Source organism: Tachyglossus aculeatus, chromosome 7 (genome assembly GCF_015852505.1).
Source record: "Tachyglossus aculeatus isolate mTacAcu1 chromosome 7, mTacAcu1.pri, whole genome shotgun sequence".
Lineage (NCBI taxonomy): Eukaryota > Metazoa > Chordata > Mammalia > Monotremata > Tachyglossidae > Tachyglossus > Tachyglossus aculeatus.
The window spans coordinates 26,306,917-26,441,491 of record NC_052072.1 but is presented as its reverse complement, the minus strand read 5'-3'; the positions used below and the strand labels follow the sequence as shown (position 1 = coordinate 26,441,491).

The 134,575-nt window shown below is 48.6% G+C and overlaps 1 protein-coding gene and 1 non-coding gene across 4 annotated transcripts; one reads left to right on the top strand and one right to left on the bottom strand.

Annotated features, from left to right (window-relative positions):
* Positions 1-35,578: 35,578 nt before the first annotated feature.
* Positions 35,579-121,255, bottom strand: LRRN2 (leucine rich repeat neuronal 2). 3 transcript variants are annotated; one of them, XM_038749753.1, is made up of 3 exons: positions 121,191-121,253; positions 58,555-58,743; positions 35,579-38,127 (listed from the first exon to the last, which is right to left on the bottom strand). In XM_038749753.1, exon 3 carries the CDS (start codon positions 37,987-37,989, stop codon positions 35,668-35,670), a length of 2,322 nt encoding a protein of 773 aa, XP_038605681.1. In that variant the 5' UTR covers positions 37,990-38,127; positions 58,555-58,743; positions 121,191-121,253; the 3' UTR covers positions 35,579-35,667. The 3 variants fall into 3 exon arrangements, with proteins under 3 accessions (XP_038605681.1, XP_038605682.1, XP_038605684.1); XM_038749754.1 differs by lacking the exon at positions 121,191-121,253 and adding an exon at positions 61,475-61,545; XM_038749756.1 differs by lacking the exon at positions 58,555-58,743 and having other exon boundaries at positions 121,191-121,255.
* LOC119931010 lies at positions 111,195-111,332 on the top strand. The gene has a single exon (XR_005451880.1). It is a non-coding gene; the product is annotated as a small nucleolar RNA SNORA7 (small nucleolar RNA).
* Positions 121,256-134,575: the final 13,320 nt, after the last annotated feature.

The following is a 134,575-nucleotide window of genomic DNA, read 5'->3' as shown; positions in this document are numbered from 1 at the left end:
ATATATACATATATACAGGTTAATCAATCCTATTTATTGAGCGCTTACTGTGTGCACTGTACTAAGCGCTTGAGAAGTCCAAGTTGGCAAAACATAGAGACGGTCCCTACCCAACAACGGGCTCAGTCTAGAAGACTCTCCTGCGTGCTTGATACAGTGCTCTGCACATTTATTTTCACATTTGCTCCCTCACTAGACTGTAAGCTTTTTTGAGGACATGGACTGTGTCCATCATCTCTATTGTAATGTACTCCCCCAAGTGCTGGGGCAGATGCAGGCCAGTCAGGTCGGGCACAGTCCGTGTCCCACATGGGACTCACAGTCTTAATCCCCATTTTGCAGATGAGGTAACTGAGGCACAAAGAAGTTAAGTGACTTGTCCAAGATCACACAGCAGTAAGTGGCTCTATCTACTAGGCCACACTGCTTCATGCTGCTGCTTGTGGGCAGGGAATGGATCTACTTGTTCTCTTCCAAGCGCTTAATACAGTGCTGTGCACACAGTAAATGCTCAATAAATACCATTGAATGATTAATTATGTGCAAAATGATCGGGTAGATAGAAGATAATCAGGTCTGACAGTCTGTGTCCCACATGGGGCTTAAAGTCTAGAGGAGAGGGAGAACAGATATTCACCCCCATTGGACACATGAAGAAACCGAGGCCCAAAGAAGTAATTTGACCGAGGTCACTAAGCAGACAAGTGGTAGACCTAGGAGCTTGTCCACATCTTTCATTATTCTGTGGGCTTCTGTTGTATTTCCCTTAAACTTCCCTTCCTATTCTTGACCAGAAGTGTCCCCCATCCCTCCAACATTTTGGTTTCACTTCTTTGTTCTCTTTTTAGCTCAGTTATTTGCTTCCTAATATGTTGTATTGTTTCTCCTATGAATTGACGCCTTATCATCAGCATCATCATCATCAATCGTATTTATTGAGCGCTTACTATGTGCAGAGCACTGTATTAAGCGCTTGGGAAGTACAAATTGGCAACATATAGAGACAGTCCCTACCCAACAGTGGGCTCACAATCTAAAAGGGGGAGACAGAGAACAAAACCAAACATACTAACAAAATAAAATAAATAGAATAGATATGTACAAGTAAAATAAATAAATAAATAGAGTAATAAATATGTACAAACATATATACATATATACAGGTGCTGTGGGGACGGGAAGGAGGTAAGATGGGGGGATGGAGAGGGGGACAAGGGGGAGAGGAAGGAAGGAGCTCAGTCTGGGAAGGCCTCCTGGAGGAGGTGAGCTCTCAGCAGGGCCTTGAAGGGAGGAAGAGAGCTAGCTTGGCAGATGGGCAGAGGGAGGGCATTCCAGGCCCGGGGGATGACGTGGGCCGGGGGTCGATGGTGGGACAGGCGAGAGCGAGGTACAGTGAGGAGATTAGTGGTGGAGGAGCGGAGGGTGCGGGCTGGGCTGGAGAAGGAGAGAAGGGAGGTGAGGTAGGAGGGGGCGAGGTGATGGATGGACAGCCTTGAAGCCCAGTGTGAGGAGTTTCTGCCTGATGCGCAGGTTGATTGGTAGCCACTGGAGATTTTTGAGGGGGGGAGTAATATGCCCAGAGCATTTCTGGACAAAGATAATCCGGGCAGCAGCATGAAGTATGGATTGAAGTGGAGAGAGACACGAGGATGGGAGATCAGAGAGAAGGCTGATGCAGTAGTCCAGACGGGATAGGATGAGAGCTTGAATGAGCAGGGCAGGAGAGTTTATGTACGCTGATGAAGCTTAGAGCTATGCCATATAGGGTTACCCAGAATGGAAAAGTCTAAGTCGAAGCATCAGACGAAGTTGATTCAACCGTGCTGGGCAGCAACGGTGTGAGGAAGAGTCAAAGGCGGATGATAAAGTGATCAAAATGTTGATCAAAGACAACGGCAGAGATGCAAGTGTTTTACTGCATGGAAGAAGGCAATGGTAAATCACTTCCGTATCTTTACCAAGAATAATCTATGGATACATATACCAGAATAATAATAATAATAATGTTGGTACTTGTTAAGCGCTTACTATGTGCCAAGCACTGTTCTAAGCGCTGGGGGGATACAAGGTAATCAAGGTTGTCCCACGGGGGGCTCACAGACTTAATCCCCATCTTCCAGATGAGGTAACTGAGGCCCAGAGAAGTGAAGCGACTTGCCCAAAGTCCCGCAGCTAACAAGTGGCGGAGCTGGGATTAGAACCCGTGACCTCTGACAACCAAGCCCGTGCTCTTTCCAATAATAATAATAATGTTGGTATTTGTTAAATGCTTACAAGCACTGTTCTAGGCACCGGGGGTGGGGGGTGGGGTGGGGGGGGGGGGACAAGGCACGTGAGGCTCACAGTCTTCATCCCCATTTTACAGATGAGGTAACTGAGGCCCAGAGAAGTGAAACGACTTGCCCAAAGTCCCACAGCTGACAGTTGGTGGAGTCGGAATTAGAACCCATGACCTCTGACTCCGAAGCCCAGGCACTTGCCAGTGAGCCACACTGCTTCTCTGTAGTATACTGTAGTAGAGTGTCTGGCACCTTGTTAAGTGCTTACCACACGATAGCACCCTAATTATAATTGTTATTATTATCGTGCTGAGGCAGGGACTGGGTGATGGATGAGGGCACAAGGTGGGCTCGGCCTTTACCTTCACCAGCCACACTCCCACGTTATGGTAGCAGATGGGGCATTCTGGAGAGGGGGTATCTGTGGAGTCACCGAGGATCAGAAATGCTTCGATGGCATTTGAAGAAGATGATGTTGTATTGTAATAATAATAATAATAATAATGGCATTTATTAAGCACTTACTATGTGCAAAGCACTGTTCTAAGCTCTGGGGAGGTTACAAGGAGATCAGGTTGTCCCACGGGGGGCTCACAGTCTTAATCCCCATTTAAAGATGAGGGAACTGAAGCACAGAGAAGTTAAGTGACTTGCCCAAAGTCACACAGCTAACAATTGGCAGAGCTAGGATTCGAACCCATGACCCCTGACTCCAAAGCCCGTGCTCTTTCCACTGAGCCACGCTGCATACAATCCCACGCTGTTACTACAGTGCTTGCACAGAGTAAATGCTCAAAAAATACCACCGATGATGATGATAACAAAAACCCCATGCCGTCTGGGTAAGGGGCTTAAATATTGAGTTTTCTGGTTCCCTCTAATTTGTTTTAGTTTCTCCATTCCTGTTCCCACTGAAGGGCTTCTCAGCAGAGCAGGATCAGATGAAGAACTGCTTTTCACTGGGTGAGGTAGGGTAGGATGAGGGGCAGGAATCCTCTTGAGTGGCAGCACTGGTTGGGGTGGGGAAAGATTGAAGCACCCCGATGTATAACTTCAGTTCAGGCAACCCAGGGGCTTCCAGAAAGAGGAGGAGATAATAATAATAATAACAGTATTTGTTGAGCACTATGTGCCAAGCACTGTTCTAAGCTCTGAGGTAAATACAAGCAAATCAGGTTGGGCAGTCCCTGTCCCACATGGGGCTCACAGTCTTAACCCCCGTTTTACAGATGAGGTAACAGGCACAGAGAAGCGACTTGCCCAAGGTCACACAGCGGACAAATGGCGAGCCGGGTGTCTCTCTCCACTCTGTAGGGTGGGGAACAGAGGTGGGGAAGGGGACTTAGCAGTGGGAAACAGAGTCTGTAACCAAGCTGATTATCCTGCATTTTCCCCTGCGCTTAGTACACAATCCGTGCATAACAAATACCACCATTATCGTAATTGGAGCTGGGACTCAGGAATGGAACTCAGTAATGTCAGTGTCTGATACTCTCCAATAGGTGTGTCACGAACAGCCACCTCCGTCATTTGTCTGGTGTAGCATTCACCCTATGAAGAGAGGGAAGAGAAAGCCCTCCAAAAAGCCCGCTCTCTCCAACTCCCTCACCTTGCTTCTAGTGGCCTACAGTGACCAAACTGCTTCTGTTTCCTTCCCTTTAGACTATAAACTCGTTTTGGGCAGGGAATGTGTCTGTTATGTTGTTGGATTGTATCCTCCCAAGTACTTAGTACAGTGTTCTGCACAGAATAAGGACTCAATAAGTATGATTGGACTCAACATGTCCAAGACTGAATGCCTTGTCTTCCCTCCCAAACTCTGCCCTCTCCCTGACCTTCCCATCTCTGTTGATGGCACTACCATCTTTCCCGTCTCACAAGCCCGCAACCTTGGTGTCATCCTCGACTCCGCTCTCATTCACCCCTCACATCTAAGCCGTCACCAAAGCCTGCCGGTCTCAGCTCCGCAACATTGCCAAGATCCGCCCTTTCCTCTCCATCCATACCGCTACCCTGCTCGTTCAAGCTCTCATCCTATCCCGTCTGGACTACTGTATCAGCATTCTCTCTGATCTCCCATCCTCGTGTCTCTCCCCGCTTCAATCCATACTTCACGCCGCTGTCCGGATTGTCTTTGTCCAGAAACGCTCTGGGCATGTTACTCCCCTCCTCAAAAATCTCCAGTGGCTACCAATCAACTTACGCATCAGGCAGGAACTCCTCACCCTGGGCGTCAAGGCTGTCCATCCCCTCGCCCCCTCCTACCTCACCTCCCTTGTCTCCTTCTCCAGCCCAGCCCGCACCCTCCGCTCCTCTGCCGCTAATCTCACCGTGCCTCGTTCTCGCTTGTCCCACCATCGACCCCCGGCCCACATCATCCCCCGGGCCTGGAATGCCCTCCCACTGCCCATCCGCCAAGCACGCTCTCTTCCTCCCTTCAGAGCCCTACTGAGAGCTCACCTCCTCCAGGAGGCCTTCCCAGACTGAGCCCCTTCCTTCCTCTCCCCCTCTTCCCCCTCTCCATCCCCCCATCTTACCTCCTTCCCTTCCCCACAGCACCTGTATATATGTATATATGTTTGTACATATTTATTACTCTATTTATTTATTTATTTTACTTGTACATATCTATTCTATTTATTTTATTTTGTTAGTATTTTTGGTTTTGTTCTCTGTCTCCCCCTTTTAGACTGTGAGCCCACTGTTGTGTAGGGACTGTCTCTATATGTTGCCAACTTGTACTTCCCAAGCTCTTAGTACAGTGCTCTCCACACAGTAAGCGCTCAATAAATACGATTGATTGATTGATTGACTATCTGACTTCTGGCCATAACGGCTGTGCTAAACAACTCCTTTTCCAAGCCAGCTGCTCAGCCACACTATGACTTCAGGCTCTTTGTGGGAAGGGAACGTGTCTGCTAACCCTGTTGTAGTGTACTCTTCCTAAGTGCCTAGTACAGTTCTCTGCACATAGTAAGCACTCAAATACCATTGGTTGACAGATTGATAGCCTACCTTCTTCCTGAGATTTCCTCCCTTCCCCTCCTTGCTCTTCTCTTTACTCCCAGTCAAAGCCAGGTCCCATGGGGAAGCAGAGACCACGTGGAGCTCCCTGTCTGCCCCTGTGCCTCGATCTCCTCTTCCCTTGGCTTTCCCGAAGAGAGTGCCCTGCAGGTCCTGGTGAGTCCCATCCCGTTTTGGCCACCTAACCGATTTGTTTCCTCTGGGGTTCAGTTTCCCAGTACTTCCACCCACTCCATCGCTCTCTCTCTTTTCCTCACCTGTTGAGGGGAACACTTCGCTTCCTCTAATGCCAACATACTCACTGTACCTCGATCTCATCTATCTGGGCCACCGACCTCTGGCCTGAAATGCCCTCCCTCTTCTTATCTGACAGATGATCACTCTCACCTACCTTCAGAATCTTATTGAAGGCACAATCTCCTCCAAAAGGCCTTCCCTGACTAAGCCCTCGTTTTCTCTTCTTTCACTCCATTCTGCATTGCCTTGCACTTATTATCATTATTATTATAGTATTTGTTAAGTGCCTACTATGTGCCAGGCACTGTTCTAAGGGCTGGGGTGAATACAAGCAAATCAGGTTGGACACAGTCCCTGTCCCACGTGGGGCTCACTAATTTCATTTTACAGGGTGAGGTAACTGGGGCACGGGGAAGTGAAGTGAGTTGCCCAAAGTCACACAGCAGACAAGTGGCAAAGCTGGGATTAGAACCCACTTGTATTTGCTCTCTTTTTTTCATCCCTCCTTCAGCCCCCATAGCACTTATGTACATAGTCTTTAATTTATTTGTATTAGACTGTCAGCTCACTGTGAGCAGGAAATGCATCTATCAACTCTGTTATACTGTATTCTCTACAGTGCTGTGCACACATTTAAGCACTCAATATATATAATTGATCGATTCAATCAATCGATTTTAAAATGTTGCGACTTTCATTGTGTTCCTGGGATGGGCTGAGGTTTTGTCAAGTGCGGGAGGAGGTGGACTGGGGGTTGGGCACTCTGGTTTTGGACGTAAGGAGCGGAAAAATTGCTGGCAAATGTTAATATTTAGCATGCCAGGAAGGGTGGAGTAAAGGAGGCAGCCTAGAGCAGACAAGCCTGATATCCTGCTGCTCTCTTTCATGCTTATCATTCTTGTTTTTTGATTTTGGTATTTTTTGTTTGTAGTTCTGTGTCTGTCGCCAACCTCCTCCCCCTCTTATTCTTAGCTAGTGAGCCCCTTTGCAGCCAGGGCTGTGTCTATAGGCTCATCCATGTAATTCTTTTCCAGGGTTTGTTACAGTGCTTGGCACATAGGTACGTGACTTAAGAAATGCTATTACTGCTCTCGACTACTACTGCAAGTGTAGTCTCTGGTCAACTCATAAACTTAGAGGCCTGTCTTTCTTTTTTTCTCTGTTTAATGGGCTAGAACCCAGGTCCTTCTGACTCCCATGCCTGAGCTTTATAAACTAGGCCACTCATCTTCCACCTTCACTCAGACCTTACTCACAAGGATCTGCATGGGCCTATCTGAGTGTCTTCTCCGCTCCTCATTCTCACTGATCTCCTAGGGGGGAGAGAGAAATAAATGAGTATGGTCAGGGGCCCAAAATTTGGGATGGGAAGGAGGGAGGAGAAAAGGGGAGGGATGAGAAATCAACAGGCTAATGAATGAGCTCCTGGGAATTGTCAAGGTTACTTACTTAAGTATTGAGGGTGAAAAGCACCATGTTCTAGTGGCTAGACCACAGGACTGGGAGTCAGGAGAACTTGGGTTTTAATTCTGGCTCTGCCGCTTGTCTGCTGTTGTGACCTTGGGCCAGTTGCTTAACTTCTCTGGGACTAAGCTACCTTATCTGTAAAATGGGGATTAGGACTGTGAGCCCCATGTGGGACATGGGACTGTGTCCAACCTGCTTAGCTGTGTATCTACCCCCAGCACTTAGTACAGTGCTTGGCACATAGTAAGTGCTTAAAAAAATACCATTATAAAAAAAAATTCTTCCTCCATGCGGTCACTTTACCTAGGCAGCGTTGGCTGACCAGAATGAGTGGAATAGCAAACCAGGTTTCAACGGGGAGGAGGTAGCTGTAAATCGACATGTAGGGGCAAAATAAGTTAACCGGTGTAAATCGGCCGCAGGGTTCGAGAACCCAAGGTAGGTAGGAAAAAATGACTTGAAGAGTCAGTAGAAGTAGGAAAGCTGACTGCTCGCCCGTTCACCTCCCGAGACGTCGAGTTGACGAACAGCCCCGACCCAGCCTCTTCTTTCCCTTTTATTTGGTTCCCCATCCGAGCAAGCACAAAGGATTCCAAGCACAGCGAAACTTCTGCACCCTGTTATCAGAAAGTTGTTATCAGGAGACATCCCCACACGGGATGGGGTCGTCTCAAGACTGAACTTTGGATCAGTGTCATCCCTCTTCGATTACAAGATCTTCCGCCAGCCGGTGCCTATTCCTCACACATCCTGAGTTTTAAGCCCTGCATAAAATGGCGTCGGTTACGCTAAGCCTTTAGGGAAAATGCGGCCAATGCCGCTTCTGCATACTGGAGTATGCGGCTAGGGGTGGACAACAGTAGGAAACCCGAACACTCCCTCCGCGGTAGGGGAGGCCAGAGAGAATGCATGAACTTGGAAAACGAGGGCCTAATATGGGCGCCGGAGTCCTCAAGGAGCCACCTTGGAGAAGCCAAGCCCACAGAATGGACCGTCCAGGCCTGGGTGGGACTGGCCAGAGCAAGAGATTGGGCCATTGAGCTGAGTGGGTCTCTAGAAGGCGACCCGCTTCCAGCCTCGGTTCAAACATTTTATTCCCAGATTCCTGACCCTTGCTTTTATAACGCCCTCAAGATACCCTTTGTTCTCACTTAGGACCAAGTCACCTCATATATATTTTTTTTTTTGGTATTTGTTAAATGCTTACTGTGTACTAAAGAGCTGGGGATAGATGCAAGGCCGTCAAGTCAGACGTATTCCCCTGTCCCTCACGGGGCTCATAGTCTGAAAGGACGAAGTTCCGTGATTCAGGCAACCTCTCTGATCCTGCTGCTACTCTGAACCCCGAGACTCTAATCACCCTTCTCCTTTGCCCTCGGCAGGTGCTCTCTCTTCAAGCCTTCTTTAATAAGGCAGATTTGATCCTTGTTGTCTGCACAGCCCTGGGGAGTCAAAGGACCTCGGGGTTCTAATCCGGCTCCACCTCCTTATCTGCTGGTGTGACCTTGGACAAGTCACGTCACTTCTCCGTGCCTCACTTCCCTCATCTGCAAAATAGGGATTCATTGCCTGTTTTCCCTCCTACACTAGAATATGAGGCCCCACGTGGCACCTGATGATCCAGTATTTGTGGCAGTTTGTTAAGCTCTTACTATTGGCCCAAGTGCTGGGGTATATTTACTACAGATATGCTGGATCCTCCCTTTCCTCTTCATCCAAACTGCATCCATCGTTAATACGATCACTCAGTCAATCACCGCCTGGATTAACTACATCAGCTTCCTTGCTGACCTCCCAGCCTTCTGTCTCTCCCCACTTCAGTCCATGCTTCACTCTGCTGCCCGCAACCATTTTTTTTTATGAAAAACATTCAGGATATTTGATATTTCAAATATTTGCCGCCAAGGGCAGTCCCTACATGCGCCCCCACTGATTGGCGCTTCCTTTAATTAAAGATTTATGGGGTGGTTGGTGCAGCGATTTATGGGCTGGTTGGCCCAGCAAAAAAAACCCTCCAGTGGTTGCCCATCCATCTCTGCAACAAACAAATACTCCTCACCATTGGTTTTTAAGCACTATACTCACCTTGCCCCTTCTCACCTCACCTCACTACTCTCCTTTTACAGCCAGCCTGCACACTTTACTTCTCTAGTGCTAACCTTCTCACTGTGCTTTATCTCACCTATCTTGCTGCTGACCCCTAGCCTTCCTCCTGCCTCTGGCCTGGAACGCTCTCTCCCTTCTCAGATCTGGTGGACAATTACTCTCCCTTCTCAGGATCTGATGGACAATTACTCTCCCTCCCTTCAAAGCCTTATTGAAAGCACATCTCCTCCTAGAGACCTTCCCGGACTAAAGCTCCATCCCTCCTTTCCTCATCTCTCACTCCCCTCTGGGGTCACCCTGACTTGCCCCCTTTGTTCCTCCCCCCTCGCAGCCTCACAACACTTATGTACATATCTGTAATATATTTATTTGTATTAATGTCTGTCTCCTCCAGCCCCCCCTAGACTATAAGCTCATTGTGGGCAGGGAATGTGTCTGTTTATTGTTGTATTGTCCTCTCCCAAGCACTTATTACAGTTCTCTGCACATAGTAAGCACTCAGTAAATATGATTGAATGAATTGGACCTAGTCCCTGCCCCACACAGAGCCACAGGATGCTCTGCACACAGTAAGTGCTCAATAAATGATTGAATGAATTGAATGAATGAGATGATTCTGTTGTCAGGGGAGAAGAGAGAGAGAGGTCAGAGGTCAGCCACTCTTCCAGACCCTCCACCCAAACCTGCCCCCAACTCTATTCTTGGTAATCCCATTCTGCCAAATGTCTTCCCTGGGCTGATGGTTCCATTTAGCTCGCTCTTGGCATCGCAGGAATTCTAGCTCTATTGGGTAATTTAATTAGTTTTGGCTCTCTTGTTGGGCACCATTCAAATATTTGCCACCAGGTAGTCCCTACGTGCCCCCACTGATTGGCGGCTTCCTTTAATTAAAGATTTATGGGGTGGATGGTTTAGCGATTTACTGGCTGGTTGGCCCAGGCAACTGGAAGTGAACTAGGGAAATGTGTCACTTATGGGTGCTGGGGTTGGGGTGTGTTTTCTCTTGTCACCACCGCTGCTCTAAGTATTTTAAGTCTCTCCCAAGCGGGGCAAGAAAAACACTTTGGTCTGCCCCATCACTCATGGAGGGTTTCTGTTCAAAGCTTGGAAGCAAGAAAAGCTGATACCAGCCCCCCACCCCCTCCCCACTCAGAGGCTTCCCCAGACATTTCGGAGGACAGGGGGCAAGAGGGAAATGTGTCTTGGGGGGACAGCAGTTAAGGATCTTGGCAATGAGACATTATATTTCTATAGTACCTTCGGTGCCAAAGTGCTTTCGCATCTGCTTCCTTCTTCTTTATCTCCACATCTCTGGGAGACAGGGATGGTTGAGGGGATTCCTCTCATTCCACAGAAAGAGAAGACATAATAATAATAATGGCATTTGTTTAAGCACTTACTATGTGCAAAGCACTGTTCTAAGCACTGGGGAGGCTACAAGGTAATCAGGTTGTCCCGCGTGGGGCTCACCATTCTTAATCCCCATTTTACAGCTGAGGTAACCGAGGCACAGAGAAGTTAAGTGACTTGCCCAAAGTCACACAGCTGACAAGCAGCGGAGCCGGGATTAGAACCCATGACCTTTGATTCCCAAGCCCGGGCTCTTTCCACTGAGCCACGCTGATGCCCAGAAGAGGCGAGGGTGAACTACCCCAAGGTCTCAGCAGAACCCAAATCTCTCCCCCTCCCAGCTCAGGACTCTCCCCCCACTAAATTCAGTGGACATAGAGATATGAGACTCAAGTCACACAGGAAGCAGCGTGGCCTATGGGAAAGAGCCTGGACTTGGGCCTGCAGTGTGAACTTGGGCAAGTCACTTCTCTCCTCCGTGCCTCAGTTCCCTCATCTGCGAAATGGGGGTTCAATACCAATTTTTCCTCCTACTTAGATTGGGAGCCCCATGCTGGACCTGATGATCTTGTATCTACCCCAGTGCTTAGAACAGCGGTTGGCTCGTAGTAGAGCGCTTCACAAATACCACAGTTAAGTGGGGTTAGGTGGAAACTTTGGGGTTCTCGGGGTTGTGAGGTATCTGATATGGGCGGAATGGCTCTTGGGGGTAACCGGCTTGACGGAGTTCCCCGTCTCGTTGGCCCCGCCTCAGGAATGTCCGGACGGTGGCTCTGCCTCCTAGGGTTCGATGAACCGTTGCTAAAGGAACACCACAAAGCTTCTGTCCCTAGTTAGCAGTGTGGCCTAGTGGATAGAGCACAGACCCTGAGAGTCAGAAGGATCTGGGTTCTAATCCTGATCCACCGCTTGTCTGCTCTTGGGCAAGTCATTTCACTTCTCTGTGCCTCAGTTACCTCATCTGTAACCTCCTCCAGGAGGCCTTCCCAAACTGAGCCCCCTCCTTCCTCTCCCCCTCGTCCCCCTCTCCATGCCCCCTGTCCTACCTCCTTCCCTTCCCCACAGCACCTGTATATATGTATATATGTTTGCATATATTTATTCCTCTATTTATCTATTTATTTACTTATTTACTTATTTATTTATTCATTCATTTATTCATTCATTTATTCACTTTATGTATATATTCTGTATTATGTAATATATATTATATTATGTATTATATTATGTATTTATGTATTCATTTTATGTATTCATGTATATATGTTTGTGCATGTTTATTCCTCTATTTATTATTTATTTATTTATTTATTTATTTATTTATTTATTTATTTTACTTGTACATTTCTATTCTATTTTATTTTGTTAAGATGTTTGGTTTTGTGGTCTGTCTCCCCCCTCTAGACTGTGAGCCCACTGTTGGGTAGGGACTGTCTCTATATGTTGCCAACTTGTACTTCCCAAGCGCTTAGTACAGTGCTCTGCACACAGTAAGCGCTCAATAAATATGATTGATTGACTGTAAAATGGAGATTAAGACAGTGATGCCCATATGGGACAGGGACTGTGTCCAACCTGACTAGCTTGTATCTGCCCCAGTGCTTAGTACAGTACCTGGCACATAGTAGACACTTAACAAATACCTTTTAAAAAAAATACTGCCTATTCCCCTGTTAGTGCTCTGAGTTGGTTCCATGATGACAGATTCCAGCAAACCAAGCATTGCGCAGCAGAAAGAAATCGGGGCTGGGAGTCAGCTGCTGTGTAACCTGCTGTGTTGGCCTGCTCTGTAATTTTCGCAGGTCACTTAACTTCTTGGGCTCTCAGTTATCACATCTGTAAAATGGGGATTCAATATCTGTTCCCCCTCCTTACTTAGACTGTGAGCACCCTGAGAGACTGGGACTTGGTCTGGTTTGATTGTATTTTACCTACTCCAGGGTTTAGTGAAGTGCTTGGCACATATGGCTTAAATACCACAATTATTATCATTAGTTTCCCAGAGGAAATAATGTAAAATGCATTGATGCATTCTCAAGATCAAAAAGTAATAATAATGATAATTGCAGTAGTTGTTAAGCATCTACTATATGTCAAGTACTGTACTAAGTGCTGGGTTGGATACAGGATAATCAGGTTGGCCCCAGTTACTGTCCTAAATGGGGCTCCCCATCAAAGTAGGCTCCCCATCAAAGTAGTAGTATATGTATATATACATATATACAGGCACCTGTATATATGTATATATGTTTGTACATATTTATTACTCTATTTTATTTTACTTTGTACATATCTATTCTATTTATTTTATTTTGTTAGTATGTTTGGTTTTGTTCTCTGTCTCCCCCTTTTAGACTGTGAGCCCACTGTTGGGTAGGGACTGTCTCTATATGTTGCCAACTTGTACTTCCCAAGCGCTTAGTACAGTGCTCTGCACACAGTAAGCACTCAATAAATACGATTGATGATGATGATGAATCCCCATTTTACAGATAAGGACACTGAGGCACTGAGAAGTGAAGTGACTTACCCAAGGTCACACAGCAGGCAAGTGGTAGAGCCATGATTAAAGCCCATGCCCTGTGACTCTCAGGCCTGTGCTCCTTCCCTCATCTTAATATAAAATATAATATAAATATAAATATTTCAAAAACATTGTATTTGTAGCCTCACCTTCAAATAGTCATGTGAATATGTACCAATAATGAAATATTTTGAATTAAATTTGTTTGGTGTGCAGATGTAAATACTAAGCAGTTCATCCTTGGATCTATCAATTGATAAATAGCATTTATTGAGCTCTTATGCTGTGCAGAGTATCGTACTAAGTCCTTGGAAGAGTACAATGCAACAGAGTTGGTAGGCGCATTCCCTGACCAAATGAAGCTTACAGTCTAGAGGAGACTGTAATTGTTTAGCTGTTGTATTGTACTCTCCCAAGTGCTTAGTACAGTGCTTTGTACACTAAGTGCTCAATAAATATGAATGAATGAGTGGTTTCTGAAAAACAGTGCTTGGCACATAGTAAGCACTTAATAAGTACCATTATTGTGTCATCAAAATGTAAATTGGAACCAATTTTCACATTTGACCAGTATTATAAATGGGGGGAATGGTTTCTGGCCCAAGTTCAGTTATCTTATTTTTAATACTAATAATAATAATGATAATAGTAATAATGGCATTTGTTAAGCGCTTACTATGTGCAAAGCACTGTTCTAAGTGCTGGGGAGGATACAAGGTGATCAAATTGCCCCACGTGGGGCTCACAGTCTTCATCTCCATTTTATAGATGAGGTAACTGAGGCACAGAGAAGTTAAGTGACTTGCCCAAAGTCACACAGCTGACAAGTGGTGGAGCTGGAATTTGAACCCGTGACCTCTGACTCACAAGTCTGTGCTCTTTCCATTGAGCCTTGCTGCTTCTCTAATTTACCAAAATTACCCAGAATTATGTACTCAAACAATCATAGATGAGTAATACCACTACATTAATGTGTTTATATCTGAGTCATAGAGGTTTCACAATAGGGTGGCCTATTTTTGCTTAATCAGAATTAAAAGTGATGTGGTGACCCTCTCTGGAGGATCCATCTAGCTTCTTTTTGTCTCCTTCTCCACCCCCACTGTAGCTTTTAAAGATGCTTGCCCATTTTCCTGCAGCTCCTTTGTGTTCTTCTTCCCCACATTGCCCATACCACTGGATCCAGGACCATATAGGAGATTAGTGTGGTAGAGTGGAAACCAAAATGTTGTAAAGCAGCCTGGCTCTGGTTGACTGAACTTGAAAGGTCTTAAGTCCAGAATTACAGATACTGCATTCATTCTTTCAATCATATTTATTGAGCACTTTCTGTGTGCAGAGCACTGTACTAACCTCTGAGAAAGTACAGTACAACAATAAACAGACGTATTCCCTGTCCACAATGAGTTTACAGTCTTGGAGGGAGGTGGGGGACAGATATCAATGCAAATAAATTACAGATATGTTATGTTAGTGCTATGGGGCTGGCGGGGGGAAGAATGAAGGGAGCAAGTCAGGGCAACGCAGAAGGGAATGGAAGAAGAGAAAAGGGGGGGCCTAGTTTCGGAAGGCCTCATGGAGGAGATTGTCTTCACTAGGGCTTTGAAGCAGAATGGAGGAATTGTCTATCGGGTTTGAGGAAGGGGTGCATTCCAGGCCAGAGGTAGGACATGGTACAGGGATCAGTGGTGAAACAGGCGAGACCAAAGCACAGTGAGAAGGTTAGCATTACAGGAGCAAAGTATGTGGGCTGGGTTGTAGAAGGAGAGAAGCAAGGTGAAGTAGAAAGGGACAAGGTGGTGGAGTGCTTTAAAACCGATAGTGAAGAGTTCTTGTTGGAGGCAGATAGGCAACAACTGGAGTTTTTTTGAGGAGTGGGGGTGACATGTCCTGAATGTTTTCGTAGAAAAATGATCTGGGCAGCAGAGTGAAGTATGGACTGGAGTGGAGAGAGGACAGAGGCTGGGGAGGTCCACAAGGAGGCTGATGCACTAATCCAGGTGGGATAGGGATGAGTGACTGTATTAATGTGGTAACAGTTTGGATGGAGGAAGAAAAGGCGGATTTTAGCGATGTTGTGAAGGGACCAACAGGATTTAGTGATAGATTGAATATGTGGGTTGAATGAGAGAGCAGAGTCAAGGATAACACTAAAGTTACGGGGCTTGTGAGACAGGAAGAATGGGGGGTGCCTTCTGCAGTGATCATCATCATCATCATCAATCATATTTATTGAGCGCTTACTATGTGCAGAGCACTGTACTAAGCGCTTGGGAAGTACAATTGGGCAACACATAGAGACAGTCCCTACCCAACAGTGGGCTCACAGTCTAAAAGGGGGGGAGACAGAGAACAAAACCAAAACATACTAAACAAAATAAAATAGAATAGATATGTACAAATAAATTAAGTAAATAGAGTAAAAAAATACGTACAAACTTATATACATATATACAGGTGGCTGTGGGGAAGGGAGGGAGGTAAGAATGGGGGGATTGGAGAGGGGGTCGAGGGGGGGAGAGGAAGGAATGGGGCTCAGTCTGGGAAGTGATGGGAAAAGTCACGGGGAGGGACAGGGTTCAGTGTTATTTTTCACACTCTATTTAGTGAAATGGCACATTGTGCTAGGCGGTTCTGTCATTACCTCTGCCAATAGGTGTGTTATCATTAATGCTAAATTTTAAATGGGTCATTCATACTGTCAAGTCGTGGAGCGTACTTGAATGGTAGGGGGAGAATCCTGAAGGCAAGATAAACTTGAGATCAAGGAAAGAGAACACTGTATGGAAATGAAATTCAGTAGTGCTGTCCTGAAAGGGGAGGTTTCAAGAAAAAATGTTTTGTTTTACTTTTTCACGGTATTAAATGCCAGGCACCGCACTAAGTAAGCACTGGGGTAGATACTAACTAATCAGGTTGGACACAGTTTATGTCCTACTTGAGGCTCACAGTAGTTTGGACACAGTTTAATGTCCTACTTGAGGCTCACAGTCTTAATCCTCCATTTTACAGAGGAGGTAACTGAGGCACAGAGAAGTTAAGTGATTTGTCACCCCCTTCTAACAGGAGGTGGGCGTAATGTGCAGGCAGGAATATTGGCACCCTAGACCTTCCTTTCCCAAGTTGTGTCCCAGGGTTGTGACAGTCCCACCAGTAGATGGTAAATTTGGAAAACTTCTGGAATGAGGAAACTGCTCAGCCCCCAGGAACCCTCTCCCAGTGGGAAAGATAGTTGGCATGAAGTTTCAGTCATTCAACTTGGTTCATTTCATTCATTGTCCGTATTTATGAGCGGATTACTGTGCGCAGAGCACTGTACTAAGCGCTTGGGAAGTACAAGTTGGCAACATATAGAGATGGTCCCTCCCCAACACAGGCTTACACTGATCAATCAATCGTATTTATTGAGCGCTTACTGTGTGCAGAGCACTGTACTAAGTGCTTGGGAAGTACAAGTTGGCAACATATAGAGACAGCCCCTACCCAACAGTGGGCTCACAGTCTAAAAGTCTGATGTCACACTGAGGACATCAGCTGGAGCACAGCCAGTGCCAGGGTAAGAAGCAGCGTGGCCTAATGGATAAAGCACAACCCTGGGAGCCAGTAGAACCTGGGTTCTAATCTTATCTTATCTTCCCCACAGCACCTGTATATATGTATATATGGTTGTACATATTTATTACTCTATTTATTTATTTATTTATTTATTTATTTATTTTACTTGTACATTTCTATCCTATTTATTTTATTTTTGTTGTATGTTTGGTTCTGTTCTCTGTCTCCCACTTTTAGACTGTGAGCCCACTTTTGGGTAGGGTACTGTCTCTATGTGTTGCCAATTTGTACTTCCCAAGCGCTTAGTACAGTGCTCTGCACATAGTAAGCGCTCAATAAATACGATTGATTGATTGATTGATTGATTGATTGATTCTAATCCTGATTCTGCCACTTGTCTGCTGTGTGACCTTGGGCAAGTCACTTAAACTTCTAGGTCTAATTTTCCTGCCTACCCATTACAACCACTCCTATTAGAAGGGTGACAAATCACTCCTCTGGGCCTCAGTTACCTCATCTGTAAAATGGTGATGAAGACTGTGAGCACCATGTGGCGCATGGACTATGTCCAACCTGAATAGCTTGGATCTACCCCAGGGCTTAATACAGTGCCTAGCGTGTAGTAAGTACTTAACAAATACCATACAAAAAAAAGAACAAAGAGAAGGGACCAAGTCAGTCATATATTGAACGCTTACAGTGTGCAGAGCACTGTGCTAATAATAATAATGGCATTTATTAAGCGCTTACTATGTGCAAAGCACTGTTCTAAGCCCTGGGGAGGTTACAAGGTGAGCAGGTTGTCCCACAGGGGGACAGTGAGACTCTGCCCTGAAACAGGGTCTGAAAAAGAGTGTGTCCCTGCTCTCAGGACCGAAAAAGGGACCAATGTCCGGGTTGATCTGTGAGCCCACTGTTGGGTAGGGACTGTCTCTATATGTTGCCAACTTGTACTTCCCAAGCGCTTAGTACAGTGCTCTGCACACAGTAAGTGCTCAGTAAATGCGATTGATTGATCTCAGGGGAGCTATTGAGGAAAGCAGAGCAATGTTTCAGGGTTTTGGGGAGCCTGGACTTGAGCTAAGAATGAGCCCCAAATCAAGGACTGTGCATCTATTCCCAGATCTGGGTTGAGTTGCTGTTATGCAATTACTGTCGCCGTTGACATCTCAGTTCCACGCAATAAATAGATGGGTGTAAAGTGTACTCAGAAGTGTGACAGTGCATGAATGCAAGTGCTTAGGGGAGCTGTCAGCAGGCCCTGTCCTTAGAGGCGGAGTGGAACTGGGGACTGTCTCCTGGAGGAGGTGGAATTTCAGGAGGACTTGGAAGATGATGAGGAGAGCTGGGTTCTGGCGGACTTGGGGTCGTGAGGAGAGGGTAAGAATTTCCAAGCAGGAGGAAAGACGCTGAGAAACAGGGGCCTGGGGCTCAGAGGACCTGAGTTCTAATTCGGACACTGTCCGATTGCTTGCTGTGTAACCTGGACAAGTCATTTCGCTTCTCTGTACCTTCAGTTTCCTCATCTGTAAAATGAAGATTGAATGCCTGTTCTCCCTCCTAGACTGTGAGCCCCATGCAGGATAGGGACTGTGTCCAACCTATATTAACCTTTTACCTACTCCAGTGCTTAGAAAAGTGTTTGACACACAGCCCTAAACAAATACTATTCGAAAAAAGTAAGAGGTCAGAGGCAGGAGACTTGAAAATGAGGCACAGTGAGAAGAGGAACAAGGGCTGGACTGGGGAGAAGAGAGCCGGAAAATAAGGAGGAGGAGAGCTGTCCGAAGGCCATGTTTCTGCTCGTTGTGGAGAGAAATGAGGGCAAGCTCTGGAGGTTTTGGAGAAGTGGAGAAATGTGGGCAGAACTATGTCTTAGAAACATGATCCGTCTGTCAAGTGAAGGTAGGGCGCTGGATGGGGAGAGGCTGGAAACAAAGAGAGAGTGAGGAGGCTGTGAAATATGACAGGCATTCATACCTTGGAGGAAATTGGTTGAAAGAGCTTTGTTTGGGGGAAAATACTGGTGTGAACAAGTATTATTATCAGTCATCACCCAAATATATTTATTAGATATCTTGGTGTGGCCCAAGTTAGGTAAATGCAGGTTAGTCTCTTGGAACAGACAATCAATCAATCAATGGTTATTTATTGAGCGCTATGTGCAGAACACCATTCTAAGCCCTTGGGAGAGTACAATACAACAGAATTAGTAGACACCTTCCCTGCCGTTATAACGAGATTACAGTCTTGAGAACTTTTTAAAGAAACTATTACATATATAGCAGAGACTAATTGACAATTTTTACCCCACTTTCTGAGCCTTCAAGAGGACCGGGGAGGCTAAAATCTGAACGGTTCCAGGCACTGAGAACAGTAAACATGGTAGGACAGAGGCCAGAGTTTGTGGGCTCAGTGTGAACAGGCTTTTGAGCCACACCCTCACTCCCAACTAAAGTTCACCATCAAGTGGCATCATCTCTGCAAAGGCAGAGAGTGTGCGTGTGTATGTGTATACTCTCTCTCTCTCGGCAAGCCTATAATCAGCAAAAAGCTGTGGGCTGTCTACATCGGAATGATATGCAGACTTCAGCCACCCCCAGGTGTATAAAACTGACCCGAGACGGCCGTTACAGAGTCTGAGGGTTTGCAAGCCCATAAAGATATTTTATGTGGGAAATAAGATGTCCTTCTGGCTCATAAAGCAGGCACAGAGCTGGGTATTGGGAAGTGGCAGGCCAGACGACCTCCACGCCCATCCCAGCCCAACCTCTTCAGCAGAGTTGGTTGGGCCAGCCATATAAAGAGAAGCCTCAGGCAGAGGACTCTGGGCCCGTGGTCCCCAGTGGTCTCTGACTGGAGCAGAGACACAAGAGGGTGGCTTCTTGTAAGGTAATAATATTAATAATGGTATTTGTTAAGCGTTTACTATATGCCAAGCACTTGTTCTATAGCACTGGGATAGATACAAGGTTATCAGATTGTTCCACATGGGGCTCACAATCTTAATCCCTGTTTTACAGATGAGGTAACTGAGGCCCAGAGAATAATAATAATAATAATGATGATGGCATTTGTTAAGCGCTTACTATGTGCAAAGCACTGTTCTTAGCACCGGGGAGGTTACAAGGTGATCAGGTTGTCCCACGGGGGCTCACAGTCTTCATCCCCATTTTACAGATGAGGGAACTGAGGCCCAGAGAAGTGAAGTGACTTGCCCAAAGTCACACAGCTGACAAGTGGCAGAGCCGGGATTAGAACCCACGACCTCTGACTCCCAAGCCCGGGCTCTTTCCACTAAGCCTCGCTGCTTCTCTAAGGTGGGAGGTTTCCATGATGGATTGGCTCATTTTGCACTACAAATGGTTATCCAGCCGAAATCCTTCAAGACGGTCCCATAAAGGGACGGCTTTTAGCACCTCTTGCTTTGGTGTCTGCCTGCTTTTAATTTATGAAGTCGCCAGTCCTGCTAAGCAGGGCCGGCGCCGGGAGGAGAGGAAAGCGGGACTTTCCTTGGGAGCCGATGCCCGTGGCAGGGGCAGGAGGGACCCCCAGTCTGGGCCGCCGCAGCAGGAACTCTCCCGCCCGGCCATGGATAACTGCCACCAACACTGCCAATGCCACTCTCAGGACGGTGGGAAGGGATGGGGAGCAGGGTTGGGGCTCTTCTGGCCAGGCATGGAAAGCTACCGCTGCTTGCTGTGCGCAGGGAATGTCTGTTTATTGTTGTGTTGTTCTCTCCACAGCACTTAGTACAGTGGTTCGGCACACAGTAAAGTGCTCAACAAATATGACTGACGTGCTGCCACCACCGCAACTGTCCTGTTCGGAACCTGTGGGAGGGATGGGAGTCAGGGTACATACAGGGGGATGGGCACCAGACAAGCGTGATGTTGTTACAGGGACTGGGCAGGGGCAGGCCATGCCATGTTTGGTCATTGTTCAAATCCTTTCGCCTCAGGGTTGGTAGAACTGACAGGATGCCCCAGACAAAATTTTGTAAGTCCCATAAAATGCCTTATTTTTCAAACTGTATGCCTGTTCAAGGGCCCGGTTGAAGGTGCAGAGCCTTTGGCCTTGAGGTAGGAAGCTCTAGTTGAAGGGGAAGGGGGTGAGTTGAGGGAAAGGAGAGGGTGGCCTAATTTGGAACTCCTCCGACGCTCTCTGTAGCCCTGGAAGTCCCACCTCCCTCACCTTAGGGAAGTTATTCTCCATGTAATCAGACATAAATTGTGGTATTTTTAGAGCCAACTGTGGTAGATACCAGATCATCAGCTCAGACCTACTCCGTGTCCCTTATGGGGCTCACAGTCTAAGGAGGAGGGAGATGCAAGTAATGACATCCCATTTTATAGATGAGGAAACTGAGGCACAGGAGAAGTTAGGTGACTTACCCGTGTCACACAGCAGGCAAGGGGCCGAGTCAGGTTAGATGTCTTATGAGCATCCCTTCTGAGGCATTGGTAGCTCATTTCTTCTCCTCCTGGCTTCAGCGGGAGATGGCGAGCAGCCGACCTCTGCCCTCGGTATATTAGCAAGTGGAGGCCTGAAGATGGTGACAGTTTCTCTCCTTTGCAATGGAATGAGTCACCAGGAAAAAGACGGCCGGGGCTGAGAGGGGAGAAGAGGTGAGATATGCTAAAGGTCAGTCCAGACTCCATTCACCGTACTCTCTCAGCATGGCTCAGTGGAAAGAGCAGGGGCTTTGGAGTCAGAGGTCATGGGTTCAATTCCCGGCTCCGCCAATTGTCAGCTGAGTGACTTTGGGAAAGCCACTTAACTTCTTTGTGCCTCAGTTACCTCATCAATAAAATGGGGATTAAGACTGTGAGCCCCCTGTGGGACAAATTGGTCACCTTGTAACTTCCCCAGCACTTAGAACAGTGCTTTGCACATAGTAAGCGCTTAAGAAATGTCATCATCATCATCACTGAGAGAAGGGATTGGAAGCAGAATTCCACCTTAAGGTTTTCCCGTCCTCCTCATCCTCACATCATAGCTGGGGGGGTGGGAGGGGTGGGTCTTTGTGTCTGCTCCCCATCTGCTCCTGGCCCCAGATATCCTAGGAAGTGTCCATCTGGCTGCCAGTGAGGGACAGTGGCCGGGGAGCTGGGGCAGGTGACCAATCCATGGGGCCTGTCCGGGATGAGTGGCCAGGCTGGCCATCATCAAAGACCTCCGTGGGTTCCTGGGCTTCATTTGACTTGGCCCAGACCACCCATGCTTGATCTTTGCACACTCTGTGGCTCGCTAATTCTCAGCAAACGACTTTACAGTATTTCCTTGGAGTTCTCTCTCTCTTACTAATGAGCAGCGGCATCCCGCCAATAAGCATAACCCATTTATGAACTCAGCGACGAATTCTCTGGCAAGCTGGTGGGAGGTCGCCTGGCCCGGCTACTGCTTACCCCTGTGGCACTGGGTTCTTCTTTATCGTTATCTGCTTGGTGATCTCTGGAACTGGAACCTGAGGCTTCATGTCCCTGCTGGTCTTCTGGGCCCTTTCATTCGTCCGTCTGTCCACCTGCGATCTCCTGAATCGGGGGCCAGGCCGCCAGGGAACCACATCCATAATTCAGGGCCAGGGGAGGTCCTTAAATGTTCCAGCATATCCTTATCCTGTGGTCTGTGCGCTGAACATTTTAAAGTTGCAGCTCCATTTAAACTCCACTTAGGTAATACTAAAATACTTTTCTTCCCTAACTGACAAAGCTTCTGGTCTTGAAAGCTGGGAATCCAAAACAATTTGTGATGTTGTTTTTATCCCTCTGGCCAGATCCTCTTTTGTCCTTCCTTTATCCCCTGCCTGGGCCAGCATTTCTCATGCTGCCCTTATCTCTTTCCCCTTTTTCGTCATCCAATTTCACACTCTAAATCTAGGTGGAAAGAGACCCCAGAATCACTGTAGGAGCTCCTGGACCCTAGCCAGCCTCCAGTGGGTCTTAAAGACCTCCGCACTACTCATTCTTTCACCACAGGTTTTGGGGCACCCTACTCCCTGTTCCCCAAATCCCTGCACCCCTCTTGCTGCCACCACTCTAAGGCTGAATGTTTCTCCCTGAGTTGTAGAGGTCATCGGGGACTAGCATATCACCCCCTTCCCGGGACCAGCTCCAGGAAGCCTGTGTACAAAGTGCTCTTTCTTGTGTCTCCCCAGATCAAATGTCTCCCTGAAACCCAGAGTTTCTCCCTGAGCCCCCACCGCAGGCAAATGCCAAGATTTGGAATCTGTACAATGTTAAAAATATTCTTAATAAGGTAACAGCCATAACAAATCTAGGTTTAATAGCCTTTCCCTGTATTAAATCCAGGGATTTAATACTGTTCCCACCAAGATCCTCTGTATTTCGCTGTAGGAGTCCTGGGGCTCATGTTTCTTCTCCTGCTTAGGGGCAGGAGCCTCGTTTCTCCAAAGTCCTGGCTGCTGGGCTTCGAACCTCCAGGGATCCTCTCCAATCCCTCCCTGTGTCCAGTGTCCATCCAGGGTCCACTACATGAGTTCTCCCAGGCCTCGAGGTGGCTGAGGTTCTCCTCCTTCTTCCCAATGTCCCCCTCCCCAATCCTTTTCTGTGCTTAGTATGGCTTACGCTTCAAGGAAGGGAATCAAGGAGTGACTCTCCTGGCTTCCTCCTCTAAGTGCGGGGACCAGGGGAACTAGTTGCCACACTTCTCCATGGCCCTAGGGAGATCCTAAGGGCCCTCAGATTGACTATGTCCCCCAAAGAGAACCCACTCTTCTCCAGGGTTCTCAGAACTGAAGGCTGCCTGAACTAGCCCATATCCTCCTCTGGAACCCTTGTTCGTCCCCTTCATGAATCCAAGAGACTCACTAGGCTCTGTCTAGACCTGACACCACATCCCTACTCTGGCCTTCTGGCCGGGCAGTCTCCCTGGGAAGAAGATTCCACCATTTCCCAAATCTCCCTGCAGTTCCCAGCCCCCTTAAATCTCTGGGTTAGTCCCAGGATGAATCCCATAGTAAGGATTTATACACGGAGGAGTGATAAACATCGAGTGGGGAAGTCTCAGGAAATGGCCTGCTGCCTCCCACTTTTCTTTCACGATCTGTAAATAAAAGCTAGTATGGGGACGCCTCAATCCCAAATCCACTCCCACCCCCATCCCCTGTCCCCTGTCTCGGATGGTCCCTGCTGTCCTATCAGCTAAGGCATGGCTGTCCATCAGGCCTCTGCATTATTTATCTTCACTGTAACGGTTCCTGGGATCCAACGGATCTTCTCTTTAATCCCTTCAGATCCGTTGCTGTAGCAATTTTAAATATTTATCCATGCTGTTGGTTTCTGCACAGCTCGGGTGGCAGGTTTCTTGTAATTAAAGATTTACAAGACATGATTCAAGATTTAGGGAGGCTTGGCCGAGATCAAAAGCGTGGAATGGTCTGTTATGGAAACTGGGTAGTCTGGGCCCCCAAGAGAAGGTGGAGATGATGGCGGGAGAGTTGGGTTTGATTTGATTTCCATTCTTTTCCTTCCTTTTCACCTTTATTTATTCTCTTTACCAAACCTTGTTGCTCTCCTTCTTCAAAACGCCCCATAACCAATCTATCAATGGTATTTATCGAGCACCTATCATGTGCGGAGCACCTGTAGTAGGCTTTTGGGAAAGTATAATTCTATTAACACCTGTCTCTCACTCCAGACTGTAAGTTCATTGTGAGCAGCGATCGTGTCTACCAACTCTGTGTTATCGAACTCTCCCAAGCACTTAGTATAGTACTCTGCACACAGTAAGCGCTCAGTAAATATAATTTATTGATTGATACAAAAGAGTAAGTAGACACAATTCCTGAGGGCTTCCTAGATGAATCCTAACTTACTCTCGCCCCTCATCCTCTCCAACCTTCTCTCCTGGCCCCCAATCAATATGCCATATATTTCCACAAATGCATCTTTACATTTCTATCATTTGTTTTTGCTTTTGTCTGCTTGTACATTTGAATGCCTCTGTGCTGCTTCTTCCATTAGATCACTGGACTATTTTCTCCTTCCTCTGTTGTTCCCCACAGCCTCAGGCACCGAGCTCTGCCCGCTGAGCTCTTTCAGTTCAACTGACTAACTCCCCGATGAGCCTCAAAGTTAACACGGGATGGAAATAAAATCAGGAGGTTTATAAGGCAGAGACGTAAGGAGATGGGTTAAGGGAGGCCTAGAACACCCCGGGCTGGGAGCAGGGGAGAAGTTGGGAGAAGAGATTTGGTCTGCAGATAGTCCATGCTTAACCTCTGAATCTCAGGCAGGTGGGGAAAAGTCTGCCTAGAGGATCAGGTTTCAGTCCTCTCCTGTGGCTTCAGATCTGCCCCTGCTTCTTTTGTCCCAGGCCTCTGGGCCAGGTGAAGCAGGAGCCCGTTGTTGGGTAGGGACAGTCTCTATATGTTGCCAACTTGTACTTCCCAAGCGCTTAGTACAGTGCTTTGCACACAGTAAGTGCTCACTAAATATGAATGAATGAATGAATTGTGGGAGGATGGGATTGCCTTGGAGTAGATTTCCTGGACCCTGCAGCTCAGAAGCTTAAAAGCCAAGGGGTGGTGAGATGCCACAGTTCATACCAATCGGTGGGGGGTGGGCTGTTACAGTGGGTATCAATCAAGGCGGGTGAGATGCTGCAATAGGAACCAATTAGGGGTAGTGGGATACTGGATACTAAGGGGTGGTGGGATATTGCAGTAGATACCAATGAAGGGTGGAGGGATGCCATGGTGGGTACCAATCAGGGTTAGTAGAATGCCACTGTGGGTACTAATCGGGGTGATGGGTTGCCGCTGTGGTTACAAGAGGTGGTGGGATGCCATTGTGGACACTGCGCAGGGGTTGTGGGATGACACTATGGGTACCAATCAGAGGTGGTGGGATGCCACCACCCAGAGAAGTAGCAGATAAAGCAAGGGCCCGGGAGTCAGAAGGACCTAGGTTCTAATTCTGGCTCTGCCACATGTCTGTTGTGTGACCTTGGCAAGTCACTTCTCTGAGCCTCACTTCCCTCATCTGTAAAACGGGGATTGAGACTGAACCCCATGTGGGACAGGAACTGTGTTAACCCGATTAGCTTGTATCCACCTCAGTGCTTAGTACAGTGCCTGGCACATAGCGCTTAACAAATACCGCAATTATATTATTATTATGTACCATTATTATTATTGGTATTAGAATTAGTATTATAATAATAATAATGATGGCATATATTAAGCACTTGCTATGTGAAAAGCACTGTTCTAAGCACTGGGGAGATTACAAAGTGATCAGGTTGTCCCACGGGGGGGCTCACAGTCTAAATCCCCATTTTACAGATGAGGTAACTGAGGCACAGAGAAATGAAGTGACTTGCCCAAAGTCACATTATGCCACTGGGGGTACCAATTAGCTGTGCAATGATGTCTGTCATCACTCAGTTTCTCCTGGGGCCACTTAAAATATAGGAAGGCTCAAGTATCCTAAATTCTTTTGGGAGTTTACTTCTCCCCAGCCACAACTCCCTCCATCCTCTTGGCCCCAGCTTGCAAAATGCAATAGGGTGAAGGGAGATGGAGCATAAGCTGTGATTGTGTGGTGGGCCTCAGAGTCTGTCTCAAAGAAAAGCTTAGAACAGTGCTTGGCACATAGTAAGCGCTTAACAAATACCATTTAAAAAAAAAAAAAGCTAACCTAAACTCCAGAAAACACACCCACCCATCCAAGTGAATTCTCCTTTCCCCAGCCAGCACGTTCACTCACCCTAAGAGCTTTCCTTAGGGAGTTTTATTTTTTTATGCCATTTGTTAAGTGCTTACTATGCGCCAGGCACTATACTAAGGGCTGGGGTAGATACAAGCTAGTCAGGTTGGACACAATCCTTGTCTGGCATAGGATTTACAGACGAAGTAAATGAGGCACAGAGAAGTGAAGTGACTTGTCCAAGGTCACTCAGCAGACAAGTGGTGGAGCTGGGATTAGAACCCAGATCCTTCCGATTCCCAGACCTGTGGTCTATCCACTAGGCCATGCTGCTTTTTAAGTTGAGGCTGGAAAATGAGCAAACCCAACTAATCTGCAAAGATAGCACGCCTTCCCCCCCAGCCCAGCCCGCAGTGCTTACGACCCAGCTGCCTGGTCATGGGGACTTTATTATTATTATTATTATTATTATTATTATTATGCACTTACTATGTGCCAAGCACTGTACTAAGCACTAGGGTAAATACCAGTTATTCATGTAGGACAAAGTCCCTGTCCCACTTGGGGTTCTCAGTCTAAGTAGGAGGGAGAACACATATCGAACCCTAATTTTTTACAGCTGAGGAAACTGAGGCCGAGAGAAGTTAAGGGACTTGCCCAATGTCACAAAGCAAGCAATTGGCAGAGTCGGTATTAGAACCCAGGTCCTCTGACTCCCATTGCTCTTTCCACTAGGCCACACTGTTTCTTGGGGGAAGAGCTAGTTTGCTGTGGTGTCCCGTTCTCCATCTGATTGCTGTTCTCCCCAACTAAACTGGAAGCTCCTCCTCTAGAAAAGCTCCTTGTAGGCAGGGAATGTGCCTACCAACTCTCCAAAGTGCTTAGTACAGTGCTCTGAACAGAGTAAGCACTCAGTAAATACCACTGATCAATGGATTGTTTGATAGGTGCCATAGACATAAACTCTTGTCACTAAGCACCCAGTAAATACCACTGATTGATGGATTGTTTGATAGGTGCCATATCTCTTGTCACTCATGAGAAGCAGCAGGTCCTAGTGAATAGAGCACGGGCTTGGGAGTCAGAAGGCCACAGCTTCTAATCTCCACTTCCCCACCTGTCTGCTGTGTGACCTTGGGCAAGTAACTTCACTTCTCCATGCCTCAGTTCCCTCAGCTGTAAAATGGGAATTAAGACTGTGAGCCCCACACAGGACAGGGATTGTGTACAAACTGATTAGCTTATATCCACCCTAAAACTTAGTACAGTGCCTGGCATATAGTAAGTGCTTAACAAATGCCATTGTTATTATTATTATTATTATTATTATTATTATTATATGTTTCCACTGCAGAAGAGATGTCAGGGAGATGTTGGAATTTCCCACCAGACAAAATTGCAGGAGCGGCGGTTGTGTGAGTGAGTGGGCTGTGAAGTCTCTTTCTCTGGAGACAGTTGAGAAACTTTATTGGACAGAGGCAGGGGACTGGACAAGATGAACCGTCATTGTCACTTTCTGATTTAGAATCCTATGATTCTCGGAGAGAGCCAAGGGGCAGAGCCATTCTTTCCAAATGATAGCTCTCTAGCCTGCCCCCAACCCCCTCCATGGGGACTGAGGTTTGGGCCCAATTCATAAGAGAAGAGAGTTGGGAATGGACCTGCCTTGCTGTTCAGGGGATGGGGAAAGCAGAGAGAGCCTCAAACTGTTGGCTTCCAGGTCCCTGCTTATCTTACCACGTTTTTCCTTCCAGCTGAGGGCAGGGGGACTGTCCTTGGCCCCACCCATCTCCTTTCTGGCAGGCCAGTGAGGGTCAGGACACCGGAGGCTTTATTCCAAAACCTTTTTATTAGGAGCTTAAAATAGAATCTGGCACACAAGGTTCTGAGTTGGAGATCGGGAAGCAGAGTTGCCCCTGAAATTCACAATGCTGTTTACACAGGGGAAGAAGGGAAGAGGAGACAGAGAGGGGAGGGGAGAAGAAAGAGAGGAAGAAGAGGGGAAAAAAGGATTCCGGGACCTGTTAAGAGCTTGGAGTCGGAAGGGGTGGCCTCATGTGAGGAGTGGGGGGCAGAGCACTGATGGAACCTGGGCTGGTGGGCACACTGCGGGGGCCCGTTGGCATTTAAGACCGCCGGAAGGAGCTAGTTTTTCTGGAGCAGGCTCCACCCTGACCAGTAATCCACCTCACAGTGGGCTGCCCCCTCTGAAGCTCTCAGTGCTTGTTGCAAAAAGGGTCATCCCAGATCCTCCCCCAGCTCCTGGGAAGATGCAAGGGGAGCAGGGTAGACAGACAGAGCAGGGCTACAGGATCGCCATTAGTCCCTTTTCTAGTAACCAACCCCTTTGCCCTCCTCCTTCGCTCCCCCACCTTCCTCCCAGCTCCTATCCTACTCCATCCTCTGGGCTACAAGGAGGTTCCAGCCAAGGGGCAGAACAATTCTTCCAAAATGGCAGCCCTCTAGCTGAGAGAAGCAGTGTGGCTCAGTGGAAAGAGCATGGGCTTTGGAGTCAGAGGTCATGGGTTCCAATCCCGGCTCCACCGTCAGCTGTGTGACTTTGGGCAAATCACTTCACTTCTCTGGGCCTCAGTTACCTCATCTGGAAAATGGGGATTAAGACTGTGAGCCCCCCATGGGACAACCTGATCACCTTGTAACCTCCCCATCATCATCATCATTATTATTATTAGTCTGCTCCCAGCCCCTGCTATGAGCCCTGAGGTTTGGGCCATGTCATAATTCAAAAGGGGAGGTTCACCTGGGGTTCCCTCTTGCCTTGAAACAGGGAGAGGGATGCAAGGATGGCAATCAGTCTCCAGGTTGTAATCCCAGTTGAGCTTTTTTGGAGCTTACACAGAGTAGCATCTGGTTTAGTCCGGGGTCAGACGTCACTGAGGTGAAGGGAACAGGCTTGTGAAATGTGGGCTCCTTGTAGAACATTGAGCGGCAGCTCTGGGCACACTGGGAAGTGCTCATCCTCATTGGGCTTTGTATACAGTAAGCACTCAATAAATATGATTGAACGAATCATATTTTTCGACCTTTTAGACTGTGAGCCCACTGCTGGGTAGGGACCGTCTCTATATGTTGCCAACTTGTACTTCCCAAGGGCTTAGTACAGTGCTCTGCACACAGTAAGTGCTCAATAAATACGATTGATGATGATGACGATTGATGATGAATGAATCTCTAGATCCCTGCCACAGGGGATTTTTATTCACCTTGTAACCTCCCCAATGCTTAGTACAGTGCTTTGCACATAGTAAGCGCTTAATAAATGCCATCATTATTATTATTATTTGTATGCTACTACCCGCAATGCTCTGCTCCAGAAAGCTCTCTCCTTCCCCCCCAGCACTGTTGCCTGCTGATGTTGATCTGCCCTCGCCCCCAGCCCCTCCTGGGCTCTCTCCCTATGAGCTGAGACCAGCCAGTGGAGTGGAGCCGGGTGAGAATTGCGATGGGGAAAGGCTGGGGTGAACAAGCTGGGTGGCACCGCTCCTGCTGTACGTGCCACCAAAGCTCCATCACTCCTCTTCTCTCTGGTTCCTCTTGGCTCCACCCCCAGTGAGATCTGCTGAGAAGCAGCATGGCTCAGTGGAAAGAGCCGGGGCTTTGGAGTCAAAGGTCACGGGTTCAAATCCTGGCTCTGCCGATTGTCAGCTGTGTGACTTTGGACAAGTCACTTCTCTGTGCCTCAGCGACCTCATCTGTAAAATGGGGATTAAGACTGTGAGCCCCCCGTGGGACAACCTGATCACCTTGTAACCTCCCCGGCGCTTAGAACGGTGCTTTGCACATAGTAAGCGCTTAATAAACGCCACCATGATGATGATGATCTGCAGGGACCCAGAGCTTGCTAGGTTCTGGCTGGGCTGCAGGAGACCAGGGCCTTTCCGAAGAGAATCTTCCTAGAGAAAACTCTTGGGCCCAAATCCACCCCTGGGATAAACTTAACACGAAGCTGTGAAATTGTCAGGGTCGGGGGTAGGGGGGTGAATTATGTCAAGCACATAACAAGCTTTGTTCCCACCTCCCAGCCTGGCCAGGGAACCACCACATCAGCCTCACTGCCTGGCTGATGGAAAAGTCTAGACTGAAAAACCCCGGTAAAAAGTTCTTCTACCTGGCTAGTGAAGGAGTCAGGTAGCATTATTCTGATAAGGGGGGATCCCTGGTTAGACAAAGTCTAACTGTGAGCCCGTTGTTGGGTAGGGACCGTCTCTATATGTTGCCAATTTGTACTTCCCAAGCGCTTAGTACAATGCTCTGCATACAGTAAGTGCTCAATAAATACGATAGAATGAATGAATCCATGACCATATCACCAAGTGCCCTCCCCACTTGCCCTGGTTACCTGTCCAAGTTTCCCTGCCTTCCTTTACAATGGTTGGCATTTTAATTATTATTATTTCATTATTATATTAAGTGTTTCCTATGTATCAAACACTGAAGTAGATACAAGTTGATCAGGTTGGGCACAGTTCCTGTCTCACATGGGGCTGACAGTTTAGGTGGGGGAGAACAGGCATTGACTCCCCATTTTACAGATGAGGAAACTGAGGCCCAGAGAAGTTAAGTGACTTGTGCAAGGTCACACAGCAAATACTTGGCAGAGCCGATTTTAAAACCCAGGTCCTCTCACTCTCGGGCCTGTGTTCTTTCCATTAAGCCACACTGCTGCTTTATTCTCCTGCCTGTAATTTATTTTAGTGCCCCTCTCCCCAACTAGATTCAAAACTACTTGAGGGCAAGTATCCTGCCTACTAATGCTACTCTACAATCCCTCCTTTTACTTAGTATAGGGCTCTGCACAAAGAGTACAAGGGTTTGTTCTCCAAGGATGGGAGAGATCTAGTCTATTGGCAAGCAAGGAAAAGAGACGCTAATCCCAAGGCAGATCAGCCGGCTGGGGAATTTGACAGCATGATGACCGGTAATAATAACAATGATAATAGCAATAATAATTGTGGTATTTGTTAAACGCTTACTCTGTGTCAAGCACTGTTCTAAGCACTGGGGTAGATACAAGCCAATCAGGTTGGGCACAGTCCCTGTCCCACGTGGGGTTCACAGTCTTCATCCCCAGATGAGGTAACTGAGGCACAGAGAAGTTAAGTGACTTGCCCACTCGACATGTGGCAGAGTCAGGATTTGAACCCATGTTCTCTGACTCCCAGTCCTGACAAGAAGACTGGCAGTGCCATCGGCCTTCGGACCCCATGTGGGGGCACGGTGGGCGGCAGCAGGAGCCATCTTCAGAGCAGTGACGCCCGTTTCCCTGAATCTCCTGGAAGACTCAGGAAGTTACATCTAGGAGACCCCCTCAATGGCCACCCCAAAACAATGTCCAGCGCTTAGACCGGTGCTCAGCGCTTAGAACAGTGCTTTGCACATAGTAAGCGCTTAACAAATGCCAATTATTATTATTATTATTATGTCCAGTTTGTGTGTTTCTTGGCTGGACAACAGATCAAATAGGCTTGGGGAAGGAGAGCATGTGGGGAGAGCCCAGGACCAGGAGAAGGTCAGCTCAACGACTGCAGCCGCCTCCACTGCTACCCAACAGCCCAATTCCCGGCACCTTCCCAGGCTCCCTGGATTCAATCCACCAAGCACTTAGTACAGTGCTCTGCACACAGTAAGTGCTCAATAAATACGATTGAATGAATTCTAAGCCCATGACTCCCCTTATGTCCCCCATGATGTGTGACAGGGACTGGGCCCGACCTGATTATCTCATCTCTAGCCCAGCACTTAGCGCATTATCAGTGGTATGTTCACCGTGTACTAAGCACTTGAGAGAGTACAACAGAGTTGGCAGACGCGTTCCCTGCCCAAAGTACTTAATAAATATCACAATTATTATTATTGTTATTATCATTATTAGGAGTTCTGCATTCCACTGGTGAGGATCAGGGGAGGATTTCCCACTTTTAGACTGTGAGCCCACTATTGGGTAGGGACTGTCTCTATATGTTGCCAACTTGTACTTCCCAAGCGCTTAGTCCAGTGCTCTGCACACAGTAAGCGCTCAATAAATACGATTGATGATGATGATGATGATTTGCCAGCCGGGCGAAAGGATTCCCAGGACATCCAGCCAGGACAAGGCGAGGCTGGGCATAAGAGGGCAGTGCCCAGCCAAACCTGAACTGAATTCAGCTCTCTGCACATAGTAAGCACTCAATAAATACGATTGATGATGATGATGATTCAGCTAATTCTATTGCATTGTGCTCTCCCAAACACTTAGTACAGTGCTCTGCACATAGTAAGTGCTCAATAAGTATCATACCTCCTTCCCTTCCCCACAGCACCTGTATATATGTATATATGTTTGTACATATTTATTACTCTATTTATTTTACTTGTGCATATCTATTCTATTTATTTTATTTTGTTAGTATGTTTGGTTTTGTTCTCTGTCTCCCCCTTTTAGACTGTGAGCCCACTGTTGGGTAGGGACTGTCTCTATATGCTGCCAACTTGTACTTCCCAAGCGCTTAGTACAGTGCTCTGCACACAATAAGCGCTTGATAAATACGATTGATGATGATGATTGATTGATTGATTGCCATCAGAGCCATCAGTTGCCTGGCAATGGGGGCAATGTGGCAAATCCTTCCACGGCCTGCTCCTGGGCACGTGGCCTGATGGTAAAACAACAGCCTCTCAGCCTCAGCATGCCGGGTTGTCCCACCTCGGAGGGAGGGAGAAGCCCAAGCTTTCTGGAAGTGTGCAACCGGCAAGCAGAGTGACCCAGCTGAGAAGGCCACCCTCTCTGTTGGCTTGGCTGCCTTGGGCCTGGGCCACCTGTGCCCACCTTTTCATCCTCTTCTTGGGCATCTTCTGTCCCTCTGTCCTGCCCTCTAGAAGTGGCAGCTGGCGAGTCTCGCAGTCTGGGGAAGGACTGCGGGTCATTCACATGCCCCGGCCTCTGGGACAGCCTGGATTGTACCGAAGAAAGCCCAACGACCCTGCCACACAACCAGCCAGGATAAGGCAAGACTGGGCATAAGAGGGGAGTGCCCAGCCTGACCTGACCTGAATTCTGCTTCTGGAGAAAGGGGGAATGTCCCAGTGGATGGGTGTTAACAAAGACGGCTGATCAGACACCCCCATTTGGAGGGGGCAGGTGATGGGGGGACAGCCATTTTTCAGATGTCAAAAGGCACATTGGGGCTGCAAGGGTGGATTGAATCCAGGGAGCCTGGGAAGGTGCCGGGAATTGGGATGGAATTAGGAGGTCGGGAGGGAGCTGTAAGGCAAAAATCCTACCCATCTCCAGCCCTCACAGTTCATTATGGGTAGGGCATGTTTCTGCTAATTCTGTTGTTCTCTTCCAAGCACTTAGAACAGTGCTCTGCACATAGTAAGCACTCAATAAATACAATTAATTGATTGATTAGCATGTTTAAGAGAAGGCAAGAGTGGGACTGGCTGTTTGGGTTTGGATCTGAGCCTTCAGGTCCTCTGGGCCCTGGTCCTGCTTGAGGTGGCTTTTTGGCCTGCCCCCTCCCCCTTTCCAGTGAGCGGCAGAACTGTGAGACCCAACTGTTGGCAGCTCTGCCACTTGTCTTCTATGTGACCTTGGACAAGTCACTTCACTTCTCTGTGCCTCAGTTACCTCATCTGTAAAATGGGGATTGAGACCGTGAGCCCCACGTGGGACAGGGAAGGTGTCCAACCCAATTTGCTCGTATCCACCCCAGTGCTTAGTACAGCGCTTGGCATGTAGTAAGCACTTAACAAAACCCATTATTATTATAATTAATAAATAAAGCTTGGAAGACTGTAAGCTCATCATGGGCGGGGAATGTTTCTGCCAATTCTGCTTTATTATACGCTCCCAAGGGCTTAGTACAGTGTTCTGCACACAGTAAGTGCTCCATAAATACAATTGATTTATTGATTGACTAAGGGGGCAACCAAAGCTTGAAGAGGGGCCGTGTGAGTTTCTGGAAGTGGGGTTGGGGGCGGGGGTTCAGGGGAGGATGTGTGAGCAACACATCCCTGAAAATCAGGAGGAGGCAGAACTGGATGGAGCCTTAAATTCCGTGATGAGCCCCAGAGTCAAATGCTGCCTCATCCCATGGGATGCCAAGTTTTGCCCTCTGTTCTCCCAGCTCTCTCTTCAAATGGGGTCTTGTGTTACCCTCCTTTGGAAGAAAATGGTTTTTAAACAGAAGTCGCTGTTGGCATTGGGTCCTAAGAAATCATTCCAATAAATTAAAAAAAAAATCTACCAATAATGAAAATGGAGCAGAAACCTAAACTCAATTGTCTCTTTCACCTCAACAGCTACGCCCAGCCCTGGGAACGGGGATGAGCCGAGGTGTTTCTCCATTCAGCAGATTTGCAATTCTCCGCATGGCTCTGGCCCTCCGTTGGTTTAATTAGAAATAGGCTGGGAAGTGATTGCTCTGCACTGGTATGTTGCATTTGCAATTTTAATTGCTAATCAGAGAAGGAGAAGGGATGACAGTGTTTGAGAAAGGAAATTTCCTCTCTCCACCCCTCTCTGTTTCTCTCTCCACCTCTCTCCGGCTCTGAAATCTCCTAGGACATTTCCAGTGGTTCGGTTGGAGATTGCGGAGGTGCTTCGAGTGCCAGATTTCAGAAACTAAAGAGAAGGGCCTGCATGCCCCAAACGTCTCTACTTCCCCATTCTCTCTCTCCCCTCTCCCTCTCTCTCTTTTCCCCCTTTCCCCCCACCTCCTTGAAGAGGGGCCTTCCTTCTTTCTGAGTTCTGAAACTATGAATTGTTTCAGATTTTTCTTATCTCTTCCTCATCCCTTGCATCTCTCTCTTTCTCTCTCTCTCCCATTTCCCCTCCCAGTTCTGAAGTGATGATTGCAAAGCAGAAAGCTTTCTAGCTATACACTGGTAATACAAAGGATTTTCTTTTTTTTTTTTCTACAAAAAAGGAAAGAGAATTGAAGGGGGTGGGTGGTTGATGTGTATCCACAAAGGTACAAAATAGCCTGGAAATCCAGCTTGAGATCCCCTGGTCCAGAGGCCCCGGGGGTTCAGGTTTTAACCCCTCTGCCTCCTGTAGGCTGCACCTTTCCCTCATCCCCCCACCCAAGCTGCCCCCATTCCCTACCCCTTCCCTCTGCCCTGTTGGAGGCTGGTGAGAACAGGGGGCCTAGACTGTACAGAGGAGAAAAGGAAGGCAGAGCCAACCATTGGCCTGCAGCCTGGAGGAGGTTCCAGGCGGAGTCGTGGGTGGGCTGTCTCAGTCCAGAGTCCACCCCTCGTGGGACTTGAGCGCCTCAGTTCTTCGAGTTGATGGAGATGTCCAGCAGAAGAACGAGGGTGTGGGGGGGAGAGAAGGATGATGAGGTCAGGCTGCCCGTGTCCATTGGGGCTCTGAGCTCGGTGGGATGTCCCACTCTGGGTGAGAGAAAGACCTCGCCGCCCTCCCCGGCCCTGAAGACGCCAAGCTTCAGGAATCTGCGGCTCCAGCCGGCACAGGCTCCATTTCCGGGAGCCGGCCACCCTTTTGGCCCAGGTCCCAGTGCTGGACGCGTGGAGGGTATACCACACGCACAGAGCGGGGGCCCCGGCCCCAAGGGGCCCAGAACGGGAGAGGCGGCTGCCATCCTTCCGCCCTCCTTGGCCCCAAGATCCCGAGGGGGCCGAGCCCCCAGCGGCGGGCCAGTCCGGCCGCCAGCAGCAGGCCGGAGAGGGCTAAGGCGGCCAGGAGCCCCGGCTGGCACCCCGAGGCCCCAAGGCGGGTGGCCGCCTCCGTAGTCCTGGCGCTGACGCAGGCCGCCCCGGTCTGGGCGTCGGCGAAGGCCACGTGCAGACAGGCCCAGTACTCGGTGTCTGGGCGGAGCCGGGTGACGTTGTAGCTGAGCTGGCCCCGTGGCAGGCGGGCCCAGCTGCCGGCCCCCGGCCCGTGGCGGAAAGAGAAGCTGGACCAGGTGAGGTTGGCGGCCACGGCATTGGGGCAAGGCGGCCAGGCCAGCAGGACGCGGTAGGGGTGGGCCTCCCGCACCCAGAGTTCCAGCCCACCCTGCCCACCGCCCTGCCCGTCGCCGATGCCCCCCGGTGCGGCCCGCTCGACCGCCAGGCTGACGCTGCGGGTGTCCACCCCCAGCAGGTTCTGGGCCACGCACGTGTAGAGGCCGGCCTCCTCCTCCGTGACCCGGCGGATCTCCAGGGTGCCCTCGGCCAGCACCCGGTAGCGCCCGGCCCGGCCCGGTGCCGCCAGCCGGACCCCGGCGGGCGTCACCCAGTAGATCTCCGGCTCGGGCTCGGCCAGGGCCCGGCAGTGGAGGGCCAGGCTCTGGCCACGGACGGCCCGCAGGCGGGCGGGGAAGCTGCGCGGGGAGATGAGGGGCAGGCAGCGGCCGGCCATGTCGCGGAAGGGGACGTCGCGCAGCGGGCGGCGGCGCAGGTCCGGGGGCTCGGCGCACAGGGTGGCCTGGGGCTCCAGGAAGCGGACGCGATTGCGACTGGTGTTGACCCAGCGGATGACGCAGTCGCAGCGGAGCGGGTTGCCGTGGAGGCCGATCTCCTGCAGGCCCGGGAGGGCGTCGATGGTCTGCCCGTGTAAGGCACTGAGGGCGTTGTGGTTGAGCATCAGGCTCTCCATCCGGGGCAGCCGGTGGAAGGCGCGGGGGTGCACGAAGGACAGGCGGGGGTTGTTGGTCACGTCCAGCTTGGTCAGCTCGGGCAGGTTGACCAGAGCCAGCTGGTCGATGGAGACCAGCTCCTCCATGTTGTTCAGCCCCAGCTCCTTGAGGTGCAGCATGTCGGCGAAGTCCCCGGGCCGGACGCGCGCCAGTGGGTTCTTGTTGAGGTCCAGGAACTTCAGGCCGGGCACCCGCTCCAGGGCCCGCTTGGGCACGCGGGCCAGCTGGTTGTCGTAGAGGGAGAGGCTCTCCAGGCCCCGCAGGCCCTCCAGCGCCCGGTCCGAGACCTCCTGCAGGGCCATGCCGGCCAGCACCAGGCTCCGCAGGCCGGCCAGGGGCCGGAAGGTCCCGTCCCCGAGGGCGTCCACCTTGTTGCCGCCGAGCGTGAGGATCTCCAGGCTGGGCAGGGCCTCGAACCAGCGGCCGTCCACCCTCCGCAGCAGATTGGAGTTGAGGTGGAGCCGCAGGAGGCTGCCCAGGCCGGAGAAGGCCCGGGGCGCGATGCGCCACAGCCGGTTGTGGTTGAGGTACAGTTCCTGGAGGTGGGCCAGCCCGGCGAAGCTGTGGTCCCCCAGCTGGGCCAGCTGGTTCTCCTCCAGGTGCAGGCTGAGCAGCTGGGGCAGGGCCCGGAGGCCCAGGCCCCGCGCGTCCGTGAAGCTGTTCTGGCTCAGGTCGAGCTCTGTCAGGTTGCTCAGGTGGGCCAGCTCGCTCGGCCGCACCCGGGCAATGTCGTTGCTCTGGAGGAGCAGGGTCTGGGTGCCCGCCGGCAGCCCCGGGGGCACCGCCGACAGGAACAGGTCGTTGCAGTCCACCGTGGCGGCCTCGCGGTAGGCCGAGCGGGGCGTGTACCAGGGGCGGATTTGGCAGGCACATCGGAGGGGGCACGGTACCCGCCAGGGCACGACGGGCACCCCCGTAGCACCCGCCGCCACCGCCCAGAGCATCAGCCACACCCCAAAAAGGGGACGCATCCCAGGCCCACGGGGCTGGCTGACAACAACTGGGAGCCTCCGGCCTGGCCCCTCGGCCCCAGCGGGACCCCCTCCTCTGGCCGTGGCTATTCCCGGGGTAGAGGGGGTCCCTTCAGGGGGCCGGGGGGCGCGGGGCTCTCCCTGGGAGGCGGTCATGCTATCGGCGGGGGCTCAGGGACAGAAAGCCTTCTTGCGCCCTCACCAGGGGCAGCTGGCCCTCCCAGTCCTCCCCAGGGCCCGGCCACTCTTTCGTCCTCCCCGTCGCATCGCCCGCTGAGCCTGGCGGAGTCCGACCTGGAAGAGCAGAACACCAGGGTTAGAGGACAGATGGACCGGATGGGCAGGAAGGGGCAGAGAGGGATGTGACGGGGCCGTGACGACTCTGGGGTCAAGTCGGGGAGGGCTCCAGGGGAGAGCTGGGAGTCAGGACTCCTGGGGCCCAGCCCCGGATACTTCAGAGTGCGGAGGTCAGAAATCTACCTTTCTTTCCGCTTCAGTTTCCTGCTCTCAGTGGGATTCTTTCTCCCTGGGAGCAAAGAGGAGGGAGAGTGAGAGAAAGAAGAGGAGGGAAAGATAAGAGGCGTGGGCGGTGCTGATTTTTTTGTCTTTGTTATTCGTGGACAGAGAATGGGACTGGGAGTCAGGAGACCTGGGTTCCAGTCCCGGCTCCCCTACCTGTCAGCAGTGAGACTTTAGGCAAGTCACTAAATTTCTCGAGCCTCAACTTCCTCATCTGTAAAATGGGGGTAAAATACCTATTTTTCCCTCTTAAATTGTGAGCCTTGTGTTGGACGGGGGTTGTTTCTGATTATCTCATATCTGCCTCAGTGCTTAATACAGTGCTTGTCGTATAATAAGGATTTACTATTATTGTTATCATCATCATCATCCTGGAAAGAAGAAAGTCATGGTTGTAGTATTTCTACTTTCCCCAACCTGGCCCTTTTTTTTTTTTAATTGGCATTTGTTAAGCTCTTACTATGCCAGGCACTGTACTAAGCACTGGGGTAGATAGAAGCTAATCAAGTTGGACACAGTCCATGTCCCATGTGGGGCTCACCAATCTTAATCCTCATTTTGCAGATGAGGTAACTGAAGCACAGAGAAGTTAAGTGACTTGCCCAAGGTCACACAGCAGGCAAGTGGCAGAGCAATGATTAAAGCCAAGGGACTCTAGTTCCAGACAAGGTTCTGAGGCCCCCATAGCACTCATCTCTAGCCTCCTCTCACCCAGCCCCTCACCACATTTTGTCCTATATTTATTCTCTACCCCCTTCTCCAATTTGCAGTTTATTTTAGTGTCTATTCCTCCTGGTAGACAGGCTATAAGCACCTTGAAGGCAGGGATCATGTCTACTAATTCTGTTGTATTCTCCCAAGGACTAAGTGCAGTACTCTGCACACAGTAGGTGCTCAATAAATGCTGTTTATTCATGTCTTGGCCCTTTTCCCCCTCTTCCGTTCCTGCTTTGCCCTCTTTGTTCCTCTTTTCTGGGTTGAGCATAAATAGGCTTTAGGACTGGAAGGGGACAATCCATTTCCTTCCAGCTCTGTCCTGGGGAGACCCCAGGGTTGAGGGATTCTGGCTGGAAAGCCCACCACACCCTCTCTCTCTTTCTGCTGGAGGTCAGATAATAGTAATAATAATAATAGTGGCATTTGTTAATCGCTTACTATGTGCCAAGCACTGTTCTAAATGCCGGGGTAGATACAAGGTAATGAGGCTCTCCCACATGGGGCTCACAGTCTTAATCCCCATTTTACAGATGAGGGAACTGAGGCACAGGGAAGTTAAGTGACTTGCCCAAGGTCACACAGCAGACAAGTGGCGGAGCCGGGATTAGAACTCATGACCTCTGACCCCCAAGCCCGTGCTATTTCCACTGAGCCACGCTGCTTTCTCAGCTCTAACCCCACTCAAAGTTCAGTCCAGATTGATCCCTGGCCTCTCTCAGCCCTGGAGATTGGGGTGGCTTCACCCTGAGGTCCAGTTTGGACCTGGCTCCCCCAACTCATCCCCATCCTGGGGCTGTACTAATAAATTGTAACTGGTATTTGTTAAGCACTCACCAAGTGCAAAGCACTGTGTAAAACAATGGGGTAGACACGGGATAATCAAGTCTGGCACAAACCCTGTCCCACATGAGGCTCACAATCTAACAGGGAGGGAGAGCAGTATAATAATAATAATAATAATAATGATGGCATTTGTTAAGTGCTTACTATGCGCAAAGCACTGTTCTAAGCGCTGGGGGGGGGGGTACAAGTTGATCAGGTTGTCCCACGTGAGGCTCACAGTCTTAACCCCCATTTTACAGACAAGGTAACTGAGGCCCGGAGAAGTGAAGTGACTTGCCCAAAGTCACACAGCTAAGTGGCAGAGCCGGGATTAGAACCCATGACCTCTGACTCCCAAGCCCGGGCTCTTTCCATTGAGCCACGCTGCTTCCCTATCTTATCCCCGTTGTACGGATGAGGAGACCGAGGACCGGAGAAGTGAAGTGACTTGCCCGAGATCCCACAGAAGGCAAGTGGTGGAATTAGAACCTCTTCCCGGGGGGATGTGCTGCCCTTGGGGTGGGCACGAAGCTGAGAAGATGTCCCTCCCTCAGCAAATCTGGAGTCTGGGGTGAGCACAAAGGTGAACTGAGTGCTGCGGACAATGCTGAGAGCGTGGATAGTGCGTCTCCTCCTGCCTCTCCACCTCCCCGCAACCATTATGCCTCCGTAGGCTTCACGTCTGTTTGTTTTCTCAATGCAAATATTCCTCTGCTGCTATTTCTGTAGGTGGGAAACAACAACCGTGACTTAAAATTAACGGAGGTTTTGCGTGGGGAAGTTTGTGCACCCAGAGCTGGGTAAAATGGGTTCAGACATAATAATAATAATAATAATAATAATGATGGCATTTATTAAGCGCTTACTATGTGCAAATCAATCGTATTTATTGAGCGCTTACTGTGTGCACAGCACTGTACTAATCAATCAATCAATCAATCGTATTTATTGAGAGCTTACTGTGTGCAGAGCACTGTAGTAAGCGCTTGGGAAGTACAAGTTGGCAACATATAGAGACAGTCCCTACCCAACAGTGGGCTCACAGTCTAAAAGGGGGAGACATCATCATCATCATCATCAATCGTATTTATTGAGTGCTTACTATGTGCAGAGCACTGTCCTAAGCGCTTGGGAAGTACAAATTGGCAACATATAGAGACAGTCCCTCCCCAACAGTGGGCTCACAGTCTAAAAGGGGGAGACAGAGAACAAAACCAAACATACTAACAAAATAAAATAAATAGAATAGATATGTACAGGTAAAATAAATAAATAGAGTAATAAATATGTACAAACATCTATACATATATACAGGTGCTGTGGGGAAGGGAAGGAGGTAAGATGGGGGGATGGAGAGGGGGACGAGGGGGAGAGGAAGGAAGGGGCTCAGTCTGGGAAGGCCTCCTGGAGGAGATGAGCTCTCAGTAGGGCCTTGAAGGGAGGAAGAGAGCTAGCTTGGTGGATGGGCAGAGTGCAAAGCACTGTTCTAAGCACTGGGGAGGTTACGAGGTGATCGGGTTGTCCCACGGGGGGCTCACAGTCCTAACCCCCATTTCACAGATGAGGGAACTGAGGCACAGAGAAGCTAAGTGACTTGCCCAAAGTCACACGGCTGACAATTGGCGGAGCCGGGATTTGAACCCATGAACTCTGACTCCAAAGTCCCGGGCTCTTTCCAGTGAGCCACGCTGCTTCTCAATCCCTAGCCCATCTAATCCCTGGCCCAGGAGAGAGGCTGGGGATCTCAGGGTGGGGTCTTAGGAGGGACAGGGGACTCAGAAGCCTCCAGGAGGGGAAGCAAGAAGGGGAGCAAAATGGGGAATTCTGAGCAAAATGGGGAATATCACCCTTGATTCTGAGATCGCCCCACGGATCCAGGGGACCCTGCCACCCCTCAGAGAGCAAACCTTCCTGGCTTCCTTTGCTGGAGACCAAGACTGCAGCCAAGTGATTGTTAGGAAGGTGGCAGTGCCCGAAGAGTGACTTCCTGGGCAGTGGCCATGAGGCCGTGCTCTACCCTGGACGTGCGATGTGACCTTGGAAAAATTCCTTAATCCTTCTGGACCTTGAATTCCTCGTTTGGACAGTGAAAAGCAGCATCCCTGGCATTCAACCCTACCACTTTTTTTAAAAAAAATTAATGTTTTGTTAAGCGCTTACTGTGTCAAACACTGTTCTAAGCGCTGGGGTAGGTTCACAATAATAATTGTGGTATTTGTTAAGCACTTACTATGTACTAGGCACTGGGGTGGATACAAGCAAATCGGGGTGGACAGAGTCCCTGTCCCATGTGGGCCTCACAGTCTCAATCCCCATTTTACAGATGAGGTAACTGAGGCACAGAGAAGTGAAGTGACTTGCCCTAGGTCACACAGCAGACACGTGGTGGAGCCAGGATTAGAACCCATGACCTTCTGACTCCCATGCTGTATCCACTATGCCATGCTGCTTCAGAATAATATTGATATTAGTCTATTTATTTTATTTGTACATATCTATTCTATTTATTTTATTTTGTTAATATGTTTGGTTTTGTTCTCTGTCTCCCCCTTTTAGACTGTGAGCCCACTATTGGGTAGGGACTGTCTCTATATGTTGCCAATTTGTACTTCCCAAGCGCTTAGTACAGTGCTTTGCACATAGTAAGCGCTCAATAAATACGATTGATTGATTGATTAATGGCATTTCATGTTACTTAGGCTCCTTCACAGGGTTCACAGTCTAAGTAGGAGAGAGGAGAGGTACTGAACCCCTATTTTGCAGTTGAGGAAACTGAAACATAGAAGTTAAGCCACTTGCCCAAGGTTACACAGCAAGAAATTGGCAGAATTGGTTGGAACCTAGGTCCTCTGTCTCTCAGGCCCACGCTCTTTCCATTAGGGCACCCGGCTTTCTGAAGCAACCCTGGCCATTGTGCACTTGAGGAACTGGCAACCAAACTGGAGGGAAAGGAAAGATGCAGAAACACAGACAGACAAGGGGATCCGAAATTGCAAGACAGTAGCTGATTCTGGGATGTTGAGGTGTCTCCTTCACGTAAGACTTCGTCTCAGCTGGGAAAGTTAAGGTGGTTTGGGCCTGGAGACAGAGTAGATTAGCTAACTGTTCATTCATTCATTCATTCATTCGTATTTATTGAGCGCTTACTGTGTGCAGAGCACTGTACTAAGCGCTTGTGAAGGAGCCCCTTCCTTCCTCTCCCCCTCACCCTCCTCCATCCCCCCCTTCTTACCTCCTTCCCTTCCCCACAGCACCTGTATATATGTATATATGTTTGTACATATTTATTACTCTATTTTGCTTGTACATATCTATTCTATTTATTTTATTTTGTTAGTATGTGTGGTTTTGTTCTCTGTCTTCCCCTTTTAGACTGTGAGCCCACTGTTGAGTAGGAACTGTCTCTATATGTTGCCAATTTGTACTTCCCAAGCGCTTAGTACAGTGCTCTGCACCTAGTAAGCGCTCAATAAATACGATTGATGATGATGATGATGATGACAAGTTGGCAACATCTAGAGCCGGTCCCTACCGAACGTGGGCTCACAGTCTAGAAGGAGGAGACAGAGAACAAAACAAAACAAAACATATTAACAAAATAAAATAAATAGAATAAACATGTACAAATAAAATAGAGTAATGATAGAGTAATAATAAGTAGAGTAATAATAGAGTAATAAGAAATAGAGTAATAATAGAGTAATAATAAAGAAATAGAGTAATAATAAATGTAGTAATAATAAATAGAGTAATAATAAATAAATGGAACTGAACTATTCAAAGCTCCTCATCTTCCCACCTGAGCCCTGGACTCTCCCAGTCTTTCCCTTCACTGTAGATGACACCACCATCCTCCCTGTCTCACAAGTCCATAACCTTAGCATTATCCTTAACTCACCTCTCTCATTCAACACCTTTCACAAAATCCTGCCAATTCTACCTTTGCAGCATCTCTGAAATCTGCCCTTTCCTCTCAATCCAAACTGCTAGGGCAACATATCCAAGCACTTAGCCCATCCCACCTTGACTACTGCATCAGCCTCCTCGCTGATCTCCCTGCCTTCTGTCTCTCCCCATTCCAGTCCATACTTCACTCTGCTGCCTGGATCATTTTTCAAAAACAGTTCAGTCCACATCCCCCCCGTCTCTGGAACCTCCAGTGGTTGCCGATCCTCCTCTGCATCCAACAGAAACTCCTTGCCATCAGCTTTAAAGCAATCAGTTCATCCCATCCTATCTTACCTCACTGATTTCTACCACCACCAGTCAGCCCACTTCACCATAATGCCACACTACTGCCTCAGTTGCATCCCACTGCCAACCCCTTTGACCACAACCTCCCTCTGGCCTGGAACTCCCTCCCTTCTCCATATTGGACAGATTACCCCTCTCCCCACTTTCAAAGCCTGTTTTTTTTGATGGCATTTATTAAGCGTTTACTATGTGCAAAGCACTGTTCTAAATGCAAGATGATCAGGTTGTCCCACGGGGGGCTCACAGTCTTAATCCCCTTTTTAGAGTTGAGGTAACTGAGGCCCAGAGAAGTGAAGTGACTTGCCCAAAGTCACACAGCTGACAGTTGGCGGAGCCGGGGTTTGAACCCATGACCTCTGACTCCAAAGCCCGGGCTCTTAACACTCACATCTCCAAGAGGCCTTCTTTGTTTAAGCCCTCATTTCCCCTCCTCCCTCTCACTTCTGTGTCACCTACGCACTTAGATCATCATCAATCGTATTTATTGAGCGCTTACTGTGTGCAGAGCACTGTACTAAGCGCTTGGGAAGTACAAATTGGCAACATATAGAGACAGTCCCTACCCAACAGTGGGCTCACAGTCTAAAAGGGGGAGACAAAACCAAACATACTAACAAAATAAAATAAATAGAATAGATATGTACAAGTAAAATAAATAAATAAATAGAGTAATAAATATGTACAAACATATATACATATATACAGATCTTTAAACCCTTGATATTTACCTCAACCTCAGCCCCACAGCACGTATATCCATGATTTATTTTAATGGCTGCCTCTAGATGTAAGCTCCTTGTGGGCAGTGAATGTGTCTACCAATTCCGTGGCATTATACTATTCCTTGCACTGGTATAGTGCTGGTCAGCATTCCGTAAATACTACTGATTTATTGGCTGTTTCACTCGTAGGTTTTTCCTGGAGAGAAGAGGATGTGGCTTTAAGAGACGGGAAAGCACAAAGAGAGCACAGAGAAGCAGCGTGGCTCAGTGGAAAGAGCCCGGGCTTTGGAGTCAGAGATCACGGGTTCAAATCCCGGCTCCGCCAACTGTCAGCTGTGTGACTTTGGGCACGTCACTTAACTTCTCTGTGTGCCTCAGTGACCTCATCTGTAAAATGGGGATTAAGACTGTGAGCCCCCCATGGGACAACCTGCTCACCTTGTAACCTCCCCAGCGCTTAGAACAGTGCTTTGCACATAGTAAGCGCTTAAGCTAGCTCTCTTCCTCCCTTCAAGGCCCTACTGAGAGTTCACCTCCTCCAGGAGGCCTTCCCAGACTGAGCCCCCTCCTTCCTCTCCCCCTCACCCGCCTCTCCATCCCCACCATCTTACCTCCTTCCCTTCCCCACAGCGCCTGTATATATGTATATATGTTTGTACACATTTATTACTCTATTTATTTAACTTGTACATATCTATTCTATTTATTTTATTAGTATGTTTGGTTTTGTTCTCCATCTCCCCCTTCTAGACCGTGAGCCCACTGTTGGGTAGGGACTGTCTCTATATGTTGCCAACTTGTACTTCCCAAGTGCTTAGTACCGTGCTGTGCACACAGTAAGTGCTCAATAAATACGATTGATTGATTAATAAATGCCATTATTATTATTATTATTGACCGTGGGAGCACGACTATACCAAACCTAGAGCATTTCTCCGATGCGCCACGGACATCTGGCTCCCTGGGCCTATGGGTTTTGGCTCCCAAGCCACGGGACCCAGTGACAGAAGCGGGAGAGACGGGGGTTCCTGGGTGGTTGGAGTAAAGCCACCTGACACAAAGGTGTCCAGGATCCGAGACCGGGTGAGAACCTGACTGTCCCGTGTAAATGAAGCTGGGGATCTCTGAGCCTCTTCTGGCTCACCGTTTCCCAGATCCCCCCAAGGTTCATTCATTCATTCATTCATTCAATCGTATTTATTGAGCGCTTACTGTGTGCACAGCACTGTACTAATCAATCAATCAATCGTATTTATTGAGCGCTTACTGTGTGCAGAGAACTGGACTAAGCACTTGGGAAGTCCAAGTTGGCAACATATAGAGACAGTCCCTACCCAACAGTGGGCTCACAGTCTAAAAGGGGGAGACAGAGAACAAAACCAAACGTACTAATAAAATAAATAGAATAGATATGTACAAGTTAAATAAATAGAGTAATAAATATGTACAAACATATATACAGGTGCTGTGGGGAAGGGAAGGAGGTAAGATGGGGGGGATGGAGAGGGGGACGAGGGGGAGAGGAAGGAAGGGGCTCAGTCTGGGAAGGCCTCCTGGAGGAAGTGAGCTCTCAGTAGGGCCTTGAAGCGCTTGGGAAGTACAAGTTGGCAACATAGAGAGACGGTCCCTACCCAACAGTGGGCTCACAGTCTAGAAGGGGGAGATGGAGAACAAAACAAAACATATTAACAGAATAAAATAAATAGAATAAATATGTACAAGTAAAATAAATAAATAGAGTAATAAATCCGTACAAACATATATACATATATACAGGTTCTCCCCGTCCACACACAATGCGGCCTAGAAGCAGTGTGGCTTAGGGTAAGGAGCACGGGCTTGGGAATTAGGGGACCTGGGGTCTCATCCTGGCTCCACCACCTGCTTGCTGTGTGATCTTGGCTTCTAATAATAAAATAATAATAATTGTGGTATTTGTTAAATGCTTACTATGTGCCAGGCGCTGTAGTAAGTGCTGGGGTAGGTATGAGTTAATTGGTTTGGACAGAGTCCCTGGCCCGCATGGGGCTCAAAGTCTTAATCCCCATTTTACAGCTGAGGTAACTGAGGCACAGAGAAGTGCGGTGACTTGCTCAAGGTCACGCAGCAGACAAGGGGCAGAGCAGAATTAGAACCCAGATCCTTCTGACTCCCAGGCCCGTGCTCTGTCCACTAGGCCACGTTGCTTCTCTGACTTCTTTTATGCCTCATTCATTCATTCAATCGTATTTATTGAGCGCTTACTGTGTGCAGAGCACTATGCTAAGCGCTTGGGAAGTTCAAGTCGACTCATCTGCCTCAGTCGACTCATCTGCAAAATGGGGATTAATTACGTGTTCTCATTCATTCATTCAATGGTATTTATTGAGCGCTTACTGTGTGCAGAGGTAATCAGGTTGTCCCACGTGGGGCTCATGGTCCTAATCCCCATTTTACAGATGAAGTAACTGAGGCACAGAGAAGTCAAGTGACTTGCCCAAGGTGACACAGAAGACAAGCGGTGGAGCAGGGTTAGAACCTACATCCTGTGACTCCCAAAGCTCGTGCTCTTTCCACTAAGCCACTCTGCTTCTTTTCATCCTCTGCCATCCCTCAGCCCCGTCCTGGGCTCCCAATTCCCACGTTGCCCTTTCCAACTGCTTTTCCTGAAATGACCCAAACAGCAGCCCGCAGCCAGCACTGCCAAGACCACCTCCCTTTCTTAGCCCTGCTTAGTACAATGCTTGGCACCTAGTAGGGTGGGGCACCCCACCCGAAATTCCCTACTCCCAGCCTGTGAAGGAGCACCCCCAACCATTTGACTTGTACATATTTACTATTCTATTTTGTTAATGATGTGCATTTAGCTTTAATTCTGTTTGTTCTGACCACTTGACACTTGTCCACATGTTTTGTTTTGTTGCCCGTCTCCCCCTTCTAGACTGTGAGCCCATTGTTGGGTAGGGACCGTCTCTATATGTTGCCGACTTGTACTTCCCAAGCGCTTAGTACGGTGCTCTGCACACAGTAAGCGCTCAATAAATACGATTGAATGAAAGAATGAATGCAGAGCACTGTACTAAGCGCTTGGGAAGTACAAGTTGGCAACATATAGAGACGGTCCCTACCCGACAGTGGGCTCACAGTCTAGAAGGTTCTCCCCTCTCACAGTCTTCTCCCTACTTAGACTGGGATCCCCACTTGGGGCCCGGTCTGTGTCTGACCTGATTATCTTGTATTTACCCAGGCACTTAGTTACAGAGCTTGGCATATAATAAACACTTGGCAAATACCACAATTACTATTATTATTATGATGGCTTAACAAATGGCATTATAATAATAATAATTATTATTATTATTAATAACGATCACTATATGATATCATACACTACATTTCAATATATTTATTATTATTATTAATTATTATTACTTAATATATAACATAGTAATATATTATATATTACTATATTATATATTATACACTGTATATTATGTATTATATATGTATATTATATCTAATATATATATACATATTATATATTATATGTATATTATACATTATTATTATTGTTAATAATGATGATGGTGGCATTTGTTAAGCGCTTACTATGTGCAAAGCACTGTTCTAAGCGCTGGGGAGGTTACAAGGTGATCAGGTTGTCCCACGGCGGGGTCACAGTCTTAATCCCCATTTTACAGATGAGGTCACTGAGGCACGGAGAAGTTAATTATAATGTCAGTATCAGTGTTTCTTGAAATCTCCCTCTCCTCCCCTCACCCATGCCAACCTCCCAAGGTAATAGAAGCCATTGGGACGGCTCTGATGTGTCCGACCTTGCCCCCTGGTCCTTGCCAAGGGCGACTGAAGGCTACTGCTGGTTGGCAAAACCCTGGGGTGGGTTGGGGCTTATCTGCAAGGCTGGAATTGAAACCAGAGATGATTTAAACCCTGGTTCCCGCCCCCCCCCAGTTTGGGGAGATGCCCGACCACTGGTTTAGAGGGGTGGGCTCGGGGGTGGGCTCATAATAATAATAATAGCATTTGTTAAGCACTTACTATGTGCAAAGCACTGTTCTAAGCTCTGGGGAGGTTAACAAGGTGATCAGGTTATCCCATGGGGGGCTCACAGTCTTCAACCCCATTTGACAGATGAGGTAACTGAGGCCCAGAGAAGTTAAGTGACCTGCCCAAAGTCACACAGCTGACAACTGGCAGAGCCGGGATTTGAACCCGTGATCTCTGACTCCAAAGCCTGGGCTCTTTCCACTGACCCACACTGCTTCTCTAATGCTAATGCTTCTCTAAGCTTCTCATGAAGCTGCTACTCTTCATCCCTGGCTCCCAGCCAGTCAGCCTCCAGGGAAAGGCTGGCTCCTGCAGCCCCAGAGCTGTGATGGATGAGCCGGTCTCCGCTTGGCCCCAACCGTTTCCGAGTCAGGTCCCTCCGGGCTGCTGGGCTGCCTGCCCGCTGACCCAGCGGAGACATACGGAGTAATCAAACTGAACATTGATAAACTCCAGCCTCTTTGGCTGTTGATCAGCCCAGGGCGGATGGGGAATTAGGGGCGGGTTAGGGAGACAGAGACTCTGCCACCCGGGTGTTCAAGGCCCGCTGGACAGTGTCTTCATGGAAACACCTCCCTGAAGCAGAAATCCTGCTTCCTCCCCACCGACTCTCTTCCCTCCTTCCTTGCCCCCGGCCTCACTGCCACCCACATGCCCACCAGCAATGCCAGAACCACCAGTTAGAAGGGGAACTTTTGCAGCATGAAGACACCCACCTTTCCCCCTCTGCTTCTAGGCGGGGCCATGCCCAGCTGTGACCTTGCATAAATCACAACTTCTTTTGTGCTTCAGTTAACTCATCCGCAGAACGGCGATTAAATACTTGTTCTCCCTACTTAGACTGGTAGCCCCACGTTGGGCAGGGATTGTGCCTGACCTGATTATCTTGAATTTACAGATTCACAGCTCTCCCAGTAAAACTGGAATTATGTTTTTTGTTAAGCTTGTTTGTTTTGTTTCATTTTGTGCTATTTGTTTAGTGTTTACTATGTGTCAAACAGTGTTCTAAGTGCTGGGGTAGATACAAGTTTATCAATTTGAACACAGTCACTGTCCCACATAGACTCACAGTCTAAATAGGAGGGAGTAGGATTTAATCCCCATTTTGCAGTTGAGGAAATTGAGGCACAGAGAAGTTAAGTGATTTCCCCAAAGTCACACAGCAAGCAATTGGCAGAGCCAGGAACGGAACTCAGGTCCTCTGTCTTCCAGGTTCATGCTCTTTCCACTAGGCCATGCAGGTTCTCTAAGCACTTAGTATGTGCCAACCACTGTGTTAAGCGCTGGGGTAGATACAAGATGATCAGGTCATTTTGATGAGAAGCATTGTATCCTAATGGATAGACCAAGGTTCTGGGAGTGAGAAGGACCTGGGTTCTAATCCCTCCTCTGCCACTTGTCTGCTGTGTGATCTTGGGCAGGTTACTTAGATTTTCTGTGCCTCAGTTGCCTCATCTGTAAAATGGCGATTAAGACTGTGAGCCCTATGTGGGACGTGGACTGTATCCAACTCATTAGCTCTTAACTACCCCAGGGCTTAGTCCAGTGTGTGGCACATAGGAAGAACTGAACAATACCATTAAAAAATAAAGTTCAGAATCAGTCCCTGTTCCACATGGGATTCACAATATCAAGGGGAGGGAAAATGTGTATTTATTCTTGGAAACCTCCAGGGAGTATAAGACCTTCCGTGGATACCTACTCCAGTATTTCCAGTAGAGAAGCAGCATGGCTCAGTGGAAAGAGCACGGGCTTTGGAGTCAGAGGTCATGGGTTCAAATCACGGCTCTGCCAATTGTCAGCTGTGTGACTTTGGGCAAGTCACTTAACTTCTCTGTGCCTCAGTTACACCATCTGTAAAATGGGGATTAAGACAGTGAGCCCCGCATGGGACAACCTGATCACCTTGTAACCTCCCCAGTGCTTAGAACAGTGCTTTGCACATAGTAAGCACTTCATAAAAACCATTATTATTATTATCATTATTATTATTATTTCACCGTCAGCTCTAGCCTAAGCCTTCCTCCTGAAGTTCCTGCCCATTTTGCACTGGTCTATCCTGGGAATTCACCACAGGACAGCCTTCCAGCTGGCTACAGATCTGGGTGGTAGCTCTTTCCGCAGGGCTAACGGCCTCCATCTTGCCTAGTAGAATAGTTTGAACTTCCCAAGCGCTTAGTACAGTGTTCTGCACACAGTAAGCACTCAATAAATACGATTGAATGAATGAATGAATGAAATCTTGCGCCGAGTTAGGGGACTGGATAAAATGACCTTTGAAGATAACGACCGGGTCTGGCAGATAGAAATGTATCCCTAAAGCCCCTGCCAAGCCCCAGAATGAGAGAAATCGAGGCAGGGCATGGGGAGGTTTCTGGGGTGGGGAAGCAGGAATTTGTCATTCCCCCAACCAAACTCGTCCATAGCCAGGGGTGCCCATGGTTTCTGGGAGCTGGGAGCAGTGACTGGGCTGGGTCAGGGGGTGGGATGTGGAGCGCAGGACCTGTTCCATCCTCCCTAAGGAATCTCTTTGGGTGATGGGAGCATGGAGTGGGCACGTGGCAGGCTCACTGTGAGCATTCACTCCCAGTACTCTACCACAGACATGGGGCCTGCCTCATTAAGGCTTAATGAGGAGCTTAGGACACCTGCAGGGAGCTGACAGAGTCATTTTCTGACTGATTGCGCTGCACCAAAAAGGGACTGGAGGGCAAGGAGTGAGAGCCGTCCCTCCCCTTCCTCTCCCTGCCCACCTTCAACTCTTCCTGTCCACCCTCAGGTCTCCATGCCCACACTCACCTTTCCCCTGGCCCACACTTTTCTCTCCCTGCCCACCCTCATCTCTTAGTATGTTTGGTTTTGTTCTCTGTCTCCCCCTTTTAGACTGTGAGCCCACTGTTGGGTAAGGACTGTCTCTATATGTTGCCAACTTGGACTTCCCAAGCGCTTAGTACAGTGCTCTGTACACAGTAAGCACTCAATAAATACGATTGATTGATTGATTGATTTCTCCCTGCCACTTCCCACTGTTCCAGTTCCCTCCTCCGCACCCCTGCCGACAACCTTATCCCCTCCCAGTCTTGGACTGCAAACAGGATCCCACCTAAATCCTCCCCAGCTTCGCTGCCTGTAGGAGGACTAAGCCTAGAAGCCGAACCTAAGCTCGGAAAGCTTTGAGAGAGGTCTTTTCTTGGCGAGGTGGAGGGCCTGCCTGGGACCTGGGCCCTGTAAGCGGTCGGCTCTGGGGTTGGGAGAAAGGGATCCAAGGGCCTGGGGCTTCACAGTGTGCACAGTGCAAGGCTCAGCTGAGGGAGCAACAGACTGACTGCCCCCAGCCTGAGGGGAGCACAGCAGCATGGGAGAGCTCCAGAGACTTTGGCTCTGGGAGAACCAGTCAGATCCAGGACCCCTCTGGGCTCAGGGATTAGACCTCTAAACCCTAAACTCCTTGTGGGCAGGGGACGTGATTATCAACTCTGTTGTATTGTAATAATAATTAATAATTATGGTATTTGTTCATCATCATCATCAGTCGTATTTATTGAGCGCTTACTATGTGCAGAGCACTGTACTAAGCACTTGGGAAGTACAAATTGGCAACATATAGAGACAGTCCCTACCCAACAGTGGGCTCACAGTCTAAAAGGGGGAGACAGAGAACAAAACCAAACATACTAACAAAATAAAATAAATAGAATAGATATGTACAAGTAAAATAAATAAATAGAGTAATAAATATGTACAAACATATATACATATATACAGGTGTTGTGGGGAAGGGAAGGAGGTAAGATGGGGGGATGGAGGGGGGACGAGGGGGAGAGGAAGGAAGGGGCTCAGTCTGGGAAGGCCTCCTGGAGGAGGTGAGCTCTCAGCAGGGCCTTGAAGGGAGGAAGAGAGCTAGCTTGGTGGGTGGGCAGAGGGAGGGCATTTCAGGCCCGGGGGATGACGTGGGCCGGGGGTCGATGGCGGGACAGGCGAGAGCGAGGTACGGTGAGGAGATTAGCGGCGGAGGAGCGGAGGGTGCGGGCTGGGCTGGAGAAGGAGAGAAGGGAGGTGAGGTAGGAGGGGGCGAGGTGATGGATGGACAGCCTTGAAGCCCAGGGTGAGGAGTTTCTGCCTGATGCACAGATTGATTGGTAGCCACTGGAGATTTGTTAAGTACTTACTATGTGCCAAGTGCTGTTCTAAGCACTGGGGTAGATCCAAGGTAATCGGGTTGTCCCACATGGGGCTCACAGTCTTAATCCCCATTTTACAGATGAGGCAACTGAGGCACAGAGAAGTTAGGTGGCTTGCCCAAGGTCACTCAGCTGACAAGTGGCAGAGCCAGGATTAGAACCTGTGACCTCTGACTCCCAAGCCCAGGCTCTTTTCACTAAGCCACGCTGCTTCTCAAAAATGATGGTATTTGTTCAGCGTTTACTAGGTGTCAAGCACTGTTCTAAGTGCTGGGGTAGATACAAGGTAAACAGGTTGTCCCACGTGGGGCTCACAGTCCTGATCCCCATTTTACAGATGAGGTTACTGAGGCACAGAAAAGTTAAATGACTTGCCCAAAGTCACACAGCTGGTAAGTGGCAGAGCCAGAATTAGAACCCATGGCCTCTGACTCCCAAGGCCGGGCTTGTTCCACTAAGCAACGCTGCTTGTACTCACCCAAGCTCTTAGTATAGTGCGCTGCACATAGACAGTGTTCAGCAAATCCTACTGATTGATTGATCTAGAGACCCAGGTGTGTTCTCCAACCCAGGCTGGAGAAGCAGCATGGCTCAGTGGAAAGAGCCCGGGCTTTGGAGTCAGAGATCATAGGTTCGAATCCTGGATCCGCCAAATGTCTGCTGTGTGACCTTGGGTAAGTCACTTAACTTCTCTGAGCCTCAGTTACCTCATCTGTAAAATGGGGATTAAGACTGTGAGCCCCACATGGGACAACCTCATTACCTTGTTTCCCCTCCCCAGTGCTTAGGACAGTGCTTTGCACATAGTAGGCGCTTAACAAATGCCATTATTATTATTATTATTATTCTAGAACTGACCCAACCCCCAGATTGGTCCCCCGAAATGAGCCCCCCTCAAAGTGTCCTCTGGATGAGCTGAGGTGGGCTAGACTTTGTGCTGAGCTCCTCCCTCTGTGGTTCTGATCCCCATGCCCAGGGGTGCGAGAGTCCAAGACAGGCCCCCAGGGCAGGGATGGGGGGCGCTATCGGGGCTCAGTGGAAAGAGCATGGGCTTTGGAGTCAGAGGTCATGGGTTCGAATCCTCACTCCACCACATAGCTGTGTGACCTCGGGCATGTCACTTAACTTCTCTGAGCCTCAGTTCCCTCATCTGTAAAACGGGGATGAAGACTGTGAGCCCCACGTGGGACAACCTGATCACCTTGTATCCCCCCCCAGCCCTTAGAACAGTGCTTTGCACATAGTAAGCGCTTAACAGATACAATCATCATTATTATTATTTGCCCAGCATCAGCCTTTCGCCATCAGGAGCTTCACTGGACGATGGCTAGGTGGGAAAGGGAGGTCAGAGGGATGGCCCTGGCTGAGGGGGGAGAGGTGTGCTTGGGGAACGGCAGATGTGTGGCCTTTCTGGGCTGGGGGAGATGTCCGCGATCACAACCACAGGCCCGTGGGTGTGTGGGGGGGTTCTCCTGCCCCTACCCTCTCTTTGCTCAAGGCTCCCTGCAGGAGCTGGAGACTCCAGGGACCTGCCTGAGAAGGAACATGTCGGCGGCGGGGACAGAATATGGATATGGCACTTGTATATAAGAATCTTCCTCCTTGGGATCCCTGCTTTGGCCTCCCCGACGCTAATACCAAACATTCCCTGGAGGGGAATAGGGAGATGCTTACTACCTTAAGTGACTTTGGGCAAGTCACTTAAGTTCTCTGTGCCTCAGTTACCTCATCTGTAAAATGGGGATTAAGACTGTGAGCCCCCCGTGGGACAACCTGATCAGCTTGTAACCTCCCCAGCGCTTAGAACAGTGCTTTGCACATAGTAAGTGCTTAATAAATGCCATTACTATTATTATTATTATTATATTTATTTTGTTAATGATGTGCATATAGTTTTAATTCTATTTGTTCTGACGACTTTGACACCTGGCTACATGTTTTGTTTTGTTGTCTGTCTCCCGCTTCTAGACTGTGAGCCCGTTGTTCGGGAGGAACCGTCTCTATATGTTGCCAACTTGTACTTCCCAAGCGCTTAGTACAGTGCTCTGCACACAGTAAGCGCTCAATAAATACAATTGAATGAATGAACGGAGGTCTTGGGATCTCCCCCTGCATCACCTGATTTAGCTGTTTCCACTCAGAAACAGCACGGAGCTGGAAGTAATCAAGAGGCCAGGGTTATACTCCCAGCTCAGACAATTTACCTGCAAGTCCCTTTATTTCCCTGTGCTTCCGTTTCCTCATCTATAGAATGGAGATAAGATAAGTATTCTCCCTCCTATTTAGACTGTGAGACTCGGGTGGGACAGGGACTGTGTCTGAACTGATCGTCTTCTATCTACCTGAATGCTCAGCACCTAGTAAGCCCTTAATAAAAACTGTCACTATTAATATTACTTTGCCACCCCTCACTAGGTGTAAGATAAGCTTCCTGATGATGGGGTTGGAGGGTGGGGGGTATGTCTCACCTCTGCTGGGTGCCTGGTGGCACAAAGTTGAGCAGCTGGGGATGCTTAGGGAAGGCTGAGCCATGATGATGATGATGATGATGGAAGCATCTCGCCCTAGCAGAAAGAGCATGGGCCTGGGAACCAGAGGACCTCGTTCTAATCTTAGCTCTGCCACTTACCTGCTGTGTGATCTTTGGCAAGTCACTTCCCTTCCCTGTGCCTCAGTTCCCTCATCTGCAAAATGTGAATTCATTCATTCATTCATTTATTCATTCAATCGTATTTATTGAGTGCTTACCGTGCGCAGAGCACTGTACTAAGTGCTTGGAACGTACAAGCTGGCAATATATAGAGACGGTTCCTACCCAACAGCGGGCTCACAGTCTAGAAAGGGGAGACGGACAACAAAACAAAACATGTAGCCAGGTGTCAAAGTCGTCAGAACAAATAGAATTAAAGCTATATGCACATCATTAACAAAATAAATAGAATAGTAAGCATTTCCCTATTCCCATCCCAACAATGGGCTCACAGTCAACTCCCTACTAGAGAAGCAGTGTGGCTTAGTGAAAAGAGCACAGGCTTGTGAGTCAGAGGTTGTGGGTTCTAATCCCGGCTCCGCCACTTACCAGTTGTGTGACTTTGGGCAAGTCACTTCACTTCTCTGTGCCTCAGTTACCACGTCTGTAAAATGGGGATTAAGACTGTGAGCCCCACGTGGGACAACCTGATCACCTTGTATCCCCCCAGCGCGTAGAACAGTGCTTCGCACATTGTGGGTGCTTAAAAAAATACCATAATTATTATTATTATTATTACTACATAGATTGTGGGTTCCATGTGGTATTGATGACCTTGAAGCTACCCCAGCATTTAGTACAGTGTTTGGTGCGTAGTAAGCACTTAACAAATATTATTATCATTATTATTATTATTACTAGGAGGAGGAGGAGGACTTCACCCCCGGGATTTATTAGCCAGCGGGCCCAGAAGATGGGGTTACATTCAGGCTAAGGTTTTATGTGGGGGCCAGGATGGAGGAGCTCAGATACATCAGGTTTGGGTACCTGAGGGGATTAGCTCTTCTCCTTCTCATCCTTAACATCCCAGCCTAATTTCAGATAACACTCAACCTGTGTCCCCTACATAGCACACCCCGAGAGTCAGGTCTCCCTCAGGGACTGAGAACCCCACGGAACAAGAGAATGAGGCTGAACATCTTGGTTTTGAAGTAGAGGGTCTTTGGGGCAGCTTCAATCTGTGAGGAAAAGGAAGCACTCACCCTGACAGCTGCCAAGGATGGCGAAAGGGACACAGGGAAAGATGAAAGGTTGATGGTGGACCTCTGGAACGATGAGGGAACCAGAAGGTCTGAGGGGCCTAGAGAGTTAAACCAAGAAACCCTTGCCGATGGAAAAGGAAAATGAAATGGGAATGAAAATTGATGAGGCGGAGAAAGGAAAGGAGACTCCTTCCGTCAGCAGGCTTGCCAGAGGAAGCTGGGAGATAAATCACGCGGCAGAAGGAAGCTCAGCTTCTGGCGGCTGTGGCCATGGCTCCCTCCCGCCGTCGGCTGTCTCGGAGGGTGGCCGGAGGAGATGAATGGCTGCGGCCGGAGCCGGGGCCCCGCTGCGGCAGTGAGCGGGGCCTGCCGTCTCCACATGGCCCGGGGACTGTCCCCTCCTTCAGTGTCCACCTCGGGCTCGGGGCCAGAGGGTGAGGGGGTGCTCCCTGCCTAGCTGGGGCTTGGGGGTGCTCCCTACTGGGCCAGGCCAGGGGGCTCGGCGGGTGATGATGCCTGGCTGGGCTTGGGGTGAGGGGTTCATTCATTTATTCATTCAATCGTATTTATTGAGCGCTTACTGTGTGCAGAACACCGTACTAAGTGCTTGGGAAGTACAAGTCGGCAACATAGAGAGACGGTCCCTACCCAACAACGGGCTCACAGTCTAGAAGGGGGAGACGGGCAACAAAACAAAACATGTGGACAAGTGTCAAGTGGTCAGAACAAACAGAATTAAAGCTAAACGCACATCGTTAACAAAATTAATAGAATAGTAAATATGTACAAGTCAAATGGTTGGGGGTGCTCCTTCACAGGCTGGGAGTAGAGAATTCCGGGTGGGGTGCCCCACCCCACTAGGTGCCAAGCATTGTACTAAGCAGGGCCAAGAAGGGGAGGTGGTCTTGGCAGTGTTGGCTGCGGGCTGCTGTTTGGTTCATTTCAGGAAAAGCAGTTGGAAAGGGTAACGTGGGAATTGGGAGCCCAGGAAGGGGCTGAGGGATGGCAGAGGAGGAAGAGAAGCAGCGTGGCTTAGTGGAAAGAGCACGGGCTTTGGGAGTCAGAGGATTCATTCATTTATTCATTCATTCAATCGCATTTATTGAGCACTTACTGTGTGCAGAGCACTGTACTAAGCGCTTGGGAAGTCCAAGTTGGCAACATATAGAGACGGTCCCTACCCAACAGTGGGCTCACAGTCTAGAAGGGGGAGACAGACAACAAAACAAAACATATTAACAAAAGAAAATAAATAGAATAAATACGTACAAATAAAATAAATATGTAGGTTCTAATCCTGCTCCACCACTTGTCTTCTGTGTCACCTTGGGCAAGTCACTTGACTTCTCTGTGCCTCAGTTACTTCATCTGGAAAATGGGGATTAGGACCATGAGCCCCACGTGGGACAACCTGATTACCTTGTACCTACCCCAGCGCTTAGAACAGTGCTTGGCACATAGTGAATACTTAACAAATACCATAATTATTATTATTAAGAGCCCGAGGAAGCATGTGTGAGGGGAAAAGAGGAAGGGAAAGAAAGACGATGAAGGTGGGGTGGCCAGGCAGCAGAATGCTGCCTAGGCTGGAGCCACCCAAGACAAGCTGTTGGAAGGATTTTCAAGATGACAGCCCTGCAACTCCAGCTTCCATCCCCGCCTCCGCCCCTCCCTCCCCCATACACACTCTCATCCCATTGACCCGGATGGCTTAGGCATCCACTCACCAGCAAAGAGAGAATGGTTTGGCCCAAGTGGCTTCTTGAGGTCTCTGCCGATGCCAGGGGTCTCTGTCTCTCTTGCCTAAATGACCAGTTTACCCCACTTGCATCGGAGAGCCCCTATGGACAGGCTTGTTTCGGCTATTCCCTCACTTGAGTCTGATCTAGGTGCTTCGCCGGCCGCTCCCACCGTCCCTGGAAAGGAAATGGGAAAATACCCATTAATTCTACCCCTCCACCCTGTTCCATTCTCTGCTTACAAGGGGCAAGCGAGAGGAACTCAGCTCTAAGGAGGCTGGGGGATGGGATGCCATCTGCTCAGATTTTGCGCCTGACACGGGAGAGATCAAGGCCAAGACAGAGCTGGGCAGGGTGACCGGGCTGAGCCGAAAATTGGTCCTGTGCCCTTTCCCCTGCATTCTATCCTGTTAAAATTCCAATCACAGGAAAATAACATTAACGGGCGAGCCCACTGACTTCTCCAGCCAGGGCTGGGCTGTTCTGTAAACTGAGGAACACCTGGCAGGAAGACTGGGGAGATGCAGGAAGGTTGAATTTGAGGAATGGGAGCTTCCGTACCCAGCGCTTAGAACAGTTCTTGACATGATAAAAGCTTAACAGATGGCACGATCATCATCATCATCCTGTACTTCCGACTATGGATGCAGTTTCTGGGTGATGCTGTCTGTGATAACGGTGGTATTTGTTAAGCATTTACTACGTGCCAAGCATTGTACTAAGCATTGGAGTGGATACAGTGTAAGTGGTACCGCAACATTCAGTGGTTTGTTTGTTTTTTAATGGCATTTATTAAGCGCTTACTATGTGCAAAGCACTGTTCTGGTTGTGTAGGAGGCTTAGATTGGCCACTCAGGGGCCCAGTTTGATCTGGCCCCTGTCCTGGCCCTGCATCAAATCAGTCAGTCAATCAAGGTTATTTATTGAGCGCTTACTTTGTACAGAGTACTGAACTATACGTTTGGAATACAGCCTAAGATTCAATCTCTGATGACGGTGATAACAAGCAGTGTGGCTTAGTGGATAGAGCACAGGCCCAGGAGTCGGAAAACCTAGATTCTAATCCCTGATCTGCCGCTTGTCTGCTATGTGACCTTTGGCAAGTCACTTAACTTCTCTGGGCCTCAGTTACCTCATCGGTAAAATGGGGATTAAAACTGTGAACCCTCTGAGGGACATGGATTGTGTCCAACTTGAGTAGTTCTTATCTACCCCAGCGCTTATATACTAAGCGCCTAACAAATACCAAAAAAAAGATGCTTGGAGGAAGCGTAATGGGAGCTCTCCTGGACCTAGACCCCAAGGAGATCCATAATGAGGTTCATAGTGAGAAGCAGTGTCGTCTAGTGGATAGAGCACAGGACTGGGAGTCAGGAGACCTGAGTTCTAATCCTGGTTCTGGCACTTGACCTTAGGCAAGTCTCTTTTCCTTCTCTGGGCCCCCTTTTTCCTCTCCTCCTCCCCCTCCCCCCCTCCCTCCCTCCATCCCCTCCCCACAGCACTTGTATATATCTGTACAGATTTATTACTCTATTTATTTTACGTGTACATATTTACTATTCTATTTATTTTGTTAATGATGCGCATATAGCTTTCATTCTGTTTGTTCTGATGATTTTGACACCTGTCTCCATGTTTTGTTTCGTTGCCTGTCTCCCCCTTCTAGACCGTGAGCCCATTGTTGGGTAGGGACCGTCTCTATATGTTGCCGACTTGTACTTCCCAAGCGCTTAGTACCGTGCTCTGCACACAGTAAGCGCTCAATAAATACGATTGAATGAATGAATCTTTAAAATAATAATCATAATAGTGATAATTGTGGTATTGGTTAAGTGTATACTATGTATCAAGCACTGTACTAAGCACTGGGGCAGATACGAGATAATCAGGTTCCACATGGAGCTCACAGTCTCAATAGGAGGGAGAACAGGTATTGAATCCCCATTTTGTAGATGAGGGAACTGAGGCACAGAGGAGTGAAGTGATTTGCCCAAGGTTACACAGAGGGTACACGGCAGAGCTGGGATTAGAACCCAGGTCCTCTACTCCCAGGCCCATGATCTTTCCAGTTTCTAGGTCATGCTCTAGATTTAATACCAGTTTTCCTTCCCCCTTAGACTGTAAGCTTCACTGGACGCCGTGAGACCCACGTGGGACAGGGATGGTGTCTGATCTGAATGTACCAAACCCACCCCAGTGCTTAGCACAGTGTTTGGCACAGAATAAACACTTAAAAACACAATGATTATTATTATTATCATGATTACAATCTGCCATATAACCAACCGAACTCTTTCCCCAAGGAACTATGAACGACTCGTGCACGAATTTATCCAACCCCCACTATTAAACCCGTTCGTACTTTCAGCCAGCACAAATTCCAGTCCAAACAAATTGCACACTTCTACCCACTTGGTGAAATATTTTGGCTTTGATTTCTCTTGAACCTACCACTACCTTCAAGCTGCAGTGGGTTTCCCGCCTCATCCCGTTAGAGTTTTTGATGAACAACAATTCCATGTTCTTTCTGCCCACACCCTTCATGGTCCTTTAAATTTCAATTATGTCGCACTCAGTCTGCATTTTCAGACTGAAGGTTCTTAATCTTCTCAGTCTGTCTTCATCAGAAAGCTTTCCCTCCACTCTCACGGCCACCGAGCTTATAGTTGCCCTTCTCCACCACCTTCTCCAACTCTAATATTTCCTTTCAAAGAGGCAGCAACCAGAACGGTACAAGATGATTCAGATGCAGATGGGCCACTGTTTTACAGGGTGACATGATGACTTTGTATCTACCCCAGCGCTTAGAACAGTGCTTGACACGTAATGCACTTAATAAATATTATAATAATTATTATTTTAGGGTGGTAGAACTCCACCTTTTATTTGATATTCCTTCCCATAATACCTCAGTCAATCGGGACCTGATTCCTGCTTTGGTCCTTGTGAGTCCTGTGAGTTGACGGTTTCTCCCTGAGGATCGAGCCATGTTTTCTTGGCTCAATAAATATGATTGACTGCCTGACATCTTAGCCTCCTGTTTTCTCAGAACTTCTTTGAGACATGAAAAACCTAAAGCGGGAAGTGGGGAAGACACTAATAAAAACAGTCCAACAATAATGGTATTTGTTAAGCTCTTACTATGTGCCAAACACTGTTCTAAGCACTGGGGTAAATATAAGGTAATCGGGTTGACCCTCGTGGGGCTCACCGTCTTAATCCCCATTTTGCAGATGAAGTAACTGGAGCACAGAGAAGTTAGGTGGTTTGCCCAAGAGCACACAGCAGACGTGTTGGAGCCGGGATTAGAACCCACGTCCTTTGACTTCCAAGCCCGTGTTCTTTCCACTGAGCCACACTGCTTCTCAACCAAAACAACAATAACGCCTTGGTACTGAATGCTGGAATACATACACTACAATCAGATCAGACACCATCTGTGTCCCACATGGGGCTTCCAAAAGACAGGAGTGCATTTTCCTCCACAAGAGACGATTGCCACCTCTTATTTATATTAACCTCTGTCTCCCCCTCTAGACTGTAAGCTCACTGGGGCCAGGGAATGTATCTACCACCTCTGTTGAACTATACTCCCAAGCGCTTAGTACAGTGCCCTGCACATAGTAAGCACTCAATAAATATCACTGATTGACTGATTGGCACCCGGTCTCTTGGCCTGTCCACAGGGTGACCAGATGTGTCAATTTCGGAAGGAAATTTTGGTGTCTCCCTTGCTTCCTGCTTTATTCATTCATTCATTCATTCAGTCGTATTTATTGAGCACTTACTGTGTGCAGAGCACTGTACTAAGCGCTTGGGAAGTACAAGTTGGCAACATATAGAGACAATCCCTACCCAACAGTGGGCTCACAGTAGGATTTTCATGTCTTCAAGAAGTTTTGAGAAAACTGGAGGCTAAGATGTCAGTCAATCGTACTTCTTGTGTGCAGAGCACTGTACTAAGCACACTTAGTTGGTGGGCGGGGCCACACTAGCCGTCGGCACCCATTTTCTTCCATACGTCGGGGCTGAGGGGAGGACAGCATAGCTGAGCAAGCACCAGGCTGGGGCAAGTTCTGGACTCACTGGTCTCCAGTGGCTACCAATCAACCTACGCATCAGGCAGAAATTCCTCACCCTCAGCTTCAAGGCTGTCCATCACCTCACCCCCTCCTACCTCACCTCCCTTCTGTCCTTCTCCAGCCCAGCCCGCACCCTCCGCTCCTCTGCCGCTAACCTCCTCAGTGGGCCTCGTTCTCGCCCATCCCGCCATCGACCCCCGGCCCACGTCCTCCCCCGGGCCTGGAATGCCCTCCCTCCGCACATCCGCCAATCTAGCTCTCTTCCTCCCTTCAAGGCCCTACTGAGAGCTCACCTCCTCCAGGAGGCCTTCCCACACTGAACCCCTTCCTTCCCCTCCCCCTCCTCTCCCCCTGCCTTACCTCCTTCCCCTCCCCACAGCACCTGTGTATATGTATATATGTTTGTACGTATTTATTACCCTATTTATTTATTTATTTTACTTGTACATATTTATTCTACTTATTTTATTTTGTTAATATGCTTTGTTTTATTCTCTGTCTCCCCCTTCTAGACTGTGAGCCCACTGTTGGGTAGGGACCGTCTCTATATGTTGCCAACTTGTACTTCCCAAGCGCTTAGTACAGTGCTCTGCACACAGTAAGCGCTCAATAAATACGATTGAATGAATGAATGAATGGTCAGGAATTGTTTGGGTAGCCAGAGCCAGCCTGGCAGCCTCAAGAGACAGAGAACTCACCCTCCAGAGTCAGTGCCGCTATAACCGGGGCAGAAGTGCCCTTGTTAGCCCTTCCTGGGGAAGGAATAATGATAATAATAATGGCATTTATTAAGCACTTACTATGTGCAAAGCACTGTTCTAAGCGCTGGGAGGATACAAGGTGATCAGGTTGTCCCACGGGGGGCTCACAGTCTTAATCCCCATTTTACAGATGAGGTAACTGAGGCACAGAGAAGTTAAGTGACTTGCCCAAAGTCACAAAGCTGACAGTTGGCGGAGCCGGGATTTGAACCCATGACCTCTGACTCCAAAGCCCGGGCTCTTTCCACTGAGCCACGCTGCTTCTCGGGGCCCCTGAAGGGCGACCGTTTCTCGAGAAGCCGCACAGTCTAATGGTTAGAGCAGAGGTCTGAGAGTCAGAAGCAGCTGGGTTCTAATCCTTACTTCCCTGCTGCGTGACCCTGGAGAGTCACTTCACTTCTCAGTGCCTCAGTTACCTCATCTGAAAAATGGGGATTAAGGCTGTGAGCCCCAGGTGGGACATGGACTGTGTCCAGCCTGATTAGCTTGTATCTACCCCAGCGCTTACTACAGTGCCTGGCACATAGGAAGTGTTTACTTTTTTTAAAAAAAGAAGCAGCAACCCCTCAAAGATACAGATAGGATTGTGTACAAAGAGGGAAACTGACTTGCTGGAACCAGTTGGAACCAGTTAGAAACTGGCTAAGCCCCCACCCACCGGGATGAGGATGGAGTTGACCAATGATTAGCTAATCTGCACCTTTGCCGTGCCAAACAGACATGCACAGTGATGAAGATGACAATTTTTACATTGTGGGAGTCTAATGGTTATGTCAGGTATATGGAACAGACCAGTGCTTACTCGGGTCAGGGACTGTGTCCAACCTAATTTGCTTTACCAACCCCAGCGCTTAGTACAGTGCCTACATATCTATTCTATTTATTTTATTTTGTTAGTATGTTTGGTTTTGTTCTCTGTCTCCCCCTTTTAGACTGTGAGCCCACTGTTGGGTAGGGACTATCTCTATATGTTGCCAATTTGTACTTCCCAAGCGCTTAGTACAGTGCTCTGCACATAGTAAGCGCTCAATAAATACGATTGATGATGATGATGATGGCACATAGTAAGCACTTAACAAATACTGTGATTATTATTATTATTACTAAGTCTGTGCAGTGGACAGTGTGGGTGGAGAAGGGAGTGGCCAACATAACTACACCCTTTAGGTGGTGCTAATAATAACGATAATTATAATAATACATTGTGGTATTTGTTAAATATTTACCATGTGCAGGCACTGTGCTAAGTGCTGGGGTTGATACAAGATAATCGGGATGGACACATTCCCTATCCCACATGGGGCTCATAGCCTTAATTCCCATTTTACAGATAGACTGTGAGCCCACTGTTGGGTAGGGACTGTCTCTATATGTTGCCAATTTGTACTTCCCAAGCGCTTAGTACAGTGCTCTGCACACAGTAAGCGCTCAATAAATATGATTGATGATGATGAGGATAGGGAACTGAGGTATGGAGAATTGAAGTGACTTGCCCAAGGTCACACAGCAGACAAGTGCTTAGAACAGTGCTTTGCACATAGTAAGCGCTTAATAAATGCCATTAAAAAAAAAGTGGGGGAGCTGGGATTAGAACCTAGGTCCTTCTTACTCCCAGGCTCATGCGAACCAAGGGAGATAAAATGTGAGCCCAAAAGCCCTGAGGTCTCACTTGCCCTCTCTTTTTATTTTTATTTTTTTAGTATTTGTACTTGGTACAATTTGGAAGTTGTGGATTGGCAACTTCTGGTCTACCTGTCCTGTGGTCTTCCTACTAGACCACCCTGCTTCTCTCTGCAACTGTTTCTCCATTTCCTCGTCTCTCTCGGCTCCATCTCGGGTTGTCATTGCCGCCCCTGGGGAGTTGTGATGTGGGGATATCATGGATATCTTTCAGACAGCTCTGGGACAGTGACCAGCCCAGCAGTGGATGGTTCAGAGCTGCCCATTCACCCTGCGCCAACTTGTACTTCCCAAGCGCTTAGTACAGTGCTCTGCACACAGTAAGCGCTCAATAAATATGATTGAATGAATGAATGAATGACCAACCCCTTCCCAGGCGTCCTGGAGTGCAAGCCCAGGGAAAGTCTGCACTGGGATCTTGAAGTGCAGACTGTGAGCTCCTTGTGGGCAGGGATTGATTCTGTCTACCAAGTCTGTTGTGTTGTAATAATAATGATAGCATTTATTAAGCGCTTACTTAATAGAGCTACTTTATTAAGTAATAAAGCTACTTTATTAAGTAAGTAATAAAGCTACTTTATTAAGTAAGTAATAAAGCTACTTTATTAAGCGCTTGTACTTCCCCAAGTGGCTCGTACAGTGCTCTGCGCACAGTGGGCCCTCAATAATACCTTTGATTAATTGATTCGAGACAAAAATACCTCACTAAAAAGCCTGCCTGAGAAAAAGGGAGATAATTCACCAGCAACTGCAGATGCAAAGGAGTGGAGGTTAAATCAATAATATTCAGATGTCTCCAAGCTAAACTAATTACAAGGGAGCTTCAATGATTTTCACTGTCTAGGAAAAAGGAGTCCAATTCTTCTTGATTTTGCTTTCGTTCAACCATAACCATTTTGGAAGAACAACAGAAGGAAGGAGCTCCAAATGGAAGTTTTTATCATCTTTACTCTCCCACCTACAAGTCAGATGAGTTTGCTTCCCCAGAGCTGAAACCAGTAAGGGAAAAGGTTTATGGTACATGCTTTATGTTGTTAATAGCAGCAATAGTACTGCAACCACACAATGCGGCTCTCAAACCTACTTCCTTTTCTCCCCTACCGAGTTTCTCTTTTCACTCTAGTAACTACAACCTGACAGCGTAGTCTTCATTATTATTATTACTACATTTGGTATGCACTTATTATGTGTTTAGCACTGTTCTAATCAGGAAGGGCACAGTCCCTGTCTCACATGGGGCTCACAGTCTAAGTAGGAGGGAGAACAGGTATTGAATCCCCATTTTACTGGAGGGAAACTGAGGCACAGAAAACTGAAGTGACTTGCCCAAGATCCCACAACAGGCAATTGGCAGAGCCAGGATTAGAACCCAGATCTTCTGACTCTCAGGCCTGGGCTCTTTCCACTAGGGCACACTGCTTCTCAGGTCTTCTGGGCCTCCTTCTGTTTCCACTTCTGATTTCCCTCACCCGAGGGCCAGTCAGAACAAATGAGATTCTGCCCCTCTGAATAGGTAACCAGCAAAAGGCAAGAAAGCCCAACTACAGAAGGAACATGACGTAGTGGACACAGCACTGACCGGGGAATCAGAAGGACCTGGGTTCTAATCCCAGCTCCACCACTTGTCTACTGTGTGACCTTGGGCAAGTCACTTCTCTGTGCCTCAGTTACCAAACCCGTAAAATGGGGATTAAGAATGTGAGCCCCACATGGGACAGGACTGCATCCAAGCTGATAACCTTGTATCTACCCCAGTGCTTAGAACAGTGCTTGGCACATAATCAGCACTTAACAGATACTGTAGTTATTATTATTATTAATAACAGATACCCTCATTATCTTTATTAACTACAGGAATCAGCCAGATGCAGGATCAGCAGCTGCAGCAGCATGTCTAAAATGAAGCTGGCAGGCGGTTTTCCGGAGAGGCTCCGACTGCAGCCATTGGAGGTGTGTGTGAATGTGAGGAGGAGAGAGTGGGGACGGGGTGACGTCTGTTAGCTAGCTGCCGCCCACAGCGTGCTGGGACTCGAAACCCCACTTCCCACTAATCCTCTTGGCATTGATAACCTGCTCTGGAAAGCTCCTTCTCCCCCTGCCCTACTTCTTGTCTGCTGAGTGACCTTGAGCGAGTCACTTCAACTTCTCTGGGCCTTAGTTACGTCATCTGTAAAATGGGGATTGAGACTGTAAACCCCATATGGAACAGGGACTGTGTCCAACCCGATTTGCTTGTACCCACCCCAGCGCTTAGTACAGCGCCTGGCAAATAATAAGTGGAAATACCACAATTATTATTTTGATACTGGGATTTCGGCCTGCTTGGCCTATCCTCTGTCCTGGGATTGCTGCTGGGGAACTCTAGACTCGGGGCTGATAATTCAGATCCAAAGCCTACTTAGGGACATGGTCTACAGGATGAAAGGCCTGAGGAAGTAAACTCAACCCTGTCTGGTCCTGAGAAGTCCAATTTGACCCTGGAATTCCCTTCTGTGCCTTGCTGGGCAGGGTGGGAGGGGAGAGCAGAGAGTGGGCATCTCTGGTTGTTGTTGTACTCTCTGAAATGCTTAGTACAGTGCTTTGCACACAGTAAGTGCTCAATAAATACGATTGATTGAATGAATGGTTGGCAAAGGGCATCTCTGGTTGGCATCAGCACAGAGCCAGTAGACTGGACAGAAAATGAATGCTCTTTCTCTCTCTCTCTTTCTCTCTTTCCCTCTGGGCCCTGGAGTAAGGTCTGGACCAACCCTTCCTGTAGATCTCAGACCCAAAGGGCTTTGCTGCTGGGAAGAGATGTAGGGGGAGGGGAGCAAGACGGATAGTGGGCGGAAATGGAATCCCCATTCATCACGACTCTTTGGTATCTTGGACTGGATCTGCTTTTAGTGCTGTTCATTTTAAATAAATATCCCTACCGATACGATCTTACTCAATGCACGAGATCTGTCTTTTTAAAAAGGAATGAAAGCCAAGAGTAAAGCGAGGCAGCCAAACAAGAGCTCCAACGCTTCCTGCTGGGGATGTGGATGGCCTTCCCTGAACACTGCAAGCTTAGTTGGCAGCCCCGGGCCTTTATGTCTTCACAGACATCATCATCATCATCATCATCAATCGTATTTATTGAGCACTTACTATGCGCAGAGCACTGTACTAAGCGCTTGGGAAGTACAAATTGGCAACATATAGAGACAGTCCCTACCCAACAGTGGGCTCACATCCTCCTCATCCTCCTCCTCATCATTATCATAATGATAATGATGGTATTTGTTAAGCGTTTACTATGTGCTAAGCACCGTTCTAAGCACTGGGGGAGATACAAGGTAATCAGATTGTCCCGCGTGGGGCTCAGTCTTAATTCCCATTTTCCAGATGAGGGAACTGAGGCACAGAGAAGTTAAGTGACTTGCCCAAAGTCATACAGCTGATAAGTGGCAGAGCCAGGATTAGAACCCATGACCTCCGACTCCCAAGCCCAGGCTCTTTCCACTAAGCCATGCTGCTTCTCATCATCACTCCCTCAACCTCACTGTCACCCTGCTCATCACCATCCACATCACTGGAACCCTCCCCATCATCATCAATTTCATTGTCACCCTCATCCTCAACATCATCCCCCTCATCATTTGCCATCACCCTAGTGAGTTTCACCCTCATTTTCATCATCTTTACCCTTAACATTGTCCTCCTCCTCCTCCTCTCCTTTCTCTTCCCCCTCCTTTTTTTTTTCATCAGCGAGGCCTACTGGGAAGGACATGAGGCTGGCAGTTAGGAGACCAGGTTCTAATCCCTGGTCTGTCACCAGTCTTCTATGTGACGTAGGGCAAATCACTTAATCTCTATGGCCTAATTTACTTATTTGTAAAATGGGGATGAGATATAAGTGCTTAGAACGGAGCTCAGCAGTGAACAGAAGTGCCATGCCCTCCCAATCTCACCCCCTAGAAGCTGGGAAGGAACAGGGTATCAATCAATCAATCAATACTACTTACTGAGCAATTATTCTATGCACGGCTTGGGAGGGTGCAATACAATAAGTAGACATGATCCTTGCCCTCAAGGAGCTTCCACTCCAGAAGGGGAAATAGGATGTCACATATGCTTATTTTCAGAGTTCTGAACTCAAACTGATCCATGCAGTGCGAACCTCTCCCATCCTAGTGAGCTCATCAATCGTATTTATTGAGCACTTACTATGTGCAGAGCACTGTACTAAGTGCTTAGCCACCTAAGTATCCCTGTAGGGGTACTGGACAGGGGCTTTGTGGGCTCAGAAACCTCAGGAGAGATGTGCTAGCCCTCAAACCCCTGGGAGAGCTCAGGACCCCCTCCCTGTCTTTAGCTCCTGAACCCCACCACCTGGAGTCTAAGATCTGCAGCTGATTTGGAAAGGAGGAAAAAGAGAGAGTGAGGATGGGGGTAGATGGTGAGTACAGCTCTCCTACACCCTTCCCCACCTACCTCAGCCTGTCCCCCCTCCTTCTCCTCCTAGTTTTTCTCCTCCTCCTCCTCCTTTTCCTCCTCTCCTCGTCCTTTCTCTCCTCCCCCTCATCTCTATGCCCCGTCACACCCGCACACGGCCCGCTGGGGAGCACCATGGCAACGCTGTGGTCTTTACACACAAGAGTTTGTGCTGCGATCACCGAGTGGCATTAGGCAATTTAATTAAGGAGCTGGCGACGGACAAACTTTGTCAGAGGCATTTTATGAAATTCCATTGTATTGTACAGCCCTCCTGCACTCAGAGCAGCTCAGGAGGGGCACCCTTTGAAGGACATAGTGGGGCTTCCACCCCTGCTCCTCCCCCCCACCAGGAAGCTCAGTCTGTTTTGCCCAGTGGAGTGTGTAGACAAAATCCCTGCCTCCACAAAGCTTGCAATTCATCTAAAATAAATTACAGGAAGAGGAAGCGGCAGCGTATGCAGATATGTACATAAGTGCTCTGAGACTGGGGGGAGTATCTAAGTGCTTAGGGGGGCAATCAGTCAATCAGACCCAAGTGCATAGGTGACCCAGAAGGGAGAGAGAATTTGTCAGAGATGAGTGTTAGTCGGGGAAGGAGTCTTGGTGGAGATTTTAGTTAGGGCTTTGAAGATGGGGAGCACGGTGGTCTCTCAGATATGAAGAGGGAGGGAGTTCCAGGGAGGGTGTGAACAAAGGGTTGAAAAAAGGGAGATGAGTGTAAGACACAGGAGGTAGGTTGGTGTTAGAGGAGCTAAGAGTACCGGCTGGGCTGTAGTGGGAGAGGAGCAAGTTTAGGTCGGAGACAAGGAGCTGATGGAGTGCCTTGAAACTAGGCTCTGTACCCTTTGTCCACTTGATATATATATTTTTTTAATGACATTTATTAAGTGCCTACTATGTGCAAAGCACTGTTCTAAGCACTGGGGAAGATACAAGGTGATCAGGTTGTCTCACGGGGGGCTCACAGTCTTAATCCCCATTTTACAGATGAGGTAACTGAGGCACAGAGAAGTTAAGTGACTTGCCCAAAGTCACACAGCTGACAATTGGTGGAGTCGGGATTTGAACCCATGACCTCTGACTCCAAAGCCCAGGCTCTTTCCGCTGAGCCATGCTGCTTCGCTATTCACCCCACCTGCAACCCCACAGGATTTTTGTACATGTCCGTAACATTTATTTATATTAATATTTGTCTCTGCCTCTAGACTATAAGCTCCTTGTGGCTGGGGATCTTGTTTACAACTCTGTTGTGGTGTACTCTCTCCAGCATTTAGCACAGTGCTCTGTACACAGTAAGCACTCAATAAGTACCATTGTTTCACTGATTGATTTAAACCACCTAGGACATAAAGAACTCACCGTACCTCGCTCTCGCCTGTCTCGCCATCGACCCCCGGCCCACGTCCTCCCCCGGGCCTGGAATGCCCTCCCTCTGCCCATCCGCCAAGCTAGCTCTCTTCCTCCCTTCAAGGCCCTGCTGAGAGCTCACCTCCTCCAGGAGGCCTTCCCAGACTGAGCCCCTTCCTTCCTCTCCCCCTCGTCCCCCTCTCCATCCCCCCATCTTACCTCCTTCCCTTCCCCACAGCACCTGTATATATGTATATATGTTTGTACATATTTTTTTTACTCTATTTATTTATTTATTTATTTATTTTATTTGTACATATCTATTCTATTTATTTTATTTTGTTAGTATGTTTGGTTTTGTTCTCTGTCTCCCCCTTTTAGACTGTGAGCCCACTGTTGGGTAGGGACTGTCTCTATATGTTGCCAATTTGTACTTCCCAAGCGCTTAGTACAGTGCTCTGCACATAGTAAGCGCTCAATAAATACGATTGATGATGATAAAGAACTATTTTTATTCTGGATCAGACCAATGGTCCATCCAGCCCTCTATTCTGGATCTGACAGGGGCACCAAAGAAATTCTTCAAGGACCAGTGAGACGGTTGCCTTTCTAGAACTCCATCCGCAGGGGTTTGGACATTTTTCTCATTTCTCCCTTCAGTCACCCAAATCCCTATTCTCAGCATTTTTTTTTAAATTAGGTCGATTTTTGGTTCCCATTGCAAATACTGGCACACACAGAATTTGCCACCAAATGAATTTCAGTCCTTCTAGACTGTAAGCTTGTTGTGGGCAGGGAATGTGTCTGTCTATTGTTATATTGTGCTCTCCCAAGCACTTAGGACAGTGCTCTGCACACAGTAAGCATGCAATTAATACGACTGAATGAGTGAATGAATGAATGTTTTTGGTAAAGATTCCCATGGACAGAAGAGCCAAGCTTCCCATCATTGCCTATTCCTGGGTTCAAACGTTCTGCATTACCCTTACACTTGGATTTTCACTCTTATTCACCCTACCCTCAGCCCTACAGCACTTAAATACAAATACATAATTTTATTTATTTATATTAATGCTTGTCTCCCCCTACAGACTTTAAGCTCCTATTCATTCATTCAATCGTATTTATTGAGCGCTTACTGTGTGCAGAGCACTGTACTAAGTGCTTGGGAAGTACAAGTTGGCAACATATAGAGACGGTCCCTACCCAACAATGGGTTCACAGTCTCCTTATGCACAGGGAATGTGTCTACCAACCCTGTTATATTGTACTCTCCCAAGCGCTTAGTATGGTGCTCTGTGCACAGTCAGCATTCATCCCCCTCGCCACCTTCCCTCCTTCCTCTCCCCACAGCACCTGTTTATATATATATATATATATATATATATATTCATTCATTCATTCAATTGTATTTGTTGAGCACTTGCTGTGTGCAGAGCACTGTGCTGGGCGCTTGGGAGGTGCAGGTTGGCAACATGTGGAGACAGTCCCTGCCCAACAGTGGGCTCACAGTCTAGAAGACTATATGTTTGACTATATATATATATGTTTGTACATATTTATTACTCTATTTATTTTACTTGTACATATTTATTCTATTTATTTTATTTGGTTTATATGTTTTGTTGTCTGTGTCCCCCTTCTAGACTGTGAGCCCGCTGTTGGGTAGGGACCGTCTCTATAAGTTGCTAACTTGGACTTCCCAAGCGCTTAGTACATCATCAATTGTATTTATTGAGCGCTTACTGTGTGCAGAGCACTGTACTAAGCGCTTGGGAAGTACAAGTTGGGAACATATACAGTCCCTACCCAATAGTGGGCTCACAGTCTAAAAGTACAGTACAGTACTCTGTACAGTACTCTGTACAGTACAGTATAGTACAGTGCTCTGCACACAGTAAGCGCTCAATAAATACGACTGAATGAATGAATGAATGAATGAATAAGTATTGGTTAATCTGATGGGAAGTTTTTTTATGGTATTTGCCAAGTTCTTACTGTGTGTCAGCCACTGTCAGTGACTGTGGTAGATACAAGCTAATCAGGTTTGACACAGTCCACATCCCATATGAGGCTCACAGCTTTAATCCCTATTTTACAAATGAGGTACTGAGGCACAGCAAAGTTAAGTAACTTTCCCAAGGTCACACAGCAGACAAGTGGCGGAGTCAGAACTAGAACCCAGGTCCCTCTGACTTCTAGGCCCAGGCTCTAACCATTAGGCCCCAAGTTCTTCTTTAGGATCCGCCTCAAATCCCATCCAAGAGAAGCAGCGTGGCTCAATGGAAAGAGCCTGGGCTTTGGAGTCAGAGGTCATGGGTTCAAATCCCGGCTCCGCCAACTGCCAGCTGGGTGACTTTGGGCAAGTCACTTCACTTCTCTGGGCCTCAGTTCCCTCATCTGGAAAATGGGGATGAAGACTGTGAGCCCCCCGGGGGACAACCTGATCACATTGTATCCCCCCAGCGCTTAGAACAGTGCTTTGCACATAGTAAGCACTTAATAAATGCTATCATTATTATTATTATTATCTGCCTTTCATTTTCTTTTTAAATTCATGGATGCGGTGAGGTTTTGAAACAACTCCCCAGAGCCACGAAAATAAGCACTGGCTTTTGGGTCCAATGTCTGAAAAGATTCAGGGCAGAGCTAGAGGAAACCAGGCCACGGGCTTAAAGGAAAGCAAGCAATAGTCTAATAATGGAAACCAGACATCAGGACTTAAATTCATAGACACTCCTCGGCCATTCCTTTCTCCTTTTCCTCTGTGTTAGGTTTCCATGGAGCTCAGTGTCTGAGAGTTGGGGGAAGGGGTGGAAAAGAGGGAGAGGAGACTCTCCGAGCCCAGGGTAGCAGGGAGCAGGAGACGGAGAGGGAGGTGGCTAGGAGGGCAGAGAACTGACTTAGAAGGCCCTCTGGGATATCTGCAGAGGAATGATTTTTAAAAGTGATATTCCTGATGTAGCCATGCCCCATTCCCCTCCCTCCCTGCATGGGCTTTTCCAGAGCTGGTGACAGACAAGGCCCTGGCCACATTAGGAGGGTAGTGTGCCTCCATCTTCTCACTGTACTTCATTCTTATCTACCTTGCTGCTGACCTCTTTCCCACATCCTGCCTCTGTCTCGGAACACCCTCCCTCCTCAAATCCGACAGAAAATGACTCTTCCCAACCTTTGAAGCCTTATTGCAGGCACATCTCCTCCAAGAGGCCTTCCCTGACTGCATTGCTCTGACTTGCTCCTTTTATTCATCCCCCCTCCCAGCCCCACATCACTTATGTATATAACTGTAATCTATTTATTTATATTAATGTCTACCTGCCCCTCTAGACTGTAAGCCCATTGTTGGCAGGGAATGTGTGTTTTATTGTTGCACTGTAGGATTTACTGACTGACTAGTGAGAACCTGTAGCCGGCTTCCTCCTGCAGGTGGGTGGTGGGTGTGGGGTGAGGGTTTCTGCTTTCTGCACAGTCTTTTAGACTGTGAGCCCACTGTTGGGTAGGGACTGTCTCTATATGTTGCCAACTTGTACTTCCCAAGCGCTTAGTACAGTGCTCTGCACACAGTAGGTGCTCAATAAATATGATTGATTGATTGATTGGTGGGAGCCAAGAGGAGCAGCTTGCTTGAATACCCACAAGGTAGATGCCAACGTGGCTCTTTTCTTCTTGTCACCCACTGTGGCTCATGGCAGCTGGGGTCTCTTTTGGGGGCGGGCTGGGGAAATAATAATAAATAATTATTATTTGGGGGGCTGGCTGGGGAAAGACTGTCCAGCAATTCTGTGGATGGCTGTATTCAACAAGCGGAAGGGACCAGGGGCTTCCAGTCAAGTTCTCGGAGTCATCACCTGGATTCCTGGCTTCTCCTGCACAGCTGGGCCGGCCCTGTTAAGTGCTTAGTACAGTGCTCTGCACACAGTAAATCCTCAATAAATATGATAGAATGAATGAATGACAAGGGGAGGCTTGTTTGGTGGGCTCCAGAACAGGAGGAACATAGGGATCCAGAGGTCAGATCACACCCTGGCACTCTTGGCATGAAGGGGCACCACTGCCATGCTTAGCCCAACCTCAGTGACAATGCCATTGGGCAGCTTGACTGGATGGCATCTGAGAGAGCCACGGGGTTCCAGGTCAAGCCATTACCTTAATAATTATGGTATTTGTTAATAATAATAATAATAATAATAATAATAATGGCATTTTTTAAGCACTTACTATGTGCAGAGCACTGTTCTAAGCACTGGGGGGGGGGATACAAGGTGATCAAGTTGTCCCACGTGGGGCTCACAGTCTTAATCCCCATTTTACAGATGAGGTAACTGAGGCTCAGAGAAGTTAAGTGACTTGCCCAAGGTCACACAGCTGACAAGTGGCGGAGCCGGGATTTGAACCCCCGACCTCTGACTCCAAAGCCCGGGCTCTTTCCACTGAGCCACGCTGCTTCAGAGCGCTTTGCTAAGCGCTTTGTTAAGTGCTTCCTATGTGCCAAGCACTGTTCTAAGCACTCAGGTAGATACAAGGTAATCCGGTTGTCTCATGTGGGGCTCACGGTCTTAATCCCCATTTTACAGTTGAGGTAACTGAGGCCCAGAGAAGCGAAGTGACTTGCCCAAGGTCACACAGCAGACAAGTGGCAGAGCTGGGATTAGACCCCACGTCCTCTGACTCCCAAGCCCGGGTTGCTGCTAAGCTCTTCTCTCCTCCCTCCCGCTCCTCGTCCTGCCTTCCGAGCCTCGTCCCTTCTGATGGAAAGAGGGGCCTGCCTAGACCTGGTTGGAGGTGTACCGGAGCCAGAAAGTTATCCCTCTGCTGCCAGACTCTGTCCCAGCAGACTCTTTGGGTCTACCAGTCCAGGCTGAGTTCCTCCCTATTAAAAGGCATGGAGAAGCTGGAAGGGTTCCAGAGACAGGCCACAAAAATGATGAAAGAAGTGGAAAATGGATCCTTTAAGTCACAGTTAAAGGACCTGGGGGTTTAGCCAGGAGAGGAATAGGCTGATGGGAAACCGAATTAGGAGGATAATATTGATTCATTGTTCTCCAACACTACTGAAGCCGGAACAAGAGGAAATGAGCTTAATTTGGGTAGACATAAAGGGAGAACTTCCTAACTCTCATGGGGCTTGGACACAGGAACAAATTACTCAGGGAATCTCCGTTTGATAGTATATTTAGAAAAGACAACTGACATCCACCTGTCCTGGACAGTTTAGGTGTACATCCGCTCATAGGCAGGAGGCTGGACCAGATGACCTCTGGCCATCCCTTCCAGCTCTGAATCCTAGGGTTCATCCATTAGATTGTAAGTATAGATTGTGAGGGCAGACATCATATATACCAACTCTATTGTGCTCTCTCAAATGCTCAGTCCAGTGCTCTGCCCATAGTAAGTGCCCAACAAACAGCTCTGATTGATTGGGTGAGGAAACATGAGGAACACCTCAAGGACATGGTTGGGCCTAGGACTAGGCAAATAAGGCCATTTTGACCTTTCACCCAAGAGGCAAGGAAGGAGGCCTAGGCTCTGGGTTTGATCCAGAGACAACTAAAGAAGCATCATAGCCTAGTGGAACAAGCTCAGGCCTGGGAGTAACAAAGCCTGGGTTTTAATCCCAGCTCTGCCGCTTATCACTGGATGACCTTGAACAAGTTATTTCACTCCTCTGTGCCTTAGTTTCCTCCTCTGTAAAATGGAGATTAAATCCTATTCCCTCCTATGAGTCCCTTGTGGGACAGGGACTGTGTCCAACCCAGTGCTTACTACAGTGTCTGCACATAGTAAGCACTTAACAAGAACAACAACAAAAAAAGTCCAAGACATTTTTCTCATTTCAGACCTAGGTCTTTAGAGAAGAGAGGCAGTGTAGCCTAGAGTATAGAGCATAGGTTTGGGAGTCAGAAGGACCTGGGTTCTATTCCCAGCTCCACCACTTGTCTGTTGTGTGACCTTGGACAAGTCATTTAACTTCTCTGTGCCTCAGTTTCCTAGTCTGTAAAATGGGGATCAAGAGTAGGAGCCCTATGTGGGACAGGGACTTTATCCAACCCGATTAACTTGTATCTACCCCAGTGCTTAGAAGAGTGCCTGACATATAGTAAATGCTTAACAAATGCTGCAATCATTATTCTTAGATACAGGGTTTGTGGGGTCGGTCAAAGATATTCTTTGCTCTCTGGAGATGGACGGGCTTCCTGTTATGTGACCCAACTCTGGGCCTGTGGCCTAGGGAGCTGGGGTTTGTAGCTGTGGCCAAGCGTGGAAGGAGGAGGAAGGTGTTACCTGTCCTCAGGCCCAGTGATGTCAAGGAGGTCAGCAGGGTGAACGACACTGGTTCTCTTCAAGCAAGGGGCATCTTCAAGCAACAGGCCAATTAGTGGACTGTTTTGACTCTGTGGTGATGATTGGCATAGACCTCAACCCTCACAATCCCCCTCCTGGCCCTCAGCCATCAATAGCCCTCCTTCCCACATTCTGGGCTTTGGACAGTTTGTCAATCCCCTTGTCCTTCAGGAACCCCCCAAAACAGGGCAACTCAAATCTGGTGTCCTTCTCCAGGATCCAGTGGGAGGGTAACATGCCCTTGTTTACAGCCGGGCCCCAGGAAGAAGGCAGAGGGGGTTGAGAGGGACACGAACTGGGAGGGGGTGAGTTGGTGTGGGCACGGAGGTTTGAAGTGAGGTGACCTTTTCCCAAAGGAGTCCAACATCCTTCCTGGGCCAGGAGTGAAACAATGGAGCTACAGCTTTCGAGATGGAACGAAAAGCCGAAAGGCAGGGAAAGGGAAGGAAAAGAGTAGAGCAGTCTCTTTTGCTCTTCTCCCCTTTCTTTCTCTCAGCATCTCACTCTCTGTTCTCTCCCTCTGCTTTGTCATTTGGTTTCTGCCTGTTTCTACCTCCATCTCTCCACCCCTGCAGCCCCCAGCGGCCCCCGATTTTTGCTGCAGCCCTCCCACTCCGCCTCTCCCCCGCCTCTCCGGCCCGGAGTCTCAGTCTGGGTTGCGGTAGCCGTGGCAACAGCCCAGTTTCCCATCATTGGCAGCATTTCTCTTCTAGAGGCGGAGGGGAACGGGGGAGGGCAGTGCTGGGCAAAGAAGAGGAACAGGAGAGGAAGGGGCTGATCAAGGGCTGAACTGAAGCTGTGACCAGGAGGTTGCAGGGAGATGGTGAGGGTTGGGAATGGAGAGGGGAATAGGGGCAGGAATCTGCCGCAACCTCCAGGCCCAAAGGAGCTGGGTACTGGACTAAATCCTCTGGGACAGTGGCATCCCTTTTACACCCAGGTGCCCAGCCTGGCCATGGCCAAAGAAGCATCCCAGTGCCCCCAGGTCCCCTACCCTCAAAACCAAGGCACCACCCCAGGAAGGGAGATTCCTTGGGCTGGGAGCACCCCGTCACTCTGCTGGGGGAGTGAGAAAAGATCAGGAGGTAAGCTCACTGTGGGCAGGGAATGTGTTAACTGTTCTCCCAAGCGCTTCATACAGTGGTTTGCACACAGCAAGCACTCAATAAATATGATTGAATGAATGAGGTGAGCTGGAGTCCAAGATGTGGCACCTGGCCAAGTGGTGCCAGCTCATTTTCACCATCACGTACCTCAAGAATTACCCCAGGGGGAATTCTCCCCATGCAATGATGATAAAAATACTACTAATAAATACAGCAGAAGTTAATCTTCCTCCAGGGGCTCTCTCCTAGGTCCTCACAGCTCTGTGCAGATCAGATGGATGTGCTTTCCTCTCTGAGGTGGGGAAAGGATTTGATTCCATCCTGAGCTCCCGGTTGGGGATCCCGACTCCCAGGGGAAATGGCAAATTCAAGGTCACGTTGCATGTTGGTGCCAGAGCTGGGAATAAAACCCAGGCTTCCTGCCTCCCAGCCCAAGGCTCCATTTTCCCTGATGAAATCGGGATTCTTCAACAGCCCGCCCCAAGGAGCACCCCCGCCACCCTGCCGTCTCCCCCGTGTGTCATACTGCATCCTGTCCTAAGCCTGGGGCCAAGTCCATCCCTAGCATAAGACAAATGACCCTAGTAAGCCAGGTCTGTTCCCCGGTCCATTTCCCTGGACACATCAGCGGTCCCCTCCTTGCTCACCCCACCCCAACCTGGGTCTTGGCTCCACCGCAGGGGACTGGCCGTCCTCAGCCGGGGTCAGGCAGTGGAGGATGACTTTCTGCTTGCAGCCAGGACTCATTACCCAGCAAATGTCTAGTTTAAACAAGTGATTAGGCAGGTCTATTAGAGGAGTGCGTGCTGTAAGGAGTGGGGGGAGAGAGATTGCCAGAGGGGCAGGAGAGAGAGAGGAAAGGAGGGAGAGGGGAGCCCGGTGTCAGCTAGAAACCCATAAGGCAGTCACTCCTTCCTCTGTCACACCCAGATGCCCAGATCCCTGCCCCACCAGGCCCCTCCCAAGACAGGGGTCTACCTGGGGTAAGCACAGCTATCCTCAGGGAGCCCAAAACAATCTTGCCAAACCTGCCTGGGGTCTGTAGTGAGAGGGAGCGTGGAGGGGATTCAGAGACCATGGATAATTTAGATAGTTTTGTGGGGGTTTTTTAACCAACAACCTTCACTGTAGTTTTCCCCTGCAGCTACCAGTATTGAGCTAATGAAGTTCTTGGAGATCACTTCATTTTATTTCCCCAGCCCCCTCGCAGGGCTAAGGGATCGGAGAGCCGATAAATGGTCAATAGCAGAGGGCCAGGGGAAGGTCGAGCCCCTGAGGATCTGGGATAATCCACCACTGGTTCACCAGTTGGCAGAGGCTGGAGTTGGATGGGCCTGGATTTGATGCATCTACCGGTCCAAGCCGTGATTTACCCACCGGGTGCTTCCTCCCTAGGCAATCCAATCACACTGATATTCATCTCTCCAGTTCCTGAGATTGCCTGTCTATCTGACTGACTGTCAGTCGGGTTGGCTGAGAGCCTCTGAGCTCCTGGCAGGGTCTTGCAGGAAATCAGGTGCCAATCCCTGAGGGTTTGGGGTGACTCTTAGTGGCGGCAGCAGCAGACTGGTTGAAGAAGGAAGGGGGGATAAAGGAGGGAATGCTGGAGACGGCAGCTGAGGAACAGATTCTGTTGAGAGACAGACTAGGGGTCAGAGGCATAGCCTGAGCCATCTCTCTGCCCTCTCCTCCTCCTCCTCCCCCAACCCTGGAGGCCCAAGGGAAAGGAGAAAAAGGACTGGTCATCAGGAGGAGAGGATGGGCAGGGCAGTTTTTGCAGCAGACAGGAGAGCTGTTTGGTCCAAATTTTCGCTCTTTCATTAAGTCGAATTTATTGAAAGCTTACTGTGGGCAAAGCACTGTACTAAGTGATTGGGAGAGTACAATATAACAATAAACAGACACATTCCCTACCCACAATGAGCTTACAGTCTAGAGGCTGGATATTTCCCAATGGAGATTTTCCTGGGAACCAATGCATCCAATGCCTGGGACCTCTCAATCAATTAATCACTGTATTTATTGAACACTTACTTTGGGCAGGGCACTGTACTTAGTGCTTGGGAGAGTAAAATACAGGTGGAAAAAATGATTCCTGCCCTCTAGAAGCTTACAATCAAATGAAGAATCCTACCTGGCCCCTGGCCTAAGTGCACAAGGCGTCCTCTGAACCAAACAATTCACCTGGGAGGAGGAAGGTGTGGGAGGAGGGTGAAAGGGACTACATGGGGGCTTCTGAAGTAGTAACAGTAGCTAGCAGCAATATTTATTGAATGGCCATTTATGGCGTGCACTATATGAGGTGCTTGCGAAGGAGAGAATAAAGAAGTGACACATTCCCTGCTCAAGAGGAGCTTATACTCTAAAAGGGGAGAAAAACATAAAAATAGTACAACTGGAGTGGTCAAAATACATAATTGAGAAGACCTATGAGTGCCAAGGATGAATATAAATAAGTTCAATAAACATTAAAGTTGGCTGAAGAAATGATACGGCCTGGGGAGCTGGGAAATGAGTCGGGGAAAGCCATTTGGAGGAGGTGGGATTTTAGGAGGGATTTGAATATGAGGAGTGCTGCAGTCAGTCGCTTTGAGGTGGTAGGGGGGAGGGAGAACCAAGACTGGGGAACAGCTTGGATGAGGGGCAGAGGTGGAAGAGTTAAGAAGAGTGAGACACAGCTACAAGGTTGGTTCGGAGGAGTGGAGACTAAGTTGGGGAAGAGTAGAAGAAAAGAGCAGATAGTTAAACTGGGGCCAGATGGTGGGGAGCTTAGAAGTTAACTGTGAGGAGTTTTTGCGCAAAGGGATGCAGGGAGCCAATGCTGAGTTTGGAGGAGAGGAGAGATTTGGGACAAGCAACACTTCAGGAAGAGGATCCACGCAACAGCTGCAGCAGCCGGGAATGTAGACTGGAGCGGGGGAGAGGCTGGAGGCTGATGTCGTGGAGAAATCGGGGCTTGATAGTTTGGATGGGGAGGAAGGGGTGGGTGTTGTGCAGGAAGAACCCACAGGATCTGGCACTAGACTAAAAGTGAGGGTTGAATGATCAAGACGAGCTGAGGATGGCACCAAGGTTGCCGGCTTCTGTTAAAGGGAGGATGGTGGCGTAATCATCTGAGACTAAAAACTGCACGGCCTGGAGGGTAAAGCAGGGGCCTGGGAGACAGAAGGACCTGGGTTCTAATCCCAGCTCCACCGCTTGTCCGTTATGTGATCTTGAGCAAGTCACTTAACTACTCTGTGACTCAGTTACCCCATCTGTAAAATGGGGATTGATTGGGAGTCGCATGTGGGACATGGGCTGTGTCCAACCCGAGTTTTTTGTATCTACCCCAGGATTTAGTACAGTGCCTGGCACATAGTAAGCACTTAATAAATGCTACTAAAAAAAAGGAAGTCAGGGGGAGGAGTGGGTTTAGGGGGCAAGTTAAGGGCTTCAATTTTGGACTTTTTTAATGGTATTTCTTACGCTCTATATGTCAGGCACATTACTAAGTGCTGGGGTAGATACAAACAAATCAGTCAATCCCATTTTACAAATATAATCTCATTTTACAAATGAGGTACCTGAGGCACAAAGAAGTGAAGCGACATGGCCAAGGTCACAAAGCAGACCCGTGGCAGAGGGAGGGTTAGAACCCAGGTAGAACAAGTTATGCTTGAGGTCCCAGTGGAACACCCAAGCAGCAATGTCCTGGAGGCACGAGGAGATGTAGGATTTTAGGTCAGATGGGAGGACGGGGCTAGGGAGATAGATTTGTATTTTACGCATAGAAATAGGAACTGAAGCCACGAGAGCGAATGAGCTTCACGAGAAGGGAAGGGAAAGGAGTTTCCCTCTCTAGACTGAAAGCTCCTGTTACAGTGTGTACTCTCTCAAGTGCTTAGTATTGTGCTCTGCGCACAGTAGGAACTCAATAAATGCCACTAATTGATTGATAATAATAATAATAATAATAATAATGTCATTTGTTAAGCACTTACTATGTGCAAAGCACTGTTCTAAGTGCTGGGGAGGATACAAGGTGATCAGGTTGTCCCACGGGGGGCTCACAGTCTTAATCCCCACTTTACAGATGAGGGAACTGAGGCCCAGAGAAGTGAAGTGACTTGCCTAAGGTCACACAGCTGACAATTGGCGGAGCCAGGATTTGAACCCATGACCTCTGACTCCCAAGCCTGGGCTTGTTCCATTGAGCCACGCTGATTGATCAGGAACTGAGGATGTGTGGTGGTAGAGTAGGAGAGAAAGAGTGTTAGAAAGACTGTGAAGGGAAAGAGAGTGAAACCCCATCCTGAAGCCATAAGATCTTCAGGCTAAAAGGTACTTGGGAAGCTCAACCTGTCTAGTTCCCTTTCTTCTCTCACTCCCTTCTGTGTCAGCCTGATTTGCTCCCTGTATTCACCTCTCCTGCAGCCCCAGAGCACTTACAAACGATTCCGTAATTTGTTTATTTATATTGTCTGTCCCCCACTCTACATTGTAGGTTCATTATGGGCAGGGAATGTGTCTACCAATACTGTTATATTGTAATAATAATAATAATAATGATGGTATTTGCTAAGCGCTTACTCTGTGAAAAGCACTGTTCTAAGCAGTGGGGGGATACAAAGCGATCAGGTTGTCCCACGTGGGGCTCACAATCTTAATCCCCATTTTACAGATGAGGTAACTGAGGCCCAGAGAAGTGAAGTGACTTGCCCAAAGTCACCCAGCTGACAATTGGCGGAGCCTGGATTTGAACCCATGATCTCTGACTCCAAAGCCCGTGCTCTTTCCACTGAGCCAAGCTGCTTCTCACGCTGCTTAAACTCTCTCAAGCACGTGGAACAGTGCTCTGCACACAGTAAGCGCTCAATAAATACAATTGATTGACTGATTCATTGTCTTTAGGCTGACCTCTCAGACTAATAATAATGAGGGTATTTATTAAGCGCTTACTATTTGCAAAGTACTGTTCTAAGCGCTGGCACTGTTCTAAGCACTGTGTCAGCCTTATCAATAAAAAGCTGCTTCAAGAGTAGTTCACACCAAGACAACTGACTAGTTACAGACAATCCACTTTAGAGCATTGCCGGCTCTGACAGGGGTCAGGTCTGGGGAATGAAAATGCAGAATCCAGAGAGGGCATTTTATTTTCATCTCTCTTTCCTTCAGTCTTCAGGCCTGGGACCTCTGCCCTCCAACAGCCTCATCGTTACCTTGACCATCTATGCTCAGGGCTGGAGGGACCAAGAAACTCTGGCTCTGGATCCTGAAGGTCCCAAACCCCACTTCTCAGAAGTCCCAGGTGGGGAGGCTGACATTGGAAGGGGGAGACCTGAGGAAGACTGCAGAGCAGAAGCAGGAGAGAGCCTGTGGCGGGCAGAGGGAAAAGGTATGCATCTAGTCATTCATTCATTCATTCAATCGTATTTATTGAGCGCTTACTGTGTGCACAGCACTGTACTAAGCGCTTGGGAAGTACAAGTTGGCAACATATAGAGACGGTCCCTACCCAACAGCGGGCTCACAGTCTAGAAGGGGGAGATAGAGAACAAAACAAAACATATTAACAAAATAAAATAAATAGAATAAATATGTACAAATAAAATTGAGTAATAAATACGTACAAACATATATACATATATACAGGTGCTGTGGGGAGGGGAAGGAGGTAAGGTAGGGGGGATGGGGAGGAGGAGGAGGGGGAGAAGAAGGAGGGGGCTCAGTCTGGGAAGGCCTCCTGGAGGAGGTGAGCTCTCAGTAGGGCTTTGAAGGGAGGAAGAGAGCTAGCTTGGCAGATGTGCAGAGGAAGGGCATTCCGGGCCAGGGGGACGACATGGGCCAGGGGTCGACAGCGGGACAGGCGAGAACGAGGCCCAGTGAGGAGGTTAGTGGTAGAGGAGCAGAGGGTGCGGGCTTGGCTGGAGAAGGAGAGAAGGGAGGTGAGGTAGGAGGGGGCAAGGTGATGGACAGCCTTGAAGCCTAGTTCATGGCAGGCAGCAGAAAAACAGAAAAGGAAGAAGGGCAGAAAGCATCCTGGGACCCTCTGAGAAGCAGAAAATGGTTAAGAACCAAGGTAGCCTGGTCAGCTCTGTCAGAGTTAACCTTTCTTCCCGCCAGGAGCGATTTCATGTCATGAGGAATAAATAAAATAATTCCCGATTGCAAAAGACTTGCTTGACAGTATATTAGATAGTGGTGCACTGTTACTGGGCGTCTGTCAGCCACCATCAGAATGACTGATGACTTATCAAAAGCCAAGCTGACGTTTCCAAATGAGATGTTTTGATAGAGATGCCATTCAGCGAGGCCTACCAAAACAGGGAGAAGCCAAATGTAAATGAAGAACATTTGTCACCTTTGTCTCACCTATTTAAAGGTTTCCTGTCTGACAAAGGGGCGGAAGGGGAAGGGTGGAGACTCAAGAAATGAGGAAGGGACAGGAGAAATCCAAACAATACAGAGTTCCAAAGCTCAGAAAGAAAGAAGGCCTCTCTCCAAAGAAAGGTGTGCCTATGTGTGTGTGTTGAGGGGTGGGGTGGGGGGACGAGGAACAGGTGCAAGGAACGAGGAAGAGATGGGAAAAATCCAGAAAAAAATCCAGAATTTCAGAGCTCAGAAAGAAAGAAAGATCCTCTCCAAAAATGGTGGTGGGTGGTGGGGGGAGAAGAGAAAGAGAGACAAACAGGCAGACAGACAGACTTGGGTCTGAATTTGGTCTCACTTTGCTGCACTGGTTTTGATCAGCTTCTCTCTCCCTCAGGAAAAACCTAAGTCTGGCTGCAGGGAGCTAGAAGCAGAAAGCTGAGGGTTTTCTGTTATTATTAATAATAATAATGATGGTATTGGTTAAGCGCTTACTATGTGCAAAGCACTGTTCTAAGTGCTGGGGACATTACAAGGTGATCAGGTTGTCCCACGGGGGGCTCACAGTTTTAATCCCCATTTTACAGATGAGGGAACTGAGGCCCAGAGAAGTGAAGTGACTTGCCCAAAGTCACTCAGCTGACAGTTGGAGGAGCGGGATTTGAACCCATGACCTCTGACTCCAAAGCCCATGCTCTTTCCACTGAGCCATGCTGCTTCTCTAAAGTTCTCTGTTGCTCCCCTTCAGACTGTAAACTCCTTGTGGGCAGGGAACGGTTCTACCAACTCTGTTGTATGGTATTCTCCCACGCATTTAGTATGTTACTTTGGACACAGAAAATAAGCAATACATATCATTGATTGATTGATTGATTCTCAGTGGCCCTACCTGAAACTATCGGGTTAGGGTTGTGGCGGGTTTGGCTCCCCTGGAGGTGGTAGTGGTTGGGAGGGCTGTGAGGAGTGGGGTGGCATTCGTAAGTACGGGCAGAAACTCCACAACTCCAGAGCATCCCTGGATCACCTTGGCCCACTGACCCTGGTGGGATAGATCAGTTCTGAGCTCTCTGCAATAATCCATGGCCTAGTGGAAAGAGTTTGAGTGTGGATTGAGCTCTAATCTGGGCCCTGCCTCTTGCCTGCTATGTGATCTTGGGCAAGTCACTTAATTTCCCTGTGCCTCAGTTTCCTCATCTGAAAAATGGGGATTCAATACCTGTTCTCTCTGATCTCCCATCCTCGTGTCTCTCTCCACTTCAATCCATACTTCATGCTGCTGCCCGGATTATCTTTGTCCAGAAATGCTCTGGGCATATCACTCCCCTCCTCAAAAATCTCCAGTGGCTACCAATCAATCTGCGCATCAGGCAGAAACTCCTCACCCTGGGCTTCAAGGCTCTCCATCACCTCGCCCCCTCCTACCTCACCTCCCTTCTCTCCTTCTACAGCCCAGCCCGCACCCTCCGCTCCTCCACCGCTGATCTCCTCACCGTATCTCGCTCTTGCCTGTCCCGCCATTGACCCCCGGCCCACGTCATCCCCCGGGCCTGGAATGCCCTCCCTCTGCCCATCCGCCAAGCTAGCTCTCTTCCTCCCTTCAAGGCCCTGCTGAGAGCTCACCTCCTCCAGGAGGCCTTCCCAGACTGAGCCCGTTCCTTCCTCTTCCCCTCGTCCCCCTCTCCATCCCCCCATCTTACCTCCCTCCCTTCCCCACAGCACCTGTATATATATATATATATATATATATGTTTGTACATATTTTTTTACTCTATTTATTTATTTATTTAATTTATTTGTACATATCTATTCTATTTATTTTATTTTGTTAGTATGTTTGGTCTCTGTCTCCCCCTTTTAGACTGTGAGCCCACTGTTGGGTAGGGACTGTCTCTATATGTTGCCAATTTGTACTTCCCAAGCGCTTAGTACAGTGCTCTGCACATAGTAAGCACTCAATAAATATGATTGATGATGATGATGATGATGTTCTCTCTCCCACTTAGACTGGGAGCCTCATGTGGAACAGGGACTGTGTCCAACTGGAGTCTTTTGTAGCTACCCCCACAGTTAGTGCAGTGCTTGGCATAGTAAGAGTTTAGCAAATACTGTTATCATCATCAGTTTGCTGTTTCATTGGCCTAGGGATGCCCAGAGACTTCCAGATGGAATGAGACCTCTGGGGTTTGGGAATCACTGACCTAGACCCGTGGAAAGAGGGAAGGGAGCAGAACTAACCCATCTACTTGGGGTTCTTAAGAATATTAATCAATCAGTAAAATTTACTTATAATGATGGCATTTATTAAGCGCTTACTATGTGCAAAGTACTGTTCTAAGCACTGGGGAGGTTACAGAGTGATCTGGTTGTCCCACGGGGGGCTCACAGTCTTCATCTCCATTTTACAGATGAGGGAACTGAGGCCCAGAGAAGTGAAGTGACTTGCCCAAAGTCACACAGCTGACAATTGGCAGAGCAGGGATTTGAACCCATGACCTCTGACTCCAAAGCCCGGGCTCTTTGCATTGAGCCACGCTGCTTCTCTACTTGTTACCAATATGTGCAGAACACTGGATTTAGCACTTAGACGAGTACAAAAGAGTTAGAAGACATGAACTTGGGCTTCAAGGAGTTTAGAGACCAGAGGGGTAGTCAGAATCCTAAATAAATTATAGGAAGAGTGAGTAATAGAGTATGTAATACATATACAGGGAAGATCTCCTGGAGGAGATGTGATTTCAGAAGGGCTTTAGAGATGGGGACAACTGTTAAGGGGAGGGAGTTCCATGCAAAAAGAAAGATATGAATAAGTGAGGAGAGTGAAGTCCAGTGAGTACGCTTCCTGGAGAGGAATGAAGAGTGTGAGCTGGGATACAGGGGAGAAGAGAGTGGATAAGTAGGAGGGAGAGAGCTGATTGAGTGCTTTGAAGCCAATGGCCAGGAGTTTCTGTTTGCCACAGAGAGAGGGACTTTCTGGGGCCAGTCTGGATTCCTGGGGACCACTGCTGAAGGAAGGGGTTCCCTGAGGTAGCCCTGGGCTACTGAACCAGACCCTAAGGATCCCCCAGCTCTGGGCTGGCCTCAGTCTATTTGAGGGACTATTAGGTCTCTCAGCTTCCAGAAATCTGATCTTGGCCACAGGCCACAGCCAAATCTATCTGTGGCCTTTAAGAAGTGGCTTGGGTACAATCAATCAATCATATTTATTGAGTCCTTGCTGTGTGAAGAGCACTCTACTAAGCACTTGGGAGAGTATAGTATAACAGAATTCGTAGACATAGCTGCTTGGTCCCTGGCTGCCCCTCCCTGCCTTCTGTGGCCTGGATCTTCAGGTGGAAGAAAGAGGAAGTAGCTCAAAGGGCCAAGACAGGAGGACAATGTGGCCAACGTAGAAAAAACCACAGAGACAGGGCTCTTCTTTCTCTGCTACCCCCAGAGCCCAAAATCTCTCTAGCTGAGGCAGAAGTTTTTCCCACTCTGTCACTAGAATCTTCGACCCTTCTCACCCCTCAGAGATCAGCCTTGATTGCTTCATCCACCAAGGGAAGGGCTCAGGAGCGGGTGGCAGCTGAATGATGAATTGGATTCCATTAGCCCTGTGCTGAGAGGTGGCTTTCCCTCTCTCCCTCTGTCTCTCCCTCCCTCCATTTCCCACTCTCTCTGCCTCTCACTCCCTCCATCTCTTCTCTATTTCTGAAGTGGGATCCTGCCAGGGCCAGCTAAGGAGCCTAGCTATGCCAATTCAGATTCCCTGGATCACCTGACGACTAGCTCAGCTACTGTCCCTAGCCGACTTTTCCCATTTTGCCTTTTCCTGCCAAATGTAGATAATAAGATCCATTAGGAGAGGCTGGGATGGTTAGCAGGAATAATAAGAATAGTATTTGTGGAGCCCCCACTTCAATCGATCACATTTATTGAGCATTTACCTGTGTGCAGAGCACTGTACTAAGCACTTGGAAGGGTACAATATAACAATATAACAGAGTTGATAGACACAGTCCCTGCCCACAATAAGTCTGTGCAGTGCACTGTATTAGGTTCTTGGGGACTACAGAAAGCAGCAGTGAGACATTCCATGCCCAAAAGGAGCTTCCCCTCTAATGGGGAAGATGGACTTAAAAATATTTACAACTAGAGTAGTCAAAATAAATCACTGTGCGGCCTAGGTGAAAGAGCTTGGGCCTGGGAATCTGAGGACCTGGGTCCTGGTCCCAGCTTTGCCTGTTGCCCACTGTGTGGCCTTGGGCAAGTCCGTGCGTTGGTTTCGTCATCTGTAAAATGGGGATTAAATTTTTGGTCTCCCTCTAAGACTTTGAGCCCCAGGTGGGACAGGGACTGTACCCAGCCTGATTATCCTGTATCTATGCCAGCCCTTAGAACAATGCATGGCACAGAATAAGCACTTAATAAGTACCATAATAATAAAAATAATTGAATATACAATTGAGTAAATAAATACACAAGAATATTAAGGTTGGGTATCAATAGGGAAGCAGCATGGCCTAGTGGAAAGAGCAAGGACTTGGGAGTCAAAGGATTGGGTTCTAATCCTTGCTCCACTCGGGCTGCAGACCTGGGCCTCAAACAACACAAGTCACTTAAGTTCTCTGTGCCTCAATTTCCTTATCTGTAAAATGGAGATCAAATCCTACTCCTCATTGGACTGAAATAGGGGCAGGGGCTATATTCAACCTGATTACCTTGTATCTACCCCAGGGTTTAGGACAGTGATTGGCACATCGTAAGTGCTTAACAAGTACCATAATAAATAAATAAATAAAATAAATAACGAGTGTATAAGTGCTAAAGTTGGTTGCTGAATTCTTATGCCTTGGAATCCTGGGAAATTAACTGGAGAAAGCTATAGTGGTGAAGATGGGATTTTAGGAGAGTTTTGAATGTGGAAATAGCTGTGGTCTGTTGGAGTCAAGGGCAACTAAATCAATCTTCTAATGTTTACAGGGCTCTTACTCCAAGGCTAATGGCCAATGGCTCTTTTTCTCCCCTAAAGACAAATAAGCAGTTTCAACTGCAGCAGGAAGGATTGGGGTTAGTCTTCAGGAAGAACATCCCCTCAGAGAAGGTGGTTAGACACCAGAACTGGAAGCTGAGTAGAGAGATGAAAGAGTCTTGGCTCTTCTCTGGGCTTGGGTGGATGCAGGGGAGGAGACAGCTGAAGGCTCCCTAACAGGGAAACAGCATTTGCTAGGACAATAGGGAGTCCATGACCCTGAAGATGAGAACCAAAAGGCAGGGACTAAATCTTTGGGGGCTTCAGACTTGAGGCCCAGCCTCTAAGACAGCAAGGTGGCACACAGAAAAACTGATCTGGTGAGGGAGAAAGCAGGGAGGGGGTTTAGGCTCTGCCTGGTAGCTACCAAATTAATCCTCCCTTGTTAGGTAGAGAAATATCAATTAAATGTTGCTTTCTAGTGGAGTTGTGGCTGGCCAATATCCTGGGGCCCCGCACAGGGACTGAGCCACGCTGATGAGCTGTAAGGGAACTGGAATCTGGACAGGTCATCAGACCCGTTGCCTAATACAGCTCCAGAATCACAGATTCCTCTGGGCCCCAGAGAGGTTAGGCGACTCACCCTGCCCCAGAGAGATTAGGCCACTTGCCTAAAGGACCAGTGGCAAATCACTGGCAAGAGCCTCCCCGTCCAAAGATCCCATCCTCGAACCCCCCAGCCCCAGCACTGGCCCTGGTCTGCTGGAATCCTAGAGGAGAGCCAAAGTGGACCCTCACCATCAACATTATAATATGGCAGGGCTTCAAGGGGTGAAAGAACAGCGGCAGAAGACGGAAGAAGGGGAGAGGAAGATGGAGAAAAATCACAGGCAGCAGGAGTCAGAGAATCTCCCCAGAGTCAAAAATCCCCAGCAGGGAGGAGCTAGAGATACCCCCCAGAGATAATAATAATAATAATGACGGCATTTATTAAGTGCTTACTATGTGCAAAGCACTGTACTAAGCGCTGGGGAGGTTACAAGGTGAATAAAAATCCCCTGCGGTAGGGATCTAGAGATTCATTCGTTCAATCGTGTTTATTGAGTGCTTACTGTATACAAAGCCCAGAGACAAAAATTCTCTGCAGTGGAGATCTAGAGATCCCTCCCAGAGACAAAAATCCACTGCAGTAGGGAGCCAGAGATTCCCCCAGAAAGAAAAATCCCTGGAAGCAGGAACCAGAGATCCCACCCAAACACAAAAATCCCTGTCAGTGGGTGGCCAGAGATCAGAGACAATAACGCTGGCAGCAGGAGCCAGAAATTCCCCCCAAGAGCAGGATCTTGGGAGAGGCAGCCAGGTGTGACAGATGATTGTGCAGCCAGTCAGTGGAGCTCGGGCTGTGGACCTGGGCCTCAAACCAATGCCTTCCCGTCGACATTTCTTCAGCCTAGCGAGGCCGGGGCCACCAGCCGCACCCAAGCTCCCCACCCATCTTGAGGGAGATGGGACTGGGCTACCCCCCTTCCAGGTGAGGGCAGGAGCAGGTGCGGGAAGGAGGGAGGATGGGAGGGGGAGCAGGATGGAAACACTTAGCCCTCATTAGTCCAAATTAAAATTAGAAGTGAGATGACAATTACAATTTGTGCCCGGCTAATTGTTTCCCTCAGAAGCTGATCGCTTTGCAGATTGGGGAAATGAATTGTTCTCAGTCCCAGGTGGACTAGCTGGAACTTCAAAGTGGTACAACAGCATTCTGCTTCTCTTCTCCCTGCCACCCGCTAAGCCTCCTGCCAGATAGGAATATAACTGGATACTTTTGGGGTCCCCTAGGTGGGAGAGTCAGAGGACAGAGGCCCCAGGACACCAGGATTCACTTAATAATAATGATTGTGGTATTTGCTAAATGCTTACTGTGTGTCAAGCACTATGCTAAATGCTTGTCTAATGCTGTCGAGTCATCTCCGCCCCACAGCAACACCACGGACACATTTCTCCCTGAGCACCCCACCTCCATCCACAATTGTTCTGGTAGTGTATCCATAGAATTTTCTCGGGAGAAATACAGAAGTGTTTTACCATTGTCTCCCTTCATGAAGTAAACTTGAATCTCCACCCTTGACTCTCTCCCAAACAGCTGCTGCCCAGCACAGAGGAGTTTTGACTTGTAGCAGATTGTCTTCCACTCTCTAGCCACTGCCCAAGCTAGGAATGGGTAGGCCTCTGCTTGACTCTCCCTCCCATAGTCAAGACTGGTAGAGTAATAATAATAATAATGATGATGGCATTTATTAAGTGCTTACTATATGCAAAGGACTGTTCTGAGCACTGGGGAGGATACAAGGTGATTAGGTTGTCCCACGGGGGGCTCACAGTCTTAATCCTCATTTTACAGATGAGGTAACTGAGGCACAGAGAAGTTAAGTGACTTGCCCAAAGTCACACAGCTGACAATTGGCAGAGCCGGAATTTGAACCCATGACCTCTGACTCCAAAGCCCGTGCTCTTTCCACTGAGCCACGCTGCTTGGAAACTCTCCAGATGAGACCCTGAGAGGGGATGCTACATTCTGGGGTAGATATAATCCAATCAGATCAGATGTAGTCCCTGCCCCACAGGGGACTCACAGACTGAGGGAGAACGGGAATTTACCCTTCATTTTACAGAGGAGTAAACTGAGGGCTGGAGAAGGGATATAATCTGTCCAAAGTCACAAAGCGGGCAACTGGCAGAACCGACATTAGGATCCAGGTCTCCTGACTGCACTAGGTCACGTGGGGAGGAGGGATTCCTGTGGAGGCAGAACTGGGCATTCAAACTTCAGGCTGAGATGGACAGTGGACCTGGCTGGAGGGGTAAGGGGAGTAAGGGGTGGCAAGAACCCAAGGGCACCACTTTCGGACTCTGGGATAGAAGCTGGACTAGCTTCAGGAGGTGAGTGGATGAGTGAATGTGCTTCAGGATGCCTGTTGGAGTTCTGGAGTGGAGGTGGCAACGGTTGAGAATTGAAGGCTCCCAACTTCCCTCCAGTCAAGGTGGAAGTGGTGTTGGGCTTAACAGGGTCTTGGGAGGGGAATGCTATGGTGCTGGAGCAAGATGGGAGCAGGAACACTGTTGGCTCTGGGCTAGGAGGACTTCCACCTGATATTGTTACTTTTTTTATTAAATGGCATTTGTTGGGCTCTTGCTATGTGCCAAGAATATAAGTGCTTGGGCAGATACCAGGTAATCAGGTTGGACACAGTCCCTGTCCCACAAGGTTCTCACAGGCTTAATTCCCATTTTACAGATGAAGTAACTAAGGCACAGAGAAGCGAAGTGACTTGCCCAAGATCACACAGCAGATGAGCAGCGGAGCTGGGATTAGAACCCAGACCCTTCTGACACCTAGGCCCGTGCTCTATCCATTAGGCCACGCTGCTTCTCCTGCATTATGCTATGCTGCAAGCCTGGAATATGCACACAGAGTAATACAGCGATGTCATAGGGAACAGGAGGAAGTAGAAAAATTGTCTCTGCCTCAGGGCAGTCAAATGTCAGAAGCAAGCCCTGGATGGATAAGAGAATGTCCATCTCTGCTCCTACCTTCCTCTCCCCATCTTTCATGGAAAGCAAAGAGCAAAACCTCACCCCTCCCCTTCTCCTCTTCCCCCATACTCCCCAAACCTCAGATACAGACCAGGCTGATTTATTTTAATATCTGTCTCCCCCGCTGGATCATAAAATCCCTGAGGGCAGTGATCATGTCTACTTACTCTATTGTACTGTCCTATATGATTAGTACAGTTCTCTGTGCAGAATAAGTACTCAGTAAATAATATTGATGCATCCCCTTGGCCTGGAACTGCCACCAGGCATAGTAATAATAATTATGGTATTTGTTAAGTGCTTACTATGTGTCAAGCATTAGTCTAAGCACTGGGGTGGATACAAGTTAATCAGGTCTTCTAGACTGTGAGCCTGTTGTTGGGTAGGGACTGTCTCTATATGTTGCCAACTTGTACTTCCCAAGCGCTTAGTACAGTGCTCTGCACACAGTAAGCGCTCAATAAATATGATTGAACGAATGAAGGTCAGACACAGTCCCTGTCCCACATGGAGAGCACAGTCTAAGTAGGAAGGAGAAAAATTTCCTGCTTTGAATCCCCATTTTACAGAGGAAACTGAGACAAGGAGAATTTAAGTGACTTGCCCAAGATCACACAGAAGACAAGTGGAGGACTGGGATTAGAACACAGGCCCTCTGACCCCCAGGCCTGTGCTCTTTCCATTAGGCCACAATTTCTTCCCAGTCTTCATTGTCATCAGCAGTTACTGAACCCATACTGTGTACAGAGCACTGTACTGGGCCCTAGGGAACATATGATCAAAGTAGAAGTCCTCGCACTGGTGAAATTTACAATCTAATGGACCAAGTGCAAATGGCTTCAGTCAAATTGAACTGCCCTGTCCCACCAGATTATCATGGGCTCTGCACCAATTAGCCTTCTTAATTGGACTCTGAAAGAACCAAGAGAAGTAGAAGAGAAGGAAGCATTTAAAAGTGGAAATGGGACATGTAATTTGCAGTACTTCTTACTGTAGACCTAATTAAAGTGTAACACAAGGAATTAAGGTTAGACAAAGGAAAAAACTTCTGCCACTGAGGAGTTATAGGAAGACAGTGGACCAGAGGACTGAGGGTGGACCATGGGCTTTTACAAACTTAGTCTTATCTGCCTGGGATGGTTGAGGTAGGGTTCTGTCTTGAGGTAGGACTAATGATAATGATAATTAAGGGCTTAGTACAGTGCTCTGCACACAGTGAGTGCTCAATAAACACGACTGAATGAATGAATTGGGTATTTAAGTGTTTACTATGTGTTCAGCATTGTACTAAGTGCTGGGGAGATACAAGATAATCTGGGCTGATACAGTCCTTATCCCATGAAGGACTCTCAGTCTATGTAGGAATGAGAGCATGTATTGAATTTCCATTTTTCAGATGAGGAAATTGAAACCCAGAGAAATTAAGCAACTTGTCCAAGGTCACACAGTAGGAGAGTGGCAGAGCCTGGATTAGAACTCAGGTCCTCTGGCTCTCAGGCCTGTGCTCTTTGATGATCTCTTAGAGCCATTCCTACCCTTGGATTCTGACTCGCCCTTTCCCCCACATTCTGAGAATGCAAAGGAAGTTTTTTCCAGAAGTCCTTGACAGCTCACACTGTGCGCTGACTCTCTTCTGTTCTACCTCTGCTCCAGCCCTCCTAGACTGCTTCTGCCCACTTCTCCTTTCAGGTTTTTGCCCTTTCTTCTCTTTATATCTGGGGAAGTCTGGGACAGCCTTCCTGCTCCTAGCCTCCATCCCTTCTGCTCCTTTCAGTTAGCATACAAGAACACCCCTTTCAGGGAGTTGGCCCTGATTCACCCCTTTCCACCTTTTTTTTTAAAGTGGTATTTGTAAAGTGCTTACTATATGCCAGGCACTGTACTAAGCAATGGGGTAGATACGAGCTAATTAAGTCCATGTCCCACATGGGGCTCACACCTTAATCCCCATTTTTCAGATGAGGCAACTGAGGCACAGAGACTTCTCCGAGGTCACACAGCAGACAAGGGGCAGAGCTGGGTTTAAAACCCACGTACTTATGACTCCCAAACCTATGGTTTTTCCACTAGGCCAGTGGTAGCTGAAGAATGGCATATTCAAGAGTTCTTTTTGTCCTCCTGTGGCTGTCTCTTCACTGATATCCATCACTCCCTGCTTGGCTCTGTGCTCCCTGCCTGGCTCTGTGCCTTTCCATTCTGCAGTGTGTCTTGCTACCCAGCTCTGCATCTTTCCCCTGAGCTCACTGTATCCCTCCCCAACTCCAGGTCTTCCCTCCCAATTCCACCTTTGTGCCTGGCTCTCACCTCACTGATGCTCAGACCAGAAACCACAAGCCCAATTGTGGGATGTGCCAAAATTGGGTATGTTTTACTATAGATTAGGACGTATCGAAGTGGATGATCTGGGTGTCTGATCTGTCTCCTTCACTGGGTGGCAAACTCCCTGAGGGAAGGGACCATGCCCAAGCCCAGTTCTGTCTGAGGGACTGAGGAAGTTACAGAAATTGCTCATTTAAAAAAAAAAAAATTAGTATTCGTTAGCACTTAGTATGTGCCAAGCCCTGTTGGTAAACACTGGAGTAGATACAAGGGTGGACTCAATCCCTGTCCCACATGGGGCACACAGACTAGGTAGGCAGGAGTAGGATTTAATCCCCATTTTACAGATGGGGAAACTGAGGCACAGAGCAGTTAAAGTGACTTGCCAGAGTTCACACAGCAGACAAGTGGCAGAGCCGGGAGGAGAACCCAGGTCCTCTGACTCCCAAGGCCTGTGCTCTTTCCACTAGGTCATGCTGCTTCCGTGGCTCATTGGAAAGAGCACAGGCTTGGGAGCCAGAGGTCATGGGTTCTAATCCAGGCTCCGCCACTTGTCAGCTGTGTGACTTTGGGCAAGTCACTTCACTTCTCTGGGCCTCAGTTACCTCATCTGTAAAATGGGGATTAAGACTGTGAGTCCCACATGGGACAACCTGATCACCTTGTACCCCCCCCCAGCGCTTAGAACAGTGCCTTGCCCATAGTAAGCGCTTAACAAATGCCATCATTATCAAGTGCTTAGTACAGTGCTCTGCACACAGTAAGTGCTCAATAAACATGATTGAATGAATAAATGCTGCTAATGGATTGGAAGTCTCTGCCCAAATAATAATAAAAATAATTATGATATTTTTAAGTGCTTACTATGTGCCAGCCTCTGTCTCACATGGGGCTCATAGTCTTTATCCCCATTTCATAATAATAATAATAATAGCATTTATTAAGCGCTTACTATGTGCAAAACACTGTTCTAAGTGCTGGGGAGGTTACAAGGTGATCAGGTTGTCCCAGGTGGGGCTCACAGTCTTCATCCCCATTTTACAGATGAGGGAACTGAGGCCCAGAGAAGTGAAGTGACTTGCCCAAAGTCACACAGCTGACAATTGGCGGAGCTGGGATTTGACCCCATGACCTCTGACTCTAAAGCCCGTGCCCTTTCCACTGAGCCACGCTGCTTCTCATTTTACAGATGAGGGAACTGAGGCACAGGGAAGTGAGGTGACTTGCCCAAGGTCACACAGCAGACAAGTGGCAGAACCAGGATTAGAACCTATGGCCTTCTGATTCCCAGGCCCATGCTCTATCCACTATGCCATGCTGCCCTCTAGGATCTTGTAATCACAGAATCAGTAGTCAGTCAATCATATTTATTGAGCACTTATTGTGCGCAGAGCACTGTACTAAGCCCTGGGGAGAGTACAATATAACAATAAACAGATACACTCCCTGCCCACAACGAACTCACAGTCTACAGGACGAGCTTGCAGGGCAAAAGAATATCCCCTGGTGACCTGCCCCAAGGGAAACAGCTGAAGAGAGGGTCAAGTGACCTGCTGGGGCCAGATTCCTTGGGCAAGCCTTCTCCTCACACCCACTGGCCCTCGACAGGAAATCTGTCCTCTCATTTCATTTTATTAACAAGCAGATCTGTGGGCCTGGTGTAGTGCCAGGGTGGGGAACAGTGGGGAGGGGAGTGTGAGATGGGAATGAAATGCCTCTTGCATAATTAAAATCCAAATCTTGACATATCATCTTCTTATCCCTCTCGGGACGCGAGCATCCTGCTCCGTCTTTTCTGAACATGGCAGCGGAGCCGCGGGCAAAGCCGTGTCTCCAAGACTAAACTGAGCAGGGATGTGCGGTGGTGGTTGGGTGGCCCCCTCCAACCTCGCTTTTCATGGCAGGCTTGTTTCTGGGGAGACAAAATGTGTTCTTTCTTTTTAGCTTTTTAAAAAGATGATTTATTTAAGTCAAAGTGTAACTGGCTAGGCAGGGAAAGGTTTTAAAGGGAGGGGCTGGGGTGGAAGGTCAGGTCCCTCTCTGGGAAGAGAAGCTTAGAAGAGAGGAAAGAGAGAGAGCGTGTCCAGACTTCTGTCTGACCTGTGTTTGATGCTCTTGAGCACTGTAAAGGAGCACTGTGATATTCCCAAACAATAGGTTGAGACTCCCAGACTCTGCAACTACTTCGGTGGTAAAGGTACAGGGTAAAGGTGGTAAAGCTTCCCAAGAAGCTATTTTTTCTATCCTTCTCCCCCTATAACATGATGGTAATGATAATGATAATACTTGTTAAGCGCTTTCTACGTGCCAAGCACTGGGGTAGATACAAGTTAATCAGGTTGGACACAGTCCCTGTCTCCCATGGGGCTCACACTCTTAATCCCCATTTTACAGATGAGATAACTGAGGCACAGAGAAGTTAACTGACTTGCCCAAGGTCACAGAGCAAACACGTGGTGGAACTGGGATTAGAACCCAGGTCCTTGACTCCCAGGCCTGTTTTCTAACCACTAAGCCACACTGCTTCCCCAGCGGCAAGTCACAGTGACATCCCCTTTCTCAAAAATCCTCCAGAGAGGAAGACCACCCCGTCCTTGCCCTCGGAAATATTTCCCCAGGACTCCCCTTTCCTGCCTTCCATCATTCCTCAAACTTCCTCCCCGCTTCAAACTGTTTGGATCCTCCCTGTCCTTCAGCAGAACAATTTTATCTTCTCCTTCTGGTGGGGTACCAAGGTGTTGCTCATCTTGAGCACTCCAGAACCATCACCAGTTTCTTTATTTTCTGCAGAGTCCCCCAAACAATAGTCCAGGCTGCGTCTACGTGGGTCAGAGTCAAGGTTTCCAGGCCCGAGTTGGATGAGTCGGACTCCTCTGGGAGGGGGCGGGGGGGAGCCTAAGTCCATCTTCCCAAAACCTTCATCACTTTGTGCACTCCTGATTTCCCTCTGGACATCCCTCCTTCTCCTCCTCCTCCTATCTGGGCAGGATGGGCTGCTTCTTGTTCATATAGCTGAAGGAAGCCCATGACACTCATGGTCTCATGAAGGTGGGCAGGCTGAAAATGTCAAAAGGCCCAAGAAGGGTTCAGAAGAATCCATCAAGGAGCAATCCTTAAGCAGCAATTACAAGAATGGTCAGGGGCGTTAGAGGAAGGTGAAGAGGCTCAAGAAAGATGAAATCTATTCCTAGATGATGGGCACATTGATGGGCTAGCAGGGGGAAAAGTTAGGGTTACTAGGTGGATCATACCTAACCAAAAGGTTTGTCAAGGAGGGCAACTCTCACATGGTTGTTCACAGCCTTTGGGGACAGAAACCAGGGCTGAAAGGGTCACTGGTCTGAAGATCTCGAATGACAATGCCTATGGTCTTAAAATTTCTCCCTAGTTTCTCTTTCCTCTCCCCCTTTTTCCCTCCTTTCCTCTCTCTACCTCTGTCTCTCTGCTCCTCTCTCTCTTCCATTCAAGTCTCTCTTTGCTGTTTTGCCCTTTGAAGTATTTTCATTGCTATGGAAACAGTTCCCTGGTCTGGCTGAAGCTCAGCAGCCCCAGCAAGCGCCTGATCAAAGCCAACAAAAGCACCAGAAAAGGGAAACAGAGTCCTTGGGCAGGGCCTCCGGAACCCTTCCTGTAATACGAATCAGGTAACCAGGGATTCCCCGGGGATTTCCTTAGGAACTGGCCGTTGGACTGCTGAATGTGGGGATGGTTCTCTCTGTGGAGAAAATCACCCAGCCTCTCCTGAACCAACCCATTTTCCCTGGGTGGGGGACATGGGGTGGTGGAGGATGTTGCGGGGAGAGTCACAGTTCCCTGAAATAAGGAGGGATGAACCCTGAGGACATCCACTTGTAGAAGGTAGGCTAGGAAATTTTTTTCTGGAGTTGTACCTATTTTTTAAGATGGCATTACAGAGCCACTTGGGACTTCTCCTCTGGCCTCCTGGGTCCTATCCTGCAGCCCATCCTATGGCTGGAGAATAATAATTACGGTATTTGTTAAGCGCTTATTATGTGCCAGGCACTGTACTAAGTGTTTAGGTGGAGACAAGCAAATTGGGTTGGACATAGAGTCCATTAATGGGACAAACCTACCACAGAACCTGTCCCTTCTCCATCCCCAAGGCACACATCAGGGTTGTGGATCTCATTCCCACCAGCAGATCATCAAGGAATCATTAGGCAATGTCTGAAAAGCAATTTGGGGATCTTGGCTGAACGGGCACAATTATTACCTTATTACAATTACTATTAGAGAAGTAGCGTGGCTCAGTGGAAAGAGCACGGGCTTGGGAGTCAGAGGTCATGGGTTCGAATTCCGGCTCCACCACTAGGCAGCTGTGTGACTTTGGGCAAGTCACTTCTCTGTGCCTCAGTTACCTCATCTGTAAAATGGGGATTAAGCCTGTGAGCCCCACATGGGACAACCTGATCACCTTGTATCCCCCCAGTGCTTAGAACAGTGCTTTGCACATAGTAATACCATCATTATTATTATTATTATTATTATTATTATTATTATTATTATTATTACCTCTGGTCCATCAGTGTGTTTGTGGCTCAACTGCTTCTCCTGCCTGGGCTCCGGTCTTCAATGCACCCTCCATCCCTCATTCGGCAATCACAGTCCAGCCTGGACATTGGTTTTCTGTCTCCTTCCCTTCATCTCTTTGTTTTATTTATTCATTTTTTTAATGGCGTTTGTTAAGTGCTGACTATGTATCCAGGCACTGCACTAAGCACTGGGGTAGACACAAGTTAATCTGGTTGGGTACAGTTCCTGTCCTACCAACCGCTCACAGTCTAAATCCCCACTTTATGGATAAGGAGACACAGAGAAGTTAAGTGACTTGCTCAAAGTCACACAGCAGGCTAGCGGTGGAGCTGGGATCAGAACCAAGGTGCTTCTGATTTCCAGGTCCATGCTCTGTCCACTGGGCCATGCTGCTTCTCTCTGGACTCCTGTTTTTAATGCACCCTCCATTCCTCATTTGGCTATCACAGTTCAGCCTGGATATTAGATTGGTTCTGTCTCCTTCCCTTCATATCTCTCTCTCTCTCTCTCTCTCTCTCTCTCTCTCTCTCCCCCCCCCCCCCCCCCACTTGCTGAAACTGATCATTTCTTCTCAGTGGAAAAGAGCTGGGGCTTTGGAGTCAGAGGTCATGGGTTCAAATCCCGGCTCCGCCAACTGTCAGCTCTGTGACTTTGGGCAAGTCATTTAACTTCTCTGTGCCTCAGTTACCTCATCTGTAAAATGGGGATTAAGACTATGAGCCCCCCGTGGGACAACCTGATCACCTTGTAACCCCCCCCCAACGCTTAGAACAATGCTTTGCACATTGTAATCACTTAATAAATGCCATCATTATTATTATTATTTACATATCTTTTTTCCATCTCCCTCTCCATTTCTGCCTCCGTCTGTTTTCGTCTTCATCTCAAAATCCCTCATCCTCTCCTCTTTTAAACAGCCTCAGTCTCTGTGCCTACTTACGTGTCTTTCTCTCCCTTTTAAAAATCACGTTTGTAAAGTGCTTACTATGTACCAAACCCTGTTCTAAGCGCTGAACACAGTCCCTGTCCCACATTGGGCTCACAGTCTTCATCTCCTTTCCCCTCTCGCATTCCCTCTGCTCCTCCCCGATTCACCATCTCCCCTTCCAGTCCTCTTGGCCTGCTCCAGTACCCTCTTCCAGGGGAGCAAGGCCGAGTCTGTCCACCGTAGATTGCTTCTGATTCCAGGGGAAATGCAGGAAGCTGGCACAAATCAGGAGATTTAAGCTGCATATCACGGTGTCAATATTGACACTCACCAACATGCTGTAAGCTTGTCCGTTGCAATTTTTGTCTCATTTGCCTCTTCATTTGGGTCTTAAATTGGTCTCTTAAGTGCGGAACAAGGCTGAGGTCACCTGCAGCATAGCAATAGTTGTTCCCTGTCAGCAGGGCCAAGACGCCCGGCTAGAGTTCGCATGCCAAAGGAGAGGACACAGGGAGCACTCCAAGATTTAACTGGAGCACTGAGCCACCATTCTTGTGTCCCCACCAGGGTTGTGGGGATGGGGAGTGGGTCCAGCTGTGCTCTGTTTCTGCCAAGGGCAGGGCACAATGCACTGGGATTGCAGGAGAAGGGATTCAGGCTGAAAATCAATTTGGTCACAGGGTGGGAGATGTGGAGACCCTAAATAATAGGGAGGACCCTATCTTTCTGGGCCTGAAGTTGGGGGAATGGCCATATTGATCACTAGAGATGTCTAGTTCTAATCTGGCAGAGAGATTTTGACACCAACACCTGTTGAGGCAGAGGGCCCAACAATAGTAATAATCGTGGCACTTGCTTAAGCGCCAGGCACTGTTCTATGTGCTGGGGTCGATATGAGTGAATCAGGTTGGACACAGTCCCCCTCCCACGTTGGGATAATGATCTTAATCATTGAGAAGCAGCGTGGCTCGGTGGAAAGAGCACGGGCTTGGGAGTCAGAGGTCGTGGGTTCTAATTCCTGATCCGCCACTTATCAGCTATGTGACTTTGGGCAAGTCACTTAACTTCTCTGTGCCTCATTTACCTCATCTGGAAAATGGGGATTAAGACTGTGAGCCCCATGTGGGACAACGTGATTACCTTGTATCTACCCAGCGCTTAGAACAGTGCTTGGCATATAGTAAGCACTTAACAAATACCAAAATTGTTATTATTCTTAATCCCCATTTTACAGCTGATGTGTCTGAGGCACAGCGACTTGCCCAAGGTCACACAGCAGACAAGAGGCAGAGCCAGGATTATAACCCAGGTCCTTCTGACTCCCACTCCTGTGCTCTACCCACTAGGCCATGCTGCTTCTAGGCCCAACGGCACAGTGCAACAGTACCGGGCCTGAGAAGAGGCTTGCGGAAGAGAGAGCGATGCGGGTTTGATCTGCAGCAGACCTCGAGTCGGCAGCAAGGAGAAGAGGATCTCCCATAGGCAGAGAGCGACTTAGCTCATTTTTAATTAAGGGAAAGACTTCAGCGCCCCACCTCAAATCCACCTTGCCCCCCTCTGGCCTCCAGACCAAACCATCTCGGAGTGAGTGACGACCAGCGACGGCGGTGGCTGTGTTTGAGGCTTCCGTGGTCAGTGACAGCTGTTCCAGCAGAAGCAGCACGGTGTGTAGCCATCTAATGGCTCCAAAGGGAGAAGTAAGCTGGATCCTTCCAGCATAATTCAGGAGGATCCTGCCATTCTAAAGAGGAAAGAGCCTTAATCTGGGGGAAACTACGCAGTAAAAGCCTCTGGGTTTTTTTTCATTACTTGTGCTTTCCCATTTACACACGGTTCTACGCATCATTCATCTGCTCGTCCCAGTGGTCACAGAGAATAGGTGGCTCTCACCAACCGCCGGGCTACAGACAAGAGAAACAGAGGCCCAGAGAAGTTAACTGGTTCACTCAAGGTCACACAGCACTTGAACGGCAGAGTGAACTAGGATTCACAGATCTAAACTCTTCAGATAATAATAATAATAATGGCATTTATCAAGTGCTTACTATGTGCAAAGCACTGTTCTAAGCACTGGGGAGGTTACAAGGTGATCAGGTTGTCCCACGGGAGCCTCACAGACTTCATCCCCATTTTACAGATGAGGGAACTGAGGCACAGAGAAGTTAAGTGACTTGCCTGAAGTCACACAGCTGACAATTGGCAGAGCTGTGATTTGAACCACTGACCTCTGACTCCAAAGCCCGGGCTCCTTCCACTGAGCCATGCTGCCTCCCCAGATGGTTCAGATGGTTGGAGAGCTGGTGAAGTGGGTGATCCCTTTCAGGAGGACCCTCTCCAGCGAGACCACTGTCTTCAGACCCCCAGGAGGCTCAGTATCGGCCTCCCATCTGGGAACCTGCACTTAGTCTTGACAGGATGCCAAAGCGTGAAATGGATGGCGTGGCCGGAATGCAGGAATGGAATGCAAGGGGCCGGCAGGTGACAGGCAGGTGGCCAGAAGCCAGGATCAAGGCCATCGGGAGAAAGTGCACACCCCGGGTCAAGATTCTTCCCTTCTTCCCATTCCAGAATGCTCTCAGGCCCCACACCCTGACATCCACCACGCACTTATTCCCTTTAGCCTGGATCATCCACCAGGGTGGAGGGAAATAGGGCAGAAGACAATGGCTATGGTGGACGTTCCTTCTCATATCTACTCCACAAAGCCAGCCCGAGTTCTCTCCCCACCTCATTCATTCAGTCATATTTATTGAGCACTTACTGTGTGCAGAGCACTGTGCTAAGCGCTTGGGAGAGAACAGTGCTTTGCATGTAGTAAGTGCTTAACAAGTACCATCATCATCATTATTATTATTATTACAGTGCAACAATAAACAGACACATTCCCAGTTCAGAATGAGCTTACAGTCTAGAGGGGGGCAGCCAATCATTAATATAATTGAATAAATTACAGATATGTACGAAAGTACTCTGGGGTTGGGAAGGGGGAGAACAAAGGAAGCAAGTCAGGGTGATGCAGAAGGGAGTGGGAGAAGAGGAAAGGGGGAGCTTAGTCAGGGAAGGCCTTAAGAAGCAGAGTGGCTCAGTGAAAAAGAGCACAGGCTTTGGAGTCAGAGGTCATGAGTTCAAATCCTGACTCCGCCACTTGTCAGCTGTGTGACTTTGGGCAAGTCACTTAACTTCTCTGTGCCTCAGTTCCCTCATCTGTAACATGGGGATGAAGACTGTGAGCCCCACGTGGGACAACCTGATCACCTTGTATCCCCCCCCCGTGCTTAGAACAGTGCTTTGCACATAGTAAGCACTTAATAAATGCCATCATCATTAAAGAGGGGGAGAGTAATTGTCTGTTGGATTTGAGTACGGAGGGCATTCCAGGCCAGAGGCAGGATGTGGGCGAGGGGTCTGCAGTGAGATAGGTGAGATTGAGGCACAGTGAGAAGGTTAGCATTAGAGGAGCGAAGTGCGCGGACTAAATTGTAGTAGGAGAATCCTCTCATTTCTCCTCACTGCTCCTGCAGCTCCTCTGTGCCACCTAAGTCCTCAATTTACCACATCCCCTGGAGCATTTTTGTACATAGACTCTATTACTCACCCTACCAGTTATTTGTTTTAGTGTCTATCTTCTCCGCTGGACTGTAAGCTCCTTGAGGGCAGGGAGTGTGTCTTCTAGTAGTAACAGTATTTATTAGGTGCTTGCTGTGAGCAAAGCAGACGGCTCAGTGAAATCACTGGGAACGTGCCAGCTTGTACTTCCCAATCACTTAATACAGTGCTCTGCACACAGTAAGCGCTCAATAAATACGATTGAATGAATGAAAGGGGCCACCTTCCTATTGTGACAAACAAGGTGGCGTTGATTTTTTTTTTAATGCTATTCGTTAAGTGCTTGTTATGTGCCACGCCCTATACTAAGCACTGAGGTAGATACAAGTTAATCAGGCTGGACATAGTCCCTGTCCCACATAGGGCTCACAGTCTTAATTCCTATTAAGGAATTAAGGTAACTGAGGCAGAGAAAAGTTAAACGATCTGTCCAAGACCACACAACAGACAAGTGGCAGAACCGGAATTGGAATGCGAGTCCTTTTGATTCACAGGCCCGTGTTCTATCCAGGCCATGTTGCTTCCCACAATTATTGTCTTGCAGGTTAGTTGACGGTTTTTTCCTCTTCTTGGGCAGAAGGCCCAGAATCAAATCCAAAGCACTGATCTTCTGTAGTTGGTTCATCTAACTTGGCGCTTGGCACCTTTCATTACAGGTTCCATTTCACATAATTTTACAAATCCTCCTTAATGAAGTCTCCCGGGACCCCTTTCCTCCCTCCTCCTAAAGGGAGACTGCTACTCTCCAGATGATAAAGCAGAGAGCCTGGGCCTGGACCCGGATTCCAGTCCGAAGCCCAACTAGTTATTTCTGCCACACCCCAACCTGGAAAAGCAGGATCTGGGAGAGCCCGGCGGGAAGGAAACAGGAACCTGGTAGATGACTATTCATTAGGCAAATTGACAGGAAAATTGGCACCTGCTAATTTTGAGGCAACAACTCAGGCCTTTTTGATAACTGGTTGTTGTAGTTCCCTTAACACTGCCTGCACGTCTCAATCCCCAATTTTTAAAAGGAAAAGTTTAAAGAAGCAGCATGGTCTAGTGGATACAGCATAGGTCTGGGGGTCAGGGGACCTGAGTTCTAATCCCAGCTCTTCCACTTTCATTCAATCGCATTTATTGAGCATTTACTGTGTGCAAAGCACTGTACTAAGCTCTTGGGAGTGTACAATATAACAACAAAAAGACACATTCCCTGCCTATAATGAGCTCACAGTCTAGTGGAGGAGACAGGCATTAATATAAATAAACTACACCTCTATATAAATCTATGCATGTGTGCTGTGGGGCTGGGAGGGAGGATGGATGCCCTACTGAGAGCTCACCTACTCCAGGAGGCCTTCCCAGACTGAGCCCCTTCCTTCCTCTCCCCCTCGTGCCCCTCTCCATCCCCCCCATCTTACCTCCTTCCCTTCCCCACAGCACCTGCATATATGTATATATATGTTTGTACATATTTGTTACTCTATTTATTTATTTTACTTGTACATATCTATTCTATTTATTTTATTTTGTTAGTATGTTTGGTTTTGTTCTCTGTCTCCCCCTTTTAGACTGTGAGCCCACTGTTGGGTAGGGACTGTCTCTATATGTTGCCAACTTGTACTTCCCAAGCGCTTAGTACAGTGCTCTGCACACAGTAAGTGCTCAATAAATACGATTGATTGATTGATGCTGGTATATATGGTAAGTGAGCCTGTGGCCAGCAAAGGTGCTGGGTGACCACTTTGGGGACCTCAGCCTGCCAAGGTGCAGGGGGGCTCAGGGAGAAGCTGGCTGACAGAGGACAGACCTGCTACAGACTGCCCCTCTAGACTCTAAGCTCGTTGTAAGCAGGGAATGTGTCTGTTTATTGTTGAATTATACTCTCCCCAGTGCTTACAACAGTGCTCTGCTCACAGTAAGCTCTCAATAAATATGACTAACTAATTGACTGCTAAATCAACGACAATCCCCTCTGCCCAGACAGAGCTCAGGAGTGTGAATCACTGCAGCTTGAGCAGAATACTGGCTGGACTGTTCAAGGTAAGGTGGCTTCTACCCTCCCTCCCGTGGTCTGAGGATGTGGGGGAGAGTGGGGAGAACCCGGGGAGAGTTCAGGGAGGAAAGCTGGGGCACTAGCCAAGGGTTCCTTTTGCTGTTGCTGCCCTGTCCCCAAAGGGGTGGGATGACTCCAGAGTGATCAAATGCACAACTTTCCCTCTCTAGCCCTTCATTCAACTTTTACCCTGTAAGAGGTCCATCTTGTAACAGAGATATGTCCTAGAGGATGAGAGAAAGAGATGAAGGAAAAAGAAAAGAGACCCTCCTGCTCCTGAGCTCTGGTCTGGAAGACTAATTAACTGAGTGGACCATTCCTAGCTACTCCCTAGGTCAGCCCACGGGCCTGGATCCCCACTTAGGGATGATATGCAAAAGCAAGATGGAGGAGGGCTGGGCTGTCAGAGGTTGGGGCTAACGGATCCTTCACTCATCCTTCCCCTCCTCTTCCTCTCCACCCCCATCTCTCGCCTCCTGGTTCCTACCCCCACACCTGTCCACCTCACCCCCATCTCTCATCTACTGCTGCCCGGGTCGGTAACTAGTTCTGCCCCATCCCACCCCCATTGCCCTCTTCCAAGCACAGTTGCCTGGTTGAGCTGAGGACATCACACTCTGGAGGAGCCTGACAGGCCAAGGAGGAGCTTGGAAAACACCAGGGGAGCTTCTAAGCTTGGTCAGCCAGTCAGGGTTGGGGGCTGGGTAGTTAAGTTGAGGGGCCCAGCTAGGTGGGGGGGGCATGGGGAAGGAGAGAACAGAATCACCAGTCGCCTAGGTCCCCCAGCCCTGTCTGCCAAGCACGGTAAATTGCTACCCATGCCAATAAGTCATTAGGAACGGATGCTGCAAGTGTGGGGGTTGCCATGGAGACGGACGGGGAGCTGCCAGGCCCCAGAAGTCTGGGCCTCAGGCTGCTCAGGTGTGTGACCCCGGCCACGGGGTGGGGGTTGGCCATGGCCCCTGGCAAAAATAGACTCCGGTTTCATCAGCTCTGCCATGGAGGGCTGGCGCTCAGGTACATCTTTCATCCCCTCTTCTCTGGAAGTTGCCAGTCCTGCTCCCCTCTTGCTCTTCTCCCTCCCACGCCGGCGGCTTGTTAGCCTGATAAATGCCATCTCGCACTTGGGGAGCAGAGGGGCAGGGGGCCCTGCAGTGTGCCATGCCAGCATCTTCCCTGTCTGTCTGTCTGTCTGTCTTCCCTGTCTGTTGGTCTGTCTCAGCTGCCCGTGTTTGGGAAAAACAGACAAGAAGGAGGAGATCCAGCCTGCAAACTTTCAGTCGGAATAGTGCCCAACTCGAGGACTTAGGGTTCAAGCCAACCAGGGGGCTGGGGTGGGGGTTCACCAATGCTGTACCAAAACAGAGTGGAAGGGGCCGTCAATTATAGCATAGTGGATTGAGCACCAGCCTGGGAGTCAGAAGGTCATGGGTTCTAATTCTGACTCTACCACTTGACTGCTGTGTGACCCTGGGCAAGTCACTTCATTCTCTTTGCCTCAGTTCCCTCATCTGTAAAACGGGGGTTGAGACTGGGGCCACAGAAGGGACAGGGACTGTGTTAAACTTGATTTGCTTGTATCCACCCCAGTGCTTAGGACATAGGAAGCACTGAACAAATGGCATCATTATTTTTTGTTATTATTAACCCTGATGCTAGTCTAATGGAAGAAGCCCTGCTCTGGCAATCAAGATTCCAGGGTTCTAGTTCCAATTCTGTTTGGAGCTGGCTAACGTGAGCAATGAGGGTGATGCCCTCTGTGACGTGCTGCACCCCTGCCCATCTTCTCGCTCATCACACTCTCTGCCCCAGTGAGAACATGCCTGGCAGGGATGGGAGCCAGCGAAGGGCACTGCACAAACCACCCGTGCTGGAATCAATTCCTGTGCTCAGATTCACAGTCCCCAAGTCTCAACGCCGGGGCTCATTTGTCATCCCTGACGGGCGGCTCCTTCAGACGATGGGGTGCTGGGAGTGAAAGTGGGAAGATGGAACAGAACCGGGGAGGGGTTTGAGGCTTGAAAGGTAACAAAGCCACGATCCTGCCTTTCCCCTTTCTCACCTTGGGCCATTCTTGACCCATTTTCCAGTGCTACTAGACTACTATAGTGGTGGCATTAAGCACTTACTGTGTGTAATTTCCTATGGTTTAGGAGAACCCAGGTGGGGAACCATGGTTTCTGGTGAAGGACCACTGGGTTGAAGAGACAGAGGGTGCTAAGTCTCAAAGGACTCAAAAGGGCATCTTTGCGAGATCATCTCTAGGTTCTCTGATTTCCGGTGATCCTTTGATTTTGGCTGGAGGGAAACACACTAGGCGAGCCCTGGGCAACTAGTCTCAGATTTGCCCCTTCTACACTGTGGACCTGGACCCTTCCATTCGACCTCTCTGCACCTCAGTCTTCCACTCTGTAAAATGGGAAGGTTTATCCTCTGGCCTTTCTGCCTCTCAGGGAGGAAGAATGACTTCAGGGCAGGGAAAGCATTGCATTCACAGAGAGGAAGATGTGAGAAGAATTCAAAAGCTAGTTATTTGCCAGTGGCTGCTTCCCTTTCTTTCCCCTCTGATCTTAGCCTGGCTGTGAGGCCAGAAGGCCCTTGGGAGAGCCTGGGGTGAGACCCCCAGGATGTTCTCACCTTGGATGCCTGAAGCTTGGTTTCCTTTGGGCATTTTCTCAGCGTGAAGACATCCAGGTGAACCCTGCGGAGGCTGGTTCAGTCTCCGGGTTCCTGCTCTGGAGAGGCCCTGGGCAGCACTAGTGACTCAGATTGCCATAAATGCCCGAACTTGGGAGCACTGGGCTAGAGCTAGGGGAATACCCCTTCTTGGGGAGACGCTTACTCTTCATAGAGGGGAGGGAACTGCCTTTCTTGGGACATGAAGCCTAATGGTTCTCAGCAAAGTCATCTCCAGGTTTTTAGAGAGCAAATGCCCCATGGAGTGGAGAGAAGCAGCATGGCCTAGAGGAAAGAGCACAGGCTAGAAGTCAGAGGACTTGGGTTCTCACCCCGGTTCTGCCAATTGCTTCCTGTGTGACCATGCACAAAATCACTGAACTTGTCTGTGCCTGATTCCTCAATTATAAAATGGGAATTAAGAGTGTGAGCCCCATGTGGAATGTGGACAGTGTCCAACCTGATTAATTTGTATCCACCCCAGCCTTAGAACAGTGCTTGGCATACAGAAATTGTTATTATTAATAACAATTATTACCAGTAATTATTGTATTATTAATAATTATTAGAATTATTGGAGTCTACAGTGAGGATCAGGGAGCCCAGTGATAATAATAATAATAAAATAATAATAATAATAATAATATGGGGATTAAATCCTACTCCCTTCAATTTAGACAGTGAGCTCCAACTGGGACAGTGACTGTGTCCAGCTGGAGAAACTTGTATCTACCCCAGTGCTTAGAATAGTGCTTGATACTTTGTTTAACAAATACCATTAAAAAAGAATTATTGGAGTCTATGGTGAGAACCAGGGAGCACAGTGACAAGGAGGGAAGGAAGAGGAGGGAGAGAGGGGAGGCCAGTTCCAAAGTCGGCGAGCAGTGGGGTGGAGGGAGAAGAATGGGTGGCAGACTGAGAAAGGCTGGGGACTAGGCTGGAGGCCAAATGGATTCTCCCTCAGTGAGACACGGAGAGCTGAGCTAAGGCTCCGAGCTCAGGCATGGCAATACAATGGTCTCGAGGATGGCCGAACGAGACCAAAGAGGAAGGTTCGAGGCACTGGGGATTATTTAGCCAGAAGAGGAGAAGACTGCGAACGATGATCATTTCTAAGTGGGTGACCCACTGGCCTCCTTCTCCACTGAAGATGAGGGCAAATGGACCAGAATTGCAGCTGAAAGAGTTTAGATTCAACACAGGAAAAATGAACTTTTTTTTCATTTTGAATTGTATTTGTTAAGCACTTACTATCTGTCAAGCACTGTTTTAAGAGCTGGGGCTAAACAATCCCCAGCACCTTGAACCTTCCTCTTTGGTCTAGGTTGTCCATCCTCGAGACAATTGTATTGCCATGCCTGAGCCTCAGAGCCCTGATTCAGTTCTCCATGTCTCACTTATGGGGAATCTGTTCGACCCCCAGCCTGGTCCCCAGCTTCCTCCAGCCCTTCTAAATTCTGCCATCCCATTCTCCCCTCTCCATCTGACGGCTCCCTGACTTTGGAACTGGTCTTTTCCTGCTCTTTCCCTTCTCCTCCTCCCTTCCTTCTCACTTCATAAGGGTGAAGAGCATGATCGTGGTTATGTAATCTCCCCCTTCTGAGGGCTTTAGGGCTTAAATGGGACTCCCATCTTTTGGTCTAAATAATGAGTGGTGTTGCCTAGAGGCAGAGGGGAGGATGAAATAGACTCTGGCACCCGGGATGCTCACTGAAATGGGTAAACTCTCTCTGCTGATAGCAACGATCTTCCCTGGCAGCTTATCCCACCCCATCATGGTGGCCCCCTAGTCAGAGATCTCTGTTTTGGCCCTGGCTAGTGGTTCTTGACCCCTCTCAGGGTCACACCTGGAGAGTTTCCAGTACTCTTCCAGTCTTGACTACAGGAGGGAGAGTCAAGCGGAGGCCTACCCATTCCATTCCTAGCTTGGGCAGTGGCTAGTGAGTGGAAGGCAATCTCCAACAAGTCGAAACTCACCCATGCTGGGCAGCAGCAGCATGGGAGATTGTCGAGGGCGGAGACTCGAGTTAATCAATCAATCAATCAATCGTATTTATTGAGCGCTTACTATGTGCAGAGCACTGTACTAAGCACTTGGGAAGTACAAATTGGCAACATATAGAGACAGTCCCTACCCAACAGTGGGCTCACAGTCTAAAAGGGGGAGACAGAGAACAAAACCAAACATACTAACAAAATAAAATAAATAGAATAGATATGTACAAGTAAAATAAATAGAGTAACAAATATGTACAAATATATATACATATATACAGGTGCTGTGGGGAAGGGAAGGAGGTAAGATGGGGGGATGGAGGGGGGACGAGGGGGAGAGGAAGGAAGGGGCTCAGTCTGGGAAGGCCTCTTGGAGGAGGTGAGCTCTCAGCAGGGCCTTGAAGGGAGTTAACTGCACGGAAGGCAGTAATGGCAAACCACTTACGTGTGTTTACCAAGAAAACTCTATGGATATGATACCAGAACAATTGCAGACGGAGAGCGGGATGTACTGGGATATATGTGTCTCTGGTGCCGCTGAGGGTCAGAAACAACTCGACGGCATAAGACAAAACAAGTGATTCTTGCTCCCCCAATTCTATTCTTCCTCTAGACTTTACCACCCCTGTTTCCTCCCCATCCCTAGACCAGTGCCTGCCTGGGGGAGTAGGGGTAGAGGGGACCATTTGGTTTCAAGGAAGAGTAGGATTGGGAATGGGGGATTAAGTGAAGGAAGCAGGCAAAGGAGCCCTGATCTTTAGCTGGGAAAGCAAAACCTAGAGGGTTTGCATTCCCATGAATCCCTGGGCCAAGCCCACCACTCCAGGGTCCATGCCCTCATCCAGTCCTCTCAGTAGTCAGACCTCCTCCCCCCGACACTCACATAAACCTCTGTCACCTCCGATCCTCAAGACAAAGATTTTCCACCTCCATCGGTCTCCTTTGAACATTCATTTTAAAAACCACTTTAGAAGAACCTAACCTTTCCTGCCCTCTGTCTCTTTTCTTTCTTTCTACCTCTCTTTTTTTTCCCAAAAGCATCAGATTAGACAGACCCTCTTCTCCTGGGGGTGCCAAGCAGTTTGCCAACAATGATTGCCCTTTAGCTACTATGCTTCTCTTCCCAGAGGACCTGCCTTCTGGGACACTCAGTGAATAGAAAACACTCCTCTGTTTCCCCTCAGTCACCAGGACAAAACAGCTGTATTTCTGCTTTGGAGCCTTCCCTGTTCTCTACTTATGTACATATTCAAAATGTATTTATATTCATGTTTGTCTCCCCCCTCTAGACTCCAAGATCCTTGTGGGCAGGGGATGTGCCTATCAACTCTGGTATACCGTACTCTCCCAAGCACTTAGTACAATGCTCTGCAGATAGTAAGAGCTCAATAAATGCCATTGATTGATTGATTCTCTCCTTTCTCATTCCCAAATCATGGAATTCTCCTTTGTGTTTACTCCTGTGTTACATCTTTTCTCCTGGACAAGAAGACTCAGGCTCTGCAGCTGGAAGGACTTGGACTAGACTTCGGGTAGAACTTTCTCACTGTGAGAACCTCTCCCATCTTGGAGAATTAGACATGAAAACTGGTGAGTAGAAAGGCTCCTCTGAAGATATCTGCCCAGGTTGGGTGAGCTCATTTGAGCCTGGATTGGGCTCAAGCAATAATAATGATAATAATAATTGCGGTATTGGTTAAGTGCTTAATCTATACCAAGGATTATACTAAACTCAGACCCTGTTCCACATGGGGCTCCCCATCTAAGGGAGAGGTAGAGCATGCATTTTATCCACATTTTACAGATGAGAAAAGGTCTAATAGCCAGCAAGTGGCAGAGTTGATATTAGAACCCAGGTCTTCTCCCAGGCCAGGGCTCTTTCCACTAAGTCACCATTTATTTAGCACCTCCTGGGTGCACATCCCTTGAGAGAATAAAGAAAAATTAGGAGTAGACATAGTCCTTGCCCTCTAGAAACCTATGTTCTAGAGGGGATTCAGAGGGATGTCTAAGATGAACTTGGGGCGAGGCAGGAAGGAGGGTTTGAGGGGCTGTCAGCTCCAATAATTTATAGCTTATGAAATGTTAGTACTATCTGGAGAGCAGATTTCACAGTGTGTCAGAGTCTGTGACCTGCCAGGAATGATGGGAAAGGTCGTCATGCTCCTGAATTCATAGCTCGGCCATGGATTGGGAAGCAATGTGGTCTAATTGAAAGAGCACGGGCCTGGGCGTCAGAGGACCTGAATTCTAGCCCTGGCTCCACCACTGGCCTGTTAGGTGACTTTGGGCAAGTCACTTCACTTCTCAGTCACCTCAGCTGTAAAATGGGGATTGAATCCTCCTCCCTCCAACTTAGACTGTGAGCCCCAAGTCCAGGGGCTCTTAGGATACCACTTAGGAAAGCACTTAGCCTATCCTGTTTCGATTAGGGCATCAGGTTCCTTGCTAACCTCCTTGCCTCTTTATCTCTCCCAACTCCGGTCCAGACTTCGCTCTGATGCCCAGATCATCTTTCTACAAAATCATTCAGTCCACTGCTTCCCCACTCCTCAAAAACCTCCAGTGGTTGCCCATCCACCGCCACATCAAACAGAATAGGCTTTAAAGCACTTAATCACCTTGCCCCTCCTACCTCACTTCACTACTCTCCTACTACAATCCAGCCTGCACATTTAGCTCCTCTAAGGCCAACCTTCTCACTGTACCTCGATCTTGTCTATTTTTCCTCTGACCCCTTGCCCACATCCTGCCTCTGGCCTGGAATGCCCTCCCTCTTCATATCTGACAGATGAGCACACTCCCCACCTTCAAAGCCTTATTTAAACCACATCTCCTTCAATAGGCCTTCCCTGACTAAGCCCTAGTTTTCTCTTTCCCACTCCTTTCGTCCTTGCTTTTAGATTTGCATCCTTTAGTTACCTCTCCCTCAGCCTCTTGGCACATATATACAATAGCCATTTTATTTATTTATTTTTATCAATGTCTCTCTCCCCCTTTCGACTCTAAGCTCATTGTGGGCAGGAAACCAGCGCTGTTATATCGTAGTCTTGCAAGTGCTTAGTACGGTGCTCTGCACAAAGTACTCGATGAATAAGATTGATTGACGTAGGACAGGGATTGTGTCCAACTTGATGATCTTATAACTACCCTAATGCTCAGTACAGTGCCTGGCACATAATAAGCACTTAGCAAGTACCATCTAAAAAGAAAAATGGATGTGCTGTCTCTGGCCAGCAAATTCTCCATCTTTAGAACAACTTGCATCAAGTTTATTAAATTTAAACTTAAAAAGAAAATAGAGGAAAAGGGAAACCCCGATCAAAGCTAAATGGAAAACTGCCTCCACAAAGTGATTCCCACGTGTGAGGGTGCACATTCCTGGGTCTCAAAGTCTGACCTGGAGACCTGATGGCTCAGGTGGGCTGGTCCCTGAGTGGGGAGTGTGTCAGGTGTGTGTGCTTTGTTCAGCGCTCAGCACAGTGCAGGATTCAATCAACATCTCACGACAACAGTGCCATCAAACTTTGGAAGAGAAGGAGTGGTGGCTCAGCCTGAAATCAGGTTTGGCCATTGGAGCAGCACGGTCTAATGGACAGAGCACGGGCCCAGGAGTCAGAAGAACTGGGTTCTAATTGTGGCTCAGCCTGTTGCCTGCTGTGTGACCTTGGGCAAGTCACTTAACTCCTCCTGGCCTTAGTTTCCTCATCTGTAAAATGGGGGACAGGGAGTGTGTCCAACCTGATTAACTTGTATTTAACCCACCACTTAGAACAGTGCTTGACACATAGTAAGCACTTAACAGATATCATGATATTAATAATCATAATTAATGATATTAATAATAACCCAACAGTGGGCTCACAGTCTAGAAGACTAGAAGACCCTCCCACCTTGTAACCCCCCAGCGCTTAGAACAGTGCTTTGCACATAGTAAGCACTTAATAAATGCCATTATTATTATTATTATTATTAATAATCCATTTAAATTGCCATTATTTTCCCACCCCAATTATACACTGTCACTCTCTTCCTCTCTTTTGGGCCTCTTATCTGCCTCTTCCTGACTCTCTCTTTCTCTCAGATGGACTCTCTATTTCTTTTTATTTGCCTGTCCTCCCTCCAGTGTGGTCCTAAAACCCCACCCTCCCTAGATCCCTCCAGCTTTTCAGGCAGGCTGGATGAGAGGGAGGAAGACCAAGATTTAACTAAACTGGCAGACAGATTGGAACTGCCATGGTCTATTTTGTCACTGACCTCAACCGACTGGCAGCAATCTCCCATCACTGGTTTCTCCCCAGTCCCTTTCCTCCTCTCTGTATCTGCTGCTCAGTCTAGATGGCTCCTTGTGGTCAGGAAATGTGTCTGTTTATTGTTATATTATACTCTCCCAAGTGCTTGGTACAGTGCTCTGCACAGAGAAACAGCGTGGCTCAGTGGAAAGACCATGGGCTTGGGAGTCAGAGGTCATGGGTTCTAATCCTTGCTCCCCCACATGTCTGCTGTGTGACCTTGGGCAAGTTGCTTATCTTTTCTGAGCCTCAGTTACCTCATCTGGAAAATGGGGATTAAGACTGTGAGCCCACGTGGGACAGCGTGATCAGCTTGTATCCCCCCCAGCGCTTTGAACAGTGCTTTGCACATAGTAAGCGCAAGCAAATCAGGTTGAGCAGTTCCTGTCCCACATGGGGCTCACAGTCTCAATCCCCATTTTGCAGATGAGATAACTGAAGCACAGAAAAGTGAAGTGACTTGCCCAAGGTCACACAGCAGACAAGCGGCGGAGCCACGATTAGAACCCAGATCCTTCTGACTCCCAGGCTCATATGTTGTCCACTACGCCATGCTACTTCACGGAAGGGCTAGAGAGAGGTCCGTGTCGTTTAGGTCACAGCTGAGAGGCGACACCGAATCAATTTGCGGTTTTCTTCCTTATCTGCCATTCTTACCCATTCCCTTTATTCAAAGGACTCTCAAAGGCCACCTCCTCTAAGAAGGCTTTTCTGATTAACCTTACTCCTAAATTCATACCCCATTATGTGTTGCCACTCCAGTGTACTAATCCTCGTCACGCAGTGCCGAAAGTTAAAAAAATTTCCATCATCTGGAACACCGGCGCTCCCCCCACCACTCCAGCCCCCAGTGAAAGCAGGTCCTTTTGGGGGGCTGTCAGGGGAGGTAAGGGGAGCCCCTGAACGAGACACCAGACTCGCAACCAGGACCTTAGGGGCATGAAATGAGAGAGGCTGGGCTGCTAAGACTGAGGACCATAAGGACCACTGAAAAACAGCACAGTGTAGTGCACAGAACATGGGGCTGGGAGTCAAAAGGTCATGGGTTCTAATCCCGGCTCTTCCACTTGTCTGCTCTGTGACCTTGGGCAAGTCACTTAACTTCTCTGTGCCTCAGTTACCTCATCTGTAAAATGGGGATTGAGTCTGTGAGCCCCACGTGGGACAGGGACTGTGTCCAACTCGGTTTGCTTGTATCCACCCCAGTGCTTAATGCAGTGCCTGGCACATAGTAAGCACTTAACAAATATCATAATTATTATTATTAGCAGGGGCTGGGGGGCATTGTACCCCTTCCCGTGGCCCTTACCTCCATCCCTACAGCTATCCCCTCCCCTCACTGCCCCTCCAGCCTCCCATTCTGGGACTTTTTCATATAACGGAGCTGAGCCCCAGCCAGTTCCTTTTGACTTCCAGCACAGCAGGTGGACCCCGGCACGTTCCTCAGGAGAATAAATCTTAAACCACAGCCCGGAACGGGAGGAAATAGATTGATAGGGGAGGGTTGTTTGAGACCAGAGAACTTCTCAACAAGGAGACTGGATATTGGAAAACTGGAAAGTTGTGGAGTCCTACTCTCTGAAGGCCCTTTCAACCAGGAATAGGCCTCCGGTGGCTTTGTTTGATTTAAGCATCGATCTTTTGGGAAACAGGGGAAGGACTAGACTGGACAATCCTCTAGACTATAATTTTGTTATGGGCAGAGAACATGTTTACCAACTCTGTTGTACTGTACTTTCCCAAGTGCTTAGGACCATACTCTGCATAGAGGAAATGCTCAATTACATTGATTGATTGATTGATGACTTTTTGATATCCCTTCCAGCTCTAGGGTTCTAAGAATAGCCTCTCCCTCCCCAAAATTTAGAGACTTTGGATTTGTCTGTCTCCTTAGAATGTATGTTTCTTGAGGGCAGGGATCACTGATTTTCTGGCTTCTGTTCTACTGTCAATACCCAGTAATACTCTCTCTCTCCTACTCTGCCAATGATCCTTAAGGGAGAGGTTTGGATGCCTTGTTCATTTCTTGTTCCATGAATCCAGAGACTATCATAGAAGCCCTAGAAGATATAAGTGATGGGTGGGTTGAAAAAAATGAAAAAAAATATCCCCACAAGTGAAAAAGGGGAAAGTGGGGAGAGGACATTGGAGGGAAGGGGGAGGCAGCTGGGAAGATGCAGCTGTCAGAGAAGGCAGGCAGCTCTCCCTAACAAAGGGGAGGAAGGGAGAGAGGGAGGATATTGCAAATCCAACGAGGGAGGGAGGGAGGGAGAGAGAGAGAGAGAGAGAGAGAGAGAGAGAGAGAGAGAGAGAGAGAGAGAGAAAGAGCTAACAAGAAGTGGAAACGGAAAGAAAAAAGAAAGACAAGTAAGAGAGTATAGAGAGAGGGAAAGAGAAAGAAGCAGACTGTCAGAGAGTGGCAGAAAGGAGATTGCTGGAGGGAGATAAAGGAATAGAAGAGAAAGGAAGAAAGATGAAGAGAGGGAAGAAAGAAAGGAGAGCAAAGAATAGGGGGACTTGGACAGAGGATCAGCTGAGTCAACTGGGCAGGCTGGAGGGAGTTTCTGAGTGGTTAGGGTTGGGGGTCAGAATTATTAGGTTGAGGCTGTGAGGCTTCTTCCCCTTACATAAGCTTTATAATCCCAGGGAAGATGAGAGAGAGGAGATGGGGACGAGGGAAGGGAAGGGCAGGAGGGGAGTCCTCTCTTTGCTTGCTTCTCTTGATGTCATGAGAAGCTGCTTCTTTCTGAGAAGGAAAATCCCAGGGTCAAGGCAGAGTGAAGAGCTGGTGGGTGGAAGGGGGCTGGAGTCCTGGGGCACCAGCCCTTCCCAAACAATTTTCAACCTTTGTAGAGTTGGGGTCCCCAAACTCTAGTTTGATCCTCCCCACCAGAGCTCCAGGGGCCCAGAGGGGCTTCAGGATTCATATTCCTGCCCAGCAGCCCAGCCACCAAGGGCTCTGAGCTCATGCCCAGCCCTCTGAAGGACTGAACTACTGGCACCATGGGTGCCCAGGTGTGGGGAGGGTAGGAACAGAGGCAGAGGTCATCTCACAGCCCTGGAGACCCCTTATTAGCCAAGAAGAAGCGCAGGTGGGAAAGGAGCAAAGCCTGGGCTGATGCCAGGAACCCAGGGAGTTATGTGGGATTACTGGTTCAGGGAACAACTTGTGGGGTCAAAACCAACATTCATTCATTTATTCATTCATTCGATACTGCATGCAAAGCACTGTACTAAGTGTTTGGGAGAGTACAATACAACAACAAACAGAACAACTCCAGCGGGGAGCTAGCCAGACCCCAGCGGTCCTGGCCAAGCTGCGGGCCCCAATCAATCAATCAATCAATCAATCGTATTTATTGAGCGCTTACTATGTGCAGAGCACTGTACTAAGCGCTTGGGAAGTACAAATTGGCATCACATAGAGACAGTCCCTACCCAACAGTGGGCTCACAGTCCAAGCTAGCTCCATGTGCTTTGGGCTACAGCCCCTCTCCCCACCTCACCAGAGTTGCCCCGGGAGGACAAGTGGGGAGAAGGGCGTGCGGCTAGGGGCGTTTCTGGTCCAGGAAGCAGGCCTGGAGGAGGCGCATCCCTCTCAGATGAAAGAGGGCCCGGGTTGCTCCTTCCCCACTCCAGGCCCCAACGCCACCCAACTAGAAGCCGTGTAGGTTCCAAAAGGTGGGCGTCCTAGACGGAGGAGCCTAGCACACAGCCAGGACATGTTTTCTTCCTCCTTTAGGGTCTTCGTGGGGGCAGGGAGGCTAGGCAGAGGGCCAGCCCAGGACAGTCATCCTGACTCCCTTCACAGACCCCAGGCCCAGGCTCACGGCTCCTGCTCGACTCCCCTTCGAAGCCTGCAGTCGGGGGGGCAAGAGGGCAGAGAGCCCCCTCCCCATTCTCCATTCTGCAGGACAGCCTGACCACCTGTAGTCCATAGCTCCTGGCTCACCATCTTCCTAAGCCCCCAGCCTCTCCCCACTCCCTCCCCAGTGGGTAAAGAGCCCTCTCATTCCCACCCTCACCAGTCCCCCTGCCCACTCCCAACCCTTCTCCCTCCCCTACTCTTTCTGTCGTCCTTTCTGGGTCTTTGGAGACACACCCTCGACCCCCTGGGGCTTGAGGGGTCCGCCTGGGAGGGAGACTGAGTCTTTTCACGTCTCTTCCCCCCTCCTCTCCAACCTTAGCCCACCCTCTCCCTTCTTTATCACCCTGACGTCCCTTTAAAAGCATCCCTTCCTGCCGGGCAACAGTGACCAGCTGCAAGTCCAGTTGCCAAGGGGTTAACCACGATCCCGCCTGGCCCCTATTCTCCCCCAGCCCCCTCCGGGAGACCCCCCACTCAGGAAAACAGCCAGCTGGGGAGGGGAGAGGGGGAAGCGGGCCCGGGAAAGGCCGAGGGAGTTTCGGGGGGATCAAGGGGGGCTTCGGGAGAGTCGGAATCCCCATTTCTCCCCCCCTCCCGCTGCCGACCCCGCGATGCTGGCCCGGCCCGGGGCCCCGCACCGTCTCCGAGCCATCATCATCATCATCATCAATCGTATTTACTGAGCGCTTACTATGTGCAGAGCACTGTACTAAGCGCTTGGGGAGTACAAATTGGCAACATATAGAGACAGTCCCTACCCAACAGTGGGCTCACAGTTGGGCCCCCTTCTCTCTCCCGGGCCGGCTCTGTAGCAGCCGCTCCCCAGGGCTCCGCAATACTCCCCGATGCTCCCTAGTGCTCCTCATGCTCCCCAGGGCTCCCCGATGCTTCGCAGTGCTCCTCACTGCTCCCCCGGGATCCTCAGGGCTCTCCATGCTTCCCCAAGGCTCATCAGTGCTCCCCAGGGCGCTCCGTGCTCCTCGGTGCTCCCCTTGCTCCCCAAGTCTCATCAGTGCTCCCCAGGACCCCTCAGTATTCCCCATGCTCCCCAAGGATCCTGCAGTGCCCCCATGCTCCCCAGCGCTCCTGCAGTGCTCCCTGGTGCTCCCTAGGGCTCCTGCAGTGCTCCCCAGTGCTTCCCGATGCTCCTCAGTGCTCCCCGATGCTCCCCAGGGCTCCTCAGTGCTCCCAGGCCTCCTGCAATGCTCTCCGTGCTCCCCAGCCCTCCTTCAATCAATCAATCAATCAATCAATCAATCAATCGTATTTATTGAGCGCTTACTGTGTGCGGAGCACTGTACTAGGCGCTTGGGAAGTCCAAGCTGGCAACACATAGAGCCAGTCCCTACCCAACAGTGGGTTCACAGTCTGCAGTGCTCCGAAGTGCTCCCCAATGCTCCCTGATGTTCCTCCCTGCTCCTCCCTGCTCCCCGTCTTCCCGGGACTCCTGCGATGCCCCCCGTGCTCCTCGAGTGCTCCCCCACGCTCCCCAGGGCTCCCCAGGGCTTCCCAATGCTCCCTGATGCTCCTCCCCGCTCCCCGTCTTCCCAGGACTCCTGCGATGCCCCCCGTGCTCCTCGAGTGCTCCCGCAACGCTCCCCCCTGCTCCCCAGGGCCCCTCCAGTGCTCCCCCTTGCCCCCGGATCGGGGGGCCCGGGCTGGGGACTCACCGTGGGAGCCTCCAGGAGCCCCGCGCCCCTGGCCTTCCAAGTCCACGCCGCTTTGGACCCCCAGCTGTTGGCCCGCCGGAGGCTGCGGGAGCCCCAGGGGACCCCAGCCCGCAGCCCGGCCCCGGCTTCTCTCCTCTCCGCCCCGCTCCGCCCCGCACGGCCCGCCCCCTCCTCCCCCTCCCACAGACGAGGCCTCCGGGCGGTGGGCAGCTGCTCTTCGAATATCTGCGATGGAGGTTGTGCTTTCTTTCCTACTACCCGGTTCATTCTGTGGTCCTCGCATTTCATTCACGCAATCCACGCCAATGTATTTATTGAGCGCTCACGGTGTGCGGGACACTGGACTAAGCGCTTGAGAAGGACAAATGGGCCACAGGTAGAGACGGGGCTCACAGACTCGCAGCATCCTTGGGAAGTGGGGAGAGGCAAACTCTATCCACCCCTGCCTCCAGCCCCCTCCTCCTTTTTCTCTGCCTCCCCTCGCCTGTCCCGTCCCCTCCGCCTCCCCCCTTTCCTTCCACCAGCCTCAGCCATCCGTTCATTCAATCGTATTTATTCAATCAATCAATCAATTATTGAACGTTTCCTGTGTGCAGAGCACTGTACTAAGCGCTTGGGAAGTACAAGTTGGCAACATAGAGAGACAGTCCCTACCCAACAGTGGGCTTGCAGTCTAAAAGGGGGAGACAGAGAACAAAACCAAACATACTAACAAAATAAAATAAATAGAATAGATATGTACAAGGAAAATAAATAGAGTAATAAATATGTACAAACATACATACATATATGCAGGTGCTGTGGGGAAGGGAAGGAGGTAAGATGGGGGGATGGAGAGGGGGGCAAGGGGGAGAGGAAGGAAGGGGCTCAGTCTGGGAAGGCCTCCTGGAGGAGGGGACAGGACGTACTTATTGAGCGCTTACTGTGTGCAGAGCACCGGACTAAGCGCCTATTAAACGCTTACTATGTGCAAAGCACTGTTCTAAGAGCTGGGGAGGTTACAAGGTGATCAGGTTGTCCCACGGGGCGCTCACAGTCTTAATCCCCATTTTACAGATGAGGTCATTGAGGCACAGAGAAGTTAAGTGATTTGCCCAAAGTCACACAGCTGACAATTGGCGGAGCCGGGATTTGAACCCATGACCTCTGACACCAAAGCCCGTGCCACTTTTCCACTGAGCCACGCTGCTTCAGGCCACCCACCTGAACATCTGTGCCCCTTAACGTCTTAGTGGCCAGCTCAGCCCCTCCCCAAGCTCCACAAGGAAGAACAGGGATGGAGGCTCCGAGGTGCCAGGAGGCAACTGATTCTTCCCTCCTAAACTCCCCAGCACCGTTCAGTTGCTGGTTGCCCCTCTAATAATAACAATGACAGTGATGGTATTTGTTAAGCGCTTACTCTGTGCCAAGCACTGTTCTAAGCCCGGGGGTAGATACAGGGTAATCAGGTTGTCCCACGTGGGGCTCACAGTTTTAATCCCCATTTTACAGATGAGGTAACTGAGGCACAGAGAAGTTAAGCAATTTGCTCAAAGTCACACAGTTGATAAATGGCAGAGACGGAATTAGAATCCGTGACCTCTGACTCCCAAGCCCGTACTCTTTCCACTAAGCCATGCTGCTTCTCGAAACGTCCTCTGAGCCTGTACCATGATTACGGCAGCAGTCACAGACCCTCGATTTCATCCTTTTTTTTCTCCCACCTGCTCCCCTGCCCCATGCCATCCCTCCAGACCCCTCTCTGCTCCCCCCAGCCTTCCCCCCCCCACCAGGACTGGTGGCCCACTCTGGTTGCCCTTGACCTAAAACAGGCTGCGAGGCCCCACCCAGGGCCAGTTTAAAGTCCTGGTTCCCCTCCTGTCCCACCCCCATAGATGACCCACAGAGTCATCTGGGATGTGGTGAGGTGCTCTTATAATATCTTGAATTTATGTTGTGCTTTCATATTCATTTTTGTCCTCAAAGCATCCTTGTGAGGTGGGGAAAGGCAAATACTATCATCCCCATTTTGTGGATGGGGCAGCTGAGGCCCTGAAAGGTTAAGTGACTTGCCCAAGGTTACCCAGCAGGCGAGTGGCAGAGCGAGGACTAGAACCAGTGTCTTCCAACTTCTATATCCATACCCTGTCCACTACAGCATGCTGCTTTATCAGACCACCAAATTGCTGGAACTCTTCGTCTTCCTCAAGTCACCTGGGATCTTGGGGTAAAGCTTGCCGTGAGCAGGGAATGCATTTGCCAACTCTGTTATACTGTACTCTCCCAAGTGCTTAGTACAGTGCTCTGCACACAGTAACACTCAAATATGATGAAATGAATAAATGATTGATTAATTGGGGTCTGTTCCCACCAAGGTGTGCAATGACTAGGACTTAGTGATGATGCCTATGTCACAAGATTCATGGCCATGATTCTATGGTCCATGAGACCATCCGTGACTGGTCAGCCCAGGCTCTTCATATTGCCACCGTCACTGCGGTTGATCAAACGAGTCACATTTTTATGTAAAGGAGGAAGAAATAATCACAAAGAAGCATGCACCCAGCTCCCTTCAGCAGCACACATCCTGCCTCTCCCCAGAAATCTCCAACGGATACCTATTCCTCTCCCCATCCAAGTACAAAGTTGGTTTTTAGACGCCTCCTATGTATCCACTCTCTTCACCCACTAGGCCTGAGCTTGCACGCTTCATTCTTCTCAATCTCACTGTGCCTTGATATTTTCTCTTCCGCTGCTGATGCATTCCTCTAGACTGTAAGCTTGTTGGGGGAAGGGAACACATCTTCCAACCCCATCATACTCTCCCAAGTGCTTAAAACAGTGCTTTGCACAGAGAAAACACTCAATACCATTGATGATAACGATTGCTCACATCCATCCTCCTTCTTGAAGCTACCTCACCCTTCATAACCTGCGGTCCACAGCTCTCCCCATCTTCAAAGCCTTTCTCAAATCATTATCTCCTCCAGGAGGCCTTTCCTGATTAATTTTTAATTTCCCTACCTTATATCCCCCAGCTCCCAGTGCCCCCTAAACACTTTACCCACAACTCCCTGAAGCACCCATGTTAACCTCTTATATCGTCTCTTATTTCCTCCTATTTGTGATATATGGTAGTGACCATCTCCCTTGCTAGACTTTTTTGAGGGCAGGGATCACATCTAATAACAATAATTGTATTTGCTAAGTTCCTATTATGTGCTAAACTCTGGCCCAAGTGCTGGGGGTAGATACAAGATCATCAGGCAGAACGTAGTCCTTGATCCCTCATTGGACTCATTGGACTAGCTACGAGGAAGTACAGGTATTGAATCTATATTTACAGCTGAGGAAACTGAGGCCCAGAGAAGTCAAGTGAGCAGGCAGGTGACAGAGCCAGGTTTGAAACCTGGGTCCTCTGATTCCCAACCCCTGATAACTCTAATGGACTCCCCCAAGTGCCCAGTGTGCTGCTCAGCTCACACTCAACAGTCCATAGACTGATTCAGTGATTGATTAAGCTTAAGCAAGGCACTCTACTTCCTGCCTGCAACCAGTTTTTTCTTTTAATGATATTTGTTAAGCGCTTACTTTGTGCCAGGCACTATACTAATCTGTGTGGTAGATACACGTTAATCAGATTGGGCACCGTCCATGTCCTACAAGGGGCTCACAGTTTCACTCTCGATTTCACAGATGAGGTAACTGAGGCCCAGAGAAGTGAAGTGACTTGCCCAAGGTCACACAGCAGATAAGTGGCAGAGCAGGGAATAGAACTCAGGTCCTCCTGACTCCCGGGCCGGTGCTCTAATCCACTAGGGCCCGCTGCTCTTCGCCAATTGTGGAAAGCCAGAGTCCAGGGGGCCTGGAACAGCCCTGACTTTCTCTTCCACCCCCTTGCCCGGCTCTATAATAGTCACTTGTCCTCTCTGTGAAGTATTGTGCCTCTTGCCTAGGAACTCCATCTTCCTCCCCATCTCCAGTTTCCTTTGTTCTCCAAGGCATTACTCACCAAAGAGATTTTTCCAGGGTACCGTACGAACGGGAGGTCCTTCAGCATCTAGAATGACATTCCTCACCCACATTCGTTCTCTCTGCTCCGCATTACCGGTCTATTGACCATTTTCATTTCGAATCAGATTCTATTCATTTGCACACATCACATTTCTGAAACTATCACAAAAGAGTAACAAGGAATGTAAATATTCCCCATCTCCCCTCTTCCAGGTTTCTTCTCACTTCTCCTGGCTGAAGATTTCCTTTCTATTCCTTACAGGCCTTGGATCTTTGTTGCCTATCAACCTCTGGATCAAACAAAAACTCCTCACTAATGGCTTTAAAGCTCTCCATCACTTTACCCCTTCTTACCTCACCTTCCTTCTCTCCTACATCCTACCCTGCACACTCTGCTTCTCTGGTGCTAACCTTCTCACTGTGCCTCGATCTCACCTGTCCCGCCGCCAACCCCTGAACCACATCCTACCTCTGTCCTGGAACGCCCTCCCTCCTCAAATCTGCCAAACAATCACTCGTCCCCCCTTCAAAGCCCTATTGAAGTTGCACCTCCTCCAAGAGGCCTTCCCAGACTAAGCTCTTTCTTCCTCAGCTCCCCCTCCCTTCCACATCACCTCGACTCATTCCCTTTGCTCTCCCACCCACCCCACAGCACTTATGTATATATGTATATATCTATAATTCTATTTATTTATATTGATGTCTGTTTACTTGTTTTAATGTCTGTCTACCCCCCACTAGACTGTAAGCCCATTATGGGCAGGGATTGTCTCTCTTTATTGCTGTATTATACTTTCCAAGCGCTTAGTACAGTGCTCTGCACACAGTAAGTGCTCAATAAATATGGTTGAATGAACCATTGGGAGACTGCTGCCCCACGTGACTCAATCAATCAATCATATTTACTGAGAGTTTACTGTCACTGCACTAAATGCTTGAAAGCATACAATACAACAGAGCTGGGAGATACTTTCCCTTCCAGCAACGAATTTGCAGTCTAGGGGGGAGACAGACATGAATATACATAAAATAAATGAACAAATAAATAAATTCAATCATATTTATTGAGTGCTTACTGTGTGCAGAACACTTACTAAGCACTTGGGAGAGTACAATGCAACAATAAACAGACACAATCCCTACCCATATTGAGCTTACAGTCTAAGTGGGGGGAGACAGGCATCAATACAAATAAATAAGGTACAGATATGAATATAAGTGCGGTGAATCTGAGAAGGGGAAAGATCCAAGGGAACAAGTCAGAGCAACACAGAAGGGAGTTGGGAGAAGAGGAAAGGAGGGCCTTGTCTGGGAAGGCCTCATGGAGATGTGCTTTCAATAAGTATTTGAAGTGGGGGGAGAGTAATTTGTCGGATTTGAGGAGGGAGAACGTTCCAGGCCAGAGGCAGGATGTGGGCTAGGGGTTCGGCGGCAAAATTGAGGCACAGTGAAAAGATTAGCATTACAGGAACATTCTGAGAGCACGGCGTTTGCTGGAAGGATCTTCCCTTCCCGCCAGCTTATTCAGTCTGACCCCTCCTCGACTGTCACAGCCGCTGTCCTGCTCGAACCCTCTGCTCCTTCTGCCCTATCACTTGTTGGGACGGTACCTGGGGGAGAGACTCTGTGAAAGCAATTGACCTCTGTGACCTTTCCCCGGCTTGGGACTTCATCAATATCTATCCCGCCCTCTGCTCCCACGGGAGAGCTTTTCCTGGGGGCAGCTTTCCTCCTAAAATCATTAACTCCTCAGACAGAAGGAGGCCTCTGTGGTCACTCGTCTAATCCCCTGCCTTCACTCATTGGTACCCCAAGGTGGTGAAGGTGGGACATTATATTTATACAGAAATGGACCTAGTGGTCATCACAGCTGCAACAAGACGCTGAGAGGCACTGGTTTCCATAGGTATTTGAGGGAAGCAGCGGCCCCAGAGATCCTCATCAGAGGGGTGGTGGTGGTGGAAAGTCCGACAACATCCACGCTCCCTCCTCCTGAGTTAGAAACGTCGGCCCTGTTAGCAGGGATCTGGGAGGGGGACACAACGCCTCTCAGCATGGAGGGGAGTCAGGGGCGCTCCTGAAAAATGAAGCAGGTTTGGAGGCTTGGATGAAGTGGCATGAACTTTCCTATGATGTAATTTATTTTAAGCTGCGGGCCCGCCCTAACAAATGTGGTGTTATATCTGTCAAGGTGGTGCTCCCTCGGGTGTCCCCACTTCCAGGCTGGCAAATGTCTGGGGGTTGGTTAACTGTCATCTAGACTGTAAGCTTGTTGTGGGCAGGGAATGGGTCTGTTTATTGTTATACCGTACTCTCCCAAGTGCTTAGTACAATGCTCTGCACAGAGTAAGTGCTCAATAAATATGATTGAATGAATCGATCAATCAACCGATCAGTCATTGGTATGTATTGAGCACTTACTGTGTGCAGAGCATTGTACTAAGCGCTTGGGAAAATACAATACAACAACGTTGGTAGACAAGTTCCCTGCCTACAAGGAGCTTACAGTCTATAAGGGGAGAGAGACATTAAAATAAATAAGTAAATTGCGGATATGTTCATCCTTTCATTCATTCATTCCTTCAATTGTATTTATTGAGCACTTACTGTGTGCAGAGCACTGTACTAAGCACTTGGGAAAGTACAATACAACAATAAACAGACACATTCCCTGCTCACAACAAGCTTATAGTCTAGACAGGGGGAGACAGTTATCAATACAAATAAATAAATTACAGAGACGTCTGTAAGTGCTGTGGGGCTGGAAGAGGGGAAGAAAGAAAGGAGCAAGTCAGAGTGATGCAGAATGGACTCGAGAAGAGGAAAGGAGGGGCTTAATCTGGGAAGGCCTCTTGGTGGAGATGGGCCTTCAATAAGACTTTAAGGGTGGGTGGGGGAGAGTAATTACTTGTCAGATTTGAGGAGCGAGGGCATTTCAGTCCAGAGGCAGGATGTGGGCTAGGGGTAGGTGATGAGATAAGCGAGATCAAGGTACAGTGAGAAGGTTAGCATTAGAAGAGTGAAGTGTGTGGCCTGGGTTGTAGTAATAATAACAATAATAATGGTATATATTAAACACGTACTATCTGCAAAGCGCTGTTCTAAGCGCTGGGGAGGTTACAAGGTGATCAGGTTGTCCCACGGGGGGCTCACAGTCTTAATCCCCATTTTACAGATGAGGTAACTGAGGCACAGAGAAGGTAAGTGACTTGCCCAAAGTCATACAGCTGACATTTGGCGGAGCAGGGGTTTGAACCCTTGACCTCTGACTCCAAAGCCTGGCTCTTTCCACTGAGCCACACTGCTTCTCTAGTAGGAGAGTAGCGAGGTGAGCTAAGAGATACATAAGTGCTGTGGGGCTGAAGGTGGGGTGGGGTGAATTTCAAGTGTTTAAGGGTACAGTCAAGACTCTGGAAGGGTTATTATGAAAGGGATGGGACAAGCTTTATCTATTGTCCTCACCAGTTGTTTCAGGTGTTTAACTTCTTCCTCAAATCCTCTGTCTCCCCGCCTCCCTGCAATCTCTTTCCCCAATGACCTGGCCACATATTTTACTGAGAAAATTGAAATAATCAGGTGTGTTCTCCCTAAAATCTCCCCTTCTCCTCTCCAGCCCCTCTCTCTTACTGCGGCTCTTCAATTCTCCAATATTTCCCAGCAGTATTTCAAGAGGAGTTCTCTTGCGTCCTCTCAAAATCTAGCTCCTCCACCTGCGCTTCCAACTTCATCCCTTCACACATTATCAAAACAGTTCATTCATTCATTCAATTGTATTTATTGAGCACTTACTGTGTGCAGAGCACTGTACTTTATTATTCTCTTCTCTGGGCCTGTGACCCCATCTAGAAATGCGGATTGAGACTGGAATAATAATAATGATGGCATTTATTAAGCGCTTACTATGTGCAAAGCACTGTACTAAGCGCTGGGGAGGTTGTCCCATGGGGGGGCTCACAGTCTTAATCCCCATTTTACAGATGAGGTAACTGAGGCCCAGAGAAGTGAAGTTACTTGCCCAAAGTCACACAGCTGACAATTGGTGGAGCCGGAATTTGAACCCATGACCTCTGACTCCAAAGCCCGAGCTCTTTCCATTGCGCCAAGCTGCTTCTCTTCTCTTCTCTTCTCTTCTCTTCTCTTCTCTTCTCTTCTCTTCTCTTCTCTTCTCTTCTCTTCTCTTCTCTTCTCTTCTCACAGATTTATTACTCTATTTTACTTGTACATATTTACTATTCTATTTATTTTATTTTGTTAATATGTGTTGTTTTGTTGTCTGCCTCCCCCTTCTAGACTGTGAGCCCGCTATTGGGTAGGGACCGTCTCTTTATGTTACCAACTTGTACTTCCCAAGCACTTAGTACAGTGCTCTGCGCTTAGCACTTAACAAATACCATTATTATTATTATTATTATTATTATTATTACTAAGCACTTGGGAAGCACAAGTTGGACCCCCTTCCTTCTCCCCTCCCTGATTGCCAACTTCAACCATTCACTCACTGATGGCTTTCTCCCCAGCTGCCTTAAAACATGTTCTGCTATCCTCTATCCTTAAAAAAACCCCTCTCTTGACCCCATGGCTCCCTCCAGTTATGACCACATCTCCCTCCCACCATTCCTCTCCAAACTCCTTGAAAGAGTTTACTACACCTGCTGCCTCCACTTTCTCTCCTACAGTTCTCTCTTTTACCCCTCTGCCACCTGGCTTCTGCCCCCTTCACTCTGCAGAAGCAGCCCTCTCTAAGGTCACCAATGCTCTCCTTCTTTCCAAATCCAGTGGCCTCCTTTCCACGCTAATTCTACTTGATCCCTCAGCTGTGTCCGACACCTTGGTCCATCCCCTTCTCCTGGAAACATGATCCAACCCTGCCTTTACTGTCACTGTCCTTTCTGGGTGATCTTTCTCAGTCTTTTTCATGGGCTCCTCCTTTGCCTCCCAAACCCTATCTGTGGGAGTCCCTCAAGGCTTGGTTCTGTGTCCACTTCTGTTCCCCATCTACACCCATTCCCTTGGGGAACTCATTTGCTCCCGTGGCTTCAAGTACCATCTCTAATGCAGATTCATTCATTTCATTCAATCATATTTATTGAGCACTTACTGTGTGCAGAGCACTGTACTAAGCGGTTGGGAAGTACAAGTCAGCAACATATAGAGACGGTCCCTACCCAACAATGGGCTCACGGTCTAGAAGGGGGAGTCAGACAACTAAACAAAACATGCAGTCCTGGTCTTTCTCCTTCTTTGCAGCCTCTTTTTCTTTGCATGGTATTTGTTAAGTATGGATACAGCACAGGCTTGGAAGTCATAAGGTCATGGGTTCTAATCCCACTCCACTATTTATCTGCTGTGTGATCTTGGGCAAGTCACTTACCTTCTCTGTGCCTCAGCAACCTCTTCTATAAAATGAGGATTAAGACTGTGATCCCCAAGTGGGACAACCTGATTACCTTGTAACTACCCTGGTGCTTAGAACAGTGTTAGGCACATAGTAAGCGCCTAACAAATACCATTATTATTATTATTATTATTATTATTATTATTATTATTATTATTATTCTAATCCCACCTCCACCACTTGTCTGATATGTGATCTTGGGCAAGTCACTTCATTTCTCTGGGCCTCGTTTACCTCTTCTGTAAAATGGGGGTTGAAACTGTGAGCCCCATGTGGGATTGGGACCGTGTCCAACCCAATTTTCTTGTATTCTTCCCAGCATTTAGTACAGTGCCTGGTACATAGTAAGCACTCAACAAATACCATAATTACTATTACTATTATTGAGCTCCAGGGTAGGTTCAAGCTAATCAGGTTGGGTACAGTCTATGTCCCATGTGGGGCTCACAGCCTTTATTCCCATTTTACAGATGAGGTGACCGAGGCACAGAGAAGTCAAGTGACTTGCCCAAGGTCACACAGCAGACAAATGGTGGAGCTGGGATTAGAATCCAGGTCCTCTGGCTTCCAGGCCCATCTCATATTTCCTGCTGCCTTCCGGACATCTCTACTTGGATGTCCCACCGACACCTCAAATTTAACATGTCCAAAACAGAACTCTTTATCTTCTCAAACAAACCCTATCCTCCCCCTGTTTCCCATTACCACCATCCTCCCTGTCTCACAAGTCTGTAACCTTGACATTAACCTTCAGTCATCTCTCTCATTCAATCCACATCATCAATCTGTCACCAAATCCTGTTGGTTTGCACTCTCCCAAGTCCTTCATACAGAGCTCTGCACCTAGTAAGCACTCAGTAAATGCCATTGATTAGATTAGATTCAACCTTTATAACAACACTAAAATCCTCCCTGCCCTCTCCATCCAAACTGCTACTGTGCTGATCCAAGCACTTATCCTATCACTCCTTGACTACTGCATCAGCCTCTGCTGACCTCCTTGCCTCCTCTCTCTTCCCACTCCGCCCTCTAATACTTCACTCTGTTGCTTGGATCTTTTTTCTGAAAAAAAAAAAAAAAAAAAGTTCAGTCCATTTTTCCATGTTTCGGGAACCTCCAGTGGCTGCCCATCCACCTCCACTGGGAACAAACATTGCCTAGTGGAAAGAATACATGCCTGGGAATCAGAGGACCTGGGTTCTAATCCCAGCTCCAACACTGTCTGCTGTGTGACCTTGGGCATGTCATTTTACTTCTTGGTGCCTCAATTCGCTCATCTGAAAAATGAGGATTCAGTGCCTTTTCTCCCTCCTTCTTAGAATGTGAACCCTATATGGGACCTGATTAGCCTGTATAATAATAATAATGATGGCATTTGTTAAGCGCTCACTATGTGCAAAGCACTGTTCTAAGCGCTGGGGGGGATACAAGGTGATCAGGTTGTCCCACGTGGGGCTCACAGTCTTAATCCCCATTTTACAGTTGAGGTAACTGAGGCTCAGAGAAGTGAAGTGACTTGCCCAAAGTCACACAGCTGACAAGTGGCAGAGCTGGGATTAAAACCCATGACCTCGGCCTCCCAAGCCCCGGTTCTTTCCACTGAGCCACGCTGCTTCATCCATGGGCCGCTGTATCTATAGCAGCCCATAGTACAGTGCTTGGTATATAGTAATCAATTAAACAAATATCACAATTATTATTATTTATCAAACAGAAACTCATGAAAGCACTCAATCACCCTGCCCTCTCCTATTTTATCTCGCTGATTTCCTATTACAACTCAGCATGCTCATTTTATTCCTCTAACACCAACCTACTCGCTATACCTCGATTTCATCTATCTTGCCACTGTCCCCTCATCTACCTCTGGCCTGGAATTCTCACCCCACTCATATTCAACAGACCACTACTCTCCCCAGCTCCACAGCCTCATTAAAATCAAATCTCCTCCAAGAGGGCTTCCCTGGCTAATCCTTCATTTTCTCTTCTCCCTCTCCCTTCTAGTCACCCTTGTATTTGGATTTGGCTCACGAGAAGCAGCGTGGCTCAGTGGAAAGAGTGTAGGCTTGGGAGTCAGAGGTCATGGGTTCGAATCCCAGCTCCGCCACTTGTCAGCTATGTGACCTTGGGCAAGCCACTTAACTTCTCTGTGCCTCAGTTACCTCATCTGTAAAATGGGGATGAAGACCGTGAGCTCCACGTGGGACAACCTGATCACCTTGTATCCCCCCCAGTGCTTAGAACAGTGCTTTGCACATAGTAAACACTTAACAAATGCCATCATCATTATTATTATCATTATTACCCTGTTTTCATCCCACCATAGCACCATAGCCCCATAGCACTTATATAGATATCCATAATTCATTGATATTAATGTCTGTCTCCACCTCTAGACTGTAAGCTCCTTGTGGGCAGGGAACATGTCTACAAACGCTGTTATAGTGTACTGTCCCAAGCTCTGCACTCAGTAAATTATATCATTTGATTAATTGATTGGCGAAACAAGTCATTTGCCAAGGAGATGGACTTCAATTGCAACAGGAGGGTGGCAGGCTAAACACAAGAAAGAACTTTCTGTCAGAATTGTAGGATTCTAAAACAGCATGAGGAATCCCTGGAATTCTTTCAAGGACAAGGAATGACACCACCTCCACCCCATCCCCACTGGGAATCTGTCCAGAGTGGGTTACTGACATTCAGCTTAGAGGCTGGGGGATGGATAAAATGACCTGTCAGCTTGAGTGATTTTATGCTACTAAAAATTCACCAAAAAGGCTCAAACTTTAACCAATCAGGGTCTTCAATCTTCAACTGGTCTAGGAGGAGGAGACTTGAACCCCGCTTTCTACCTCCTCTCAGGAGAGCTCTCATTCTTTCTCCCTCTCTCTCCCTCTCCATTAAATAGAGAGTGGCTGCAGCAGATGACTAATGCATGTCATTTTCAAGATGCTGTCTCTGTGCGGGAAAGTACTGTACATTCAGATCCAGGTTTTAATTGTGTGTGATTTTAGCTGAGATGGCATTAATTTATTTCCTCTGCTCCTTCAGCGTTTCTCCCTCTTTCATCATGGTGAAATGATCCGGAGTATCTATTTTTCTCAGGAACAAAGGCGTAGATGCTGATCTGTTTGGCTCGTTCACCACTCCAGCTTGGGCTTTTAGGGGAACACCAGGATGGTCAGCAGATCCCTTCGGGATTTGGACAGCTCTCGGCCTTCTTCCTGTCCAAACCCCTTCCTCCCTGTTAATTTCCCCTTGACAAGATTTTTCTTTGGAAAAGAGAATATAGAACTCCCCTCCCCTACTCCTGTCAAAAAATTTGCTTTCTGCCCTGGCATTTTGACCAGTCTTGGCGCCATCCCAATACCCCTACCAGCCAATGTCCAGGGAGGAATTCCATGATAAAGACTCACTTGGCCAATCTCAGGAGAGAAAGGTGGATAGTTCCTCTTCCTGTCCCTGGATTTTACAAACTATGGGCAAGTTACTTTGCTCCAAAGGCTCCTTGGGACAGAAGGATCAGTTTTAATAATAATAATGATAATAATAATGGTATTTGTTAAGCAGTTAACTATGTGCCAGGCACTGTACTATGCACTGGGGTTGATACAAGCAAATCGGGTTGGACAAAAAAGGGGAATTCTTAAAAGTGGGGTCCTTATTTCCCAGGGGTAAGCCAACTAAAGAATTGAGTCATTATCTGGTGACCACGTTCCCAAACCTACAAGAAGAAGGCCCCAAGCCCTGAGGATTCTGCTAGGAGCTCTGGGCTACAGAGTTGTGACGCCCTCTAAGCTCAAGAAAGTGTCTACCAACTCTGTTGTCTTGTACTCTCCCAAGTGCTTAGTACAGTGCTCTGCACGGAGTAAGAGCTCAATAAATATGATTAATTGATTGATAGACACATTCCCTGCCCACAATGAGCTTACAGTCTAGAGGGAGAGACAGACATTAATATAAATAAATAATTTGTAAGTCTTATTTCTAGATATTT

What these genes read in the sequence shown, in the direction of transcription:
- LRRN2 (XM_038749756.1), bottom strand. Translation starts at nt 37,989, where the DNA reads ATGACCGCCTCCCAGGGAGAGCCCCGCGCCCCCCGGCCCCCTGAAGGG.